We start from the raw sequence: 107961 nt of genomic DNA on the forward strand, positions 1-107961 counted from the left end.
GCGGTGTGTTCATTAGGGCGATATGGGCGACGCACTGCCAAACGGGAAAAGGAAGGGATTTTTTTTCTAATCAATTATATCACGGCAACAGTAGTTATCAGTGTTCTAATCTAGACGTCTGATCTGCCACTAAATGTCCAATCAGGCTAAAGTCGTGCTTCAAATGGCCCCGCCCCTTTTGGGGCGATTTCAGTCAGGTTGAAAATCGCCCCAGAAGTATCTCATAGACTCTCATGTAAAATCTTTTTTTTTCAAATATCAGAGCTTTCAATACAATCTCTATGGGTTTCTGAGGGCTTGCACTTACGCGCTTTCGTCATACGTAACATAACCATGAACGTAACTAAGAAAAGAGCGGGTAGCAGCGTCAATCAATTCACGTACTACTATCAAGATGGCTAGCGTTCAGTGCAACTCGATTGTCTCTTTGAAAGAAGTTCACATCAAAGACCATTCAAAACGAGCTACTGGAGTGTATGCTAGCGGTCATGAGGGAACATATTGTGGAGGAGGTGAAGTCGGCGAACTTCGTAGCTATCCAAGCTGACGAGACCACGGACGTTTCTACACAGACACAGCTGGTGCTTGTGCTGAGGTACATAGATAGCAACCACAAAGTGCAGGAGCGCTTTTTTGAGTTCCTTCCCATCTCGGAATCAACCTCAGTCTCAATCGCCAGTGTGCTTTTGGAGAGACTGAACAGTCTTTTTGCCGACGACGAGAAAGTCAAACTGTGGTGCACTGGCACTGTACCAGGTTCTCATGAGCTACAACCTCCAGGAGACGTTCTCTGAGACTGTGACTCTGTTGAACATCCTCATAACTACTCCCATGACAACAGCTGAAGCTGAGAGATGTTTCTCAACTTTGACACGAGTTAAGACATTCCTGCGAAATTCAATGGGCCAGGAACGTCTGAATGCACTGGCCATGCTTTCCATGGAGAGGGAACTAGTCCTCAGCATGCCTGATTTCAATGAGAAAGTCATTGACCGCTTTGCTGCATTGAAAGAGAGAAGAGAACAGTTTCAGTACAAGTAATGTAGCCTCTCTCTCTCTTTGTCCCTCCCTGTCTGTCTCTTTAACACACACACGCCCAAATCAGTTCACAGTTGATGTTGTTTAAAATAGTTATTTTTCATTTTTAAAAAAGTAAAAAAAAAAAAATAATCTGTTCATGTTCATTTTTACAAATCTATACAATTGGCCAGAATATGGTTGTTCATATTTACAAATCTATACAATTGGCCAGAATATGGTTGTTAATTTTTACAAAGCCATACAGATAGCTGTGTTTACCTTTTCTAGAAATTATTTTCAAATTCTGTTTTCAGGCAAAATGTCTATCACTGTTCATTTTCACAAATCTATACAAGAGGGCAGAATATGGAAGTCTATAAAAATTTCTTATTACCAATAACTTGCATCAATGTTTTCAGTAGCCTCTATCAAAAGCTCCTGCTTGCTTGTTGTGAATTATGCTCAGGTGCACATATTTCCAATTCAACCATGAGGCAAAAAATGTGGTAAAAGCTCTTGTTGATCCTGCAATCTGAACAAATAACAAGATACTGTATTTTCAGCTGATATTTCATTTGTTTATGGAAATGCATATTGTTTATGCAGTGTTGAGGAATGTGAAAGAACACCCTTGATTATTTTTACTGTGATAACTTATTTTGCTTTTGTAAGCCAACACTTTTGAGATCAGTCAATAAATGCTTCTGGCATTGACTTATATGCTGCCCCTGTCTTCATGTTGTTGCTGGACATATCTTTTTTAAAATGTGTGTAGGTCACCTAAATCATCAGAAAAATTGCCCCCCCTGAGAATTTCTTCAGGAGCCGCCACTGGTAACAGACACATCTCAACATCAACTCAACTGTTCAGAGGAGACTGTGTGAATCAGGCCTTCACTTCTAAAGGACACCAATAAGAAGAAGAGACTTGCTTGGGCCAAGAAACATGAGCAATGGACATTAGCCAGGTGGAAATGTGTTTTTTGGTCTGGAATCCAAATTGGAGATTTTTGGTTCCAACCGCCGTGTCTTTGTGAGATGCGCTGTGGGTGAACAGATGATTTCTGCATGTGTATTTCCCACCGTACAGCATGGAGGAGGAGGTGTTATGGTGTGCAGGTGCTTTGCTGGTGACACTGTCTGTGATTCATTTAGAATTAAAGGCACAATTAACCAGCATGGCTACCACAGCATTCTGCAGCGATACGCCATCCCATCTGGTTTGGGCTTAGTAGGACTTTCATTTGTTTTTCAACAGGACAATGACCCAACACACCTCCAGGCTGTGTAAGGGCTATTTTACCAAGGAGAGTGATGGAGTGCTGTTACAATGGTACATTGTTGTTGTTACATTGTAGCAAGCCATGCAATGCAACCTTTCCAGAAAGTAAAACTAAAGCAAGGCAAGTGTTTTCTCAATGCCTCCTTCTGTAGATTGCGATAGTATATCAACTATTGAAATAGATTAATCTGGCTAAATAGAGAATGTCCTAAACAAGCTCCAAGTATCTACCGATTATGTTTTGGTAGGACATGATACTAGTGCTACGCACAAGAAGACAAGGCAACTTACACTGTTGACGTTTAAGATCCATTTACCCGACACTTCATGTAACAGGCATGTAAAGTGAATACAAATGTATACAAATAGCACTTCTGTCAAGTCCCCCGTCAGTAACCATGTTTCATGGCGCTCGCCATTTGTACCAAGCACTCCTGCCTGGTTGTCACTAGTTAATACAGACACAAAGTCACAATTGGCTATATCGTAAAAACAGGAAAATACAAATGTATGTTTTGTCTTAATGTAAGATTAGGGTTAGGCATAATGTTAGCAGTGTGGTTAAGATGAAGGTTGAGTTTCAAATCAGATTTTAAGAAGATAAATTGTAGAAATAGGCGGGGTTTAGCCATAATTATGACTTTGTGGATGTGGTAACTTTGGGCTGACGTCACCATGTAGGCGGTCTTCAGTGGACACCAAACGGTAGAAAACGTTTTTAACAGGGGAACGACATTGAACGTTCTTATTGGACAAGTTCATGCAGTGTAGCTTCTTCTTTTTCGAACGTTTCCCTTCGTTTCAGACATCAATATTCCATTCAATTTGTAGGTTAGGCAAATAAATCTTAGTCCGAATGGAAAAATGCCATTCTAACTAACATTTATTAGGGCATAGAAATTACATGAAATAATTTGTAAAACTGCATCAGTAAATCAATGAACCTGTCGTGTAGGTTACTTTATGAAGACACGGACTACTTCTGTGCGTTTATACTGTTTAATATAAAGTTATAAAAGGCGTTTATTAAACACACACGCTTGCTATAACATCCCTATAGGCTTCCGACTTCACCCCGTGACCACCTTGCCCCCTACGTCACTGCTCAACATTAACATTACACCACAAGGCCGGTGTACCCTCATTACCTCATTATGTTAAATCAATGTGAATCATACATAATAAAAGTTTAGTAAAAGTGTCCTTAAAAGTGTCCTTTAGAATAGGTTTCAGTGTCTGTAATATAATTATTAGGCAAATGCCAGTCATTCTTATCGTAATTCTACGGATTATAGGACCCAGAGTCATTCCAGACCTGTATTTCCCTAAGGTGCTCCCTAGGCATGGGTGTGGAGCGCAATTACTGAGGTAGAATACGAAGGGCTCTGAATATAACTTGCAAAGCTGGTTTTTGTACCCTGTATGAGTGCCATCACATCAGTCTCTGCCGACTTCAGCAACACATTGGTCGCTGTAAGTATTATTCTCAATTTAAGGCAATCAGATTGCCTTCACAAGTTTATCTCTCTGTTTCACGTTGATTTGTTTTGTCTTCTTCGTCACTTTTGACATCTGCTGTTTGTGCTGCTTACCAATACAGGCCAGGGAGCAAAGTTTTCAGAGGGAGCCCCAACACTAATAACACATTTATTACAGGTGGATAAAATGTATATATCTTGCTTTCTCTCTCTGTTGTCCCCTTTTTGTTTAAAGTGGACAAATTGATCTTCATCAGATGTTTAATGATCAAACTCTTATAATTATTTTTTCTTTCTAGGCTCCTTTTGTAGATTTTCACCTGAAGTTCCTCATCAAGATGTTTCTAGCCAAAAAACTAATTGGTGGCATCCTGGATGTTGTGAGGTAGTCCCGGCTCCTTTTGACACACACACACACACACACACACTGTCAGGTTACTGACTTAATTAATGACGTTGCACTCTCAGTAGTTATTAAATACTAATAGACAATGGTCCATCTGGTTTTCTCCAACAGCAATGTTGACCCCAGTCAATTTGTGCCCTCAGAGCCTGTGAGTTAACCCTTTAACACCCTTTATAACATCTCAGAATACCGTCATAGTCTTATGATCTCTGCGGATTGGAAAGTTTTAGAAGTAAACACTACTCTTTTGAGCAAATGAGCCACAACTGTTGTTGGCCTGCATGTCAGACTGCAGTGAAGAGGGCTGTGAGTGTTAGTGTTAACAGAACCTGGTCTGTGTTTGTGTCCTAGCCCCCACCACGCAGACCTCTGGCCTATGCTAAGCCGAAGGAGAATGACGAGGAGGCACAGTTCCGCAAGGTGTTCCAGCAACTCGCTGGGGATGTAAGGACTTATTGTTATTCAACTTATGCACTTCTACTACTCTCATATCTTATCCTATTCACCTCCAAACCTACTGTCCTTTCCTATCCTCTTTCCTATCATGTTATTCCCTGTATATAGCCATTATTTTGTACTCAATATTGTTATTTGTTATTCACTGTGTATTATATATGTTTTTTCATCTTTATCTTTAACTCTGCATTGTTGGAAAAGGACCCGTAAGTAAGCATGCCACTGTTAGTCTACACCTGCTGTTTACGAAGCATGTGACAAATCATATTTGATTTGTTTAAAGTAAAGAACTCAGATAAGTCAAGTCAGTTCTAGCTATGAGTCATTGAGAGATGTTCATCTTAGGCTTTTGGCCATCAAATACAGTGCTATAAGTGTGTCATTGTATAATCAGGCCTCTTGTTGAATGTTTTAAAGAGGCTGTTTCATTATGTGGATTTCCACAAGGACAACACACAGTTGGTAAAATAATTTACATTAACCAACCGTTAGTGGTTTATTGTAATAGAGAGCAGACCAACGACCAGTGTTAATTAAGTTACAGATTTGTTTGTGGCATATTATCTTTTGAAGTAGGTGCAGCCAACTATCCATGGCATGGATGATATTTCACTTATTGGCTGATGGTACACTGGTACAATCAGTGAAACCCTGTTGTCGCCTGTTGTATCCCAGTTAAGTCTGGTTTGCATTCCAAACCCCTCCCTCCACCCATTCACCCTCTTTCATCTGGAGCCAGTCTTCAGAATGTGGTTCATCCAGCCACCCAAAGATGTTGGAAATTATGCTTCTAATGTACTGTCTGTCATTCGCTGCTGCCAACCAATAGAAGCCCTTTAGTAGAGTACAGTAAAGACTTCCTGTTGGCTTAAATCATTGATTCCGCCCCCTTTGGTTCTGGTCATGTGTACTAGCCCAGGCTCCACAGATGTTCCCCTTCTCTACAGCTACTGTATGCTATTGGATCACGCAGTGGTGGATCAGGCAGTGGTGGAGTAAGAAGCTGATGGTGTGGTTTTTGACAACCCAAAAACTGGTTTATTCCACAGGCAGCAGGAAGAGAGACTGGTTCCTCCTCTCTCTGCATACCTACCATTGTCTGACTCCTGCCTGGTTAGTTTTGTGTGGGTGGGGGTGGAGGCTGTGTGAGTCATGTAGTTGGGTTTGGATACATGTATTGCATGTTCTTCTGGGCACTCGTCTGGCAGTGGTTCACTTTCAACTGATGACTAGCCGACCTCATTAAGGCCTTACTCATAAGGGGAGGGAACACAAGATGCATATGGAATGAAACCTAAAGCTATACCTGCTGCAAATATATCTGCTTGAAGTTTTAAAGTTGTTACCATAATTTTGGTTCTAATATGTCACACACAAATACAGAGAAAACGATGCATTTGGTCCATGATTGTACTCCTAAAACATATGTTCATTAAAGTAGTCTCAGTGTCCTTATCCCTTTGTGAGCTGAGAGTTTTGAAGTTGTTAGCATCACTTTGGTTGATCTAGTATGTCACGTAAACACACAAATACAGAGAAAACAATGTATTTGGTCCATCTGTGCAAATGACTTATCATGTATTACTTAATGATAAAGTAGTCTCAGTGTCCTTATCCTTTTGTGAGCTGAGTTGTGACCCAAATATATGTAGGCATATGCAGTGTATGAAGATTTACTATCTGTGTATTATAGGACATGGAGGTCAGCCCCACTGAACTGATGAACATCCTCAACAGGATCATTGGCAAACGTGAGTCCTATTCTTACACAAACACCATGCTTGTGTCTATACTTGTCTTTGTCATTGCATTCTTATAGTATTTATACCTCTGTGTGCATATACCTTATGTTCAAGAGCATGTCTATGCATGCCTTTTTGTATCTATGTACTCTCTGTACAAACACACACACTTTACTCATATCTAGACATATGCTGCACGCATAATGGAGTCTGTCTAAGCACAAGACTGGTTCCATGGAATGGTTTACTGTGTTGTAGTGAAGGAGTGGTCTGTCTGTGTTCATTTCAGGTACTGACCTGAAGACTGACGGCTTTAGCATCGAGTCATGCAGGAGCATGGTGGCTGTCATGGACGTATCCTTCCACATCAGAGTCTGTATTAGGATGGAGGACTATACTACACTACACTACACTATACTATACTAAGCTGACACTACTATCAGAGTAGTTGATATTAAGTTTTACCTTAACCCTGAACACACAGAGCGACAGCACAGGAAAGCTAGGTTTCCATGAGTTCAAGTATTTATGGAACAACATCAAGAAATGGCAGGTGAGTTCAGTCCTCTTGTTACATTTTTGACAATCAGCACTGTATATCAACAATTGGGTTACATCATGGACATTTCTGTGAAACGTTTGCCTTGAACTAGAAATGATTTACATGTATTTGCAAGGCATTCATAAACACCACCTACAACTTCCAATAGTCCTCTTACTCCACTACTGTAAGAATGTTGTTTATAAATGTCATGTTAATACATTCTTAATAAAAGGTGCTATGAACTTTGACCTCTCGGTGTAACCTTATTTCCGCTCTGATTCAGGGCATCTACATATCAAATGACGCAGACCGCTCAGGGCTCATCTCCTCACAAGAGCTTCCCGCTGCCTTCAAAGCTGCAGGTGAGCTCAGAGATCATGAGAACCGGAACATGGAATTGCATATTTCTTTGTCATCATAAGGCCCTTATAACAGTGTCATAATATTGACAACAAACAGCCATGACAGCTGATGAAAGCTAGCTTGTTACTGCATATACAGTGGGGAGAACAAGTATTTGATACACTGCCGATTTTGCAGGTTTTCCTACTTACAAAGCATGTAGAGGTCTGTAATTTTTATCATAGGTACACTTCAACTGTGAGAGACGGAATCTAAAACAAAATCCTGAAAATCACATTGTATGATTTTTAAGTAATTAATTTGCATTTTATTGCATGACATAAGTATTTGATACAGCAGAAAAGCAGAACTTAATATTTGGTACAGAAACCTTTGTTTGCAATTACAGAGATCATACGTTTCCTGTAGGTCTTGACCAGGTCTGCACACACTGCAGCAGGGATTTTGGCCCACTCCTCCATACAGACCTTCTCCAGATCCTTCAGGTTTCGGGGCTGTTGCTGGGCAATACGGACTTTCAGCTCCCTCCGAAGATTTTCTATTGGGTTCAGGTCTGGAGACTGGCTAGGCCACTCCAGGACCTTGAGATGCTTCTTACGGAGCCACTCCTTAGTTGCCCTGGCTGTGTTTTTCGGGTCGTTGTCATGCTGGAAGACCCAACCACGACCCATCTTCAATGCTCTTACTGAGGGAAGGAGGTTGTTGGCCAAGATCTCGAGATACATTGCCCCATCCATCCTCCCCTCAATACGGTGCAGTCGTCCTGTCCCCTTTGCAGAAAAGCATCCCCAAAGAATGATGTTTCCATCTCCATGCTTCACGGTTGGGATGGTGTTCTTGGGGTAGTACTCATCCTTCTTCTTCCTCCAAACAAGGCGAGTGGAGTTTAGACCAAAAAGCTCTATTTTTGTCTCATCAGACCACATGACCTTCTCCCATTCCTCCTCTGGATCATCCAGATGGTCATTGGCAAACTTCAGACGGGCCTGGACATGCGCTGGCTTGAGCAGGGGGACCTTGCGTTCGCTGCAGGATTTTAATCCATGACGGCGTAGTGTGTTACTAATGGTTTTCTTTGAGACTGTGGTCCCAGCTCTCTTCAGGTCATTGACCAGGTCCTGCTGTGTAGTTCTGGGCTGATCCCTCACCTTCCTCATGATCATTGATGCCCCACGAGATGAGATCTTGCATGGAGCCCCAGAACGAGGGTGATTGACCGTCATCTTGGACTTCTTCCATTTTCTAATAATTGTGCCAACAGTTGTTGCCTTCTCACCAAGCTGCTTGCCTATTGTCCTGTAGCCCATCCCAGCCTTGTGCAGGTCTACAATTTTATCCCTGATGTCCTTACACAGCTCTCTGGTCTTGGCCATTGTGGAGAGGTTGGTGTCTGTTTGAGTGAGTGTGTGGACAGGTGTCTATTATACAGGTAACGAGTTCAAACAGGTGCAGTTAATACAGGTAATGAGTGGAGAACAGGAGGGCTTCTTAAAGAAAAACTAACAGGTCTGTGAGAGCCGGAATACTTACTGGTTGGTAGGTGATCAAATACTTATGTCATGCAATAAAATGCCAATTAATTACTTAAAAATCATACAATGTGATTTTCTGGATTTTTGTTTTAGATTCCGTCTCTCACAGTTGAAGTGTACCTATGATAAAAATTACAGACCTCTACATGCTTTGTAAGTAGGAAAACCTGCAAAATCGGCAGTGTATCAAATACTTGTTCTCCCCACTGTGTGTGTTTGGTCACATTGGTGTCTCTCCTCTGTTATGTCCGTGTGCAGGCTTCCCTCTCAACGACCAACTATTCCAGTTGATCGGCCGCAGGTACAGTGACGAACAGGGCAACATGGACTTTGACAACTTCATTGGGTGCCTGGTGAGACTGGACGCCATGTGTCGTAAGTGACTCATCCTCAATATTCCCCTGCTCAGTCCGATTATGTTCTTGATTTCAGACTATTTTCTTTTCATTACCCTTCAGTAATAGTGTTTTGTGCATTTTCAGGCGCTTTCAAGACTCTGGACAAAGATGATAATGGAAGTATCAAAGTCAACATCAAGGAGGTAAATTAGTTTTCACTATTTGCTCTTTGAATATAAATGGTGTGTTTAGGGTTAGGGACCATTTTTAAGATGAATGACTGGATATAGGCACTGAAATTAGACCTAAATAACCACACCTCTTATTGTCTTTTGCTTTCTCCGCAGTGGCTTCAGTTGACCATGTACTCATAAAACATAAAGGAAAGCCTACAAAAAGCCTACATGAATCTCTTCATGAATCTCTCTCTCTCATTTAAGATTTGTATTTCATATTACCATTGTTATTATTGTATACAAACGTTCATACGTCAATGTCATCAATGTTCATTCAATGTATCATTAGATGGCAGCATTGCAGCAACACCAGGAAAGCACAAATCCACTCTCTGTCCAATAGGCCAAACTCACTTACCTTTCTATATTCAAAATATTGGAAAGTAAAGTTTTGTGTTTTCGTTTTTTCCGGCAACACACTTTTGGTAAAACATTCCATACTGCTATGTAATGTAATGTAATATATACATTCTAATGCTCAATAAAGGGGCAATATTTCCTAATACACGCAGCTGTCTCATTTATTACAATTTCTAAATGTTCTGCTTTTGCTAATTAAAGAAATGTTCTCTCATATGTTTGTAAATAACTTTAATATTTTTGTTTTATTGTAGTTATTTGACTGACTTTTACAAACCAAGTCAATAATAAAGTTGATTGTTATTCAGTTACTCATCAGCACCACTCTTAACTTCCACCTCTGTCGACTAATAGCCTAATCTTGGCTGCCTATTAACTTTATTTACACACTGCATGGGGAAAAGGAGAAGCACACAGAAGAACAGCGCTGATGACGTGCACAGGTACCGGGCTGTTTCCAGAGCAACGAGAGAGCGGCTGTTCAAAGGGGCGTGATTCAGGAGGAAGGACTTGGAGTAGAGCCAATAAAATGAGAGACCCCTCGCCGGGGTGTAACGTCGAAGACAGAGCCACCAATTGGGTGAGCGGATGGTAATCGGGGCGTGTCATCGGACTTACCTGGGGGCAGAGCGGACCTGGAAGAAAGGAACAAAACCTCCGAGATGATGCTGAGGGACCGTGTAGATCAATGAACAAACAGCTGACGGATGTTCAAGTGGATTGATGGGAAAGTCGAGGCAAACACGACCACTCATTTAAGTTAAAGGTAAGTTTAGAAGTGTTTTAACTGTGTTTATCACGTTATAGACGTAGGCTTAAGTTTTGGGTGCTTTTTATATTATAATATCGGCTATGTGGAGGCTAAGCTTGACCTATCGCATCGACAATGTTTATCTATTTATTTATAGCCTAAAATAGTTACGACAAAGTATGGCTAAATCCATGTTTGATAAGTTTGTGAAAGTTATATAGAAAATCAAAAATATTTGTATCTAGTCTTGATGTAAACGAACATGCATGTTACCTGATACTATGTAAACATTGCAATAATAGGTCTCGCCAAAACACAATGTTGCTGAATCCTCCCATGCCTTTTAGTGCCCCCAGTCCTTCATAAGGCTATCAATGCTCTTCTTGAAAACATGTTTTGATAACATAATATTCTCTTTTTAGTGTTTTAGTGTAGGGGGTAGATTATTATTCTAGTGGGGGTGTACAATGAATGGTGTGTACTCATCAGTGGTGATTACTGTGGCATAGCGTTCTCAATGCTCCCTCCACATGGCAGTCCTCTTCAGTGGGTAACCATGACCCATGATGTCAGAAAACAAGTCCTGCTGTGAACAATCATCTCTGCCCTTTTCAGGGGCCATGCAGGTTGACATTTACAGCAGGTTAACGTTAGATTAATATATCTCTCTGAGCGTGTTGGCAAACACACGTTGTCAAACAAACTACACACGATACACTTTGTGATCAGAATCAGATACTGTATGATACTTTCACAAGTTTGTCATCTGTTGAATTTGAGGGAAATTAGATATTCAGATATGTCCCTTCAGATAGATCAGGCATTGGTTAGGTAATGTACATGGGCTATACATCCATAGTGGTCACTCAGTTTATAGAGCATGGCCAGGGGTCTCCTTTGGTGTAGGTTACAGGGGGGTTGGTGGGTGGTATGAAAACTTGCACTTCATCAAGCAACTGTGCACTCATGGAAGATAATAATACAACCTACACCACCACTTAATCAGCCTTTTAAAATGCATAAAAAACATGCCCTCCCCAAGGTACCAATTTTCCCCATGGCTAAGCTATGAATCAGCATGCTCGTCTCATTTAAATCCTTCAGTTTTATTCATTCCTCAAACGTGTTATGAGAACACCCTAACTAACTACCTCTGATTGTCATATAACTGTATTGTTTACGACTGTGACCTTTCTTTTATATTCATTCTGTTCTTCTATTTAAGCATACAAAAACAGGCACATGTTGCACACAATACTTAACAGCTTTTTAAATAGAGTAAGTTCTGTGTCTGAAAGATAAGCAACCCTGTTATATGTCTCCCTCATGAGTTGTGGAAATGGCTGTCATGACCAACAACGATGTGATGCGTAGGTGGGGCAGTAGGAGTGCAACAGGAAGCCTTTGGTTAAGATATGTCTCACTCATCTGTCTATCTGGTATAGCAGATACAGTGCTCATTGAATCAAGGGCAGCAGACAGGGAATCTGCATTGAGATAAAACAGCTCTGGTTTTTCTTCGGCAATTAAGTTCCCAAAGTTTAATTCCAGGTGTGACTCCCCAGAAAACCAGCTTTTCCTGTGGGCCTCCTTACACAACAACTTCTAACCGTCGTCATATATACAATACGTGTCACAATCTTTGCAGCCGTTCATTCCCAGACAAAACATACTGTTATTAGTTCCGGTCGTCGCTTTTCTTTCCTTCGGTCTTTCTTCCTCCCCCACCTCTCTCCCTCTTTTTCTCACTCCATTTCTTTCTCTTCCTCTCCTCTTGTCTCTCAGCGTGTTGCCTGGGTGAGGGCAGGTGGTGATTAATGGTAATTATAAGGATGCTGCTGCATGGTGCACTGTCACCTCGACTCCCTCACAACGGAATGGAAGGAGAGTAGGTGTGAGAGTCTGAGGAACAAGAGAGGTTTTGTGAAATAGACACTAATTGTGTTTAAGCAGTGAATGGAATATGATCTGAAAGGATAGGCAGTAGAGGGACAGAGTCGAGTGGGGATGGGGAGGGGTGAGAAGTAAACAAGCCGGGTAGAACATTCAGTAATCAAACTGACATGCCAGGTGCAAATGTTCATCTTTTCAGAACTATGGGGCTCCAATGGCGCTCAAGAGAAAGGCTGTGTAGCCACAGAGTTGAACCAACAGATAAAGTTGAAATCATGATTGATCCCATGTTTCCTTAATAGTATTGTTCCATGTCCTCAAGCTCACTCAAAGAGCAATGGATAATTAGAGAGGAAATTTCATTCAGCTCTTGGCATGCCCTTCCTGAGTCAATGATAAACCACATTACTGGGTTTAGGGTTACCATGTCAGAGTTTATGGATGATACTGCCTAGATTTTCTAATTCCTGTACTCTCTACAAAAACGGTCAATAAAGAGCTCTGTGCTGTTGCACTGTTTTTATTGTCTTTACCAGGACTGGTGTCAAAGCCACCTAATGCACTAGCCTTGCCTCTTGGAAAAGAGGCTACTGAGCAAAACAGACAGACTGTGCTGTCCTCCCGCGGCTGCTGCAGATGTCAGGCAAGATGGCTGCCGACACGCCCGTGAGGACAGAGCAGGAGGAGCTGCAGAGGAGGGCCAACCAGGTGACAGATGAGGTAATGTCACATATCGTCTAAAGAGCACTAACTTCTTTAACTTTGAAATATCAACAGCAGAAGGTTCAGTTGCACTTTTTAAGATCAATACACAATGTCCCCCCCCCCCCCCCCCCCCCCTTGATAAAGGGTAAATCATGCCAGGAGCTATAGAAAAGGTTACCTGCCATACCCGGGCATTGTTTTCAGAGTTGCAACATTCAGAGAGATTACACAGTGACATCACCCTAAGCCTCTCTCCCAGTGGGTTTCCCCTTGGGTAAAGGTTACTTACTGCACATCACAGCAATTTCCCAGTCCAATTACCTCAGCATCAGGAAATACCCTGGAGAAAGGCCCCAGCTTTCTGTACAAACACATTATTGGCACACAGACCACTGAAATGAGTCTGTTTGTTTATCGCCAAAGCCTGACCCTTGTTGTGTGGAAATATAACAGGCCATTAGATCAGTACGGGATGTTTCGATCTCCATAGCAGTTCTATGAAAAGATTGATCACCAATGGAAATACTTTCACAGAGAGAATAGTGTTGTGATTTGTTTACTGTTCCATATTTGGCCAATACAAACACTGTTGTAGCTATAAAGATAGAGCCCTAAGACAGTGCAACATGTATAATATTAAAGATGATTCACACTGAGTGATCTTGATTAGTGCCTTTCATCTGTGGAAGTGGACAGTTTTTCAGCCTCACCCTCAGGACTTGAAATGTTTTTAGTACTGTATCTAAGGTAACTTAATCCTCTAATGGTGTCATGTCTCTCTGTCCCTCCTCATCCAGTCCCTGGAGAGTACCCGTCGTATGATGCAGCTAGTAGAGGAAGTATGGGAGTCTCTTTACCTACCACTCTGTGCCTCTGTTAACCAAGCCCTAATAATGACACATCATTGTTATTATAATCACATTACCTCCAGTTGATTTTTTTGGCAGCCTATTGATAATGAACTTCATTCAGTCTTTTAACTGAAGAGTCTTCATTTGATTCAGTTGAAATGCAAAATCATGAACATTAGCAACATAATGGTGAATCTAATCTAATGCCATTTCTGATCTCAACAGAGCAAAGATTCAGGAATCCGGGCCCTGGTCATGCTGGACGAACAAGGAGGTAATGAAATGGACGTAATATAATCATTTTCTCTCTTTGGAAGATGTGGACACAACATCAATGTCAATCGTACAACAGCAACCTCAGATGGTCCTTGTATGTATATCCATAAGTGGGTGCTCATGTTTTTGTCAGTATACTAGATGTGTGTAGGCTATGTGTGTGTCTGCTTGTGTGTGTATATACTGTATGTGTGTGTTCCCTCCTGTCTCTCCCATCTACCCATCCTTATGCTACCGACCTGCCACATATGGGCAGAGCAACTGGACCGCATCGATGTGGGGATGGATCAAATCAACAAGGATATGAAAGAGGCTGAGAAAAACCTGACTGACATGGCCAAATGTTGTGGCCTGTGTGTCTGGCCCCGCATCAAGTAGGTGTGCCCTGCTCTGAGGACACCTGTCATCTGTGTGTCACCTGAGTGCCCGTCAGGCCAACCGGCAACCAGACAGTCTGTGTGTCCATCCATCCGGCCTCTGCTCCAGGCCATGATTCAAATTGTGTGTGTTTTTGTTTTGTTCCATCATGAGATTGGGTGACTAGAAGTCTGCAGCAAAGTTAACCACAAGAAAATGATGGTCATGTCCCAAAACATTTCTATTTTACAAACAGTACATCTTCTACTCACACAATACCAGGCATTTTATGGACTTGTGTGTACCATTATTAAATAATTTGTGTCCTGTTCTCAGTTTTTGGGTTTGCACATACCATATTTGCACAATTGCATTATGTTTGACCGCTGGCTTTCATTTGTCAGTTGGGGGCTTTGGTGATAGAACAGTTTTGTGTTATATTACGTTCTCCCCCATTCTCTCCCACTTTCCTCCACCTCTCCCATTCCTACCCTTCCCTCACGTTTTGCGTTGTCCAGAGCAACTGGAGCGGATTGAGGAGGGCCTGGACCAGATCAACTCAGATATGAAGGAGGCTGAGAAGAACCTAACAGACCTGGGCAAATGCTGCGGTCTGTGCTCCTGTGATAAGTAGGTGTTGGCTGTTGGGAGGGGTCATGAGTGTCAGGAGCAGATGGGGAATACATCAAATCAAATGTTATTTGTCACATGCGTTGAATACAACAGGTGAAACGCTTACTTACAAGCCCTTAACCAACAATGCAGTTTTAAGAAAAAATGGTTAAGTAAAAAATAGATAAGTAAAAAAGAAATAATTAAAGAGAAGCAGTAAAATAACAGTAGCGAGGCTATATACAGGGGGTACCGGTACAGAGACAATGTGCGGGGGCACAGGTTAGTTGAGGTAATTGAGGTGGGGGGACAATGCAAATAGTCCGGGTAGCCATTTGATTAGCTGTTCAGGAGTATTATGGCTTAGGGGTAGAAGCTGTTAAGAAGCATTTTGGACCTAGACTTGGCGCTCCGGTACCGCTTGCCGTGTGGTAGCAGAGAGAACAGTCTATGACTAGGGTGGCTGGAGTCTTTTACAATTTTTAGGGTCTTCCTCTGACACCGCCTGGTATAGAGGTCCTGGATGGCAGGAAGCTTGGCCCCAGTGATGTACTGGGCAGTACGCACTACCCTCTGTAGTGCCTTGCGGTCGGAGGCTGAGCAGTTGCCATACCAGGCAGTGATGCAACCAGTCAGGATGCTGTCGATGGTGCAGCTGTATAACTCCCTCCTGAGGGGGAATAGGCTTTGCCGTGCCCTCTTCACGACTGTCTTGGTGTGTTTGGACCAAGATAGTGTTTTGGTGATGTGGACACCAAGGAACTTGAAGCTCTCAACCTGTTCCACTACAGCCCCGTCGATGAGAATGGGGGCGTGCTCAGTCCTCTTTTTTTCCCCTGTAGTCCAGAATCATCTCCTTTGTCTTGATCACGTTGAGGGAGAGGTTGTTATCCTGGCACAACACAGCCAGTTCTCTGACCTCCTCCCTATAGGCTGTCTCATCGTTGTCGGTGATCAGGCCTACCACTGTTGTGTTGTCGGCAAACTTAATGATGGTGTTGGAGTCGTGCCTGGCCATGCAGTCATGGGTGAACAGGGAGTACAGGAGGGGACTGAGCACGCACCCCTGAGGGGCCCCCGTGGTTACATACATGGTTCCTTCCTCAATTATTAATGTGCATGTCTGTGTGCCAGTCTTTACACTTTGTTTGCCAGTTGCCGCGCCTATGACTCCTGCTTGCTTGGCTTGTCTCTTCATTCCTTCTTCAACATGTCAGGGCTTAGATCAGGAATTTTGTTTATTTCATGCAGGTGACCCTTTGTTGTACTCTGAGTTAACACAATGTACTGTGATATGAAGCTTTGTGTGTATGGCTGTGTGATGTGCTCTGTCCTGTCTGTGACTGTTGCCTCTGCATAGGCTGAAGGACTTTGAGGAGAGTGGGGCCTATAAGAAGGTGTGGGGGAACAACCAGGATGGGGTGGTGTCCGGCCAGCCATCTTCACGCGTAGTGGATGAGAGAGAGCAGATGATCATGAGCGGAGGCTACATACGCAAGTAATAATGGTCAAAGGCATGACAAACCCAATAGCAAGGCAACAAATCCCAACCAATGGAATACACTCAAAGACGTGCACGTGCTCTAACTATTGCACACACATACAGTAGGCCTATATCACACCATTATGGATATGGTCTAATAATTCCACTATTTTTTTGCACAGAACAGTTTTGGGCGGGCCGCCTAAGCGTTTTTTGGGGGCCGCTAATTCCAAACAGCGTAAAAAAATATATACAGTTGAAGTCGGAAGTTTACATACACTTAGGTTGGAGTCATTAAAACTAGTTTTTCAACCACTCCACAAATTTCTTCTTAACAAACTATAGTTTTGACAAGACATAGTTTTGTGCATGACACAAGTAATTTTTCCAACAATTGTTTACAGACAAATTATTTCACTTATAATTCACTGTATCACAATTCCAGTGGGTCAGAAGTTTACATACACTAAGTTGACTGTGCCTTTAAACAGCTTGGAAAATTCCAGAAAATGCTGTCATGGCTTTAGAAGCTTCTGATAGGCTAATTGACATCATCTGAGGCAATTTGAGGTGTACCTGTAGATGTATTTCAAGGCCTACTGTCACACCCTGGCTCTGGGGACTCTTAAAGGTTGAGCCAGGGTGTGGATTTTTCTATGTTTAGTTTTTCTATGTTTTCGTTCTAGATCGTTTAGATCTATGTTGGCCAGGGTGGTTCCCAATCAGAGGCAGCTGTAGCTCGTTGTCTCTGATTGGGGACCATACTTAGGCAGCCTGTGTTGCACTAGTATTTGTGGGATCTTGTTCCGTAAGGTTTGTTTTGGTGTTAACCTAGGACTTCACGTATCGTTTGGTTTGTTGTTTTGATCGTGTGTTGAGAACAAATAAAATGTACGCTTATCACGCTGCTCCTTGGTCCGTGTCTTCAGTCGACGATCGTGACACCTACCTTCAAACTAAGTGCCTCTTTGCTTGACATCATGGGAAAATCAAAATAAATCAGCCAAGACCTCAGAAAAACAATTGTAGATCTCCACAAGTCTGGTTCATCCTTGGGAGCAAGTTCCAAACTCCTGAAGGTACCACGTTGATCTGTACTATAGCCTATTTATTGCCTTACCTCCATAACTTGCTACATTTGCACACACTGTATATATATTTTCTGTTGTATTTCTGACTTTATGTTTCTTACCCCATATGTAACTCTGTGTTGTTTTTATTGCACTACTTTGCTTTATCTTGGCCAGGTCGCAGTTGTAAATGAGAACCTGTTCTCAACTGGCTTACCTGGTTAAATAAAGGTGAAATTAAAAATAAAAATAAAAACAATGGTGTCACGTTCGTTGTGTAAAGGGTCGGACCAAGGTGCAGCATGGTATGCGTACATAGTCGTTTATTTTAATAAACACCGACAAAATAAAAAAAATCCAACAGAACGTGAAGTTCAAGAGGCTAAACATCAAACGAGCCAAACAGAAACAAGATCCCACAACTAAGGTAGGCAACATAGCTGCCTAAGTATGATCCCCAATCAGAGACAACGACCGACAGCTGCCTCTGATTGGTAACCACACCCGGCCAACATAGAAATATATAAATTAGATTTCACACCCTGACCAACCCAACTAGAGATCTCAATGTCAGGGCATGACAGTAATCCCCCGGAGCTGGAGTTGGCACCGGTGGAGCGGACTGCTCTGGCACTGGAGTGGAGCAGCTGACCGGAGCTGGACTAGGCACCGGTGGAGCGGACTGCTCTGGCACTGGAGTGAAGCAGCTGACCGGAGTTGGACTATGCACCGGTGGAGCGGACTGCTCTGGCACTGGAGTGGAGCAGCTGACCGGAGCTGGACTAGGCACCGGTGGAGCGGACTGCTCTGGCACTGGAGTAAAGCAGCTGACCGGAGCTGGAGACTCTGGACTGCAGACTGTCGCTGGAGGCTCTGGACTGCAGACCGTCGCAGGAGGCTCCGGGCCATGGACCATCACTGGAGTCTTCGTGCCATGGATCATCACAGGAGGCTTCGTGCCATGGATCATCACTGGAGGCTTCATGCCATGGATCATCACTGGAGGCTTTGTGCCATGGATCATCACTGGAGGCTTCGTGCCATGGATCATCACTGGAGGCTTCGTGCCATGGATCATCACTGGAGGCTTTGTGCCATGGATCATCACTGGAGGCTTCGGGCCATGGATCATCACTGGAGGCTTCGTGCCATGGATCATCACTGGAGCCCGGCAAGTGCGGGGCGCTGGCACATGACACACTGGGCTGTGGACACACACCACTGGTTTGGTGAGAGGAGCAGGTACGGGCCGTACCGGACTGGAGACACGCACCACTGGTCTGGTGCGAGGAGCAGGTATGGGCCGTACCGGGCTGTGGACACACACCACTGGTTTGGTGCGAGGCGCAGGTACGGGGCGCACCGGACTGGAGACACGCACCACTGGTTTGGTGCGAGGATCAGTCACGGGCCGTACCGGTCTGTGAAGGCGCACTGGCGGCACAGTGCATAAAGCCGGCGCATAGCCTGGTGCCTGCACGGTCACCCGCTCCTCAAAGCGAGTGCGAGGAGTTGGCTCTGCTAAACCTGGCTCCGCCAGCTTCTGCTCTAAGGACCGAGCTCTCTGCTGCTGGAGGGTTAACTCCTCTCTCAGCTCCTCCTGTTGCCTGGCCAGCTCCTCTCTCCATGCATCCACTGACTCCTTCTCCCTGTGGGCCTCCTGCAGCGCCTCCTTCTGAAGGGAGAGCTCCTGCTCCCTCTTAACTTACAGCTCCTGTAAGGTGGTGGCCTCCTCTCTCAGAGTGCTGAGCTGCAGGTCTTTAGCTGCTTGGAGGGCCTCCATCTTCAGAGTGGCCTCCTCTATAGCTCTCTCCTCTTTCACAGTCAGCCCTTTCAGGGCCTCCTGCTGCGTCGCCAACCACCCCGTGTGCCCCCCCAATTTTTTTTTCTTGGGGCTACCTCTCGGGCTTCCTTCGTGATCGGGACCTTTTGAGTCGCCCTTTTTTCTCCCTCGCTGCCTCCGTCTGCTCCCAAGGAAGGCAATCCATACCTGCCTGGATCTCTTCCCACGTCCATGATCCTTTTCCGTCTAATATCTCCTCCCATGTCCATGATGTCTGCTCCTCCTGTTCACGCTGCTTGGTGCGTTGGTGGTGGGATCTTCTGTCACGTTCGTTGTGTAAAGGATCGGAACAAGGTGCAGCGTGGTATGCGTACATAGTCTTTTATTTTAATAAACACCGACAAAATAACAAAAATCCAACATAACATGAAGTTCAAGAGGCTAAACATCAAACAAGCCAAACAGAAACAGATCCCACAACTAAGGTAGGCAACATAGCTGCCTAAGTATGTTCCCCAATCAGAGACAACGACCGACAGCTGCCTCTGATTGGTAACCACACCCGGCCAACATAGAAATATATAAATTAGATTTCACACCCTGACCAACCCAACTAGAGATCTCAATGTCAGGGCGTGACAATGGGACCACGCAGCCGTCATACCTCTCAGGAAGGAGACGCGTTCTGTCTCATAGAGATGAACGTACTTTGGTACGAAAAGTGCCAATCAATCCCAGAACAACAGCAAAGGACTTTCTGAAGATGCTGGCGGAAACAGGTACAAAAGTATCTATATCCACAGTAAAACGAGTCCTATATCGACATTACCTGAAAGGCCGCTCAGCAAGGAAGAAGCCACTGCTCCAAAACCGCCATAAAAGCATGTGTGAGCCAGGAGGCCTACAAACCTGACCAAAATTCACCCAACTTATTGTGGGAAGCTTATGGAAGGCTACTCAAAATGTTTGACATAAGTTAAACAATTTAAAGGGAATTTTACCAAATACTAATTGAGTGTATGTAAACTTCTGACCCACTGGGAATGTGATGAAAGAAATAAAAGGTGAAATAAATCATTCTCTCTACTATTATTCGGACATTTCACATTTTTAAATAAAGTGGTGATCCTAACTGACCTAAGACAGGGAATTTTTACTAGGATTAAATGTCAGGAATTGTGAAACAGTGAGTTTAAATGTATTTGGCTAAGGTGTATGTAAACTTCCGACTTCAACTGTATATACAAAAATGTAATTTTTATTTAATTTATTTTAATACATTTTCGGGATGGAAAAACGCTTTCAGTGTTAACTTAAACGACTGAAACCAGATATAAAGTATGTAGAACAGATAATAGACCTATATATTTTTCAATATTTGATAACTATCAATCGCTTAAATAAAAGATAGACAAAAATGATGAATTCAGGAATTTAGATTTCGTTGTAATGTTTGAGCATAAGAACACAAAAATGTGCTTTGAAACTGCAAAATGTCTCTCAGCTCCATGGATAAATGTGTAGAATTGCTGGAAATTGGCTTTAAAACACCTAAATCCTTTCTGCCGCCAAGATGGCCTAATAAAAATTATTTCCAGGGCTTTGAACTATAGGCTGACCGCGCCCATTGCCACGACCTGCCACACCAACCACCTAAGCCTCTTTTTGATCGAGAAAAAACCCTGAACTCTGATGCATCCTGCACATATTTGTTGGTTTACAAATATTTTCTGATGAATTTGGCCATTGCATTGCTTTGAGATAATCCAGCTCTGCTCAAAACAGGTTTGAATCCCTACAACTACTACTTGCTCATTTATAGCTCCTAGGATTGTATACATAACAGAGGCTGTGTGTGGCAGCCGGGGGATATTTACTCTCGTCTATAACACATTGACATGTAGAACCAGTCACCTGTCATGTGCGGTAGGAGCACCTGACCAAACAGAGGTCATTTGTAAAAACCTATGCCCCTCCCTGGATGCAGGGAGAGCACGCCTTCCAAAAACAACAATTTAATGAAACTTTTGCTAAATGTACAAATTGACTACAAATTGTGTTTTCTCTTTATCTGTGTTTCTGTCTGACTTTCTGTCAGGGTAACAAATGATGCACGCGAAGATGAGATGGAGGAGAATCTGGGACATGTAGGCAGCATCATAGGCAACCTGAAGAGCATGGCACTGGACATGGGCAATGAGATCGACACGCAGAATGTCCAGATTGACCGCATTCAGGGCAAGGTCAGTCCTATAGTACCTGCCATACAGCTATTTATTCAATAAAAATAGATGACCAATTCTGTATTGAACATTCATCTAATGTGTTGTTTTTACAGGCCATTCTCAATGTATCCCGCATCGATGCTGCCAATCAGAAAGCGAACAATCTAATGAAGAGATAAAGAGGAAGATTGTCCTTCTCCGCTGTGTGATCTTATCTACTCCCTGTCTTTCTGTGCCAATATGCGTCCAGTGACCATCCACCCACATAGAAAATCTGCCAAATGATCTTATATGCCTTATCATAAAGCCTGACCAGCAGGGTACACATCATTATTCATACCTGGCTCTGCATTAACCCTAGCCTGTTTGCCAGTCTCTGTTCAGCTATTACATTCCACTCTTTGTACTCCATGCCACATGACAAAGAAGAGTACAAAGAGTGGAAGGCTACCTAGACTGGTAGCCAGATAGCCTGGAGAGCACACTGCTGCCATCTGTTGGCTAGATTGTTTTCTAAAAACGAGATACATATCCCCTCCACTCTTTCACCATCCTCCACTATCCTCCCTCTGGTCCTCTATGGAGCCAGATACCTGCCAAAAGATTAAACGTACGTATCGTTAGAATCGTAAGAAAATCCATACGTAAATTGTTAGGATCGTAAGAAAAGCCATGCGTGAAACATGAACATAATCGTGAAATTTCATCTGTGAACATACAAACACCATGTTACGATTACGGACTAAAGTTTTAAGCTTGAACCAATCCTGTCTTGCAAATCTGACGTAAAATAATACCTTTCAGAGTTTTGGCAGTTCCATCTCACCAACAAAAAAAACGTACACCAAACGGCCTGTGAGGAGCGCTACCCGAACAAGCGTAACACAGTATATATAAAAAAAGAGGTATCCTGCACGTTTTCAAGTTAAAAGTCTCCATTCTCTATTACTCCTCAGTTGAGTTTACTTCACAATTAGGTAGCTAATGTAATGGATTTGTTTGCCAGCGCAAGTCTAGATAGCACCAGCTGTATTATGCCTACAACAGTGAAGTTTCAGTCCGCTAGGTGTATCTCTACAGCATGGGCATATCTCTGGGTGACGTGGACATCCCCATGCATGCACCTTATCAAAATATGACTAATTCAATATTGCACCATCTCATTCTCTGGGCTCTGTCTGCAATCATAACCAGTAGTATCTACCAGGAATAATGAAACATAGAATAATATTTATTTAATCACTCAAAATCTTGCCAAAGCATATTCTGTAGGAGGGGTTAATATGAATTTAAAATAATTTGGCATGATTTATATGATTCGGGTCATGAACATATGGACTTTGAAATGAACAAGAGCGAGGTTAAGTGTAGGCTAAGTCTGGCTCAGTTGGTAGAGCATGGCGCTTGCAACGCCAGGGTTGTGGGTTTGTTTCCCACGGGGGGCCAGTATGAAAATGTATGCACTCACTAACTGTAAGTCGCTCTGGATAAGAGCGTCTGCTAAATGACTAAAATGTAATGTAAAATAAGCTTATTCCCACACTTTACAATAACTCTGTTGCAGTGGTCTTAAGTAGTCTCCGTATAGGCTATTCCCTCCATTGCGACACTGCTGCCCAGTTGAAGAACGTGTGATCTCCATGCAGCACCATGTGACTTTGGAAAAGCACCCCTCAGCCTCAGAAGATGCTCTTCTGGAGGCATAGAGTCATTATACCCTAATGTAGGCCTATTTGCCTACTAGCCAAATAAAGTGCAGAGCCTGCATGATGCGTGCAATTTGTCATTTAAACATTTAATTCATCCTTCATTCAGTTCAGTCAGTCAGTATGTCATCCATTCAGTCATTTGTCTGAGCTGCAATAGGAACTAAATCAAAGAGAATAGAACAGTCTTATCCATTTGTTTATTTAAATCCATCTGTATTCAAAATTATCTAAAATCTCCAGAGTTCTTTAGTCTATCACTTTAATAATTCAATGTTTAATGTAGGCCTATCCAAATATAAAATAGGCCTTCAACTTGTAGGCATTGCAATTTAGGTTATCATTTTGGGTACTGGTGTCTTGCGGAATAATTTTAGAACTCTATTTGTGTTTTATAACTGTTTTTAGTATAGGGCTCCCCTTAAAAATAAACCCTAGCTCACAGGCCTCTAAATATAGCCTCTAAATAAATGTTAAAATAGTTGAAGAAGCACGTGCAGTGGCTGATAGGGAAAGCAGATCTGGCAATAAGAATAGGTTATAGATAGTCTTGAACATTTGGGACCCCTTGGCTATTTCGCTCAGGACAGGTTATAGCCAAGACTTAATCAATATTTAGTTTTGTCTCATTTATTGATATGGATATAGCCTCTGCGTGATGGGGTTGTGAAACGCAAATGGCTATAACAAGCCTACATACAGAGTGGAATTCACAAATAAAACAGTAAAAATGCCTAATGTAAGGCCTACAGTCCGTGCTCCCAAATACTGGAAAAAGTGTGATTCCATAGGTTACATGATCACCACAATAGACCCACATGGCTATAAAAATAAATTATGCAATTATATGGCCATTAAATAACACACAACAACATGGCATATTTAGATAGCGGAATAGGCCTAGCCTAAATCAGATGTACTTTCTATTTTGTAGCTCAGGCAGTTATTCTAGAAAAGGCTCTTCTGTGTCTTTATCATTCTCACACAAGTAATTTCCTGAAAGCCCAAGCCTATACTACGTCATCTACTAGTATAACGTTGTTATTGAATGCAGTTCTAAAACAAGCTCTAGACTTTTATTCTGGAAATGAAACTGGAAGCTGCAAAGTAACTCTAATGTCTGGGCTATAGTTCCTTGATTGACTAGCTAACTTCGACTAGCTACATTCTAGCTACATTCGGTTCATGTCCTTTGCAGATGCCACATTACTGACAAAACTGTGTACACATAAAAAAGATCTGTAACCGAGTAAAGGGAGACATAAAGTAAGAATTGAACGTGTAAATGTTAATTCATAGGCGTTTACATTTACAGATCTATTTTAAAGTTTACGTTTCATGTTTCACGCATGGCTTTTCTTTTTATCCTAACAATTTAGGTATAGATTTTCTTACGATCCTAATGATACGTACTTTCAACCTTTTGGCAGGTATCTGGCTCCATAGTCCTTTTTCGATGCAGAACGAAGCACCAGTGGAATTGGGTTGCTATGCTTGTTGTCACCAGGCAGACTAAAGTAAATGGGAAGGAATCAACATTCTGTGTCTGCTTTGCTTTGAAGACTTTAATGAGGTTTGCCTGTCAATGATGACAATCGTTTTTTTAAATGCACTTTATAGCTCAGTTTCCGTTTTTATTTATCTAACTCAACAGTTTCTTAATGGTAGACGACATTCGCCCATGTAGGCTGTGTTGATATTATGAACTGGACTTACATCTAAATGTATTTACCAATTGATATGTTTGAGTTTTGGTTAAGACTATATTAGTACTTCAATATAGCTGATGTCAAACTTGGTTTCCATTACACAATTTCCTAATTGTCATAACATCAAGTAGACTAGATCCACATCCTCCCCCTATTACATCCCTCTGATGTTGTGGTGTTCATTTGCAAACTTCAAACTGAATAATTCATATCATTTTGTATGCAAGATAAATATGGCCTGATATTGTAATTCTGTATATAAATCATTAAATGAATGTCACATTTAAAATATGCATGATTCTTTATGTTAATATATGTAGGTTTTGTTCCATAGCTAGCCTTAACTTAAGAGTGACGCTGGTAGTCTATACAGACCGCGTGGCCTAATGGATAAGGCGTCTGACTTCGAATCAGAAGATTGAGGGTTCGAGTCCCTTCGTGGTCGTTTAATTTCACTGACCTTACTTATTTAGACATGTTCCCAATGTCACTATTTAAGTAACCAAGAAAAGGTGGGATCATTGACATAGCGCCTACTTAGTTTTAGATTGATTAGCGACCGATTTCCGCTCGTGTATGCTATATTCTTATAATTAAGTAACCTAGTATTTATGTGTTTTAGTAGCAACATGAGTTGAGAAATGTCACCACAGGGTGTGTCCTCGTTCAATCAATGACAGTACGTTACTCTGTAACAACAGTAGCACTGATTGGGCCCCGTGTAGCTCAGTTGGTCGAGCATGGCGCTTGCAACGCCAGGGTTGTGGGTTCGATTCCCACGGGTGGCCAGTATGAAAATAAATAACGTATGCACTAACTATAAGTCGCTCTGGATAAGAGCGTCTGCCAAATTACTAAAATGTAAATGATTGATGCACGTTGAACTGTAACGTGGCCATTCCTAGCATCATACCAAATTCGTATTCTGGTAAGATTTCGTAATGTTGCGCTCGTGGCCGCCTGTAGGTCATGGAAAAAGCGCGATCAGAGTCTGCGCAACTCAGCGTTCTTCTCGTCGTCTGTGCGAAGTTTATGAAGCTGCACTGCAAGAGGAGAAAAAAAAACATTCGTCACTATTGGTAATTCCTGCTATATCCAATGAATCACAACTTCACATTTGTTATTGCTAACTCTTTTGCCAAGGTGATTAATTACTAAACTAGTTAAAGTTTCGATATGTATAAACAATCTGCAATCAAACGCGGACGACCTAGCTAGCTCGCTAGCCAGCTAGCTAGCGACCGAAATTAGACGACGTTCCTTCAAAATGGTAGCTAGCTAGGTAGAATGCATAGGAAAAGCTCGCTATTGCCTTATCAGTTTATCCACAACAAATTGGTAAAGATCTGTGTTCGTTTTCAAATTGGTATTTTGTCCCCTTCGTTGCATGGCAGGATGAACGTTTACCGTTGTTGAAAACACTGGCCTTCGTTGTACCGCAAAATAGTGTAGCTTGCTAGATTCAGCGTAGAGTACACAAGGGGGCTCAACAAAGAACCAGGAAGCATAATGCTCATTGGCCTAGCAAGAGAGCGTAAGATTGAAGCTGCTAATTATACAAATGGTTAATTTAAAGACGTACCCATATTTAATTCCCATGCAGAGTTGTATTTTTATTTTTTACAATTTACTATTATGTCAGTTGTCAGGTATTCTCGGCAATGTTAATGGTGTCCTGACTGCTGGAATGTATGTCTAGCGTACAATTTTTTAAAAAAAGAGGTTGATGCATTACAGAAGTAATGTTTTAGGCACACTCAGGGATGGATCCCTTGTCCACCCATTGATTACGGGATATTATTTTCCCACAGAACAAGATCTTCCCCCAAAACATTTTATAAATTCAATGCACTATTTTCTTTATTCTAAAATATATGCATAATAATAAATAATGTATGCCATTTAGCAGACGCTTTTATCAATAGCAACTTAGTCATGTGTGCATAAATGTTTATGTAGGCGTGGTACCGGTAATTAAACCCACTACCCTGGCGTTGCAAGCACCATGCTCTACAAACTGAGTTACACAGTCTCTTATAACATGAACATATTTGTTTTACACAGGGATTCCTATCAGTGGTGTGCTTTACATTTAGTTCTCTCCTGCAGGCTGGCAGTGCCAGGGGTGTTGCCCTCTCAGGTATAGGTGGCTATCTCTTGGGCGTGTAAACAGGACAGGCCAAGGGCCGTTAGGGGTGCAACATGAATTTCAAATTCACCTATAGCGAAATAGAGGAACTTGGGGGCAACTTGCCCATGAAGAAAAGGAAGTCACGCTTCACCTTCGATGAAGTCCATCTGCTGCTGACTGAAGTAAAAAGAAACAGGCACATCCTCGTAAGTAAGTACCTCCACTCAGTGTGTACTGTGGGCACAAATTACAAGAATTTACGAAGTTTATGCATGGTAATGTCTGAGGCCTTTGGTCATGATCAGCATGAAGCACTCAAAATAGACATATGTTCACTTTGCATTTGTTTGTCTCATATTCTCTGCTTGCCTTTTATTCCTTGGAGTGCTATTGTCTGCCTTTGTCACCCACCACAGGCAAGTTCAACCAAGGCGCCTCATCAGACCTGAGGAAGCGAACATGGGCGGAAATCGCGATTCGCGTCAACAAAATCAGCGAGTGCCAACGGGAGGTCATGGAGATTGTCAAGAAGTGGGCGGACCTAAAGTGCGATGCCAAGCGCAGGATTGTGGCCATGCGAGGGCCTAATGGTGTCCGTATCTCCCAGAACCTGTCACCGGTGGAGAAAATGGTGCACGAAATACTAACCATGTCCCCTCCGAACAAGGCCACCATGGGCAGTATGAATGATGAACCTGAGGAGAATGACTTTGGTGACATGTCAGAGATGTCGACTCGCTCCTCAGGCACCTCTAATGGTATGGCTGGCCTTCATCACATGGCTATGCCTGGCACCAGCCCCCACGGCATGGGCTCGTCTATTTCTTCTTTCTCAACTCTGGATAAAGATATTGGCATGTTCTCTCAGATGCCATTTGGCCGTGAGTCTTTCCTGTATTCAGAACATTTCTCATGAGCTCTTTCTCCCCAACACTTATGCACTCAACACACTCTATTCACATGTTGTATTGATTATTATTATTATTATTATTATCTTCTTTGTCATATTTGTTTATTATTGTCCTTTTAGGGGATCCTTCTCACTCATCTCATGATTTTTCATTCATGACACCAGTCGATGAAGGTAAAACTCTCTCTCACTTTGTTGTTTGTATATGTGTTTACACCTATGTTTCAGTGTAATTATGCATCTATGAATTGTGTGTAATCACGTTGTGTTTGTGTATTGCCCATAGACGACAGTCTGGGATTTGAGGACCTAGAAGAGGAGCCACGGCACATGGGCTCCTTCCGCCCCCCTGCTGAGCCTCGTCGCACCTACTCCAGATTCGCCGCCTCTTCCACCGCTGTCTCTTCCTCCATGGCTCCCTCCTCTTCCTCCCTCCCAGCCCTCTCCTCTTCCTTTCTCCCTGCTCCTCCCTCCTCTTCCACCTCTCCAGGGTCAGTCATGGGGCAGGGGGCAATCCGGAAGCAGCTAGCCCACAGTGCCTCGCTCAGTCTCAAGGAGCAGCAGGCCACTACTGCCCTGCTAGGGGCCGTGTCAGGGTCTCTGGGGGCCCTGGCCCAGTCCGTGCAGCAGCTGGTGGAGTCGCAGCAGGAGTTTGTACGCGACTCCTTGCAGATGCAGCGAGAGACTGTGAGCGTCCTGCGAGACTTCTCCACCAATGCCCTTGCTCTCCTGCGGGACAAGGTCAACGGCCACCCGCCGCCTTAACTCCCAGTTCACCTACAGAACCCAACACAACACACAGACCCTACCTGTGAAGTGCTTGCCCGTGGACAGAGATCATGTCATTAATACTGTTTGCTGATTCACCTTGAGAATGAGTATGCTGCCGCTAGTATAGAGAGTACTGAATAGCAGGAAGCCAAAATAAAATTATGAATATCATTATATACTGGAGATGAGCTTTCTAACCAGTGGCTGGTTTATTGTGTAACGTTTGATGATGAAGAGCAATGCATCCACGTGTCATTGTTCCAGAATCATATGAGGTTGTTTTTTTACTGAATGAAACAAGATTGGACATTGCAAGTATGTTTGTCAGAGAAGAACTTGTGCAATACTCTAAAAATGCTTTTCGAGTGTAAGCGAACTGTTGATCTGCTCCTGTTTTGTTTTACATGGCCTCATTTGCAGGCTTCCTCTAACAAGTATGCAATGACTGGTCATCCACACACATTCCAAGCATAACCAGCCACATTTATAGATTTAATTTGGGTCAAATCAATTAGATGACTAAGAAAAAGAGCAGCACATACATGTGGAAAGTATGAATGAGTTTTGATCTGCCAACCTCTGTCATATTACTATTCAAAGGTTAGGTGGTTTGGTTTTCAAAACGGGCAATAAATCCCACTACAACTACAAGACGACTAAATAGAAACTGGCCATATTTGTAGCATTTGCACTTCAATTTAATGTATTTTCATTTTGTATTGAGTTTAAATTATGAGTGTCCAACTTTTTAGGAACGTTTTGAGAAGTTTTGAGTTATATTTTGTCAATGCTGAAGAAATGTGTTTTTATGAAAAAGTAACCTTTTCACTGAATTTCAATTAACTTTTTTGTTTTCCCAGAAGGAATGATTTTTAAAACATACTCTAGTCTACTGTACTGTAATGTGTGACTCCTTCAACCAAATCTTGAGAATAAAACAACCTGTTTTGAACTTATTTGATCCTGGAGGCAGTGAATGAATGTATGTGATCTGTGATCAGTCAGTTCCCAAGCTAAACCAAGCTACAGCTTTAAGACCCAGGTACTGACAATGTTGAAACATGATCTTAGGCTTTAATAAATTATAGGACTCCCGGCTCATCATACAAGGTGCTGGTGCTGTTTGCCCTTTGAAGGACGGAAACACAACACATTTGTGAAAAGCCAAAGGCAACACAGACATTCTGTTCACAGTTCTATTCCTTTTCTTTCACCTACTGCTCTCTGGATCCAGCTATCTGGCCATGAATCCTGAATAGTAAGTAGTGATGAGCTGTGAGTGACAATGGTATTGTAGCATTATTTGTACGGTTGTCGAAGCAGGATGTGGTCTCATGTTTAGGTAGGCTATTGTCTTGGATAACATTGTGGCTACAGTTAAAGGCCCCTTTAGGTTTGTGGGAGAATAAAATGCTCTCTTAATTTGGGATACATTTTCCCACTTTTAGGTCAATGGCTGTTGTGCAATGGGAGTCAACTTTTGTTTGTTTGGGTTTTCTTTTGTTGGTTCGGAAAAGCACAAAGAAACTCTTCAGCCCTCAAGATAACTTGGTCGAACCAACTAATATTAAAGAGATGGGAGGCTGACAGCTGTGTGTGTGTGTTTCTGCAGAGCTTGTATGCAATAACAATAGTGCATCTTCTGTCTTTCAATGGTGTGTTTCTTTATCCTACTTGATGATATAATCAACCTAAATAATAATGTTGTAATGTCTTCCTCAGCGACTACCTGTTCAAGCTGCTTCTTATAGGAGACTCTGGTGTCGGCAAGTCTTGCCTGCTCTTGCGGTTTGCGGTAGGCATTGTGTTAAAATAGAATACACACAATCTTTAGTGTTGTCCCATATGGCAAAGAGTAAACAGAAAGCGAAGGCCATTTCCTTTGTGGAAAGGACACTGCAAAACGTCATCCAACCCAGTAATGAACCACTGTTTGAAGGTTTGTGCAGCCATTCTCCCATTGTAAATAATAATAACACTGATCAGTTGTCTCTACTCCTCAGGATGACACCTACACAGAGAGCTACATCAGCACAATCGGGGTCGACTTTAAGATCAGAACCATTGAAATGGATGGGAAGACTGTCAAACTACAAATTGTAAATACATGTTTATAAGACAAACTCTGTACAGCTCCAGTTGTATATTTTGGTGATCGGGTTGTGGTAAGGCTTGTTTGTAAGTTCTAACTGTTTGATATCTCTCTCCTAGTGGGACACAGCTGGACAAGAGAGGTTCCGGACCATCACATCCAGCTACTACAGAGGAGCACATGGGATCATCATTGTGTATGATGTCACTGATCAGGTAATATAGTGTATTGGAACACTTCCTCTCTATGGGCTGGATTGACCATCTATTGCATCGCAATGTACCAGAGTTAGAGATAAAACTATATGTACAAGATTTCAACTATTTTGCCAGGAGTCCTTTAACAACGTGAAGCAGTGGTTGGATGAGATTGACCGCTATGCGTGTGAAAATGTCTCCAAGTTGCTTGTGGGAAACAAGTGTGACTTGGTCTCTAAAAAGGTAGTGGACTCTGCCACTGGTCAAGTAAGTGTCTGTTCTCACTCATAAATTGCTTGTGTCACCATTGCACAATAGATTCCTCCTTAACTACAAATTACTGTCAATCATAGACATGTTAATCACACGTTATTGTGCTTTTGTTCCATTGTGTTGTGATAAATGTCATAGGATTCTGCTCTCTCTTTTTCTTGGTACGATTGCTTCAGGAATTTGCTTCGTCCCTAAAGATTCCATTCCTGGAAACCAGTGCGAAGAATGCTGATAATGTAGAGAAATCATTTTTAACCATGGCCTCAGAAATACAGAAGCGTGTTGGAAGTGATGGTGTTCAGAGTGAGGCTGCTAAAGTGGGCAACAAGATAAACAGTGCACCCCTTTGGCCCGGGGGGAAAGATGAGGCTGCTGCAGAGGAGGGGAATTCTTGTTGCTAATGCCATACACAAATTACAGTATAAGAGAATCAATGAGTTTGAACATTATCTTCATTTTCTTTTGTTTTGTTCAGAGATGGTAATTTATCCTTGTGAGAACAGCTATGCAATAGTTATGCGGTAGCCTGTTCCAACAGTGCAGAGAATGGGGCCAGCTGAAAGGCACCCTTTGAATTAGTCTGGGTAAAATTCTATGTAACACTCCACTCCTTGTGTTATATTCCAAAGAGTCTTTGGCAAATGACATGGAGTACAAGGAGTGGAATGTAATAGCTGAACAGGGACAGCAACCATGCTACCTTTGAATGGCCTGGGTATTGAACAAGTGACAAAAAACAACACTTGATTTACCCATGTGGGGATCCAGGATAGGTGAATGTTTGCTTGATGCTTTGAACTTGTAAGGTGAATTTAGGGTGTCATTTTATCTGTAACATTTGTGAAGAACTGATTGTTTTGGTTACCATGGGTGGTCAACAAGTTATTTTTTCTTGTGTTAAACACTTTTTGATTAATGTTTGTTGTTTAATGAAGACAATAAATTATATATTTGTGTCTTAATTTGTTTTCTTGATTGTTTTTATGCATAATGCAATGTTGTTGCATAATGAATGCATTGTTGTTGCATGAAACTTGAAACTTGTTGATGTATATGAACAATTTGATCAACTGAACTCTTAAAATAATATTATGAGTAATGTGTAATGTCCATACATAGAGTGGTGCACAGGTACAACTGTGGCAAATCATCTCTGGTACGGTCGGTGCAACCGTAGAAATAGAATCGTTCTAGTTCTGTGGGTGCAACACACATAATCTGAGGCAGATGCTACTGTGTTGTTATGGCTGCCCTCTAGTGGTCATGTATATTATATATATAAATATATAAAAGCAAAATAGAAGTAACATGAAAGGAATACATTATGATAATGATTGTTGCTATGCTCTACGAAAATCATAATTTATAACATAGGGGCCTAAAAGTTTAACATTTGAAAGACAAATCAGTGCAAACTAAGTTTGTCATGTCTTATAAAATACAAAATTAATTTAATACAACTTAGACTGGTCGAAGGGAATAAGAGTGGTACAGTAATATAAAATACACTTTGTTGTGTGTATTAAGCTACAGTTCTGTAAAAACCTACAGGGCAGGGATGTATTTTTAACAGACTTTGGGCATTGCCATCAGTAATGATGGACATTTTGGGTGGCATTCGAAGGTCAACGAAATCTTTGTTTCGATTGGAGAAAACGCTGTAAGTACCGCCCTATTTTGTTCCACGTGACCTTTAACGATTTTTATTGCACTTTATGGCTCTCGCTCAGAGTAACATAAGCCAATCAGGCGCGTTTGTCCTTTTCACTCGCGCTATGTTCACCGGCTCTCTCCCATTCAAGATGTCGGCGACGTCTATGTTCCCCATGTGTGTCCGGGCGAGCAGGGGCCTCCTCAGGCTCAGGAACCGGGGCAGAGGCGGTTCAACCCCCACAGTGGTGGACTTGATTCGGGCACTTTCCACGGATAAGCCGCCAACAGGAGAGGGCAGTGCTACTGGTGGACTTGCTCAAGCAATCTTGCAAGAGAGGCTTCAGCAGCAACAGAAGAGTCAGGTTAGTCAAGCTAACTGACATTCCCCCCTGCCTGGTTGGGTAACGTTAGCTAGATAGCCATAATTTTAACAAGCAAGGTTACAGAAAAACCAAAGAGACATTAAATAAATCCGTTGGTTTGGTTTTCATGAGTTGTCATTTGTCGTTTGTTGAACCTCAGGGTCTCTCACGACACTATTAATAATATAATTATTTTCCATTTACACGCCATTATTTGGCTGGATTAATGACGTCTCCGGATTAGCATGTTGAGCTAGGCTAGCCTGTCATCCAGTTCAATGTAATCCGGGATCCTTCACGATAAACCCTATCCAAACCATTTTAAATTTCACCTTCAATGGGGTAGTGACGTCCCGAGGATCCCGGATAGCACGGACCCTGTCATCCAACTGGCTGCATCCAGTCAGCTAGCTTACCAACAAACAGTGCCTTTGCTACTAGCTGTAATAATTAGTTAGATAGCTAGCTACATATCTTTGTTTTCAATTGCCAGTGCGTTAGTTACCTAACTAGTTAGCTAACGTTAGCTCATTGCTTACTTTCACATGTCACACACCCAGGCATATTCCAGGAGATAAACTAGCCTTATGATACTAGCCAGCTAGCCCTAGCCAATTAGCTAACTAACTTTACCTAGATATCCAGCTAGCTAGCACTTATACACCCATGTTCAGCCACCGTCTATTATTTATTTTTCTACACATCAAGGCTTCTGTACAAGGCTACCATTACATTAGATATATGGTATCTGTCAAGGTTTTTCTCGATTTTTGAAGGTCAGCTATACACTCCACGCCCCCAATGCATTTCCTGCACGCACACTGATTAATCTTATTGTCACAGTTAAATAACAGTGCAGGATATTTTACTTTAAATGTCATTTGTAAATCTTTCGAATCTATAACCACTGCCTTACATCACTGAGATCGTTTGTATTGATTTGGCACTACCTACAGGTATATATACTAGATGCATAATCTAATTTCCCTTTAAATTATTTAAATTCCTTTTCCAAACTATTCTGTATTATAGCTACGTATTCCCAATATAATGTCTAGCTGTCTTGTGTGAGGAAGTAAAACAGAATCTGACCTGGCTGTTTACACTGACAGGACCAGCCTCCTCCAGAGGGGGATGGGGACTCGGAGCAGAAGCAGGACCAGGGAGAGGACAAGAAACAGAAGGAGAACACAGCCTATGCCAAGAAGATGGTGATGCGGTTAGCAGGCCTGATGGGGATAGGGGGTGCGGTCAGCATGGTTTACATATTCGGTGAGTGTGCCTGTTCCCTCTCTTTGGCCTCCTCCACTCTCAGAGCAGCAGCATGTCAAGGGCTGACACTGAACCAGCAGCACGAGTGAAGGTCATATTGGATAGTGGAGTGATTTGGGACACTCTCTCCTTGCTCTGTGGAATATTTCATTTTAGGAGGGCATTCTTGATAACTTCTTCTGAGCTTTAGGTGAATGGGCAGATTTGTACAGTTGAAGTCGGAAGTTTACATACACTCAGGTTGGAGTCATTAAAGGTAGTTTTTTTTCAACCACTCCACAAATTTCTTGTTAACAAACTATAGTTTTGGCAAGTCGGTTAGGACATCTACTTTGTGCATGACACAAGTAATTTTTCCAACAATTGTTTACAGACCGATTATTTCACTTATTTACTGTATCACAATTCCAGTGGGTCAGAAGTTTACATACACTAAGTTTACTGTGCCTTTAAACAGCTTGGAAAATTCCAGAAAATGATGTCATGGCTTTAGAAGCTTCTGATTGGCTAATTGACATAATTTGAGTCAATTGGAGGTGTGCCTGTGGATGTATTTCAAGGCTTACCTTCAAACTCAGTGCCTCTTTGCTTGACATCATGGGAAAATCAAAAGAAATCAGCCAAGACTTCAGGAAAAAAATGGTAGACCTCCACAAGTCTGGTTCATCATTGGGAGCAATTTCCAAACGCCTAAAGGTACCACGTTCATCTGTACAAACAATAGTACGCAAGTATTAACACCATGGGACCACGCAGCCGTCATACCGCTCAGGAAGGAGACGCGTTCTGTCTCCTAGAGATGAACGTACTTTGGTGCGAAAAGTGCAAATCAATCCCAGAACAACAGCAAAGGACCTTGTGAAGATGCTGGAGGAAACGGGTACAAAAGTATCTATAGCCACAGTAAAACGCGTCCTATATCGACATAACCTGAAAGGCCGCTCAGCGAGGAAGAAGCCACTGCTCCAAAACCGCCATAAAAAAGCCAGACTACGGTTTGCAACTGCACATGGGGACAAAGATTGTACTTCTTGGAGAAATGTCCTCTGGTCTGATGAAACAAAAATAGAACTGTTTGGCCGTAATGACCATCGTAAAGGAAAAAGGGTGGCTTGCAAGCCGAAGAACACTATCCCAACCGTTAAGCACAGGGGTGGCAGCATCATGTTGTGGGGGTGCTTTGCTGCAGGAGGGACTGGTGCACTTCACAAAATAGATGGCATCATGAGGAAGGAAAATTATGTGGATATATTGAAGCAACATCTCAAGACATCAGTCAGGAAGTTAAAGCTTGGTCGCAAATGGGTCTTCCAAATGGACAATGACCCCAAGCATACTTCCAAAGTTATGGAAAATGGCTCAAGGACAACAAAGTCAAGGTATTGGATTGGCCATCACAAAGCCCTGACCACAATCCTATAGAACATTTGTGGACAGAACTGAAAAGGCGTGTGCGAGCAAGGAGGCCTACAAACCTGACTCAGTTACACCAGCTCTGTCAGGAGGAATGGTCCAAAATTCACCCAACTTATTGTGGGAAGCTTGGGTCAAACGTTTCGGGTAGCCTTTCACAAGTTAAACAATTTAAAGGCAATGCTACCAAATACTAATTGAGTGTATGTAAACTTCTGACCCACTCTACTATTATTCTGACATTTCACATTCTTAAAATAAAGTGGTGATCCTAAATGACCTAAGACAGGGAATTTGTACTAGGATTAAATGTCAGGAATTGTGAAAAACTGAGTTTAAATGTATTTGGCTAAGGTGTATGTAAACTTCCGACTTCAACTGTATATTACTCTCCTCTCATCTCAATGATGTAGAATTTTGATCAGCCGTTTCTTTGCACTCATCTTATGGCTTTCTCAAATGTGTTTTCTCAAAGCATGTCTGCCTTTTCTGATCAATTTACAGTTCAATAGCTATTGTATGTGAATCAAAGATAAAAAATATATATTATATTCCAGTGTTATTGTACTTTCTGTCATTCCCGTCAGCCTAGATGAATGGTTGAATTGTAAAAGACATGACCATACTTGTCAAAAGGAATGGTTGAATGTTTCACAAAGTCTGTTATGTCACTTTTCTGAAACACATGACACATTGTGCGGTGCCATATGCTTTTCAGAAGTAATTTGATTTGTGGACACATGGCATCTGATGCATGTAATGCAACATATGCTCATGTTGTTTCAAAGCAAATAATATTATACATCTATGATTTTATATTTCTATCATAAGTAATGTTTTTCTCCCTGTATACAGGTAGCAATTCAGTGGATGAACAAGGAAACACGGTATGTTTTTATTAAAACATGTTTTGATGCAGAACATGTGGTTTATCGACTTTTAGGACCAATTATTGACAAGTATAGGTATAAGATTGCCAGACAAAGTTCTGTAGAACTTCTAAGCAGACTGTGGCTTGTGCCAGTGGGTTTTAAAGTGTGCATAATGGAAGGTGGTGACACACTTATCACACTTCTCAGGTAGATTCCATGTAGTTCGTTAATTGATTCATGCTAGTGCTTGCGGTGTGTATGGTTTCCCACAAGACACACCAGGGACTAGAGTTGTGAGTCTGGGAAGGTGACTACTTCAAAGATCACTCTTCTTTCACCTTTTAGGTGTGGTCCTGTTGTCCACTTCAAAGGGCACACTTGTCAGCTTACTGTAAATAGTCTGTTAACTGCCAGGGGTTAAAGGTATGGGGTTGGGAAGGTGGGCATTTGAAAAAGCACACTTCTTTCATTTCAAAGGGCACACATGTCAGGCTGCTGTTTGTGGAGTGTGCCAGGCCTCTGGGTGCTGGAGCCCACACGTGTCCCCTCAGACTGGAGGAGCTGTGTTCATTAGAGGTCTTTGGGTGTCACTGTGAGAAAAGGAGCTGGATCCTGTTCTCATCTCTATGGCTTCCTCTCAGGAACCACAGGAGCCTAACGTCTGGAACACCTTTCCAAGGCTCAGCCTTCATGATGTGAATTGTCGACCCCTGAGTGAATTGATGTCCATTTACTCAACACTTTTTGAATGAAAACCTTATTGTAGTACATGAGATGACCAGCTACTTACCTAATATTAAGGTTCCTTGTGCTTACAGCAATGTATCACAATTTTACTATTAAGTTACACCCATAATAAGTGGGTAAAATATAATCCAAAAGCCACTGAAGGAGCTTGCCTCAAGGTGAACATACTGTAGTTGGCTGAGATTACTCTTGTGGTCAGTAATGTCTATTTTTCAGTGGCATTAGTTTGGGCAGGATGTGTGGAATGAGAACAGGATGGGGGGCAACATCCTCCACAGGGCACATGTCTCAGGTAACTTTGATATGTGGCAGGGGTTAGAGCTGTGGGTTTGGGAACATTGACATTTCTTAGGGCTCACTTCGTCACCAAAGACCCTAGTTTGGTGTTTCATAGTTAAAACCTGTGGCCACTTCAAAGGGCACATTTCTCAGGCTGCTGTGATTTGAGGGATGTAGGCCTTACGTGATGTGTGGCCTTCTGCCACGGGTTAGAGGTGTGGGATTTGGGAGGTGGCCACTTGAAAGAGCACACTTATCTTACTTCAGAGGGAACACTTGACAAGACTGTGAGTGGAGTGTGCCAGGCCTCTGGGTGCTGGATCCCACACTTGTCCCCTTAGACTGGATGAGCTGTGTCAATTGGAGGTCTTTGGGTGTCACTGTGAGAGAAGGAGCTGGATCCTGTTCTCATCTCTATGGATTCCTCTCAGGAACCAGAAGAGCCTAACGTGAAGGTCTGGCCCACATGTCCAATGGAAGAGTCCTAAGGTAGATTAATGCAGTTACAGCCCAAGGCCAATCTTGTACGGCAGCATATTTGGGCTTCGCATTCATCAGTAGCCCGAGGTTCTAAGGCTGAACATGCTAGTGAAAACATGACTAGTCAACTACAGTTATGAGTTTCTGTGGGGAGGAAATGAGGTGTTCATTCTTGTACTGAGTGACATCAGTAGCTCTACAGCAAAGTCTTAGGTTCAGTGGTCGCTTTGGATTTGGTCCTGTTTGGCACAAATGTTTGGTCAGATGATATCCTGGTCTCTGGGTTCTACACCTCTGGCACACTTCCTCATAAAGTGTTACCCATCATGTCCTGCCTGAAGTGAGACCAAGCTACCAAAGGGCACACTTCTCAGGAGATTGTGACCTGTGTCAGTGGTCAAAGGTGTGGGTTTGGGGCACTTCAAAGAGCACATTTCTTTCACTTATCATGTCCTGTTGTTCACTTTACAGTTTAAGCTTGTTCACACTTCAAAAGGCACACTTCTTAGGCTGCTGTGAGTTGTGGCCCTCTGCCAGGAGTTAGAGGTCTGGGTTTGGAACTTTGGGTAGGTGGGCACTTAAAATAGTATGTCTTTCTCACCTATCACCCACTTCAAAGGGCTCTTGTGGGCACACTTGTCAGACTGTGAGTGGAGTGTGCCAGGCCTCTGGGTGCTGGATCCCACACTTGTCCCCTTAGACTGGATGAGCTGTGTCAATTGGAGGTCTTTGGGTGTCACTGTGAGAGAAGGAGCTGGATCCTGTTCTCATCTCTATGGCTTCCTCTCAGGAACCACAGGAGCCTAACGTCTGGAACACCTTTCCGATGGAAGAGTGCAAGGGTAGATTAATGCAGTTACATTTTAAGGCCAAACTTGTACAGCAGCATATTTTGGGCTTTGCATTAATGCAGTTGCCTCAAGGTTCTAAGGCTGAACATGCTAGTGAAAGCATGACTAGTCATCGACACTGAGTGTCTGGGGGAATAAAATAAGGAGACACACCTTTTTGTGCTGAGTGACATCAGTAACTCTACAGCCTTATCGTATGTCAAGTAGCCTTTATTTATTTATTTATTTATTTATTTATTTTTAGTCATTTAGCAGACGCTCTTATCCAGAGCGACTTACAGGAGCAATTAGGGTTAAGTGCCTTGCTCAAGGGCACATCGACAGATTTTTCACCTAGTCGGCTCGGGGATTAGAACCAGCGACCTTTCGGTTACTGGCACAACGCTCTTACCCACTAAGCTACCTGCCGCCCCGGATTGGGTTCTGTTTGGCTCCCATTTTCCCCTGTTCGAAAGTATTATCTTGGAATATGATAACTAATTTTGTCACTCTGGGGTAGTGGTCACCAACCGGTGGATCATCAAGGAATTCCTAGTCGATCACCAAACATTTCTGTAGAAAATCTCCTGAGAAAGGCTTGCGCTCATTAAAAAAATATATACATATTTGTGTTGCGCTGTTGGCGGTAGGTGCACTTGATTCAGAATCCCTGGGCACCGAGTAGGCAAAGTGTTCCTATTTTGAACCAACCAATCGGATAGCTCAAATCACCGTTCCTACAGCTTCCATGACCCCGGCCACAGCAAAGTTTGATAGTAGCATAAGTGAGATTTCATAACTTTTCTAAACCATGACCAGAGAGACACTGCCAAATACAGCAAAGAGTGAGTTAATGTCTACGTTTTTATTCAGCGCTGTAAACACAGTGTTTGTTCAGCACTATTACAAAGCATAAAAGCGTTTCTCCCTACTTCCATTTGCGCTGCAGCTGCAGTGAGTGAGTAGCCAAGTGTATCGATAGCCCTGTGTTATTATTATTAGCAGCTCGTCGTGTCTATTTTAATATCGAGGAATAGTTCACTTTCTCAGGTCATAGGAACAACATGAATTTGTGCATGAGGCAGATGCAGTGCAACTGGAGTTTGGCCATCAGGTGGAAGACTGTGTCCCCTCTCTCTGGTCAGTCTCACCGGAGGAAAGGAAGAGGAGAGCAGGGACCGTGAGTCCAAACCTGAAGATCACTGACGTCATGATTTGACCTCGTTTTTTTTCCGGAGTTCCCAATTGTCTTGAAAGCACCATGATCATCAGATGTAGGTACCATCAGTCCAGTAAAATCGAAATAGCGAATTATTTCAATTTATACTCAGCTGTGCCTCGCAAGTGCTACACCAACTGATCTATTTTGTTATCAAGCTCGAGTTTTGAAATATAATATGGTCTGAGAAGAACAATATTGGTACGCCAGGCATATAGCCAATATGCTGTGATAATATATTAGGCCTACTGCACAAACCTCATTCCTACAGAACTGTTTTTAATAGGGTAATGTTTTTTTAAATCATATTTTGCTTTTTGACTGCGAAAGTGATCTTGACTCAAAAGGTTGGTGACCACTGCTCAATGGGTTGGACAAGTATCTGATGAATTTCCAAAACGGATGAGTGCATTTTGGAACTTGGGAGTGACAACCAATGTTCCCTCAAAAAATTAGGCACTGAGCAATTTTCAGGTTTGCTGAGCGCAAACTTGAACGTTGTGAAAATTCTGTGCAACTTCCAGCGCGTGTTTACTGTGAACACTGAGGCTGTACCTGCTTTAAGTTAGTTTCAGACAGTGGTCAAGTAGGCTACTGTGGCTATTTGATCATAATGTAGGCCTACCGGAGTGGCCTACCATCAAAAACAATGGGGAAAATGCATCCCATAATATCTTAACATGGAAATAGCTGTTCTATCGTTCAGCCTAAAGTAGCAGCCAATGTGTGGTGTTCAATGCAGGCCTACATACCATGAGACTTTTGAAAAAAAAAACATGCAGGGCTTGACATTAACCAGTTTATCCACTTGTCCTTCAGACAAGGAGGTGACTCAAAGCAATAGAATCCTACTCCGATGTGTTCTGCCTACAACAAAATCTCTTGCGTACTACGTCTTGCGTAGTTAGTTTTGTTTCGGTATGTTGCATTGAAAGTGGCTAATATTGCATTGATTAGATCACAATTCCCACAGTAAGGAGGAAAACTCTAGAAAGTTGAGTGAAGTTCAATCTCGTGCTTCTCTGCGCAGGCTGATAGTTCTTCTGCCTGGCAGTCCCGGGGACCTCCAAGCAGCTTAGAGGGAACATTGGTGACAACCAATTCTCATTCCTTTCACTAGCTCAAGCACCATACATTCATATTGTACACGGCTGTCTTAACTCAGATTTTTCTTAAAACTGCATTGTTGCTTAAGGGCTTGTAAGTAAGCATTTCATGGAAAGGTCTTAACCTGTTGTATTCGGCGCATGTGACGAATAACATTTGATTTTAACTATTTTCATCTCTCAGAGCAATAAGTGGCCACCTCTGATGTTTGGTGAGAGTTCCCATGGCCATCCTGTAGCTGGTTCGGGAACATGGCCTGCCCCTGGTCTCCCGGGCCTCTGCCCCAGTGTTGTGACCAGGTGTGAATGATCCCTAAATGAGCAATCGCACACCTCGGACAATGTCAACCTCCTCTGAAGGTCCAATTTGGCAGACCCAAGTCTTTTCTGAGTTAATTCACTGCTCTGTGATAAGAAGTGGTTCTTGAGAGATGCTTTAATGGGAAAACAATCTTTTGTCAGAGCAGAGGCAAGGAATATTTGTTCCTCAACATTCTGCTAATTATATAATTGGAGACAGGGCATGGAAATAAGATCAATTAATTGATAATGATTTGTTCATGAATTTCAACTAATTTCCTTAACTGACTCCAACCCTGACTAGCTTTAGCCTACGTGACGCTATTGGTTTAGGATAGGAAGGCGGAGATGCTGGACACTATATACTAGACACTACCGACATAGGGGTTGATACGACTGTCATTTGCCTCCCTTTCCTAAGCGTAAGCTTATCTCTGAATGAGATGTCTAGTCTGAGTGCTTTAAGAGGATCGCACCCGATTCCAAGGTTGGCTGCCAGCAAAGAAAACCTCTTAAGGGCTCTACACAGTCTACGCAAACAGAGCTGACGGATGTTCCTTTGCGTCGCTCTCTACGTAGTTATACGTACATTTATGCATTTTTGGAACGTGGCGCAAATGGACCTCCGTTGGCGCCGTTTGCATAGACTGTTTAGACCTCTTTAGGGTAAAGGGGAAAACAACTAGACCTATCTCATTCTCCTTACACAGCCACTAGAGGGCACACCTGGCCGACTCATGACTGTTGACCTTTTCCCTACTGGCCCATCCCCTTACCTTTGCCATAATATACAGGTTTACCTGTCATTATGAAATTAATCGGGTGTAATATAATTGAGGAATAAGTCACTATAGATGGGCAGTGTGCTTTGTAAGCAGTTATCTATATCATGAACAGTGTCAGTGATCAAATGATCTGCGTTTATATAAGGGCAACTCATAACCATGCACAGACAGCAGGGGGCGTAGTTGTGCAGTCTGTCTCTTCGACCACTGCAACCCCCTCAGGACAGCCTTGATAGGGAGGGAGGGGTGTTGAGGAGGGGGATGAAACAGCTCCAGCCCACCCCCTCTGTTCCCATGTAGTTGCCCCAGCGTGCAGCATGTGGTGTCTACCTTGGCCCTCGGCTGGTTCTCTCTCTCTTTTTCTCTTTCTTTCTGTCTTTCTCCCCCCCCCCCCCCCCGTTGGGCAGGCAAGGTAGACCCCCAGGTTGGCCCAGGCCGGCAACCTGCTGGCAGATGCAGCTGAATATTCAGATCAGCTGGGAGATTTAATTTGTCTGTTAATTGGTGGGCTGGTGTGGCGCGCTGCTGAAAGTGTCACCGCGAGGGATTGGGAGGGCCACACGTAGGCATGACGCACAGAGACTAGCAGCCGCTCCACGGTTCAATATACTGGACTCTACTACACAGTGCACTACACACAGATGCTGGGCTGTCCAGGCGGAGAGTAGAGCGTGAGTGGTTTGGACGGTCTTGGTGTCTGTGCTCTCAAGGAGAAAACCACTGTCTCTTTTAACTTTGGTACCTTAGTCCCTGCTTAAGAACTGTTTATAAGAGAGTATGTCAAACATTGGTACAGTATTGCTGTTCGGTTTAGATCAGCAACAGGCAACAGGCGGCCCCTAGGCCAAAACCGGTCCGCAAGTGATTATTTTGGGGGGGGATTCCAATTTTTTGCCACAAGACTGTAAAATCAGCAGGAATTCAGCTAAAAATCTGTTCCCAAGTATCCCCACAACAACAAAAAAGGTGATCGTGTCTCAATGTAATCAAGGTATGAAATGATTTGAAAATACAATCTCTTTTGGGGCTTAGTTGTGGTCAATTTGCAGTGTACAAATTATAATTTTCTGGCCCCCGACCATTTGCGCTGACATAAATCGACCCGCATCTGAATCTAGTTGCCTACCCCTGGTTTAGATGCATAGAAAGAGATTAAATGCTAACTAGCCTGGATAGCTATCAACTTCAATAAAGGAATATTCAGTAGTATTTGAGAGGTGTCGTGGCTGTTTGGACCTAAACACAAACACCGCTGAATTGGCTGACACTGACGTTTCAACATAAACACAACCACACAATGTCATGTTATTTACGTTATGCCTTAGGCCATACAGTGTGAGTTTTCTGTCAACAGTAGCATTTGATTAACGCTGACCTGGCAATCACACAAACATGTGAAGTGAACCGTTTCTCAATTTCCTTATTCTGTCTTCTCTTACAGATTCCAGATGAGTTTGACAATGGTGAGTTGTTTTCTCGTTTGTTTCCCTGATGACTGACAATACCTGTGTATTTAGCCTAATCCATAAGGTATTTTGGAGAGGTTTTCTTTTCTCAAAGTTGAGTTAGCTTAGAGATCAGTTTATTTTTGCCCCCTAGGTCTCTGAGGCTTTTGGCACACCTGTGTTCCCAAACATCTGCTCCTGGTCTGTAAATGGATCTCGATTCACATTACATCAGTTATGTTTTATAGGCTACGTTCAGACAGCTGTTGGTCATTTACTTGTGAAGGCTTAGCCCTGTTGTTTACAGTTCCCTTAGATTTGTCAATTAAAAATAAGCGATGTTGCAGGCTATGTTTGCTTGCACCCTCAGGCAGACCTCTACCAATCTAATTACCAACATATCCATACCATGGTCCACCCATTAATTGACAGTGCTCCAGATTAGCCCCCCTCTAGCTTGCCTGTTCTGCTGTCAGCCTAGGATGGCGGGCAGGAAGGGGGGGTGTATGATCGATCAACCCACTGAGAAATGCCACCTTGCATGCATCCCACACCCAAAGCACAGGCAATGCCAACCGCCCCCTCCATTCTGTGTGTGACTACCACCCTGTACCCACCAGCTGGTAACCAACCCCCCAAATGCCCCTCAGCCATCAGTCATCCCTATAAACAGCCAGGCTGACAACCTGGTGAAAAGGGCCTCATGACAAGACCGACACACAGGAAAATGGAAATTAGATAGTCTTTCTCTCCATTTCATAGTATTACAACCCATTGGTTTCCACAATAGATTTGTAATCCTATCTGTCTGTTTCATTGGTATTTTGATTGTCATCCCCTCTCCCTCCACTGAGTGCACGTTTGGCCAGTGTGGAGCTGAGAGGGAATGTGTAGAGTTCTCCTATGACTGGCTATGCTATTGAAATGACAGAGGGCAGAGCAGGGGGACTGAGTCGCGAGGTGCCTCCCTCCCTGCTTCAAAGCTATGCTAATGCCGGGGACAGCTGCGGCCCTTTCCAGAAGTGTTGATTTTATATCCGATAGAACGGGGGGGGGGGAAGTCTCCTCTTAAACGCGTAACAATCACCCTGTTATACCAATAATTACTTAATGAATTCCTCATGCTCCCCAAAGTCCCCTATCGCTGTCTCTATCTGGCACCGCTGCTGTGGCTCTCCTTATTACCTTAGTGCCCAGAGTGCTGCTACGGCTGCTGCTGTTATTGGCCAGTCCTGATGCACCCACAGCGTTCAATACCCCTAATGAAGGCCAATGATGGCCTGAGGGGCCCCCGGGGGAGTGTAGAGGAAGCATTCCTGCCCACGCGCCCTCCATCCCAAGTGGCAGAAGGGGATTGGGGATGTGGGGGGGGGGGGGGGGAAGGCAGCCTGGACGCCTCCGCTGGATGGGTCCTCAGGGACCCGGGGCGTTGAGGTCTGGCCTGTAAACAGGCATGTTCGCCAGACCCGTGTCGCCATGCAAAGTGATGGTATTCAGAGCAGGGGCATTATGCTGAGGAGGAGCGTTGGATGCTGTGAAGGTGATGAGCTCCCCAAAGACCACCCTGTTGAGGACACACTGGACTGCTTTCAAAATACTCACTGAGGTTGGAAGTTGTTGCTTTCTCCTAGTGTGTACTGTGGATCTAATAAATGGTATTGATGCAGTATGCAATCAGTCAGTACAAACACCAGATGTATTGCTTTAATCTTCAAGCACTATTATTAGGCTTAAATAACTGACTTGTCCTTTTTGGAGGCGTTTCATGACTTGGAAGACCTCATCTCTTCCGGTCCATTTTGTTAGATCATTCACCCTCCATGTGTCCCAGTCAGTATCCCACAGCTAGGATCCTCAGAGCCCGTATTTGGCTGTGACTTGACAAGTGGCCGTTCTGTACGACCTCCATGTTTGCTCGCTCTGACAGAGACGTACAGCCCCTAGGAGAATAAAGACCACCAGGGCTCCAAACAAACAAACTAACCAACCCAGCCTGCCTCCTGTACCTACCGGCCCAACCAACAGCCTGTGTCCCTAAGCCGGGTACAGCGTGGGCCAAAATGGAAAAGAAAAGCAAGAGCCCCCCCCCCCCCCCCCCCCCAAACAAAAAAAAAAAAGAAGAGGGAGGAGGAGAAAGGCATTAGAGTAATAATGGCCTTAGGCAAACTAGTGGAGCATATGCCACCCCGGTCCGGGATTAAAGGAGGCCTTTGTTGTGTCCGGAGGCCCGGCCATCGATCTTTCTCGCCTTTCCTCCCTCGTTCCCTCCCTACTTCTCCCCTGTTTAAATAGACATCCCTCCCGAGAGCAACATAGCCTTTCCACTGGCCACAATGGCCTGCCTCTATTACACTGGCAAACAAGGTTAAGACGAGGCTGCCTGACCAGAGTGCTTCTGCTTGTCAAAGCCTGCTTTTCTGGGGGTCTTTTTTGTTTTTGTTTTTTGTAGCGGCCTTCCTTTCAGAGTCAATGTCAGTCCCAACTGTGGAAAAGGACTGCTTTGTTTTTGCCATAATGGGGGTTCTGCTTTTGATAAGACTGAATTTGATCACAGTAATAGTGACAGCCAACTGTTACCAATGGAGAAAATGGTATGCCTATGTCCCTGAATATATGGCCAGAAATGGAGGTAACTTCCCCTCCTCTCGCTCATCATCATGGAAGGACCCACTGTTGCCTGGCTGACAAATATTCATCTCCTCACCATCCTTTTCCTGTCATCCTCCTTTCACACTCATCCCACCACTACTAACCCCCTGCCCCTTTATTACCATGATAAAAGCATGCCTTGATCCATCCTGTCCACAGTTACTCACACAGGGGCACAAACCTATTACACAAACCAAACACATACACACGCCACTGCAACCCCCGTCCCTCTGCAGGGGTGTGTAGCGATCACCACCCACCCCCAGCCTGGCTTGGTTCTGCGATCCCATGGGAGAGGTTTGTCAACAGGGCCAGTCACAGTCCAACACTCTCTGGAAGAGTATGTTCCTCCCAGGACTAATAAAACATGCAGGCCTGATAAAACAGGAATACGCAGGCAGGCCGGAGGGGTAGGGGGTGTTTAACCATCTCACCCACTCCCAGGCCTGCTGTTACTGGGCTGGGGGACCCAGAGGGGCCTGCCTGGTTAAACACACTGTGGCCAGGGGCTGCAGGTAGAAACAATAAAGCGGTCATCCTGGTTTGTTAAAAAGCTGAGGGCTGGATACATTTTACCACGCTCAAATTCAGCTATGGATGCAAGGACTAACCATCCATGATATTAAAATTATAGTTTTAACCATGTTTTGAGGCTATTTAGTGTTTGTTTACATTTTCTTTGTTTACAAACATTGGAGTAAGACAAGCTTTTATTTTGGGTTCTAATGGCGTACGACTGTTATACTAAGCTTATGACGTATTTATAAGTTATATTCTTCAAGAATCAATGGTTACATATCATTAATTTAAGTCTAAAAATGTATACTGAACAAAAATATGCAACATGTAACAATTTCATTGATTTTTTACTGAGTTACAGTTGATATGAGGAAATCAGTCAATTGAAATAAATTCATTAGGCCCTAATCTATGGATTTCACATGACTGGGAATACAGATACCTTTAAAAAAAAAAATGGGTGTCACAATGAGCCTCAGGATCTTGTCACTGTATTTTTGTGCATTCAAATTGCCATCGATAAAATAACAACCATAGTCTGCGATTGTGAGGCCGTTTGGACATACTGCCAAATTCTCTAAAACGACGTTGGAGGTGGCTTATGGTAGAGAAATGAACATTCAATTCTCTGGCAACAGCTCTGGTGGACATTCCTGCAATCAGCATGCCAACTGCATGCTCCTTCAACTTGTGACATTGTGTTGTGTGACACAAATTAACATTTTAGTGGCCTTTCATTGTCCCCAGCACAAGGTGCACCTGTGTAATTTTCATGCTGTTTAAGCAGCATCTTGATATGCCACACCTGCCAGGTGGATGGATTATCTTGGCAAAGGAGAAATGCTCACTAAAAGGAATGTAAACAAATGTGTGCACGACATTTTTGAGAAATAAGCTTTTTGTGCATATGGAACATTTCTGGGATCTTTTATTTCAGCTCATGGAATATGGGACCAACACTTTACATGTTGAGTTTATATTTTTGTTCAGTGTATGTAGCAACTGCTGATTGCCCCTTTAAATGCCATTCATTAGGACTGCAGATGTCTACATTCTACCACCACCGGAGTGGGCTTGAGATGCTCAATAACTCCTATGGCCAATACATACATGGGCCACAACTCCCCTTAGGCTAAGTGTTCAGTCTTGAGTATGGTGTGTAGAGAAATTATGCTTGCTCCACACTGTTTATAGATGACATTTCCTCTCATTTTATCTCTCTTGCAGACGCCCCAGTTATCCAGCAGTTGAGAAGGACGTTCAAGTATTTCCAAGACTACAGACAGGTGGGTGATAAGAAATAAACACAAAACAGAAGAAACGGTCTCTGCCACTCCCACTGTTCAATGTAGCCTGATCAATGGATGGCTCCGCTCTACAGTTGGTAGCATTTGCTATGTGGCTGATCTAGCCAGCCTTTTCCTCTGAGGCTGGAGGATTTAGTTCAGGGAGTTAGAATAAAAGGTCATTGTCCGCTAAACCCCTGGGTTAACCGCTGGATTGGGAAATGTACACTGGGTGAGACTGGGAGCCATGTTAGGCCTCCTGTCTGTCTTTACTGAAGCAGAGGCAGGTGCAGCCAGACTGCTTAGAGCAGGAAGGCCTCTGCATGGGCCTGCAGCTGCTGTTCAGTTAGACCCCCTCCACACACACACACCAAAATCCATCTCCCTCATAGCTCTTTGATCTCTTCAATGGAGCGTGAACAGCCCCCCGTGTCCTTCGTGTGTGTGTATACACACGCGCTCCCCCCTTTTCCACCCTGCATATCGACAACACACACCCCCTCTCCTCCTCCCTGGCCTGTGGTCTCCTGAACATGTCAGTTCTCTCTTCCACACGTCCCATCTCCGTCTTGCAGCTGGTTCTTACAGGATTATGGCTTTAGGGTGTTTGCAGTGATGAGGCCAGCTAAAAGCAAACCAACGGAATAAGGAAGTGGACCACCATCTTTAACGCTCCTGCATTCCCACATAAGCAGCCAAATACTCTCCTCCAATTTTACTACGGCGAGCCGGGAGAGGAGAAACATCTTATGAATGATGTCAAGTGTTAAAGGGATAAGGCCTCGTTCACCACAAAATACAAATTGCATACATTTTTAATGGAGCTTGGCTTGTTGTCAATTGACCCACGTAGTTCTGATGATGTGCCACTTGCTCCTCCCACCGCAGCATTGTGTTATTGTATAGTGTGATGTCATATCTGTGCGCCCCCAGATGATCATTGAGCCCACGAGCCCGAAGCTGCTTCCTGACCCCCTGAGGGAGCCCTACTACCAGCCCCCCTACACCCTGGTCCTGGAGCTCACAGACGTCCTGCTGCACCCCGAGTGGTCGGTACGTACCACCCCCTTCCTCCCTATCACACCTCACCCACCACCTTACTCTGGACTCCTGGCACCAGGGGCTGGCTGGGTGTCCTGGAGGCCTTTTCTCAGTTTTTTTTTATTTCACCTTTTTATTTAACCAGGTAAGCCAGTTGAGAACAAGTTCTCATTTACAACTGCGACCTGGCCAAGATAAAGAAAAGCAGTGCGATTAAAAACAACAACGCAGAGTTACATATAGGAGTATAGCCTTGAATAGATTGGATGGTACATTTATAATTCATAAGTAGACTCGTTTTTATTTGTTTACTTATGCTTTTACCTCAGCCTCCTCCCCCCGTTTCTGTGTGTGTGGCCATCTGGCCTGCGGGTCGCTGGGGGCACACCACCTGTCTACTTCCACTATCTGTAAAGACCCCCCCTCCTCTCACCCATTACCTGTGGCTTCCACCTGGCCCCCTCAGAGCCCATCCCAACCGCTACTCTAACACCACCCTCCAACTGCCCCTCTACCTGAGTAGGGAGGCTACTCCCCCTTTCCTGAGTAGTCTCCATGCCCCCTCCCCCCTATGACTCCTCCTATGAGTGGCGAGTGCAGTAGACAGGTGGGGCGCGGCTGTAACCTGACACCTGCCCTCAGCAGACTTTGATTTCTGAAGAAAAGACAAGTGTTAACAACATAGGCCTACACCCAGGAGGTCATCCAAAGGCTTCAACTGCCTTAAGCTGCTCTGTTTAGGCTGTTGAAAAAGCTAAATGTATGCTTGTAAATATAGCACTTTATAACATAACAACAAACTAATGAATCAGTCATTCACTGGTTATTTGTGTGCATTTATGTGGATTTAGTGGCTGTCGAAAAAGAAATTGTACCCTAAATATAACACACTATAACGTGATAAACGGATTATTTGAAATCCAATTATTCACTGACTATTTGTGTGGATAGCTTTCAGTGAGTGTTCTAGCCATAATGAATGTATCCCATTGAAGTTGGGCAGTAGTTAGTATGTCTTTAAGCATGTGAAGGGACTGGTCTGTTCTCTGGTCCTCCCCACAGCTGGCTACAGGCTGGCGCTTCAAGAAGAGGCCAGGCATCGACTACCTGTTCCAGCAGCTAGCCCCTCTCTACGAGATAGTAATCTTCACCGCAGAAACAGGCATGGTGAGTGACCACTCCACAACACAAGGGCTTGAACGCTGTTCTGGCATGGGCCAATGAGGACTTACAAGATCTGGTCAAACCATTATTGTACCATGATTGGTTCAAGTACAACTTTGCTGTCCTATGTTGATGAATCCTCTTGAGCCAGAATTTCCCTTAAATCCCCCACCCACCCTTTTGTCCCTTTTGAACTTGTCTTGTGGCAATCAACACTGCAATTCTATAGGTGTTGCAACAGACAACACAAGAACCCCCGTGTAGCTCAGTTGGTAGAGCATGGCGCTTGCAACGCCAGGGTTGTGGCTTCGATTCCCACGGGGGGCCAGTATGAAAATGTATGCACTCACTAACTGTAAGTCGCTCTGGATAAGAGCGTCTGCTAAATGACTAAAATGTAATATGTAAATGAACTGCTACCATATGTCACGTTTTAGTAAAGAAGCATTTTGTATTGGTAAAGGCGTAGACTTGCCTGCCTCACTTACCTAACAGACACCTGCCACAGCCTCCCTCCGCCACAGCCAATCAGGGCCGTTCTTACCGCTGGGTGTAGCTTAGCTCGTTTGTTGTGACCACACTGCACCTGTCACCTCCTTGATTTCCCTGTAGACCTTTGTTCTAATGGTCACCCTGAAACAAATCCATCACTTTTGAATGTGTTATGTCACTCCAAATCAAATTTTATTTGCCACATGCGCCGAATACAACAGGTGTAGACATTACCGTGAAATGCTTACTTACAGTCCTTAACCAACAATGCATTTATTTTTAAATAAAAAAAGTAAAATAAAACAACAACATCAATGAAGTGTTGAGAAAAAAAGAGCAGAAGTAAAATAAAATAACAGTAGGGAGGCTATATACAGGGGGGTACCGGTGCAGAGTCAATGTGCAGGGCACCGACTAGTTGAGGTAATATGTACATGTGGGTAGAGTTAAAGTGACTATGCATAAATAATTAACAGAGTAGCAGCAGCGTAAAAAGATGGGGTGGGGGTGGAGGGGCAGTGCAAATAGTCCGGGTAGCCATGATTAGCTGTTCAGGAGTCTTATGGCTCGGGGGTAGAAGCTGTTGAGAAGCCTTTTGGACCTAGACTTGGCGCTCCGGTACTGCTTGCCGTGCGGTAGCAGAGAGAACAGTCTATGACTAGGGTGGCTGGAGTCTTGTGACAATTTTGAGGACCTTCCTCTGACACCGCCTGGTATAGAGGTCCTGGATGGCAGGAAGCTTGGCCCCAGTGATGTACTGGGCCGTACGCACTACCCTCTGTAGTGCATTGCGGTCGGAGGCCGAGCAATTGCCATACCAGGCGGTGATGCAACCAGTCAGGATGCTCTCGATGGTGCAGCTGTATAACCTTTTGAGTATCTGAGGACCCATGCCAAATCTTTTCAGTCTCCTGAGGGGGAATAGGCTTTGTTTTTGCCCTCTTCACGACTGTCTTGGTGTGTTTGGACCATGATAGTTAATTGGTGATGTGGACACCAAGGAACTTGAAGCTCTCAACCTGTTCCACTACAGCCCCGTCGATGAGAATGGGGGCGTGCTCAGTCCTCATTTTTTTCCTGTAGTCCACAATCATCTCCTTTGTCTTGGTCACGTTGAGGGAGAGGTTGTTATTCCAAACTAACACTGTTGACGATTCTTGATATCAAACAACATCCCTAATGTTGCGTTTGACTGTTTTGTTGTTTTGGAACCAATATGCCTCACCCCGATTGTTTGTCCTAATTACCTACGTCTTTGCCAACAGGCGGGCTCAGAACGGGCTGCCTTTTGGGCTGTGAAGACCCCTTTATTTATGGCAACATTTATATGCAAATGAGCCATGCGCAGCTCAGGGTCTAATTGGCCCCTTGTTTAGGGACTGTTGTTTTTTCTCGGTGAAGGTCAGCCTCAGTGTTATGGTGACCTGCAGCAGTGACTGTGCCAAGTCAAACTGAAGCCTGTCTAACTCCGCTAGCTGCAGCCCTACGGGGGATGGATCATTAACCCATCAAAGTTTTCTGTGCTTCATATTGTCACATGTATTCTTCACCTGCCCACTGCAGTAGTGCTGACTAAACCATGTAGTTCTATGAGAAGCTGTTACTTTAGATTTTCTAATGCAAAGAGATTTTAAGTAGGATTTTATGAGTAGTAACCAGGAAACTAGACCCTGACGACACAATCATAAGTCTATCCCAATCCTCAGCCCAAATCTAGCTATGTAACCAATGGCCATCATGCATATGCAGAAGCATCTAGCATGTCAATGCTGTGTGAGGTTGTGATGTAATGAGTGTTCTCTCTCCCAGACGGCGTACCCTCTGATTGACAGCATCGACCCCCAGGGCTTTGTCATGTACCGCCTCTTCAGGGACGCCACACGTTACATGGAGGGACATCACGTCAAGGTAAACAAATCATCAGGCTGACCTTCCACCACGGCCACCATGTGTGTGTACTGTTGTTTCCAATAACACAGCATTCCGTGAATTGAATGTCTTCCATGTTTCTGAATTTAAAACAAAGACAGGTCATGTTAGTCTATAAAAGCCAACAAATTGTTCAGACAAATGCCCTGGTTTGCTTTAGTTTGGATGCTCTTTCGTTTCTCTCGCTCTCTCTCTCTGTTATTTTCTAAGACATGAGTTGAGTTTAAGACTCTGAGATGTTGCTGTGCTCCTTTTCAACCCTGCTCCTCCTGGGCCAAGCCCCCAGCCCAGAACCCCCGGCGCCCCTCTCGACTGTGACCCGGTCGGCACAATGGTGCCATACCCCCCGTGTCTCCGCTGCATAGCCGCCTTCTGCTCCAGCATTGATTTTCCTATGCTCCGACTCCATCCCTCTTTCTCTCCTCCTCGGCCCCTGACAATAGGGGTTTCTTCCCCTCCCTCCGCCTCCCCTTTCTGGGCCTCATTAACCTTATGCCTCCCTCTCCCCCACTCTCCAACAGCCTGAGTCAGTCTCCATGCATGGCTGAAGTACAGTAGTGTTAACTTTGTTAAACTAAGTTAACCTAACTTGTCATCAGAGAGAACCTCTAAGACAATACTGTATAAGATGGATACTGTTGCTTTACTCATGTCGTCTGCAATCTATTACATGGTTGTATCAGAGCAGACTGTAACGGACATGCCTAGCTTACATCACCATGTTTCAATGGAGTGCTTTTGTAATGCATGGGAAAACTAGGTTGGCCTGGTAGTGAATGTGTGGTTATGGTCCCTACGTGGCTTAGTTGTTGTGACGTGTATGGCAGAAGTGGTGGGTAGGTGTATAGGTATACCTTTTCTATGTGAAGATGCATGGCCATGTATTATTCATAGAGGTCAGTTCTTTCCATGTTAATCACTCACTACTAAAACTCATATTCATCGGGAAACATTAAGAATTGATGAGGGTAACCTGCTACCTCGTGCTATGCAGCACTTTAATGTATTTCTTTGGTGCTTAGTCATCCTGATTCTAACGTTACATACAGGATCTTCTCCTCTCCTGTGTACTCACCTGAATTCACGTGTCTCCTGTCCCCTTCCCCTTCCTTTGGTGACCTTCTGCCCATCTCTCTGTCTCTACCTCCTCTCTCCTCCTCCCCCTTCCCAAGCTCCCTCTCACCTCCGTCGCCTTCCATCTGGCCCTCTGAAAAGCAACAGGGAGGCAGAAAGGGAGCGAGAGAAAGGGAGGTCTGAATAGAGAGTGGAGTCCCCCGAGGCCTCAGGCGTCTGTCCAATGGTGAATTTCGATGGTGTTTTTCCCCAAAAAAGTTTTCAAACGATGTGGAGCCACAGTTGATGCGATGTGCCAATAAAATCAGCGAGCCTGACGACTCACAATATCAGCCGGTCAGTCTAATTAACTGTGATAGAATCAGGCTGTGGTAGAATCAGCCATTGATGTTGATGACAAGTCCAACTTTGAGGGGTGAGATGTGGACTAGTTTAGAACCCCCCCCTGAAGACAGAGGGCAGTTAGTGGAGGGCACAACCTTCTGTCACAGGTGGACCGACTGGATGGAGTTGAACAAGACTGTTGAGTGCTCGACTGCCCCACCAAATTTGCGTTTCAGAGATCAGTTTTCATTTAGTTTATTTTCAGTTCAAATTGTCATTTCATTCTCCATGGGAGTGTCAGATTTAAGTAGTCATACTAGTACATCGTATTTGTTTACCCGCGCACCAAACTTGTGGGTAGGTGTGTGTATATAACCCTATGAGAGGGTGTGTGTGTGTGTGGGTTGGACACATACCTACTCTGGCTTGCTGCCTGTTTCTTTGTTAGGGCATCACAGAGCACGGCTGCCTGTGAAACCGGATCCCTACAGTGCCTTTAGAAAGTATTCATACCCCTTGACTTATACCAAATGTTGTTTTACAGCCTGAATTTAAAATTAATTAAATTACAAAAAAAATCTCACTAATCTACACACAATACCCAATAATGACAAAGTGAAACATGTTTATAGAAGTTTTAGCAAATTTATTGAAAATGTAATACAGAAATATCTAATTTACATAAGTAAAGTGTTAATGAATACTTGACACCTAGCATCATAACATGTCATAACCATGTCTTAACAGCTGACATAATATGGTCATAACACTGTCATGACCCATATATTTACACCTGTTGTGACATATTGCGTTAATTAATGGCTGGTTATGACACCTACATAAGTGTCAAAACCCACATTTTATTTGAATGTGTTTTTTCCCTGCCAGGAAGTTTCCTTTCGTTTTGAAAGTTTGTTTCTTAAATCCTTTGTTGTAATGATTTCTTTAGTCGTCTTTTTCATCACATTTCAAATAACTTAGTAAATACACTGACACTGTCAAGAAGCATTAAGGCCATCAGAATCATATAAGACAGAAAGGCCTATCATGTACATGCCCTTATGTCAGTCATCAGTCAAAAAGAGGGTCTTGTCCTGCTCCTGAAATCTGCTCCTGCATTCATCCCAGTCATCAGCAACAGAGCATTTGTGTAGGTGCAAGTCTGACATCAATGTGTGTGCATTTCAAACAATGTTATAACCTAAAAATACTGTAGACAAATAGTCTATGGTGTAATGGAATGTTTTGCCTTGTGTGGTAGGTTATGTGGGTTTTGACACTTATGTAGGTTTCATAACCAGCTATAAAGTAAAGCAATATTTCACAACTGGCATGACAGTGTTATGACCATATTAGGACCGGTTATGACGCTAGGTGTCAAGTGTTACCAAGTATTCACACCCCCTGAGTCAATACTTTGAAGAAGCACGTTTGACGGCGATTTCAGCTTTCAGTTGTCTTGGGTATGTCTATCCGTTTTGCACATCTGGATTTGGGGATTTTCTCAAGCTCTTAAATTAAATGTGGAGCGGTGGTGAACATCAATCTTCAAGTCTTTCCACAGATTTTGGAATGGGATTCAAGTCTGGGCTTTGGGGCTAGGCCGCTCAAGTACTTTCACATTCTTGTTCTGAAGCCATTCCAGCGTTACTTTGGCTGTATGCTTGGGGTCATTGTCCTGGTGGAACAAATCTTTGCCCCAGTCTGTCGTTTGCACTGAAGCAGGTCCTCATCAGGGATTTGCCTGAATTTGGCTCCATTCATTGTTCCCTCTATCCTTACCAGTCTCCCAGTACCTGCCGCTGAAAAGCATCCCCATAGCATGATGCTGCCACCACCATGCTTCACGGTAGGTATGGTGTTAGTTGGGTGATGAGCTCTCCCTGGTTTTCGCCAGACATAGTGCTTTTCATTCAGGCCATTTTTGTCTTATCAGACCACAATCTTTTGCCTTATGATCTGTCTTTTACGTTCCTTTTTGCAAACTTCAGGTGTGTTGTCGTGCCTTTTTCTCAGGAGTGGCTTCCGTCTGGTCACTCTCCCAGATTGGTGAAGTGCTGTAGAGACTTCTCTCCATCTTAGCCAATTAACTCTGTAGTTCTGTCAGAGTGGTCATTGGGTTCTTGGTCACCTCCCTGACCAAGGTCCTTCTTGCCCTGTTGCGCCGTTTGGTCGGAAGGCCAGCTCTAGGCAGAGTCTGGGTAGTTCCATCATTGTTTTATTTCCCAATGATGGAGCACACTGTGCTCTTGGAAACGTTAAACACTCTAGAAGTTGTTTTATACCCTTCCACAAATATATGCCTCATCATAATTATATCTCTGAGATCTCCAGACAGTTCCTTGGGCTTCATGGTATAGTTTCTTCTCTGACATGCACTGTCAACTGTGGGATCTTATATAGACAGGTGTGTTTCATTCTAAATCATGTCCAAACAATTGAATTGGCCACAGGTGGACTCCAAGTTTTAACGACATCTCAAGGATGAACAAAGGAAATTGGATGCACCTGAGCTCAATTTGGAGTGTCATAGCAAAGGGGTGTGAATACTTATGGAAATTAGATTTCTGTATTTTGATTTTCACTTAATTTGCAAAAATGTCTAAACATATTTTTCACTTTGTCATTATGGGGTATTGTGTCTAGATGGGTGAGAGAGAAAAAATCAATTTAATCAATTTTGAATTTAGGGTGTAACACAATGTGGTATAAGTCAAGGGGTATGAATACTTTCTGAAGCACTGTATGCATCACATGGCCCAACTCTCAACTACACATGTGCCAAACACACATACTGTATTTATCTGACTGAAATAATAAGTTATCATAGAGGCTGACCAACTCTGTAAGCACAGACATCAATACATCACTCATAAACTCATTACTGCACCTCACACTAGGCTAATGTAGAAACGCACACTCGTCAATATACATACTCCCACGTTCTCTTGGGGATTGGGCCCCGTCTCAGAAGGAAGGCAGACGCTGATTATTTATTGGGAGTGAGGAGAGCGTGCCTGTTCTTTCCTATACCCACACACACACACACACACACTCACTGCAGGCCCCTCCCCCTGCTCTGACAGGCTAGTCAGCAGCACCTCAGGGGGATCCAGATGACCTCAGCGATAGGGAGAACTCGGCGTCCCTCTCCATCTGCTCCCCAGGCCCACTACTGAGACTCAATGCACAGGGCAGGCCAGGGGAAAGTGTGTGTGTGTTCTCCCCTCTATAAATGTGTGTGTATATGCAAACATTACATTTATTGATGAACTAAGATGATTGCAAGCCATTTGTGTATTTCTTCCAATTGTCACAATTACTATTAAACAATGAAAGGGATAGATTTAATTTTTACATCAACTTTCTTAAGATAAATTACTCTTCAGAGAGTGTCTTGTAACTCAACTCTCTCTCTTCCACCCTCCCCTCCCCTGTAGGACGTGTCGTGTCTGAACCGGGACACCTCCAAGGTGATCGTGGTGGACTGTAAGAGGGAAGCCTTCAGCCTGCAGCCTTTCAACGGCATGGCTCTGACGAAGTGGGACGGCAACTCAGAGGACCGAACACTCTACGACCTAGCTCATTTCCTCAAGAGTAAGTGTGTGTGTGTGTGTGTGTGCGCAATGGCATGTGTGTCGACTAATCTGTTCCTTCCCAGACACTATTCACTCGTGTTTCTCTCTGGCAGCCATTGCTCTCAGTGGAGTGGATGACGTGCGTTCTGTCCTGGAGAACTACGCACTGGAAGACGACCCAATAGAGGCCTTCAAACGCAGACAAGCGCAGCTAGCACAGGTACAGACCAAACAAACCCAATGTTTAGGAGCAATGGATGACAACTAACAAATACACTAACGTTACCAACCAACAGAAGTGTCCTTATCCTCAAACATTACATTTTCAGTAGGAAAAACCTTTTCACTGTTGATAGCTTGTTGCCCTTTCTCCAACTGTTTTGTGAGAGCTTTAGAGCAATAGTCCATTAGATCCTGATGTAACTGTAGATATTGATGGGTGTGTGGACAGGAGGAGGAGCAGAGGTTGGCAGAGCTGGCCCAGCAGAAGAAGCAGGGCATCTCCTTGGGCTCCATCGCCGGACGGTTCTGGCGCTCCAAACAACAGTGAGTGGGCCTCTCACTCGCACCCACCAATCAGTCACTGGCAGCGTGGGGGAGGAGACAAGGAGAGACCATCCAATCAGCTGGACTTTTGACTGTCACAGGCATGTCTTGGGGGGATGAGCTGGAAAGGAGCAAGAATCCAAAATAACATTCTGGTACCTCTGTCGCCAGCGAAGTCACTTCCTGGATCTCAGATGCTCGGGTGTAGGTGGCGCATGCCCCCATCTGCTTCCATTGGTCCTCTGTTGGCACTGACATTTACAAAATGGTGCTGAGTGGTTACAGACATTATTGATTGAACCGTTTCAGTCCACCACATTAGTTAATCCACTTCTACCCACCGGCCGGTCATACGGGGAACTGACCAGAGAACAGTGCTCTTATCTGCAACTCCATGCACTTGGATCTGGTGCTCCGGAATGATGGAGTTCGATCAGCTTTGTGCAACAGTTTCCATTTTTAAAAATGTATATCTAAGACTGAGCTGGTCAGGGTTTAGGATATGAATATTATTATTAAACCTGTTGCACTCTGAGACTCTCTAAGCTTCTTATCTCCACCAATGAGAAGTCATTGCTTGGACAGGCGCTGTTGATGCCAACGGGACTGTGTGCAACAGAGGCTGGAGCTTGCGCTGTAGGAATGAGTGGGAGAGACATTTTCAGCAAATCAAGCCAAGGCAAGCCATGTGAAATTGGGCTGGAGCCACGCATACCAAGTGAAAATGGATCCTCGTGTCTTAATATGTGCTTGTTGAATGTTCTGTGAGATTCAGTTTATGTGAACCATTCACAAAGTCCCAAATAAAGAAAAAAACTAATCTAGCATCTTGTGTGATTTGGCACAACCGAACATGTAATGTGAACTAGCATCAATCAGGTGTTTTCATGGCAACATGTTGAATATCCTCTAAAAACCCTGGCATCTATACTGAACAGAAATATAAACGCAACATGTAAAGTGTTGGTCTCATGTTTCATGAGCTGAAATAAAAGGTCGCTGATGGAGCCATCCAAGAGGTACCTTTTTGAATGGGTTAGTCGGTTTACATGTCAAGGAGGGCAGGCATGTGTGTATCGAACCAGAGGATCACTGTTTCGAGCCCAGTATGGGGCAGTTGGACAGCGGAGATGTCTGCCAATGATGCCTGTTACATTGGCAGACATACAGTGGGGGGAAAAAGTATTTAGTCAGCCACCAATTGTGCAAGTTCTCCCACTTAAAAAGATAAGAGAGGCCTGTAATTTTCATCATAGGTACACGTCAACTATGACAGACAAAATGAGGGAAAAAAATCCAGAAAATCACATTGTAGGATTTTTTATGAATTTATTTGCAAATTATGGTGGAAAATAAGTATTTGGTCAATAACAAAAGTTTCTCAATACTTTGTTATATACCCTTTGTTGGCAATGACACAGGTCAAACGTTTTCTGTAAGTCTTCACAAGGTTTTCACACACTGTTGCTGGTATTTTGGCCCATTCCTCTAGAGCAATTATGTTTTGGGGCTGTCGCTGGGCAACACGGACTTTCAACTCCCTCCAAAGATTTTCTATGGGGTTGAGATCTGGAGACTGGCTAGGCCACTCCAGGACCTTGAAATGCTTCTTACGAAGCCACTCCTTCGTTGCCCGGGTGGTGTGTTTGGGATCATTGTCATGCTGAAAGACCCAGCCACGTTTCATCTTCAATGCCCTTGCTGATGGAAGGAGGTTTTCACTCAAAATCTCACGATACATGGCCCCATTCATTCTTTCCTTTACACGGATCAGTCGTCCTGGTCCCTTTGCAGAAAAACAGCACCAAAGCATGATGTTTCCACCCCCATGCTTCACAGTAGGTGTGGTGTTATTTGGATGCAACTCAGCATTCTTTGTCCTCCAAACACGACAAGTTGAGTTTTTACCAAAAAGTTATATTTTGGTTTCATCTGACCATATGACATTCTCCCAATCCTCTTCTGGATCATCCAAATGCACTCTAGCAAACGTCAGACGGGCCTGAACATGTACTGGCTTAAGCAGGGGGACACGTCTGGCACTGCAGGATTTGAGTCCCTGGCGGCGTAGTGTGTTACTGATGGTAGGCTTTGTTACTTTGGTCCCAGCTCTTTGCAGGTGGTTCACTAGGTCCCCCCGTGTGGTTCTGGGATTTTTGCTCACCGTTCTTGTGATTTACATTTACATTTACATTTTAGTCATTTAGCAGACGCTCTTATCCAGAGCGACTTACAGTCGGGAATTGAACCCACAACCCTGGCGTTGCAAACGCCATGCTCTATCAACTGAGCTACATCCCTGCCGGCCATTCCCTCCCCTACCCTGGACGACGCTGGGCCAATTGTGCGCCGCCCCATGGGTCTCCCGGTCGCGGCCGGCTGCGACAGAGCCTGGATTCGAACCAGGATCTCTAGTGGCACAGTTTGCACTGCGATGCAGTGCCTTAGACCACTGCGCCACTCAGGAGTGATCATTTTGACCCCACGGGGTGAGATCTTGCGTGGAGCCCCAGATCGAGGGAGATTATCAGTGGTCTTGTATGTCTTCCATTTCCTAATAATTGCTCCCACAGTTGATTTATTCAAACCAAGCTGCTTACCTATTGCAGATTCAGCCTTCCCAGCCTGGTGCAGGTCTACAATTTTGTTTCTGGTGTCCTTTGACAGCTCTTTGGTCTTGGCCATAGTGGAGTTTGGAGTGTGACTGTTTGAGGTTGTGGACAGGTGTCTTTTATACTGATAACAAGTTCAAACAGGTGCCATTAATACAGGTAACGAGTGGAGGACAGAGGAGCCTCTTAAAGAAGAAGTTACAGGTCTGTGAGAGCCAGAAATCCTGCTTGTTTGTAGGTGACCAAATACTTATTTTCCACCATAATTTGCAAATAAATTCATAAAAAATCCTACAATGTGATTTTCTGGATTTTTTTTCTCAATTTGTCTGTCATAGTTGACGTGTACCTATGATGAAAATTACAGGCCTCTCATCTTTTTAAGTGGGAGAACATGCACAATTGGTGGCTGACTAAATACTTTTTTTCCCCCACTGTAATCTTAAATAAAAATCTGAGATATTTAATGCATTAACAACTGGTAGAAGACATTTCTAATCTGACTCATGTTTGTGGAAGAGGTCATAATGGAAATGTTTACAGCACATTTCTATATGGCTCTGGTAAATTGGTAGGATACTCATCCACAACATCGACTGTTTTTCAGCCATAGGCCTGACTGAGTGAGTGTGCCTCCACCAACTCCTATTTACTGTTTTGGGTCAGACAATGGGCTGGAGGTAGTCAATGGCCATATACCAGACCATCTCAAGTATGACTTTAGTAAATGACAATTAAGGTCGTAATTAAGTATTGTGACGATTAACTCCTGACAAACACTATGAGCCTCTTCAGTACTTGGCACTAGAGAATTTGCAGTTTAACCGCAGCTGATCTCGGCACATATTTGCAATGCCAGATTAGGGTCGATCAATGCGTATCATTCTCTGAGGAATATTTATGTTGGGTTTTAATTTACATTTTTAGTTATTTAGCAGACGCTCTTATACAGAGCGACTTACAGGAGCCTTGCTCAAGGGCACACCGACAGATTTTTCACCTAGTTGGCTCGGGGATTAGAACCAGCGACCTTTCGGTTACTGGCACAACGCTCTTTACCACTAAACTACCTGCCGCTCCCAGACGCACACGTGCCAAAATACAAATGGCCACAGGCTTTCTTGGGAAAATGAGTGTGGGAGTTAATGTCTTTTAATACCATAGTTATTTAGTTAGATATTTAACGAATTATTGATTTAATCTGCGTATTTTAATAGCATAAAATGTTAATAATTAGTGCAATTATCAGCAGTAGGCCTACTGGGTTGGAAGACAACGAAATTCGATTGAATGTGTCATTTTAAATTGAATTACATTTCCCATACTTTATAGTTAAAGTGATAAACTAGAACTACCACTCAAGTGACTATAGTGACATACGTTTCTGTTGTTTACGAAGCATGTGACAAATACAATTTTAATTTGATGTGACAATTCCGTAATGCACTGGTCTTGGTAATTTTACAGAGATCTGGACAAAAGTCTTTTTTTGTGTCTGTTTGGTGAGGTAATTTTCATTACCAACGTAGTTTGACTTCGTTTGAGTAGGCTTGGACAAGTTGGGGTCAGAAATGAGTAGGCCTACCCATGTGGCCTGCAACGGGCAATGTGCCATTTCATTTGGACCAAACAAAATCTGCTCGTTGAAAGGTGCGACCAAACTCTACTGTCATAAAGTGTCACCTTAAACTGCTATAAATGAACATGCACGCGGCAGAAAGCCTGGGAATCGGCCTGTCTCAGGCTCGTGGTGTTGCACTTGACACCTCTACAGAAGGCGCAAATTCACATTTATAGGCGCCCTATGCCTTCTGCCACTGAGCAACACCTCTCCAAATGTTCTCGCAGTGCGTCTTTCCGCTCCTCCAGGTTGTTACCTATTTTTCTCCTCCCAGTTTTAGCACCACTGGTCAGACACACGCCACACCATGGCAAAAGCGACGAGTCCTACACCATTTGGACATTGGGCACGTGTGGGGAGATGAGTGGCATGTGCTAGAACATTTGCCCAAAGCTGTTCCAATATGGTTGAAGAAATAGCACAACCTTTAGATGCAAATCGACCAAATATCTTTCATTTCAAAATATTCACATTTCTGACAAGCTAATGCCATGGACATTACGCATGCTAAATACTTGTTAAACGCGTGCTGTGTCATGTCCTGTCGAATATCTGCCTCTGTAAACACAGGCATATTACAATTATGCACATTCGATCGTGCCATCTGGACATCGACTTGTTTTATCATTCTTTCCCCTCGGTCGAATACCTCTCATGACAAGCCACGCGCGCGACACCTGTGTAAGCCTATCCCTAACGATTGTATCTGATAAGTATTTGCATAATATGTGCTTGATTTGGGATGGGAAAAGTGCAGTATCTGTCTTTTTCCAAGTCGGTCCAATTGTTCACCGAACATCACCAATGACATTATGCTATAGAGACCTCTGATTATTCACTGTTAACGGTTTATACACATGACTTCAACATGGCTTTTAACCAAATTTCCAATGCTATTATTATAGCCTACATGAGAAAGTAAGCATTATTGACACTGGAAAGCTGCTGTGTCTGATCCCATGTAGACATACCACCACCTGCCGTTGTGCCCTTGATCAAGGCACTTAGCCCCCCCCCACATAGAACTGCACTGTTATAGTCACATGTTGGCAATATGTGGTCAACCCTCATCTGGAGAGCTCCTGGGTGTGCAGGCGTGGCTTTTTCAACATTACAACCAACTTTTGTCTTTATAAAATGATTCCCTCATTCAATAAATCAGGGATCAAATGGAGAAGGTAGGCTACTTCAAAGCAAGGTATCTAACTAGACATGTTTATATATAAGGCTCAAATACTCATGTTTCGGGGAAGATCTATGCACAGCAAGTTATTTGTCAATTAAGCAATTATAATACGTTTAACGTTGTCGCAGTTACATGGCTACTGTTTAATATGGGGATTCTCAGCTTTCTAACGGTGCAAATGTATTTAGTCTCTACAGTGCTGGTGGAAAGACAACAATCAATGCTTAATTAGCTATAGTTAACTAGCGAGAGCTTGTAGCAGTTATGTTTTGAATTGGTGATCTAGTTAGTCTGGCTGTCATTATTTTATACCTGCTGCTGAAATGTTGCGCGCTCTCTCCTCGGGCAAAGGCCCACTTGCACTGGCACACACGCAGCACCACAGACATGCACTGAAGGGTCATTCCGATTATGGCTGATATGTCGTTTTTTAATTGATTGATCATATTTAAGTGTGGTTTTATGAATTACCTTAACAACAATTATGAAACTAATTTCCATGACTTTTCACGACCTAACAAACCATTAATTTAACAACTTGGAACAACGCATCATGCCATTCAGACTGGCACATGTTCAATCTGCGGAATCAGGAAATTAATGTCCACCCTCCATTGCTATTCAATGAAGATCCCGCCTTCATTCCGCTTTGATCAACCTTTTTGCCACGGTGTGTGAATCTGGGTCAGCAATAGGCTACTTTGTTTTTCTAGAAGAGCCAGTACGTAATTCCCCCCAAATTAGAAGTGCCGGTACGTTGTTCCGGACAGCTCCAGCCCAAGTCAAGCACTGCATAATACCATGCTTCCACGCACACATGGCATTCTCTGCAACAAAAACAATTTTTCCGATTTTAGTGTTATGTATTTTTATTTTTACGCATTTGGCTATAGGTCCCATGAGAGCGTAAATACGAAAAAAAAAAAGTGCATTGGATGTTAGATATTTTGGCCTTGTTTCAGGCAATTATCTGCTTTGACTGACTTAAATGTGGTATTGGATAGAAGGCTTAGTGCCATGGACCTAGTAAAAAGGGCATTGTTGCCATTCATATACTATCAAACGTGTCATAACACAACATGCTGTCGTATTAAAAGCACAACTTGCATTGTTGTTTTGGTTAAAGCAATCTCATACAAATGATGCGATCCGTCGGGTTGTGGATACGCATGATGGCAACTTTTATTGTTTAAAGAGAACAGTTCATATTTATTTATCCAGTCTTTTGTCCCGATTTGGAACTCAAGCCGCGAAAGCACCCGGTTTGGATAATTATCCAACAAAATAATGACAATAGAGGTTCATCTGTACCCTCTTTTTTTGTAACGCGCTTCAGCCAAAGCGTGCCTGGGGTAGTCAGGGCCAGCTGAGGCACGCGCTGCCCTCATTAGAATTACAATAGACGAGCGCCAAAGATGAGCAACAGTTTGCAAAGCTGCCCATTGTCCCGCTAGACCCCCGCAATAGCAAGCACACGCAGTCTACTGACACGCGCCCCATTAAAACATTAGATTATAGGCTACAGATAATGTCGCTGTTGTATGGAATTTAGATATTTTGTTATTCCTTTTACGTTTTTAATTACGCATTTAAATGATCATTGTAATACTGTATTAATAAGGAAATGTTCAAGGCTAATGCCATTAGATTGCACTCCCTTCATCTGATTATTTAGTTAGTTATTACATTGCAATAGCATGCATTCAGAGGTTTGGGTAGAACGAACGACTGGGCAACTGTTCATGTTATCACAGAGAGCATATGGCGGACACACTCCACTTGACTGGAAGCCACTCGAGGGCCATCGGCACTATTACAGAGATACATTTTTATTTATTTTATTTTACCTTTATTTAACTAGGCAAGTCAGTTAAGAACAAATTCTTATTTCCAATGACGGCCTACACCGGCCAAACCCGGACGACGCTGGGACTTAAACAGATAGGTCTACCAAAAACGGTATAACACAGATTCTATAGGCCTATCTGCTATGTGGAGTTGAAATGGAGCACGAACAGTTGTAATCAAATCACATTTTATTGGTCGCATACAATAAATGATTTGATATATATATATATATATACACACACACACACACACACAGTGCATTCGGAAAGCATTCAGACACCTTTACTTTTTCCACATTTTGTTAAGTTATAGCCATATTCTAAAATTGATTATATAATTTTTTACCTCATCAATCTACACACTACCCCATAATGACAAAGCAAAAACAGGTTTTTAGAAATTGGCACATTTATAAAAAATAAAAAACGAAATACCTTATTTACATACATTTTCAGACCCTTTGCTATGAGAATCGAAATTGAGCTCAGGTGCGTCCTGTTTCCATTGATCATCCTTGAGATGTTTCTACAACTTGATTGGAGTCCACCTGTGGTAAATTAAATTGATTGGACATGATTTGGAAAGGCACACACCTGTCTATATAAGGTCCCGCAGTTGACAGTGCATGTCAGAGCAAAAACCAAGTCATGAGGTCGAAAGAATTGTCCGTAGAGCTCAGAGACAGGATTGTGTCGAGGCACAGATCTGAAGAAGGGTACCAAACCATTTCTGCAGCATTGAAGGTCCCCAAGAACACAGTGGCCTCCATCATTCTTAAATGGAAGAAGTTTAGAACCACCAAGACTCTTCCTAGAACTGGCCACCCAGCCAAACTGAGTAATCGGGGGAGAAGGGCCTTGGTCAGGGAGGCGACCAAGAACCCGATGGTCACTCTAACAGAGCTCCAGAGTTCCTCTGTGGAGATGGGAGAACCTTCCAGAAGGACAACCATCTCTGCAGCACTCTACCAATCAGGCCTTTATGGTAGTGGCCAGACGGAAGCCACTCCTCAGTAAAATATACATAACAGCCCGCTTGGAGTTTGCCAAAAGGCACCTAAAGGACTCTCACACCATGAGAAACAAGATTCTCTGGTTTGATGAAACCAAGATTGAACTATTTGGCCTGAATGCCACGAGTCACGTCTGGATGAGACCTGGCACCATCCCTACGGTGAAGCATGGTGGTGGCAGCATCATTCTATGGGGATGTTTTTCAGCGGCAGGGACTGGAAGACTAGTCAAGATCGAGGGAAAGATGAATGGAGCAAAGTACAGAGAGATCCTTGATGAAAACCTACTCCAGAGTGCTCAGGACCTCAGACTGGGGTGAAGGTTCACCTTCCAACAGGACAATGACCCTAAGCACACAGCCAAGACAACACAGGAGTGGCTTCGGGACAAGTCTCAATGTTCTTGAGTGGCCCAGCCAGAGCCTGGATTTGAACCTGATCGAACATCTCTGGAGAGACCTGAAAATAGCTGTGCAGCGACGCTCCCCATCCAACCTGACAGAGCTTGAGAGGATCTGCAGAGACGAATGGGAGAAACTCCCCAAATACAGGTGTGCCAAGCTTGTAGCGTCATACCCAAGAAGACTCGAGGCTGTAATTGCTGCCAAAGGTGCTTCAACAAAGTACTGAGGAAAGGGTCGGAATAATTATGACTGTTATATTTCAGTGGGGGGGGGGGTTTTGCTAACATTTCCTCAAACCTGTTTTTGCTTTGTCACTGTGGGGTATTGTGTGTAGATTGAGGGAACAGTTTTTTAAAGTCAATTTTAGAATAAGGCTGTAACGTAACAAAATGTGGAAAAAGTCAAGGGGTCTGAATACTTTCCGAATGCACTATATGCACTGTATGCACTGTATGCACTGTATGTATGTATGTATGTATGTATGTATGTATGTATGTATGTATGTATGTATGTATGTATGTATGTATGTATGTATGTATGTATGTATGTATGTATGTATGTATGTATGTATGTATGTATGTATGTATGTATGTATGTATGTATGTATGTATGTATGTATGTATGTATGTATGTATGTATGTATGTATGTATGTATGTATGTATGTATGTATGTATGTATGTATGTATGTACCCATATACTGTGTATACACTGAACAAAAATATAATCGCAACAATTTTTAAGATTTGACTGAGTTGCAGTTCATATAAGGAAATCAGTCAATTGAAAAAAATTCATTAGGCCCTAATTTATGGATTTCACATGACTAGGAATACAGATATGCATCTGTTGGTCACAGATACCTTAAAAAATGGGCCTCAGGATCTCGTCACGATTTCTCTGTACATTCAAATTGCCATCAATAAAATGCAATTGTGTTCGTTGTATGTAGCTTATGCCTGCCCATACCATAACCCCACCATCACCATGGGGCACTCTGTTCATCAGCAAACCACTCACCCACACAACGCCATACACGTGGTCTGCGGTTGTGAGGCCGGTTTGGACGCACTGCCAAATTCTCTAAAGGTTGGAGGCGGCTTATGGTAGAGTAACGAACATTCAATTCTCTGGCAACAGCTCTGGTGGACATTCCTGCAGTCAGCATGCCAATTGCGCGCTCCCTCAAAACTTGAGACATCTGTGGCATTGTATTGTGTCACAAAACTGCATATTTTAGAGTGTCCTTTTATTGTCCCCAGCACAAGGTGCACCTGTGTAATGATCATGCTCTTTAATCAGCTTCTTGATATGCCACACCTGTCAGGTGATGGATTATCTACGTAAAGGAGAAATGCTCACTAACAGGGATGTAAACAAATTTGTGCACAAAATGTGAGAGAAATAAGCTTTTTGTACCTATGGAACATTTCTGGGATATTTTATTTCAGCTAATGAAACATGGGACCAACACTTTACATGTTCTGTTTATATTTTTGTTCAGTGTGTGTGTATGTGTGATGTATGTATGTATATATATATATGTGTGTGTGTGTGTGTGTGTGTGTGTGTGTGTGTGGGATGGGATGTATAGACAATATGTACATTATATGGATAGAATATGTAGTATATCTGAAGAATATCATAAGTACAGCAATAGTTAAATATGATAGTCCTTGACTAGAATACAGTATATACATATGAAGTGGGTAAAACCGTATGTAAATATTATTTAAAGTGACTAGTGTTCCATTATTAAAGTGACCAGTGTTCCATGACTATGTACATAGGGCAGCAGCCTCTAAGGTGCATGGTAGAGTAACCAGGTGGTAGCCGTCTAGTGACAGTAACTACATTTCAGGACAGGGTACTGGGAAGGGGCCGGCTAGTGTTGACTATTTAACCGTCTGACCGTCCAGCTTTGATGCACCTGTACTGACCTAATGAGGGACAGGGTTCATTCATATTTCCTGATATCATGCTCATCTCCTGCCTGCACGCACGCGCGTAGGCCTAATTGTAGCATTTTTTATGGGCCTACATTTTGAATTATACAAAAGTGGAATGGATTGGTCCACCATACATGATTGTAGGCTACTTACTCTGCCTGGACCCGAACAGCATGAGTTATGGCTGAATTGCATGGGTCCTTTCATTAGCTGTGCTGTGGTGTAGGATAGGCTACCCCATAATCTGTCCAGTCAAGAACAATGGTATTTAGACAGTTAAAGTGCCTACCTATGGAAATGATTAACTTTGCCCTTCTCTGACATTGGGTGCTTATTACGCAGCGAAGACGTTGTGTAGCCAGCCTATGGAAGGAGAAGGTGGGTTGCATAGCCAGGTGCTGTTGATTATCATACAGCTGTAGTCCCCCCTTTCAGTGCTACCCCTCCGAATCTTTCGATGGCACAATAAAAGATCTCCCTCCAAAGTCTGCCGGTTTGAGAACTCACACGTGTCAGAACAATTACAATTCTGAGGCTGAATTAAAGGGATGTGCGCGAAGCCCACTCATCCCCTCCACCGTACACGGCCGTTGTCCTCCCTCCCAGGAGAAAAGGATGAAAACAACCCTGAAGAATAGGGTGGCACGCAACACGCCGAAGAAAATAAAAAGAGGAGAAAACTAACCACTGCTTAATAGAAGTAAAGTGACGGTGGATTTTTCATCGCCAATCACGTTATGACCCTATCATGCTTACACAGCAAACCTACATTTCCCCATCGATAAAGTGTATTCAACGTTGCATGTATCCAGTCCTTTAATTTATTACGTATTGAAATTAATGACTAATCATCGTAATAGATCAAAATATGTTTAGGTTCGGTCTCTTCGCAATCAAGGTGCGCAGTTCTTTCAAAATGTATAGGCCTATAGCCTATTTCTTCACATTTTCGTTTAGCTATGTGGCTAAAGTATCCATAGAGCCTTACACTTAAATGGGTTTCCATTTCGTTATATTACCCTATCCAATTTGGTGACATCGAATCAAAGCACATCGTAAACAGTCCCCAAATTGCAGCGAAGTCTGCACAGCATTTGACACACTACCCCTCCTCCTGCGCGCCCACACCCTCCCCCACTCTGATGCTGGGGTATAAAATCCCTGTCGCACGCTCCACTACACGTAACTAAAGGTAGAAATAAGTCCAGAGTGCAACTTCTCCGCGGAGCGAAATGATTTAATTTTCGTTGTCAGCTCAATTTCTATTACTTATTGCCTGAAGACAAAAGACATCTGACAAGAAGTGCGCTCTATTTTTACATTTCGCACGTTATCTTTTTCTTCTTGTTTTGGGATACAGTACATTTTTCCTCTATATTGGATATCTGGCGCTGTCTGCTATACTTTCATAGCAGACGAAGAAACACTTCCCACAATGGCTCATTTGTTATTAACGTGTTTTTTGGCGTTGATATCAACGCAACTGGTGAGTACACATGCAATATTCATAGTTATGTTACGTGTTGGTAACCTGTGTAATTGCGCCTTTTACACACTGATATGTACGTATTCTTTCCTGTAGGTCGAGTCGTCCGGTGTGTTTGAGTTGAAAGTGCACTCCTTCAGTAGTACCCGTAGTGTCTGTAAACCGTCTAGGGATTGCCAGATATTCTTCCGAGTCTGCCTTAAACATTCCCAAAATGTCATCTCACCTGAGCCCCCCTGCACCTATGGCATGGGACTGACCGAAATCTTCAATGCCGACCAGAGCTCCATCTCCAGTAGTGCACCCATCAGAGTGCCTTTCCATTTCAAGTGGCCGGTGAGTAGCCTACTGTACACATACTCAATATACTATAGAGCTGATGGTAAGTCAAAGGTCCAATGGAGCCGTTTTTATCTCAATATCAAATCATTTCCTGGTAACAATTAAGTTCCTTACTGTGATTGTTTTCAAATAAATGGGCCTTTAACGGTTAATGACTGGTGGTACATTTCATAGATTGGGTAATGTCATGAAGCTTTTCATGAAGCGTTTTCACTTTAAATAATCTCGCCTCTTACAGCTTTTTGACAAAATATATATTTTTCCTGTGTGGATTGTAGGGTACATTCTCGCTCATTGTTGAAGCCTGGAACGCAGAGTCCGACGGCCAGTCCACAGGTAGGTAGACTTCAGTGCACACTCCCTCTAGGGGACGGAAAGTGGCTTTAATATTCCTCTAATAGTCATTCCCAGCACAAGCGTTTGAGTATAAAAGACGTTTTACGTATTTGCAAAAATGCGGTAATATTTGATTACACACACATATATATATACTACCGTTCAAAAGTTTGGGGTCACTTAGAAATTTCTTTTTTTTTTCATGAAAACATACATGAAATGAGTTTGAATAGGAAATATAGCAAAATGCATAGGAAATGTAGTCATTGACCAGGTTAGAAATAATGATTTTTTATAGAAATAATAATTGTGTCCTTCAAACTTTGCTTTCGTCAAAGAATCCTCCATTTGCAGCAATTACATCCTTGCAGACCTTTGGCATTCTAGTTGTCAATTTGTTGAGGTTATCTAAAGAAATTTCACCCCATGCTTCCTGAAGCACCTCCCACAAGTTGGATTGGCTTGATGGGCACTTCTTACGTACCATACGGTCAAGCTGCTCCCACAACAGCTCAATAGGGTTGAGATCCGGTGACTGTGCTGGCCACTCTATTATAGACAGAATACCAGCTGACTGCTTCTTCCCTAAATAGTTATTGCATAGTTTGGAGCTGTGCTTTGGGTCATTGTCCTGTTGTAGGAGGAAATTGGCTCCAATCAAGTGCCGTCCACAGGGTATGGCATGGCGTTGCAAAATGGAGTGATAGCCTTCCTTCTTCAAGATCCCTTTTACCCTGTACAAATCTCCCACTTTACCAGCACCAAAGCACCCCCAGACCATCACATTGCCTCCACCATGCTTGACAGATGGCATCAAGCACTCCTCCAGCATCTTTTCATTTGGTCTGCGTCTCACAAATGTTATTCTTTGTGATCCGAACACCTCAAACTTCGATTTGTCTGTCCGTAACACTTTTTTAAATGTTCCTCTATCCAGTGTCTGTGTTCTTTTGCCCATCTTAATCTTTTATTTTTATTGGCCAGTCTGAGATATGGCTTTTTCTTCGCAACTCTGCCTAGAAGGTCAGCATCCCGGAGTCGCCTCTTCACTGTTGACGTTGAGACTGATGTTTTGTGGGTACTATTTCATGAAGCTGCCAGTTGTGGACCTGTGAGCCGTCTGTTTCTCAAACTAGACACTAATGTATTTGTCATCTTGCTCAGTTGTGCACCGGGGCCTCCCACTCCTCTTTCTATTCTGGTTAGAGCCAGTTTGCGCTGTTCTGTGAAGGGAGTAGTACACAGCGTTGTACGAGATCTTCAGTTTCTTCACAATTTCTCGTATGGAATAGCCTTCATTTCTCAGAACTAGAGTAGACTGACAAGTTTCAGAAGAAAGTTCTTTGTTTCTGGCCATTTTGAGCCTGTAATCGAACCCACAATTGCTTATGCTCCAGATACTCAACTAGTCTCAAGAAGGCCAGTTTAATTGATTCTTTAATCAGCACAACAGTTTTCAGCTGTGCTAACATAATTACAAAAGGGTTTTCTAATGATCAATTAGCCTTTTAAAATAATAAACTTGGATTAGCAAACACAACGTGCCATTGGAACACAGGACTGATGGTTGCTGATAATGGGCCTCGGTACGCCTATGTAGATATTCCATTAAAGATCAGCCGTTTCCAGCTACAATAGCCATTTACAACATTAACAATGTCTACACTGTATTTCTGATCAATTTTATGTTATTTTAATGGACAAAAAAATTGCTTTTCTTTTGAAAACAAGGACATTTCTAAGTGACCCCAAACCTTTGAACGGTAGTGTTTATATACAAAGCTATTACCTCACAATATATGATTTTTAATCTGCTTAATGTCTCTCTCTTTAATAGAAAACCAGAATAACTTGATCAGCCGCTTGGCCACCCGTAGAAGACTAGACATTGGCGAGGATTGGTCGCAGGATGTACACTTTGAAGAGCAAAGTGAACTTCGTTATTCTTACCACGTTGTCTGTGATGAAAACTACCACGGCGACAGCTGCTCAGACTACTGCCGTCCCCGTGACGACCCATTCGGACACTATACCTGTGATGCCGCGGGCACCAGAATGTGCCTGTCTGGTTGGAAAGGAGAATACTGCTCAGAACGTAAGTGTCCAGAAGGACTACACATTTTTTGAATGATAAGGCCAATTCTTATTATATATTTTTTTAAAGCCTGTTATTCAGAGTAATATAGCCACAAAATAATATAGTAATATAGCCACAAAATGCTTGTTTTTTAATCTCAGAAACAATTGTTTTGCGCCACTGATTTTTGGTGTATGTGCACAGCGCGCCTGATTTCAATTCTTGAAATGGTTATTTAAGACATTTCAAACACATCTTCTGGTGAAAAAAAAGCTTCTGTTGATTCAAATATAGAGTTTGTCTATATCTTTTGTTTGGGCCAACAATGGGAGCTGAGTGTATGATTTAACAGGGACACGCGTTGGAACTTAATGTGCGCTCCCTTGCGTGAAAAAATATGGCATGTGTTCCTTTTGTGTGTGTACCAGCTGCTTAGTTTAGTACTTAACAAATACTTTATGTGTCTGAGCCCAGTAAAGGGGGGTTGTTTTGTGATGCGAAAGGGGCACACTCATTCTAATTTTCCCCCTATCTCTAAAGCCATCTGCTCGTCTGGCTGTAGTGAGAAGCACGGTTATTGTGAGGCCCCTGGCGAGTGCAAGTGCCGCCTCGGGTGGCAGGGGCCCCTCTGTGACGAGTGTGTCCGCTACCCTGGCTGCTTGCATGGCACCTGCGGGCAGCCGTGGCAGTGCAACTGTAAAGAGGGCTGGGGAGGACTGTTCTGCAACCAGGACCTCAACTACTGCACCAACCACAAGCCTTGCATGAACGAAGCTCCCTGCACCAACACAGGCCAGGGCAGCTACACCTGTACCTGCAGGCCGGGCTTCAGTGGCAACAATTGTGAGATCGAAACCAACGAGTGTGACAGCAACCCCTGCAAAAACGGAGGCAGCTGCAATGTAAGTTCTGATATAACTGCTGTGTTCTATTTATCTCTCAGGATTAAAAGCTACTACTCACAATCCAAGTCTTTAATTGTCCTCTATGTAACGCTAACCTATCTATTTCATATTTCCAGGATCTGGAGAATGACTACACCTGCACCTGTCCCCAAGGCTTCTACGGGAAGAACTGTGAGATCAGTGCGATGACCTGTGCCGACGGGCCCTGCTTCAACGGTGGCACCTGCATGGAGCAGGTGACCGGTGGTTACTCCTGCCGCTGTCCTTCCGGCTACATGGGTTCCAACTGTGAGAAGAAGATTGACCGCTGCAGCAACGACCCCTGTGCTAACGGTAAGCATCCCCCCCAACAGCACAACCGCTGTCTGAGTGAGGGAAACCTACCAGGTCTTCTGATTGTTATGATGGAGCCGCTCTCCAACTCTTATCTCTCCGTCTGACAACAAAACTCAACCGACTGTGCTGCAGACACATTCTTTGGCAGTTACCATCATGGGTTTTTGTAAACGTTTTTCTCTTTGCCCATAAACTCTGTTTTGTTTTGACATGCATCCAGTCCACACCTAAAATGTAAAAAATGCAGCACAGGCACGGTACAAAAGACGCTTGGCTCAAACTGATGTAAGGGGTAAGATAAAGCTGTCATTATGAGGTGGAAAAAAACTGGTCTTAGAATGTTGTGGGCTGTTTTGCTACACTGGAGATGTACTTCATGTGGGAATGAGCACTAGCTTATCTGTCATCTGCTAAATTCCTGTTGGTGTGGGAAGCAAATGTAAACATTATACAGTACCAGTCAAAAGTTTGCACGCACCTGTTAATTCAAGGGTTTTTCTTTATTTTTACAATTTCCTACATTGTAGAATAATAGTGAAAATATCAAAACTATGAAATAACACATATGGATTCATGTATTAACCAAAAAAGTGTTAAACAAATCAAAATATATTTATATTTGAGATTCTTCAAATTAGTCACCCTTTGCCTTGATTACAGCTTTGCACACTCTTTGCATTCTCTCAACCAGCTTAATGAGGTAGTCACCTGGAATGTTTAACACTTTTTTGGTTACTACATGATTCCATATGTTTTATTTCATAGTTTTGATGTTATTCTACAATGTAAAAAATAGTAAAAATAAAGAAAAACCCTTAGTAAGTGTGTCCAAACTTTTGACTGGCACTGTATATTTGCCTTCCATAAGAAGCTTTGACACTCATACCTGTGCTTCAAGTTTTGATAAACATGTTGAGTGTGCAGTGATTTGAACCCCTCCTCGTCTGTCTATCTCTCTGATAGGTGGCCAGTGCCTGGATCTGGGCCACAGCCTGATGTGCCGTTGTCGCCCTGGCTTCACTGGGCCGCGCTGCAAGATCAACATCGATGACTGCGCCCGAAACCCCTGCCGCAACGCCGGTACCTGCGTGGATGGCATCAAAGACTTTACCTGCACCTGCACCCTGGGCTTCACCAGCAAGGACTGCAGCGTCCGTGCCGATGCCTGCTCCGTCTTCCCCTGCCAGAATGGAGGTACCTGCTACACCCACTTCACCGGACCCGTGTGCCAGTGCCCGGCCGGCTTCATGGGCTCCCGATGCGAGTTCAGCCTCAAACCCACCGCCAAGCCCAAGGCAGACGGCTTGCCTGCAGCCCTGGTTGTCTCCTTCGCCCTGGGCCTGGTCACCCTCACCCTGGTGGTGTGTGCTGCCATTGTGGTCCTAAGCCAGATGAGGCGTGGGCGGAAGGCCATGGCGCCTTCTGTTCGTAACAACCTGGAGACAGTCAAAAACCGGCCCATAGGTGGTTCCAACCCCCCGTCCAGCCTCAGAGAGAAGGAAGCCTTCCTCATCCCCGGCGGCCATTACAAAGTGTCCAATAAGGACGCAGCACTGACCTCGGCCCCCGCAGACAAACACGGAGACAAGGCGGCCTACAAGCAGAAGATGGTTGACTACAACTTGGCCAAGGAGGAGGACCGTCATGCCAAAAACAAATTTGACTGGTAAGAATGCCTCGCCAAACTCAAACGGTATTGTGCCAATGAATCAGAGAGTGCGTGATCACCATTGCCTTAGAGTTGGATGGAGTGCTTGTATTTCCCAGTGGAACCTAGCACCAGGCCTTTCTTCTAGCAGACATGTTACAACTTGATCTCTCACTATGTAATGCCAAGGCTTTATCTGATTTTTTTAACCCTCAACTTTGTGTTGGAGACCATGGGATCCACTGTTTTTGTTGTTGTTGTATGATTCCATTGCGCCTGTGGAACCAAACCTGACCTCCTTTCCCTCCCTCTATCTCTTTTCAACAGGAAAAAAACAGAAGGCAGCATAATCGTTCCACCAATGAGCTTCCCTAAAGAAGGCTTGTACCACCCAGTCTTCATCATCCAGACCGAACAGCAAACTGAACAGTGTGTCTTTGCTACTGAGGTAAGCAGCTCCACCCATTCAAACAGGTTATTATTAAGAGTTTATGGAAGTTATTGTCAAATCACTTTTTCAAGATTTGATTGGTAACACTCTCCCTCTCTATCATTTTCCCACCTTAGGTTTAACAACAGTATTCCGTCACCAGGAGTACCTTCACCAACAAGGGCTTTGCCTGAACATGTTTACAGTCTTTCAAAGACAATTCAAAGAATTGAAGAGGATATATTAAATCAACAGGTATTATTTAATATTTATTCATGCTGCTCATTAAAAATGACAACATTGACAATGTTTGGATACAACATGCGAAAAGTGGGGACTTTATTTGCACTACATTTAAAAATCTAATATAATTTGCTTTGCGTTAAAAATGAACAAAAATACAACTTTCCTCTGAAGAGGGCCAATGATTCACCAATCATAGAGAAGCAGGACTTTCTCCTCCTGATGCCTTATCGAAAAGAAAACGATATCTCAAATAATCTAGAGGGGCCTTTTTACCATCCATGAATAAGATGTCACTACAATCCACTTGAGAATCAAAAATAACAGTAAGGACATTTTCGTGGCCTCTTATTTTTTTTAATTTTTTTTTTTTAATCAAAGCGGAAGCGGGAAACAATGTTGACGCTATCAAAGAACTCAAGATGAAGGTTTACTGAAAGCTTAGATGGACAGTTGTCTATAGATATCTGAGTTTGGAGTAGCTGGATGTCATATCTAGGCCTTCTGGACCCTAAACTGGCCTCCCTTTCCCTATGGAAATAAATCACCAATGTGCCCTATCTTTCGGAGGACTACATGTATACTTAGGAAACTCAATCTTATCAAGTGCCTAATCTTTAAAATATGCTACGACTTAAGGAAAAATGGTACTGATCTTACACATTGACATTTTTTCATGTGTTTTTTAATGTGTTTGTTTGATACTGTACACGTTTTTTCACAGTCTCTTTCGGAGTATATTTTTTTTACAAACACACCAGAAAGTCTTATTTGAACCAGTTGAAAGTCATAGTACATGTAATTTGTACAGTTTGACATTTTCAATGCCTTTCAATGTACAACTTCCATCTTGTCAAACACATTTTAAATTTACATTTTAGTCATTTAGTAGACGCTCTTATCCAGAGCGACTTACAGTTAGTGAGTGCATACATTTTTGTAAAAAAAAAAAGCATACTGGCCCCCCGTGGGAATCGAACCCACAACCCTGGCGTTGTAAGCGCCATGCTCTACCAACTGAGTTACAGTGCTTTTATTACATTCCCTTGACTTGAATGAAGTGTATTGTGCATAAAGACTGCTTCCCGATGACAAAATATCATATTTCTTTTAACCGACAGTGCTGGATCTTGAGAAAAAAAAAGCATTTTTACAGAGTGAAGGACTCCAAAGATAGGTTGTCCTTATGTTCTTTTTCATTTGAAACCAAATAGATATATTTTTTAATATTTGTATTATTGTCCTCTTTAATTTAACAATGCAATGTGTACATAACCATGAAATATTCTTTATATTTAATTTTTTTGTACATCATTTGTATTTATGAAGAGAATTGTATATATGTCTATGTTATGTGCCTATTGTCACAAAGTCAAAAATATATATTTTTTCATAATAAATCAGAAAAAAACATTCATGTGTTGTCTTCCACTGGGGGTTGGGGGCTTTGGGCTGCTCGCTTGATGTTTATGGTAAGTAGATGGGACATGGGGCTCAAGTCGATGAGGCCCCTGAACCCTCCTAGATAGCAGGGATGCTGGCCTCTCACAGAAAGGGAATCACGTGGATGGCACTAGCTAGCAGATTGTTGCCTAGGAGGCGGCTGCGGTGCTGTTTGGAGATGCGTCATCCAGGGATTAATGTGCCAGGCTAGAAAAGGGAGAGAGAGAGATCCTACAGGCCGATTTCTCTAAAGCCTGGGGCGTAGTTCCCACAGCATACATTATCTGTCTCTAAAGACCAGCTCTAATCCATCTCCCTGATGCCTGTATATATATGCTAATTGTCTATCACTTTCTCCACCCCCCCCCCCCCCCCCCTCGACAAGACCCTGTATTGTGCAAAATAGATTAAAGGAGAAGCGTATGTTACCAAATCAGCATCCACTGCTCCTAGCGTCATGTGCACACATCTGCTGACCGCTCATGGAATCAGATTTCTAACATCAGTTCTGAAATCTATTATTTTCTGTATTTTACTCAAGCAATAAGCATCATGAGAAGCTGAAATTGAGTGTTCCTCCGTTGAGAATAACGTGCCTCTCAAGGACCCCCTCCCCCCTCTTTCAGAAAAAAAGTGATGAGGAGGGAGAAGAAACTATATAAATTGGGGGATGGGAGCGCTCATGCTGAGAGCTGGGGAGCATGGACATGTGGGCAGGGCTCCTATCAGCACCTGACCCTGTGTGCCCCTATCCTACCCCTACTCTGCCTGGCTCTGCTAGCCTCCATGTGCCAGCCCAAACATACAAACCAGGATGCTGAGCTACGGTAGTTCATGCTAGTCCACCGCACTGAACCTTATACTTGGGGGATACATCCCCATTGTCCATGCTGTTTATCAAATGTGAATGATCTCAACCCACTGGGCACAAACTGGTTGAATCAACATTGTTTCATCGTAATTTGTCAACCTATTGTGATGTGGAATCTACTTGGAAAATACATTGAATTTGAAAAAGGTAATCAACGTGGATTGTTTTGAGGGTGAAATTTCAACCTCAGGATTATGTCAGTGTAACCAATTTTCAATATGGACAAACCTTGTATAAAATATGTTGAATTTGTACCTGTGAAACAATGTCAGATCTTCAATGTTATATCCACTATCAGAGAAAAACAATAGGCTGGGAAGCACCTAGGACTAAATCAAATCAGACTTTATTTCAAGTGCAGTTAAAGTTTGATTAGATTAGCTAAAGATCCTGGGATTAAACACCTCCCTCTTCAACTGTATCCTGGGTTTCCTGACGGGCCACCCCCAGAAGTTGAGGGTAGGCAACAACACATCCGCCACGTTGACCCTCAACACGGGGGCCGCTCAGGGGTGTGTGATTAGTCCCTTCCTGTACTCCCTGTTCACCCACGACTGCTTGGCCATGCACAACTCCCAACACCATCATTAAGTTTGCCGACGACACGGTGGTGGTAGGCCTGATCACTGATGACGATGAGACAAGGTCAGAGACCTGGCAGTGTGTTTCCAGGACAACAACCTCTTCCTCAACGTCAACAAGACAAAGGAGCTGATCGTGGGCTATAGGGAACGGAGGGCCGAGCGCTCTCCCATTCACATCAAAAGGGCTGTAGTGGAGCAGGTCGAGAGCCTCAAGATCCTTGGTGTCCACATCAAATCAAATCAAATTTTATTTGTCACATACACGTGTTTAGCAGATGTTATTGCTGGTGTAGAGAAATGCTTGTGCTTCTAACTCCGACAGTGCAGTAATATCCAACAAGTAACATCTAATAATTTCACAACATATACCCAATACACACAGAATAGAATACAGTATATACATATGAGATGAGTAGTGCAAGATATGTAAACATTATTAAAGTGACTAGTGTTTCATTTCTTAAAGTGTCCAGTGATTTCAACAGGCAGCAGCAGCCTCTAATGTGCTAGTGACGGCTATTTAACAGTCTGATGGCCTTGAGATAGACGCTGTTTTTCATTCTCTCGGTCCCAGCTTTGATGCACCTGTACTGACCTCGCCTTCTGGATGATAGCGGGGTGAACAGGCAGTGCCTCGGGTGGTTGTCCTTGATTATCTTTTTGGCCTTCCTGTGACATCGGGTGCTGTAGGTGTCTTGGAGGGCGGGTAGTTTGCCCTCGGTAATGCGTTCGGCAGACCGTATCACCCACTGGAGAGCCCTGCGGTTGCGGGCGGTGCAGTTGCCGTACCAGGCGGTGATACAGCACGACAGGATGCTCTCAATTGTGCATCTGTAAAAGTTTGTGAGGGTTTTAGGTGCCTCCTGAGGTTGAAGAGGCTCTGTTGCGCCTTCTTCACCACACTGTCTGCGTGGGTGGACCATTTCAGTCGGTCAGTGATGTGTACGCCAAGGAACTTTTAAGCTTTACACCTTCTCCACTGCGGTCCCGTCGATGTGGATAGTGGGGTGCACCCTCTGCTGTTTCTTGAAGTCCACGATCATCTCCTTTGTTTCGTTGACGTTGAGTGAGAGGTTATTTTCCTGGCACCACACTCCCAGAGCCCTCACCTCCTCCCTGTAGGCGGTCTCGTCATTGTTGGTAATCAAGCCTACTACTGTTGTGTCATCTGCAAACTTGATGATTGAGTTGGAGGCGTGCTTGGCCATGCAGTCATGGGTGAACATGGTATATATGAGGGGGCTGAGGTGACATGATCCTAAGCAATTATCATGGTTCACACACCCCAACACAGTTGTGAAGAGGGCATGACAACGCCTCTTCCCCCTCAGGAGGCTGAAAAGAGTCGGCATGGGCCCTCAGATCCTCAAAAGGTTCTAAACCTGCACCATTGAGAGCATTACCGCTTGGTATGGCAACTGCTTGGCATCCGACCGCAAGGGGCTACAGAGGGTAGTGCATACGGCCCATTACGTCACTGGGGCCGAGCTCCCTGCCATCCAGGACCTTTATACCAGGCGGTGTCAGAGGAAGGCCCTACAAATTGCCAAAGACTGCAGCCACTCAAGTCATAGACTGTTCTCTCTGCTAACACACGGCAAGCGGTACCGATTTTTTATTTTTTTATTTCACCTTTATTTAACCAGGTAAACCAGTTGAGAACAAGTTCTCATTTACAACTGCGACCTGGCCAAGATAAAGCAAAGCAGTGTGATAAAAACAACAACACAGAGTTACATATGGGGTAAAACAAAACAAAGTCAAAAATACAACAGAAATAAATATATATACAGTGTGTGCAAATGTAGCAAGTTATGGAGGTAAGGCAATAAATAGGCTATAGTGCAAAATAATTACAATTAGTATTAACACTGGAATGATAGATGTGCAAGAGATGATGTGCAAATAGAGATACTGGGGTACAAATGTGCAAAATAAATAACAATATAGGGATGAGGTAGTTGGGCGGGCTAATTTCAGATGGGCTGTGTACAGGTGCAGTGATCGGTAAGGTGCTCTGACAACTGATGCTTAAAGTTAGTGAGGGAGATAAGTGTCTCCAGCTTCAGAGATTTTTGCAATTTGTTCCAGTCATTAGCAGCAGAGAACTGGAAGGAATGGCGGCCAAAGGAGGTGTTGGCTTTGGGGATGACCAGTGAGATATACCTGCTGGAGCGCAGACTACGGGTGGGTGTTGCTATGGTGACCAATGAGCTAAGATAAGGCGGGGATTTGCCTAGCAGTGATTTATAGATGGCCTGGAGCCAGTGGGTTTGGCGACGAATATGTAGTGAGGACCAGCCAACAAGAGCGCACAGGTCACAGTGGTGGGTAGTATATGGGGCTTTGGAGACAAAACGGATGGCACTGTGATAGACTACATCCAATTTGCTGAGTAGAGTGTTGGAGGCTATTTTGTAAATGACATCGCCGAAGTCAAGGATCGGTAGGATAGTCCGTTTTACGAGGGCATGTTTGGCAGCATGAGTGAAGGAGGCTTTGTTGCGAAATAGGAAACCGATTCTAGATTTAACTTTGGATTGGAGATTCTTAATGTGAGTCTGGAAGGAGAGTTTACAGTCTAACCAGACACCTAGATATTTGTAGTTGTCCACATACTCTAGGTCAGACCCGTCGAGAGTATTGATTCTAGTCGGGTGGGCGGGTGCAAGCAGCGTTCGGTTGAAGAGCATGCATTTAGTTTTACTAGTGTTTAAGAGCAGTTGGAGGCTACTGAAGGAGTGTTGTATGGCATTGAAGCTCGTTTGGAGGTTTGTTAACACAGTGTCCAATGAAGGGCCAGATGTATACAAAATGGTGTCGTCTGCGTAGAGGTGGATCTGAGAGTCACCAGCAGCAAGAGCGACGTCATTGATATACACAGAGAAAAGAGTCGGCCCAAGAATTGAACCCTGTGGCACCCCCATAGAGACTGCCATAGGTCCAGACAACAGGCCCTCCGATTTGACACATTGAACTCTATCTGAGAAGTAGTTGGTGAACCAGGCGAGGCAGTCATTTGAGAAACCAAGGCTATTTAGTCTGCCAATAAGAATGCGGTGGTTGACAGTCGAAAGCCTTGGCCAGGTCAATGAAAACGGCTGCACAGTACTGTCTATTATCGATCGCGGTTATAATATCGTTTAGGACCTTGAGCGTGGCTGAAGTGCACCCATGACCAGCTCGGAAACCGGATTGCATAGCGGAGAAGGTACGGTGGGATTCGAAATGGTCGGTGATCTGTTTGTTGACTTGGCTTTCAAAAACTTTTGAAAGGCAGGGCAGGATGGATATGGGTCTGTAACAGTTTGGATCTAGAGTGTCACCCCCTTTGAAGAGGGGGATGACCGCGGCAGCTTTCCAATCTCTGGGGATCTCAGACGTTACGAAAGAGAGGTTGAACAGGCTAGTAATAGGGGTTGCGACAATTTCGGCGGCTAGTTTTAGAAAGAAAGGGTCCAGATTGTCTAGCCCAGATGATTTGTAGGGTTCCAGATTTTGCAGCTCTTTCAGAACATCAGCTGTCTGGATTTGTGTGAAGGAGAAGCGGGGGGGGGGGCATGGGCAAGTTGCAGCGGAGGGTGCAGAGCTGGTGGCCGGGGTAGTGGTAGCCAGGTGGAAAGCATGGCCAGCCGTAGCAAAATGCTTGTTGAAATTCTCGATTATTGTAGATTTATCGGTGGTGATAGTGTTTCCTAGCCTCAGTGCAGTGGGCAGCTGGGAGGAAGTGCTCTTATTTTCCATGGACTTTACAGTGTCCCAAAACTTTTTGGAGTTAGTGCTACAGGATGCAAATTTCTGTTTGAAAAAGTTAGCCTTTGCTTTCCTAACTGCTTGTGTGTATTGGTTCCTAACTTCCCTGAAAAGTTGCATATCGCAGGGGCTATTTGATGCTAATGCAGTACGCCACAGGATGTTTTTGTGCTGGTCAAGGGCAGTCAAGTCTGAGGAGAACCAGGGGCTATATCTGTTCTTAGTTCTGTATTTTTTGAATGGGGCATGTTTATTTAAGATTGAGAGGAAATTACTTTTAAAGAACAACCAGGCATCCTCTACTGACGGAATGAGATCTATATCCATCCAGGATACCTGGGCCAGGTCAATTAGGAAGGCCTGCTCGCTGAAGTGTTTTTGGGAGCGTTTGACAGTGATGAGGGGTGGTCGTTTGACCGCGGACCCGTTACGGACGCAGGCAATAAGGCAGTGATCGCTGAGATCCTGGTTGAAGACAGCGGAGGTGTATTTAGAGGGTAAGTTAGTCAGGATGATATCTATGAGGGTACCCATGTTTACGGATTTAGGGTTGTACCTGGTAGGTTCGTTGATAATTTGTGTGAGATTGAGGGCATCTAGTTTAGATTGTAGGATGGCCGGGGTGTTAAGCATATCACAATTTAGGTCACCAAGCAGTACGAACTCTGAGGATAGATGGGGGGCAATCAATTCACATATGGTGTCCAGGGCACAGCTGGGGGCTGAGGGGGGTCTGTAGCAAGCGGCAACAGTGAGAGATTTATTTCTGGAAAGGTGGATTTTTAGAAATAGAAGCTCAAACTGTTTGGGCACAGACCTGGATAGTGTGATAGAGCTCTGCAGGCTATCTCTACAGTTGATTGCAACTCCACCCCCTTTGGCAGTTCTATCTAGACGGAAAATGTTATAGTTGGGGATGGAAATTTCAGAATTTTTGGTGGGCTTCCTAAGCCAGGATTCAGACACTGCTAGAACATCAGGGTTGGCGGAGTGTGCTAACGCAGTGAATAACTCAAATTTAGGAAGGAGGCTTCTGATATTTATGTGCAGAAAACCAAGACTTTTACGGTTACAGAAGTCAACAAATGATAGCTCCTGGGGAGTAGGAGTGATACTGGGGGCTGCAGGGCCTGGGTTAGCCTCTACATCACCAGAGGAACAGAGGAGGACTAGAATAAGGATACGACTAAAGGCTTTAAGAACTGGTCTTCTAGTGCGTTGGGTACATAGAATAAAGGGGGCAGTTCTCCGGGCGTTGTAGAAAAGATTCAGGGCATTATGTACAGAAAAGGACATGGAAGGATATGAGTACAGTTCAGGTAACCCTAAGCGTTGGGTAACAATGAAAGAGATAGCATCACTGGAGGCACCGATTGAGCCGGTCTCGGCGTGTATGGGGGGTGGAACAAAGGAACTATTTGAGGCAGTTTGAGAGGGACTAGGGGTTCTACAGTGAAATTGTATAATAAGAACTAACTCAAACAGCAATAGGCAAGGCATAATTGACATGGGAGAGAGGCATAAAGCAGTCACAGGTGTTATTAGAGAGAGCTAAGACAACAACTGGTAATAGCGATAACGTTTGGGCTAAGGCTAAACAGAATAAACAGGACAGGGTACCGTGTAAAGGAACAGTCCAGCAGGCATCAGCTGTGCAGCTGAGTGATCATAAGGTCCAGTGAACAGCAATATGTGAGTCCGAGAGCAGTTCAAATTGGTGCTTCAGCACAGCTAGCAGGGAGCACAGTTGTAGTTTGCGTGTGCTAGCGGGCCGGGGCTGGCAGATGGATCTTCGTGGTCGTCGCAACGGGAAGCCTGTTGAAACCACGTCAGACGATTTCGTCGGCAAACCAGTCGTGTTGGATCGGCGGGGCTCAGTGTCAACACTAGGAGGTCCCGTCCGGTTGACAGAGAGGTAGATAGCCGGGAGATGGGCCTGAGGCTAGCTCAAGGCTAACTGGTGCTTGCTATAGGGCAATGGTAATTAGCCAACAACAGGTTGCAGCTAGCTAGCTGGTTGCGATGATCCGGCGCTAGGGTCCAGTGATTCCGGCAGAAAGTCCAATAAGCTCTGGGTCGATAGCACGCTGTGCAGACTGGCCGACGAATTGTCCAGGCTAAAGCTAGAGCTGGCTGGTGGATAGTGTAGGCCACGGACAATGGTGAAGACGCTAACGGTGACTAATAGCAAGTAGCCATTCAGTTGCAGCTACACTAGTTTCAGCTTAAGGTTCTTGATGAAAGTTATAAAGAAATAATAGAATCCTTTCCACGTTGGGTGAGGCGGGTTGCAGGAAAGTATATTTAGTTAAAGAATGAAAAGTAAAAATTGAGAAATATATACAAAATAGACAAAGAAAAACAAGAAACGGGATATTTACACAAGGACAATGAATAAAAGCGACCGCACTGCTACGCCATCTTGGTCAATATGTACCGATGCACCAAGTCTGGAACCAACAGAACCCTGAATAGCTTCTACCCCCAAGTCAAAAGACTGCTAAATAGTTAGTCCAGGTAGCTATTGGTTGACTATTTAATTATCTGCATTGACCACTTTTTGCACTAACTCTTTTGACTCATCACATACGCTGCTGTTACTGTTTATTATCTACCCTGTTGCCTAGTCACTTTATCCCTATCAATATGTACTGTACATATCTACCTCAATTACCTCGTACCCCTGCACATCGACTCGGTACTGGTACCCTGTGTATATATCCAAGTTATCGTTACTCATTGTGTATTTATTCCTCGTGTTATTATTTTTCTATTATTTCTCCTTTCTCTCTCTGCATTGTTGGGACGGACTGTAAGCATTTCACTGTTAGTCTACACCTGTTGTTTACGAATACAATTCGATTTTATTTAAATGTCTTCTTATGTAATTATAGAGAGCTTGCATGTTCAAGATAGCATGCAAAGGTTGCAGGTCAGCGGAGATCTTCACAATTGCTATAATAATCTGCGCAGAATCTTACATTTTAGTCATTTAGCACACTGGTTCCCAAACTTTTTCACTCAGGCCCCTCTTCCGGCATTGGGGAACATGCACGCTCGCCACGTCTATCTCTATGGGCACAAGCACTATTCATGACACAAACTGTTCACACCCCTCTTGTTGGTGGCGAGAACATTTAGCAGGTCTAAAGCTTATTTCCTGCAATTCTACACATTTTGTCATGTCTAATGTGTATTCATGTGATATTTGAGTGACTCTATGGGCTAACTAACCTAGCTAAAAAACGTTAGCTGACATGGGCTAGTTGATCTGGACATTTCTGACAAGTTATAAATAGTGCTCTAAGGTATCCAATGACTGACATGACGAGGAACACTGATGATGCACCACCCAATTTCGAAATTGCACTGTGTGGATTCTACTATTACAACTTTCAAGAGTAAGAGGAAGCCGGACTGAGTCAACAAACTTCAGACTGTCTTTTTGAGTGGGTGAATAAAGGTTGAAATCTCATTGATCAACGTCTCAACCAAATATTACCCAAATTTCCACGTCGAAATGCGTGGTGTGCCCAGTGGGAAATAATGAAATATAAATACAAACATGGGCCAATTAACTATTATCTCAAGCCTGATACTCTCTTCCTCTCTCTTTTTATCACAACCCCCCTCCCCTCCTTTTCTCCCTCTTCCTGCAGCTGTCCAGCCTGAGTAAAATCTTAACAAATCCTCTCGTCCATTGGTGCTAAAAGTGGGGGTTAAGATGAGCAAGCTGCTAAGCTCGTTGGATATGGTGTTGTTGACTACAATCTGAAGTGTGTGTGTGTGTGTGTGTGCGTGTGTGTCATGGGTGAGGGGGTATTGCAGAGGGGCGTGTGGCTCCTTTCATCGCACCAAAACAGAAACCAAGCTGACTGTGTATCAAAAAGATAGGGAGTCTCAGTCATGCCACTAAACTGCTGTAGAGAAGAAAGCACCCCCAAGATGTCATAGTACTGTAAATGACTTTCATTTATAGTGAAAGGGGACATGCATGCACAGAGCAGATAGGCTGCGAGCGTGCACAAAGCTAACTGTCAAGGGGCTCTGAGTTACACTCCTCTTGTTCCCTGTCCATCTGAGGGTTTTCCCGCATATCAAACAGGGGCACCCGAACGTCATTATAATTAATCAGTTCCAAGTGCCATGTGTTCAGACCCTGTTAGCAGACAGCAGGGGAGTGGAGAGAATTCAGACCTCAGGTCTACCTGCTGTTCACCTAGCTTTGTCTCAAAAAAACTTGCACAAAAGTTTGAACTTTGAACATTTGTCATGTCACCTGGAGTGCGAGGAGGACTAACTCATTTTACATTTTAGTCATTTAGCAGACGCTCTTATCCAGAGCGACTTACAGTTAGTGAGTGCATACATTTTTTCATACCGGTCCCCCATGGGAATCGAACCCACAACCCTGGCGTTGCAAGCGCCATGCTCTACCAACTGAGCTACATGGGACAGAGCTACACTCCTTCCCATTGACACTGCCTGCCCCTGGAGCGGAAGAGTGAGGGTTTGAATGAGTGGTGGTCGTCTCAAGATGGCTGCTCTGGATTGGCCAGAGTGCTGGGTCAAAACAGGATGTGGTTGTATACACAGGTCTGGAAGTGGCTGAGACGCGCAGCAGGAGTCACAGAGTAATTCTGCGTCCTGTTTACCCCACCGAGCAGAGGCTGCAGAGAGGCCTGCCTGCACCCCTCAAAAGTGGCCTTCCCTAGTTTCCTGTGGCTGATTGTGCCCTGTGCCAACTGATTGTGGCGCTACTTGTCAAAAGCAATCTCCTCAGAAAACCCTCTGCGCGTGATTCCCTACTGTTCATCTTGGGACAGGGGCGAATGTTGCCAATGGGCTACTCATGCTCATTCCTATCAATGAAATGGAGAAGTTGTCCATGCAGGTACTAAGTTAATCAGTGATTCCTATCAACATACTAAAAGGTCTTTCACTTTCACTCTGTGGTCTTTAGCCATCTGTTTATTTATTGTTTATATTTGTTCAATGTTATTTCAAATGTTTAGTCACAACAGAACAGCTTGATTTCAAAAGAAAGACCACTCGCTAGTCATTTCCTCAGAATGTGGTTGACATCTGGTTGGGGAAATGGTTTTCAGGGAGGTCTCAGTTCAATGCAAATGATAAATAAAACTCATCAGTGAGTGAGGGTTTATTTTCTGCTTCCCCTTTCCTCTTGGTCAATAGCTGGGGGGGGGGGGGGGGGGGGGGGGTGAGTCAGCTAAACACTGGTGAAAACTCCAGCCATCTCTCTGTGCTCCTGTCTTTGGGTGACACCAGGCACCAGGGCAGGAACTCTATTGTTGCCTCTGTTGCAGTGGCGGCTCCTGAAAAAATTCTCAGGAGGGGCAATTTTTCTGATGATTTAGGTGACCTACACACATTTTTAAAAAGATATGTCCAGCAACAACATGAAGACAGGGGCAGCATATAAGTCAATACCAGAAGCATTTATTGACTGATCTCAAAAGTGTTGGCTTACAAAAGCAAAATAAGTTATCACAGTAAAAATAATCAAGGGTGTTCTTTCACATTCCTCAACACTGCATAAACAATATGTATGGCTTTGTAAAAATGAACAACCATATTCTGGCCAATTGTATAGATTTGTAAATATGAACAACCATATTCTGGCCAATTGTATAGATTTGTAAAAATGAACATGAACAGATTTTTTATTTTTTTGAATGGCAGTACCTTTCAAACATGTCTGCTTGCAGTAAGGTAGCACTCACAAGGTGGCCAGAGAAAGAGAACCTTTCTTTGGTGTGATCCAGGATGGTGTTGCAGACCTCTTCAGACAGCCTCTGCTTCTCCTCTTCTCTCAAAGCTGTTCTGGGTCTTTTGGCTCCTGTTGCTTCTTGCAGCTGCTGTTGAGAGGAGTCCCTGAAGGCAAACAGACCAATGTGTTTGTTGGCTTTGTACAGTATTGTTGTCTATGTGATGCACAGGTATATGCAATGTATCCATGTATAGTACAAATACTTCAGTTCCACTTAAAATGGGCAGGGATGCATAAAGTCTTTAGTGTTTAAGTTAGCCTTTGTGTCTCACATAGCCTGGATGTTCAGCACAGTATACAGTGGTGCTCATAAGCTTATGATCCCATGCTAAAGTTGACTAAAAAGAGGAATAAAAAAGAAAAGAAAATTGGTGTCCTTAAAGGTTGGATTTTCCAACTTTTTTAATTAAGTCATTAAGATCAATTTCCAAAAGATGATTTTTTTATTTTTTTATTCCTCTTTTTAGTCAGCTTTAGAATGTGTTCATACACTTATGAGCACCACTGTACAGTACACATAGTATATAAAATAAGATAGATTACACCACTGGCCATATATAATGACAATAATGTAATTTCAAACACAAATACAGTCTCCTTTCATGCATACATTTTCAAATAAAGCTCTGCTTTGAGAAAGATCGAATGATATTGTTTAATCTTTATCTTACCTTATGGCCTGCACACTGCTTGCGAAGCTGTCGAGGGCACGTTTGATAAAGACAGCATCGATGTCCTTATTCTGTAGCTTCTGGTACGGTGGGCTGGTCAAACGAACCCAATGAACCCGTCCGGATGGCTTCAAAACATTCTATGAGGTCGTCTCGATTCTCGTAGACAGTGTTCACGACTCTGCTGTTGCTAACCTCATCGTTGTGGCGGCGGACAGCTAGCCTGTATCCCTCATCCAGTTGAGTGGCAATATTCACTCTCACCAAAGCAGACAATCTCAAACAGCTATCAATGTGGGTCTTTGACAGCTCATTTTTCTTAATCTTTTCTGAAAGATGGTGCATGTCGGTTACACCAGTCGCTGTCCAAGCGTTGCTGTCTGCCGTTCATGGTTACGTTACGTTACGTATGACGAAAGCGCGTAAGTGCAAGCCCTCAGACACCCATAGAGAATGTATTGAAAGCTCAGAAATTTGAAAAAAAAATATTTTACATTAGAGGCTATGAGAGACTTCTGGGCGATTTTCAACCTGACTGAAATCGCCCCAAAACGGGCGGGGACATTTGAAGCACGACTTTAGCCTGATTGGACATTTAGTGGCTGGCAGATCAGACGTGAACACTGAACTACTGTTGCCATGATATAATTGATTAGAAAAAAAATCCCTTCCTTTTCCCGTTTGGCAGTGCGTCGCCCATATCGCCCTATTGAACACACCGCCCATGCTCTGTTGTCTTTTCCCTGTATCCAAGTCAGAGGAGGAGGATGAGGATGAGGAAGAGGGAGCTACACCCCATCATTGGTTCCTGTTGTATTACTGCCATGGTGTGGAGTGGCCTTTAGCTCAGCAGGCTAAGGCACGGAGTGGTCAGGGCTGTAACATAAAGTGAATGTCCAGTCAGAGGAATACCTTTCTAGGTATGTTGTTTTACGTCTCACAGGAATGCCCGAAGATAACTCCCGTATTGCCTTACATACTGCATTACAACATGCCGTAACACTGTCGTGCAAACTATGACATCTCCTCCTTTAACTTTAACACATTTCCTTTGAACACTTCCTACAAATGAGTGTAACCATAATGAAAACAACCGTACTTCACAATAGCGATTAACAGAAAACAATGTTACTGTGAAAGTTTTGAAAGAACAATAACGCAACGCAATATTTTTTTATTTTTTTACCACGGTTTCTCCCGGCAGTAGCAACTATAAAGGTCTCGCCCCGTGACGTTGGTTGTAGTAGAAGGCTTGTTTCCTCTTTAGCTTGATGTGTTTTTTTGTTGGGCCTCTTAGGTTGCCAGTTCCTCTCCAAGGTTGGGAGTGTCGTTCTATTGTTGTGCATGGGATTGACCTGTAGCACAGGAGAGTAACCAGCAGGTCTTTCTGCTTTAAAATCCTCTTCACGGTCTGCACTGCCCTTTCTGCATGGCCGTTACTCTGAGGGTTGTGCGGGCTGGAAGTAATGTGCTTAAAGTCAAGCTGCTTTGCCATTTCTTGGAACTCGGAATTCGAGAATTTGGGCCCATTGTCAGTAACGCCTCATTTGCAATGTCATACTTTGTGAAGGTTCGTTTCAGCTCTGTGTGCTTGTGGTTGTAGGCATGTGTAGTATCTCGATTAACCTTGAGTAGTAGTCTGATATGATCAGATAGTTTTATTTGTCATGCTCACATAGATCCAGAGAAATTCCTTTCCATGGCCTGTCACGGAGTGGCATAGAGATTAGTGGCTCCTTTTCCTGTGCCTTTCTAAGCTCACAACAAGATTGACATGACAGAACCTTTTTCTTTACCACTGATGAGATCCCCGGCCACCATACTGAGGCGTTGGCCCTCTCTCTGCATTTAGTCAGACCCAGTGGTGTAAAGTACTTCATTAAAAATACTTTAAAGGGCTACTTAAGTAGTTTTTGGTGGTATCTGTACTTTACTTTACTATTTATATGTTTGACAACTTTTACTTTTACTTCACTACATTCCTAAAGAAAATAATGTACTTTCTACTCCATACATTTTCCCTGAAACCCAAAAGTACTCGTTACATAATAATAATAATAAGCCATTTAGCAGACGCTTTTATCCAAAGCGACTTACAGTCATGCGTGCATACATTTTTGTGTATGGGTGGTCCCTGGGATCGAACCCACTACCTTGGCGTTACAAGCACCGTGCTCTACCAGCTGAGCTACAGAGGACCACGTCTTGAATGCTTAGCAGAACAGGAGAATGATCCAATTTACGCACATATTAAGAGAACGTCCCTGGTCATCCCTACTGCCTCTGATCTGGCGGACTCACTAAATGCTTCATTTGTAAATTATGTCTGAGTGTTGGAGTGTGCCCCTGGCTATCCGTAAATTTAAAAAACATGAATATTTTGCCTTCTGGTTTGCTTAATATAAGGAATTAGAAATTATTTATACTTTTACTTTTACTTTTGATATTTAAGTATATTGAAAACCAAATTCATTTAGCCTTTTACTCAAGTAGTATTTTACTGGGTGACTTTCACATTTCACTTTTCTATTAAGGTATCTTTACTTTTACTCAAGTATGACTATTGGGTAATTTTTCCACCACTGGTCAAACCTTGATGTCCATTGTGTATTCTATGAACAATGTTTGCCCTCTGTGTCTGTGGTTCCCACAGGAGGTTGGTGGTACCTTCATTGTGGAGAACGGGCTCGTGGTAATGGCTGGAGAGGAACAGGTGGAATGGTATCAAATACAGCAAACACATGGTTTCCATGTGAATTTGTGATTTAAAAGAAATTAGGATCTCCATTAGCTAACGCTGTAACGTTAGCTAATCTTCCTGGGGTCCAACACCAATTAACAAGACATTACAAACAATTACAAATTAAGACTTTACAAACATTTAACAAGTAGACAATACAGACAATTAAAATACCTGACAGGTAACACATTTAACATTCAGTTGATGCTTTTTATTTCCTGTCCAGTCATATGGTCTATCGCATTAGATGTTATTTTATTTTATTCTTGAAGGTGGCTTTACTTTTTGCCTGAGAAATATGGATTGTGTTTGATGCCATTCCATTTGCTCCATTCCGGCAATCCGTTCAGCAGCCTCCTGTGGCGGTTCCCCCTTGTGACTTTAACATTGTACTCTGACACTTCCCTTTTCACTGGGAAAAACTCTCTGACTGTGACTGGGGTTTTACTCACGTGTTCAGGCCAGCTTGACCTGATGTACTTGATCATCTGCTGCGGTGGCAACTCTGGTGCTCTCCATTCCTGTCTGTGTAGCAGGTATGTTGTTGATGACGGCTGCGATGTGACACTCCACGTGTGTGTGTGTGTCCTTTTCTGTGCGTGTCAACGGACTCCTTGACAGTGTCCGCCACGACCAAGGTTTTTCCTGGTGCAAACTCCGCTGTGGGTTTGAACCTCATAAGCCGCATGAGTAGTTTCTGGCACCGTAAAGGCACATTATCCAAGTCTTTGCTGTTCATTAGTGGGACCAAGGGCTTGTGGTCTGTCATTAACTTGAAGTCCTCCAGGCCGTACAGGTATTTCTTGAACTTCTCACAGGCCAAAACACTCGCCAGACACTACTTTTCGATTGGAACGTATCTGGTTTCTGCCTCTGTGAGCCACCTAGAGCAGTACGCCACTGGCTTCAACTCCTCTTCATGGAGATGTAGTAGTACACCGCCAAGCCCATAGCTGCTTGCGTCTGATGAGACTGTGGTGGGTCTGTTGCTGTCGTAGAATCTCAGGACTGGGGAAGTTGTCAGAAGCTCTTTGAGGCGCTGGAACGCCGCCTGCTGTCTGTGATCCCATGTTCACGCCGTCTTTGACTTCAGGAGCTCTTGCAGTGGTTGGCCCACTGTGGAAAGGTTGGGGATATACTTCCCTAGGTAGTTAACCATCCCAAGAACTCTCTTCAGCTCTTGTACGTCCTCCGGTGGGGAAAGCTGCCTGATGGTCTCCACTTTCTCTGGATCAGGCCTGACTCCTGATGGGTCGATGAGGTGTCCCAGGAAGCGTAGCTGTGTTTGCCTGAGGACACACTTTTCTCTGTTTAACTTTAGTCCGTTTGGCTCTATCTTCTGCAGGCTTCTCTTTAGCTCCATGGTATTTGCATATACCAAAATGTCATCCATAAAAATGGCGACTCCCTCTAGGCCTTGCAATGTCTCCATCATTTTCCTCTTGAAGATTTTGGGAGCGCTCGAGATCCCAAAAGGCAGGCGGCAGAAACAGTACCTGCCAAATGTGTAATGAAGGTTGTCAACTTTCTGCTGTCACTGTGTAGAGTATTTGCCAGAACCCATCTGCCGCATCCAATGATGAGAATACTTTGGCTCTGCTCAGCTTTGCAAGTATCTCTACCAAGGTGGGTAGGATGAACCGTTCTCTTTTCACCAGCTTTTTCAAACCCGCACATATACACACTTTCTTCTATGTTTCTTCAGGACAGGCACCATGGGTGCACATCTTTTGTCTGCGTCACCTTCTCCACAATGCCATTCTCCTCCATCCTCTTTCACCTTCTGCATCAGTCGTGTTGGGACTCTAGACGCTGTGTGCTCTGCATATGGCTGCGTTCTCTTTCAGTTGTGTTTTCACTGGTTCTGTGTTGAGCAAGCCATGCTCTCTGCTTCATGAACCTCTTCGCTGCGTTTCACTAGGCCCATCTCAGCAGCTGTTGACCTGCTGAGTAAGTTGTTCACACTCTGTCCCTGAACGACATATACTGGGAAGAAGGGGTGCTTTTCTTTGTATGTGGTGCTCGCTTGAAATTGCCCTAAACAATTCAACTGGCACCAGGGATGGCACAGAGTAATGGTAGATGGCTGCAATGTTCTTTCTGTCTCTTCACACATTACACTAGCGTCTGCTGCAGTGTCCATTTTAAATTTCACAGGTGTTGTGCCATTGGGAAATTGCTCGTCATCACTCCTATCAGCATTGCTAACGGATCCCAATACACTTTGATAAAAACAGGCACGTTCGTGAATAACATTACGTTTGGGAAAAAAATAAGATTATATTTCTACATGACAATATCAAAGTCCGCTTTCTCATCCTCTGATGCAAAAGTGAACGATTTGAAAACGTTCTCTGCTCGCTGCCCATGGCATATATGAGGGAACTGACCTGCACATACCATCTTCCTGACCCAATTTGGTCGTGGTTCTGAATCTCATAAAACGTTGTTTCCAATCCGTCCATTCCGTCAGTTTCTCAAAGCTAAAGTTTTGTGGGTCAAACGTTTCCATTGTCTACTTTCTTAGTAGGATATGAGCTTTTCACCCACTACTGACACTATGTAATATAAAGTGAATGTCTAGTCAGTGGGGTAACTTTCTAGGTATGTTGTTTTAATGTACGTCTCACAAGAATGTCCGAAGATAACTCCCGTACTGCCTTACATATTGCTTTACAACATGCCGTAACACTGTCGTGCAAACTATGACAAGGGCCAGGAGTTCAGCACTCTGGATCATCACTGCCCACTCATATCCAGAGGGTTACAATGTAATAGAGCATACACTGTAATATACAGTAGTTGTTATAGAGTATACTAATTTTACCACTGTAGATTTGCACAAAGGAACAGTATCCTATCTCGTCAGCTTGAACATGTTTTTTCGAAATACAATGTTTTGTGCAACGTCTTGTTTGAGTGGATGATATCAGAACATTTGACATTTTGGTTGGTAAGGAGCAGAGGCAGGACAGGAGGGAGCGAGAGGGAAATGAGAAACATGGAAGAGTGCATTGAGAGGGAAGGAGGAACAAGGAGCTAGGAAGAGTAAAGAACACACACAGATGAAAGACACACCTGCCATCACTACATCATTACTTGTCTGACCCCTCTTCCTCTCGCCGCCTATTTTGGCTACACCCCGTCTGGCTACAGCCTGTGTGAAGAGAAAGGGAAGCGGAACAGGAAGGCTAAAAGACATTAATCAAGACCTCCATTTTGTATACACACTTACCTTCTCACCACACCAGTGTTATGCTCCAAATGAGATTTCCATTATGCATTCACATGATATGCTCTATTCCAGACAGATACCATTATATAGGATGGTTCTGAGGTGCCCAGGGACTGTCAACTCATCTCCTACACTAAGACATGTTTACAGCATAGGAGTAATAAGGCCAAACAGTTATCAGGTATCTCTACCTAAAGGTTTTAGGGACAGTTTCCCGGACACAGACTAAGCCTAATCATGGACTAAAAAGCATTATCAAGTTTTAAGTTTCAAGTTTTAATGTCACATGCACAAGTACAGTGAAATGCCTTTCTTGCAAGCTCTAACCCCAACAACACAGTAATCAATAACAATGTAATACTAAAAATAACAAGGTAGAACAAAAACACACAAGAAATAAGAAGAACACAATAAGGTAAGTAAGCATTCTATTATACAAGGTCAGTTCCAGTACCATATTTACAATGTGCAGGGATGGTGAATTGATAGAGGTAGATATGTATAGCAGCAGCGTATATAATGATTGTATGTGAGTGGGTGTGTTTAGAGTCAGTAGAAATGTATGTGCATATTATGTGTGTGTGAGTAAATGAGGGAGTGAGTGTGTTGGAGCATCAGTGTGCATAGTGTGCAGAGCCCTGTGAGTGTGCATAGAGAATAAAATAAGAATAGAATACAAAGGTCAACTCAGATAGTCTGTGTAGCCATTTAGTTAGCTATTTAGTTATTTAGCAGTCTTATGGCATGGGGATAGAAGCCTGTTTGTGTCAGACTTGAAGCACCGGTACCACTTGCTGTGCGAAAGCAGAGAGAACAGTCTATGGCTTAGGTGGTTGTAGTCTTTAGCGATTTTCCAGGCCTTCTTTTCACTGGAGAATCCTCATTTTAGTCCTGGATTAATCTTAGTCTGTGTCCGGGAAACTGGCCCATGGTGTTTCAACAGATAGGGCTAGGATTAGATGTTCCTTATTAAGTTAAGCCATGGCACAGCCCACATCTTCTAAATGTGTGACACGTAACCAGGGATCTGAAGTGCGACCAATTTGGTCGCATATGCAAATACATATTTTGCTATGCGACCTGGAGTTTTATTTTGTGCGACAAAAAAAGAAAAACCAATAAAAACATCAATTCAAATGTGATTTTTAGTAGTAGTATTAACTGCTGCAGAGACAGTGGCTACTCTTCATGGGGTCCAAACAGAAATCAAAACACAACAAATAAAATACATAGAAGACACTACGTGGCCAAAAGTATGTGGACACCTGCTGAACATCTCAATCCAATGGAGTTGGTCCCCCTTTTGCTGCTATAACAGCCTCCACTCTTCTGGGAAGGCTTTCCACTAGATGTTGGAACATTGCTGCGGGGACTTGCTTCCATTCAGCCACTCGTGCATTAGTGAGATCGTGTTGGGCGATTAGGCCTGGCTTGCAGTCGGCTTTCCAATGGGGTTGAGGTCAGGGCTCTGTGCAGGCAAGTCAAGTTCTTCCACACCAATCTCGACAAACCATTTCTGTATGGACCTCGCTTTGTGCACGGGGGCATTTCACATTTCATGGGGGCGGCAGGTAGCTTAGTGGTTAAGAGCGTAGTGCCAGTAACCGAAAGGTCGCTGGTTCTAATCCCCGAGCCGACTAGGTGAAAAATCTGTCGATGTGCCCTTGAGCAAGGCACTTAACCCTAATTGCTCCTGTAAGTCGCTCTGGATAAGAGCGTCTGCTAAATGACTAAAATGTAAATGTAATGTTGAAACAGGAAAGGGCCTTCCCCAAACTGTTGCCACAAAGTTGGAAGCAACGAATCGTCTAGAATGTCATTGTATGCTGTAGCGTTAAGATGTCCCTTCACTGGAACTAAGGGGCCTAGTCCGAACCATGAAAAACAGCCCCAGACCATTATTCCTCCTCCACCAAACTTTACAGTTGGCATTATGCATTGGGGCAGGTAGCGTTCTCCTGGCATCCGCCAAACTCAGATACGTCCATCGGACTGCCAGATGATTCTGCGTGATTCATCACTCCAGAGAACACGTTTCCACTGGTCGAGAGTCCATTGGAGGTGAGCTTTACATCACTCCAGCCGACGCTTGGCATTGCACATGGTGATCTTAGGCTTGTGTGCAGCTGCTCAGCCATGGAAACACATTTCATGAAGCTCCCGACGAACAGTTCTTGTGCTGATGTTACTTCCAGAGGCAGTTTGGAACTCGGTAGTGAGCGTTGCAACTGAGGACAGACGATTTTTATGCGCTACGTGCTTCAGCACTCGGCAGTCCCGTTCTGTGAGCTTGTGTGGCCTACCACTTCGCGGCTGAGCCGTTGTTGATCCTAGACGTTTTCACTTCATGATAACAGCACTTACAGATGACCGGGGCAGCTCAAGCAGGGCAGACATTTTACGAACTGACTTACTGACTTGTTGGAAAGGTGGCATCCTATGACAGTGCCACGTTGAAAGTCACTGAGCTCTTCAGTAAGGCCATTCTACTGCCAATGTTTGTCTATGGAGATTGCATGGCTGTGTGGTCAATTTTATACACCTGTCAGCAATGGGTGTGGCTGAAAAAGCCGAATCCACTAATTTGAAGGGGTGTCCACATACTGTTGTATATATAGTGTATATAATATACATAGCACTACATTTACATCACAATTTAGTAAGATAGCAGATGCTCCCATCCTGAGAGAACCACAGCTAGTGTAGTCATCTCAAGATAGCAAGGCGATTAAGGTCCCTGTTAAACAGTGACCAACACTTTGGTTCCTACCCTGTCATAATTCCTACCTGGCTTTTTCATTTGTTGTCATGCCAAATAACAACCATTGAATTAGAATAATCATTCTATTTCTATGATTCAAAAAGTTCACCCAAGTATTTTGATCTATATTGCAAGTCAAGTCGCAATATTTGGTTGAAAAATCGCAATACATTTTTTCCCCCCCATATCTTGCAGCCCTACTAACAACCTGGTAACTTTACCAGTCAGTATATGTGAACATTTGTTGGCAAAGAGATGTGCTTCAAAAGTAAGTAGGATTCATATAGGCTATATAGCCTACTTTCACAATGGCTATATCTCAATCATTAAAAAAATATATGTTTCTGGTGCTCCTAATTTTTTTGTGGTGCTCCTAACTTTTCTAAACACTGGTGCTCCTTAACTTTTCTTAAGTTAGGAGCACCAGCGCTACAAATTACTATTTATTTATTTAGAGCCCTGCACATAACACTGGTGAAGTAGCTTAATCTTTTGACACACTCTCACAAAATTACTCTAAGTACCTCTGTGGTCATGCCTGTGCACTGTGAGCCCTCTGTTGGGGCATTGGCTTTACTTTGGACTAAAAGACAAGTGGGAAGAGGCATGTCAGGAATGAGAATCCACCTGCTCCTCTGGTCCTAGACCTGATGGGTATCTGACATGCACAGCTCTCCTGCTGCCTGCTGCCTACTGCCATGCATAGGAGGGCTCTATCACAGGCCATGCTATGCAGAAATCAGACCAGTTTACTTTCATGTTAGATACTATCTTACAATGAGAGCCTTTCTATCTTATAATGGCTGAGGATAGAGTGTGTATGTTTAGCATGCTTCAGTTTGTTGGAGGTAGGCTAGTTGGGTTAGGAGCCTGTATGCATGTTGTTATTGTTTTATTGTTTAATAAGGGATTAGGGTATATACAGTTGAAGTCGGAAGTTTACATACACTTAGGTTGGAGTCACTAAAACTCATTTTTCAACCACTCCACGAATTTCTTGTTAACAAACTATAGTTTTGGCAAGTCGGTTAGGACATCTCCAACAATTGTTTACAGACAGATTATTTCACTTATAATTCACTGTATCACAATTCCAGTGGGTCAGAAGTTTACATACACTAAGATGACTGTGCCTTTAAACAGCTTGGAAAATTCCAGAAAATGTCATGGCTTTAGAAGCTTCTGATATCGACATAACCTGAAAGGCCGCTCAGCAAGGAAGAAGCCACTGCTCCAAAACCGCCATAAAAAAGCCAGACTACGGTTTGCAACTAAACATGGGGATAAAGATTGTACTTTTTGGAGAAATGTCCTCTGATCTGATGAAACAAAAATAGAACTGTTTGGCCATAATGACCATCGATATGTTTGGAGGAAAAAAGGTGTTCTTGCAAGCCGAAGAACACCATCCCAACCGTGAAACACGGGGGTGGCAGCATCATGCTGTGGGGGTGCTTTGCTGCAGGAGGGACTGGTGCACTTCACAAAATAGATGGCATCATGAGGAAGGAAAATTATGTTGATATATTGAAGCAACATCTCAAGACATCAGTCAGGAAGTTAAAGCTTGGTCGCAAATGGGTCTTCCAAATGGACAATGACCCCAAGCATACTTCCAAAGTTGTGGCAAAATGGCTTAAGGACAACAAAGTCAAGGTATTGGAGTGGATGTATCTAGGATTTAAGTTTGCCCACTATTCCATCCCTGTTAGCTTCCTGTTTTCCATGTATTTATAGGCCCTGACATGGGAAGGGAAGTGAACCCTATTCTGGCACACGCATCACTCCTCAGCCTCTATTCTTTATTTTCAAGTCAAAAGGAAATGGAACATCTTCCTGGCCACACACACGCACACACAGAACGTTTTGCTTGACAAAAAGACACATAAGCGTGTGTGTGTCATGTAAGCATGTGTGTGTGTGAGTGTGCATCTGTTTATGTGTGTGTGTGTGTGTGTGTGTGTGTGTATGTGTGTGTATGTATGTGTGTGGCTATGCAGAAAGATGTTCCATTTCCTTTTGACTTGAAATAAGAATAGAAGTTGAGGGCTTACCGCTGGTATGTAATATACAGTGCATACATGTGCTGAAATTCCTTTATACAGCATCATCACTGTGTTAAACAAAATGTCATAATTAAAAAGGTGTTTATTGAGGTAAGATTCCGAATTTGTTTCCTGAATGTTCTGTTCCTGTAGTCTGGGTGGTAGTGTGGTGGGGCGATGCGTAGAGCCAGGGCCCCTCCAACCCACACTCCCTCCCTCCCTCCTTCCAAGCTATTTGAGAGGTCAGGCCCTGACACCATCCTCTGACCCTCAGCTGCTGAGGCCCAGTAGCTCAAAGGTCAAGACAAATAGGAAGTGACCAACACAAATATAGGTCTAACAGACAGGGCTGATTGTCAATGTGGACGTAGCTTGGGGGAGTTTTTCAAGCGAAGGCTTTGAAGGAGACAAGGCAGTTGCAACAACAAAACAGCAAACAATCTATTAGAGGGAAAACAAGCTAATCAGAGCACCTTTTCTCCTCCTCCTCCCCCCTCCCCCCTCTCCTCCCCCTCTCCTCTCTGAGTGCATTATTTTATACGGAGCTGAGATCCCTGGGCTTTCCAGACAGTTTGTCTCACGTGAAATCTACAGAAACAATTAAAACAAACAGCCTGCAGACTTCTATTGTATCCACAGCTGAACGTTTGTCTCTGTGTGTGTGTGCGTGCGTGCGTATGGGTGTGGTATGTAGCCTCTATATTTACATGCTTTTGGTTTTGGTTTTGATGAGAGTATGTTCATACTTATGTCAATGGAATATTTCCGGGTTTTTTTTATACACTTGCAAAAAAAAAATTAATAAGGCTGTAACGCAACAAAATGTGGAAAAAGTCTAGTGGTCTGAATACTTTCCGAATGCACTGAACATGTGAATTTGTTTATTTCTGTGTGTGGTTATGGATCCCCAAAATAGAGTACCTGCTTCAAACAGATATTGTTATGTTTGTAGGATATTTATCAAAGCCTGGTGGTATATGCCACATGACAGACCACACGTAAAGGGAATAGACCTAAGAACATTCATTGAGGGGTTGAAGAAAAATGCCATTCTACCTAGTAGCATTTGCGAAGTGGTTTGCATATATGAAAAGAACGAGTGGTGGCTGCATCGTTAGTTTGTAACATGTTTGTTCACCCCTTTGAGTTGCTACTCGGTGCCAAGTAGGAATTAATGAATCACTTAACCTAAGAGGCATGTTCATAGGCGTCAACCTATTGTTGGGGCTGTAGGAAAACTCATCTCACAGCATTTCCATCAATCAAAGAGGACATGAGAGGTTTGTGTTGGGACTAATGGGGGTTCGCCAAAAGGCATGTGGGAGACTCCCCAAACATATGGAAGAAGGTACTCTGGTCAGATGAGACTAAAATTGAGCTTTTTGGCCATCTTGCGCAAAACCAACACCTCTCATCACCCCGAGAACACCATCCCCACAGTGAAGCATGGTGGAGGCAGCATCATGCTGTGGGGATGTTTTTCATCGACTGGGAAACTGGTCAGAATTGAAGGAATGATGGATGGTGCTAAATACAGGGACATTTTTGAGGGAAACCTCTTTCAGTCTTCCAGAGATTTGAGACTGGGATGGAGGTTCACCTTCCAGCAGGACAATGACCCTAAGCATACTGCTAAAGCAACACTCGAGTGGTTTAAGGGGAAACATTTAAATGTCTTGGAATGGCCTCGCCCAGACCTCAATCCAACTGAGAATCGGTGGTATGACTCACAGATTGCTGTACACCAGCGGAACCCATCCATCTTGAAGGAGATGGAGCAGTTTTGTCTTGAAGAATGGTCAAAAATCCCAGTGGCTAGATGTGCCAAGCTTATAGAAACATAAGAGACTTGCAGCTGTAATTGCTGCAAAAGGTGGCTCTACAAATAGTTATGCACGCTCAAGTTTTCTGTTTTTTTGTCTTATTTCTTGTTTGTTTCACAAAAAAATTTATTTTGTATCTTCAAAGTGGTGGGCATGTTGTGTAAATCAAATGATACAAACCCCCAAAAAATCGATTTTAATTCCAGGTTGTAAGGCAACAAAATAGGAAAAATGCCAAGGGGGGTGAATACTTTCACAAGCCACTGTATGAGCCACTTAACACTTTGTGACTGCTGAGCTAAGGCCAAAGCAGCGCAGCATAACAGCAGCAAGATGTGCTCTCGAACTGTTTTAAATTACGAGCTGTCTGTTTCAATCCCACCACACACACCCACAACACACTGTGTTGAATATCCTCACTGGTTTCTGAGACAGGAAACAAATATTAGTGAAATACATTTGGAGACATGAAACATCCGTAAGCGATGGTCTAAGTCAGGGTTCCCCAACTGGCGGCCCGTGGTTTTATTTGGGCCCCCAAGTTTTTTGCGCGAAACAAAAATACATAAAGCAATTTTGTGAAAATTTTATTGTTGGACATAAAAGACTTAAAGAACACCAGGAATTCAGCTTCATGTGATTAACATTTTGGAAATCTGTTTCCAAGTATTCCAACACATAATAAAGAGACACGTGATCGTATACAAATCTCAGAAAGGTTTGAAATGATTACGTTTTAGTCAAATATTATATCTGTTTGGGCTTCTTGCGGTCAATTTGCAGTCTACAAATTATTTTGTTACTATGTTCCGGCCCCCTGACCATCCGCTCAAGAAAAAAATCTAGTTGATGATCCCCGGTCTAACTGGACTGACATGTTGTGGTTCATGTTGTGGTGAATCAAAGAGTTCACTAGACAGAGGTGAGTATGACTGTAGAGGCCAGTGTTTGGGGGCTTTAGACTGGGAACCCCACATCCGGCTAAGCACTCCCCTTTGACCCTTGGCAGCGTGGGAAAGGGTGCGAGGAGAGAACTGGCGTGACCATTGGGCATTAGTGCAGATGACTCTAGCAGACCTGCCCCCACACCTGTCCCCATCCCCTGCTCTAACAGGACTCTTCTCACTGATGCTTCCCAAGGAGGGGGAGAGCGGGCAGGGCAGAGGATGGGCTGCTGTTGGGGTAAAGACCCACACAGTCCCCGTTACCTCCTGTCTCCCACCCATCTCTCTTACAGAAGCTGCACTGGTGAAACACGACACCCCTGACAGAAGCAGGAGATGACAAGGTGGATTTGTGTTGGGTAATCAATCATATGCCCTGGGAAATGGTGAGTGCCCATTTTAACTGGTCACAGTGGTGCAGAGATGTGCAGACATGGCTCAGGACAAGCCTGGACAAGCAAGAAATCACATTGGAGTATTGGGTAATATCGCTTCAGTTGAGTGCCTTTATAGAGAGCCCGTGTCCGCAGCTGATTAGACTACCAGCCATTGTTACTGTACTTGACATGACATCAGATGTTGTATACTGTTATGAAACTTATTCGCTTGGAAAATGACTACTAACGACAGAATTGATTCTCAAGCAATTGCTCCGTTTTGATCCGTTATGAATTTCAACATTTCATTCAGTCACAATTAATTACAGTGTTTATAATTTTATGTAAGAGTGCTAGGAGAATGCTGCTTGTGGTGGTAATGGAATAGCATTGTATTGCACTCCCATGTGACAACCCCATGCGCCAGCCAGGCTGCCCCAGTCAGAGATGGCGGTCGTGAGTTTGACCCTCTCCACATCGACCACTGCTGACCGTACCCTGCTGGTAGAGCAGACTAGTGGACTGACCGCCTGACCTTTGATAACTGTTGTCGATGGTCGGTCGGTTCGATGATGGACAGCTCTGTCTCGCAGCACAATAGCAACCAAAGTGTGGGAAAGGAGGAAGAGGAAGTAAGCTGGTTTCATTCGCGCTGGGAGAGGGTGTTGATAAAGATCTGCAGAAAGGAGCAGGAGGCTTTTCCCAGGGGGGAAACACACGGTGGGACAGGGAGGACTGACCTCACTCACATCCCACCAGACCATACCAGGGCTCAGGAACCAGGAACCAGGAACCAACCCAGGCATTCTTAACTGTGTGCATCATAGCCAACCCCCTCATTTGCCTGCTCCACATCAGTTAAGGTGCTAACGACCTTGTCGTTTCCTGGAAAAAGTTGTTTCTATTTGTTACGTTTGATTGGACTTTTTCCATTTATTTTGTTTCTATTAAGTCTACGTCTAAACAAAGTCTGTTCACAAGCCATTAACAAATGTGTAACATCATGTTGAGGAGTCAATATTCAGTAGATCTGGTGGTTATTGTTCCAGAAACATCATTTTTATTTATTTTTATTTCAGTTTGAGACTTTGGCCTCTCCTCTCTTCGTTGAAACAGCCTCAGCCCCCCCCCCCCCTCTCTCTCTCCTTCCCTCTCTCTCTCTCTCTCTCTCTCTCTCTCTCCAGAGGCAAGGTCTGGGAAGGCCACCCATGACAGCCCACACGCCAGGGTGAGGGGTCACTTCCTGTACAAGGCCAAGCTTGGCCTCAGACCATTCTCTAAGGAGAATGTGGTCTCTCTCTCTCTGAGGAATGATGGCCACCATTTTCTTTGTTGTCCATGAGAGGATGATAGGTGTGGTGGTAGCCAGTTGTATAATGTTGATGAATATGCTGTTTGTTGTTGCGTTCAACAACTCTGGGTCACCTCATATGATCTCAGACATTTATCAATCCCAGGTCAGATTAGGGCAGAGTTGGTTGTTTCACATGGGTAGGCAATAGGGGATTGGTACAGTATGTGATTAGGGCAGGCTGACTTATCTCTATTGAGTTTAACCAGTTGGAAAAACTAAAACTTTCAACAGAAATAGCCAAAGTAATTTTGCATAGAGGCATTAGTTTGAATGATGTCATTTCTTATGCAACTGGACCAATAAGGAAAAAGGCATATAGTATCATGACACTGATTGGACAGTGCATCTGTAAACATCAGGGGCCATACTGTAGATTTGGGCAGTAAAGAGAGCACTGCACCCCACTTCCTCTGCTATGGCAGAGGGGTTCGGTTTTACTGTATGTAGGTGAAAGGGGACAGCAGCCCACCACTCGTAGACATTTTGTCCAGCAGGCAGGTTACGGTGAGACGGGAGTGTGTTCCCGTGGCTGTATAGGAGCCTGATGGGGAAGTGGTGGAGAATTTCCCACAGTGGCAGCCCCTTGTTCTCCATCTGTCTGTCTGTCCCCAGTCCCACACTCACACCTCACAGAGGAGGTAGGCTACCCCTTGGCCCTGGGCCTTAGGAGGGAGAGGTTTGAGCAACGTGTGCCGCCACCGCTCCTCCGTTCCTCCTCTCCTTCTGAGACTTCAAAGGGCCCCGCCACAGAGTCTGGGGGCCTCCTGCATTCCATAGCCAGTCAATCAACAGTGCTGTGTGAAAGTGTGCCAGTCTGTGTCTCTGCCCCTCCTTCTGAAGGCCAGCCAGACGGCGCCACCCAAACAGGACAGCCTCTCGTGAGAGTACAAATGTCACCTTCATTTACTTATTTGAGTGTTGTGGGATTGTAAATCAACTGACTTTAAAACGAAGAATAGCCTGCCAGTTGTGGTAACAGGAAAGACACTGGTTATTTATTGACCAGAATCAACACAGCCTGTGTTGGTAAGAGTACACTAGACATTTTAAGTGACCTGCTTCCTTCTATCTTGTGACAATACAATCATTTGTGGTTTTACATGCAACCGACAAAGTGGTTACCAGAAGGCCATAATGAGGCTACAAACTAATTTCCCCTTTTCTGTACAGGAAATGTGATTGAAACTGGGCTTCTGAGTAGAAACGACATTTCCCCAAACAAAGTGACCAAGAGTATTTGCAGTCTATTTAGCCGAGAATAAAAAACTAACAGAAGTTTGTAACATCCATTCCGTGAAATCACATCACTCTGAAAACTTCCACAGAATACATTTGAGAAACTGCAGTATACGCTCTGTGTAATAGTGTGTGTGTTTGGTTTTAATATCCTTGTGGGGACCAGAAGTAAGGGTTAAGGTTAAGGTTTAGGGTTAGGGAAAATAGGATTTTGAATGGGAATCTACTGATTAGTCTCCACAAGGATAGCAAAACAAATGTGTGTGTGAGAGAGAGAGAGAGAGAGAGAGAGAGAGAGTGAGTCTTTATTGACAGGCACAAAAAAAGGTGAAAAAGATACCGTATGCAGTCAAAACAGTCATAGGCCCTGTAAAACATCCAGACAGTATGGAGTGTGTCCAGCAAAACAGAACGAATCTCAGGGAAGGAACAAAAAGGAGAAGTGTGAGGAAGTGTGCCTGCTGTCAACACACTCCTGCCAGCTCTTTCATGCTGAGTTCTCCTGAGCCAGGCCCCAAAAGCCTCGGTCCTAAGGTGAGGACTGAGGAGCTCCTTTTATGTAACAGGGGCATGGAGTAAGGGGAGGCGGGGTAACAGGGAGTAGCAGGGGGTTTAGTGATTCTCAGAGATGATGGGGAAAGGGGGAGAGAATGGAGGAGGGGGGGCCTTGGAAATCACAATTGGTTTCCAAGGCCAACACAGCCCCTTTATGGAGGTAAAGTGCTGCAACTTCAAAGGTAGCAGAGCCTGTGTGAAAAAACACAAAAGGCTTTTGAAATGAGGAGTAATGGCGAAGTTTAGCTAAGATATTTAAAGAGGGTCTTTTAAAATACAAGTCATGGTAATGGCTGTTAATGTAGCTGCGAACAAATCCCTTTTGCTTTCTTGCCTACCTGACTGTGTTCAAAAGGATGGTTGGGCTTTAAATGTGGAGTATTGAAACACTTCTGCTGCAAGGACTTGATTGTGCACCATCAACGAAG

At 43.6% G+C, this 107961-nt stretch overlaps 6 protein-coding genes across 9 annotated transcripts; all 6 read left to right on the plus strand.

Moving 5' to 3' along the window:
- The first annotated feature begins 3445 nt into the window (after positions 1-3445).
- LOC311101859 (calpain small subunit 1-like) lies at positions 3446-10076 on the plus strand. Of its 3 annotated transcripts, none has more exons than XM_084143078.1 (12): positions 3665-3775; positions 3903-3969; positions 4080-4165; positions 4298-4334; positions 4538-4630; positions 6336-6393; positions 6674-6738; positions 6869-6937; positions 7212-7290; positions 9082-9198; positions 9306-9364; positions 9509-10076. In XM_084143078.1, the coding sequence occupies exons 3-12, from the start codon at positions 4119-4121 to the stop codon at positions 9533-9535; spliced, it is 651 nt and encodes a 216-aa protein (XP_083999204.1). In that variant the 5' UTR covers positions 3665-3775; positions 3903-3969; positions 4080-4118; the 3' UTR covers positions 9536-10076. The 3 variants fall into 3 exon arrangements, with proteins under 3 accessions (XP_083999202.1, XP_083999204.1, XP_083999203.1); XM_084143077.1 differs by having other exon boundaries at positions 3671-3775; positions 3903-3958; XM_084143076.1 differs by lacking the exon at positions 3903-3969 and having other exon boundaries at positions 3446-3775.
- A 367-nt stretch (positions 10077-10443) lies between these two features.
- On the plus strand, positions 10444-25592 carry LOC311101881 (synaptosomal-associated protein 25-like). Of its 2 annotated transcripts, XM_084143115.1 has the most exons (8): positions 10444-10523; positions 12938-13121; positions 13904-13945; positions 14183-14231; positions 15109-15220; positions 16563-16700; positions 21637-21781; positions 21877-25592. In XM_084143115.1, the coding sequence occupies exons 2-8, from the start codon at positions 13038-13040 to the stop codon at positions 21940-21942; spliced, it is 636 nt and encodes a 211-aa protein (XP_083999241.1). In that variant the 5' UTR covers positions 10444-10523; positions 12938-13037; the 3' UTR covers positions 21943-25592. The 2 variants fall into 2 exon arrangements, with proteins under 2 accessions (XP_083999241.1, XP_083999240.1); XM_084143114.1 differs by lacking the exons at positions 10444-10523; positions 12938-13121; positions 13904-13945; positions 14183-14231 and having other exon boundaries at positions 14596-15220.
- A 584-nt stretch (positions 25593-26176) lies between these two features.
- LOC311101430 (uncharacterized protein) lies at positions 26177-29946 on the plus strand. The gene is made up of 5 exons (XM_084142576.1): positions 26177-26257; positions 27288-27519; positions 27726-28190; positions 28340-28393; positions 28506-29946. The coding sequence occupies exons 2-5, from the start codon at positions 27381-27383 to the stop codon at positions 28982-28984; spliced, it is 1137 nt and encodes a 378-aa protein (XP_083998702.1). The 5' UTR covers positions 26177-26257; positions 27288-27380; the 3' UTR covers positions 28985-29946.
- Positions 29947-30078: 132 nt separating this feature from the next.
- LOC311101579 (ras-related protein Rab-1A-like) lies at positions 30079-32512 on the plus strand. The gene is made up of 6 exons (XM_084142707.1): positions 30079-30248; positions 30713-30785; positions 30994-31089; positions 31202-31297; positions 31415-31546; positions 31729-32512. Exons 1-6 carry the CDS (start codon positions 30235-30237, stop codon positions 31951-31953), a joined length of 636 nt encoding a protein of 211 aa, XP_083998833.1. The 5' UTR covers positions 30079-30234; the 3' UTR covers positions 31954-32512.
- An 807-nt stretch (positions 32513-33319) lies between these two features.
- Positions 33320-59930, plus strand: LOC311101394 (mitochondrial import inner membrane translocase subunit TIM50). The gene is made up of 11 exons (XM_084142527.1): positions 33320-33567; positions 34680-34839; positions 37108-37139; positions 44312-44333; positions 48711-48769; positions 49703-49822; positions 50873-50977; positions 53276-53374; positions 58234-58390; positions 58485-58591; positions 58823-59930. Exons 1-11 carry the CDS (start codon positions 33328-33330, stop codon positions 58919-58921), a joined length of 1200 nt encoding a protein of 399 aa, XP_083998653.1. The 5' UTR covers positions 33320-33327; the 3' UTR covers positions 58922-59930.
- Positions 59931-70727: 10797 nt separating this feature from the next.
- On the plus strand, positions 70728-78485 carry LOC311102272 (delta-like protein C). The gene is made up of 9 exons (XM_084143557.1): positions 70728-71033; positions 71130-71369; positions 71654-71711; positions 73549-73806; positions 74329-74690; positions 74810-75026; positions 75993-76695; positions 77005-77125; positions 77245-78485. The coding sequence occupies exons 1-9, from the start codon at positions 70983-70985 to the stop codon at positions 77248-77250; spliced, it is 2016 nt and encodes a 671-aa protein (XP_083999683.1). The 5' UTR covers positions 70728-70982; the 3' UTR covers positions 77251-78485.
- The last annotated feature ends 29476 nt before the right edge of the window (positions 78486-107961 follow it).

This window comes from Coregonus lavaretus (assembly GCF_964263955.1).
Source record: "Coregonus lavaretus genome assembly, chromosome: 26".
Classification (NCBI taxonomy): Eukaryota; Metazoa; Chordata; class Actinopteri; order Salmoniformes; family Salmonidae; genus Coregonus; species Coregonus lavaretus.

Coding starts and splice junctions, on each gene's coding strand:
- LOC311101859 (XM_084143076.1), top strand. CDS start 3,725: ATGAGTGCCATCACATCAGTCTCTGCCGACTTCAGCAACACATTGGTC. Junction 4,166..4,297: donor GGCATCCTGGATGTTGTGAG/GTAGTCCCGGCT, acceptor TTTCTCCAACAG/CAATGTTGACCCCAGTCAAT. Junction 9,365..9,508: donor TCAAAGTCAACATCAAGGAG/GTAAATTAGTTT, acceptor CTTTCTCCGCAG/TGGCTTCAGTTGACCATGTA.
- LOC311101881 (XM_084143114.1), top strand. CDS start 14,880: ATGGACTTGTGTGTACCATTATTAAATAATTTGTGTCCTGTTCTCAGT. Junction 16,701..21,636: donor AGCGGAGGCTACATACGCAA/GTAATAATGGTC, acceptor ACTTTCTGTCAG/GGTAACAAATGATGCACGCG. Junction 21,782..21,876: donor TTGACCGCATTCAGGGCAAG/GTCAGTCCTATA, acceptor TTGTTTTTACAG/GCCATTCTCAATGTATCCCG.
- LOC311101430 (XM_084142576.1), top strand. CDS start 27,381: ATGAATTTCAAATTCACCTATAGCGAAATAGAGGAACTTGGGGGCAAC. Junction 27,520..27,725: donor AAACAGGCACATCCTCGTAA/GTAAGTACCTCC, acceptor CACCCACCACAG/GCAAGTTCAACCAAGGCGCC. Junction 28,191..28,339: donor CTCTCAGATGCCATTTGGCC/GTGAGTCTTTCC, acceptor TTGTCCTTTTAG/GGGATCCTTCTCACTCATCT.
- LOC311101579 (XM_084142707.1), top strand. Junction 31,090..31,201: donor AGACTGTCAAACTACAAATT/GTAAATACATGT, acceptor TCTCTCTCCTAG/TGGGACACAGCTGGACAAGA. Junction 31,547..31,728: donor TGGACTCTGCCACTGGTCAA/GTAAGTGTCTGT, acceptor CGATTGCTTCAG/GAATTTGCTTCGTCCCTAAA.
- LOC311101394 (XM_084142527.1), top strand. CDS start 33,328: ATGTTCACCGGCTCTCTCCCATTCAAGATGTCGGCGACGTCTATGTTC. Junction 48,770..49,702: donor ATTTCCAAGACTACAGACAG/GTGGGTGATAAG, acceptor GTGCGCCCCCAG/ATGATCATTGAGCCCACGAG. Junction 53,375..58,233: donor TGGAGGGACATCACGTCAAG/GTAAACAAATCA, acceptor CCTCCCCTGTAG/GACGTGTCGTGTCTGAACCG.
- LOC311102272 (XM_084143557.1), top strand. CDS start 70,983: ATGGCTCATTTGTTATTAACGTGTTTTTTGGCGTTGATATCAACGCAA. Junction 71,034..71,129: donor CGTTGATATCAACGCAACTG/GTGAGTACACAT, acceptor TCTTTCCTGTAG/GTCGAGTCGTCCGGTGTGTT. Junction 75,027..75,992: donor CAACGACCCCTGTGCTAACG/GTAAGCATCCCC, acceptor TCTCTCTGATAG/GTGGCCAGTGCCTGGATCTG.